Below are 134,825 nucleotides of genomic sequence, written 5' to 3' on the forward strand. Positions count from 1 at the left end.
GAGGTGGAGTAGGATGAGAAAGGCAGAGGGATGGAATACATGAGAGGAGAGGAGAGGAAAACAGGTGTGTAGGGGAGGGGAATAAAAAAGTTTAGCTTGAATCTGAACATTTTTCAAGCGAAGTCACTAATAGCTATTAATATGTGCTGTTGCGCAGATTATTTAAATTTGACCTATTTTTTTATTGTCATGAACATTGGCAAAGTAGTATATTTTGAGTCACTGCCATGATGCTATAAATACTCACCAGCCCACCAAATGTGTATTCACTCACCTTGAAAATAGTCCCTAATAAATGCACTGCAGTGCCCGGCTGTTATAGGAATTTATTACGTATTTTTTTTAAATGTAAGTATATTTGCATGAACTCTTTTTCAAAGGTAAATGAGCCTTTCCACTGCACTATTTAAATATCAAACTTCCTCCTACTTGTAGATTTGTTAATAAGTCATTTTATCAGTTGGGGTATCGTGTTGTCAAAGTTCTTGTTTGATCAGTTTGTTCCAGGTTTAAATCAAACTTTTGTTACGTTTATTATTTAGTGAAAACTTCAAAACATGTTTGAAGAAAATGAACGTATAAAAAGGTTGTTTTGTCATAACCGGTATAAATTGTTTTTGATCGTAACATAACGCATATCATTTTAAGTTATGTTCAATTTTAGACAAACTGGACAACTAACTTCCACTCACTGGATTCAATTGTTGAGAAATATCCTGAATCTTGGTCAGGCTCCATCGTGCACACACATTGAGCAAGCAGCCCGGCAGACCGGGGCAACGTTCAGACTGCATTCTTACCCTCAATCTGTGCCGTTTGCTTGGTGTTACAGCGCTCTGTGAAAAGTATGTTTATCCTCAGCTGTTGGGAAAGCATGGCTTCCCAACACGTGCTGGGAAGCCATGCTTTCCCAACACGCTCAGATATAGAGACAACAATAGCAGGCCTGTTTCTGCCACAGCTTTAGCCGTGCTCACACAGTTTGAATTAAGTGGTCAGGCCACTTCTCTAATAGTCCCGTTTTCACACTCCTGACCATGATTTTACACAGAGTGAACATAGCTGTTCGTTCAGTTAAGTAAAAACCCCAAATAGTAGTCAAGCTGAATATTTCAGGTTACAGATAGTCACACATTGTTTCAGATATAGTGTTTTATGATAGAATTCAGACGAAGAGTTTGGAAAGTCATGCATATTCTTGAGTTTACTGCAGTATTTGCCTTGAGTTGTTTCAGTCAGCCAATGTATGTGGAATGGATAATTATATGAATGCAGGATACCCACACACTGGGAAATAAGACAACTCTGTCATTTCTTTTGTGGGCTGCCTGCATCAGAAAATGTGTGATTCCCTTCCTATGTCACTTGCAGGTTCATTAGAATCAGGGCTGAGGCGATTCATCGGCATAATCGACGTCATCGCTCGAAAAAATTCGGCGGTTTGCATCGCTATGTCGGCGTGTCTTAAGAAGGGCCGTGCCCGGTGAAAGCATGCATTCCCCCGGAGAACAGACTGCAGCTAAACAAACCTTGCCCACTGCTGTTATGGTGACGTAAAGTTAAGTCATGCGTCCAGAGGTGAGTGTATACGGGTCAGTTGTAGGGATAACAGCTGGAGTTTCATTTTGGAAAGGAAAAGTACATTTACAATAGGAGGTAGCTTCAACAACATGTCAAGACATGTCATGGAGCGTAAAGCCTGCTGTCTATTGAGCAAAATGGAAATAACTCATGGAGTATAGGATGGGGATTGATTGTTGTAAGCGTCCGAAACAATAATTCAGTTACAGCCAAGTGTAAAAGCAACTTTTTCTAAATTCTAGTCAGCCCTCTGACTTGTGAGAGTGTTTTCTTAATTCAGTGCTACATCACTGTGTCTTCCATGCTTTTCCTCACAACCTATCCCAGTGGGAATGTAGGAGGGGATTGTGCACAATTGGAGACAATGACAGCAGTTAGAACACGAGGAGTTACGGCGGAAAACTCTCAAAAAGAAAAACACATTTCCTCAGAAACTGAAGAATCGGCTCAGTGTTTGGCTGCGACTGGTGGAATGAGTAGGAGTTTGGACTGTGAGTTCCAGTACTTTCTGGTGTTGTATCTTCCTCCTGGGGTTTGGATGGTTTCAGGATTTGGATGAAATAAAGTACACTGCCCACAATAGTGCCTTCTTCAATGTGATAAACAAGGTGAAATTCAAGTGCAATGGAGATGGGGGGATGTTCCCAGCAGGAGAGCACAATCGAGGCCAAAAATATGATCTAGTGTTTCCTGGCAACCACAAGTTTCAGTGCCATTAAAGCACAATGCCGAGGCAAAATGCATGACAGGCTTAAGGCATAATTCACGGGAAACATTTTGACGAAAGAGGCATTTCCCCTGCAGCTAGAATGGGAGCTGGTTAGTGGGACATATCTGATATGGAAAACACAGTCCTCTTTAAAAAAAAAAGGAAATCACTCAAACTGTCTGTGGTTCCCAGGATTTGGGTCGCCCTGAATAAGTGTAATTTTGGACGTTCCTGCAGCCCAACTCTTCTGTGAAGTTGCTCTTTACTGGTTGGGTATTTATAGACAGCATGAGCGAAAGGGCATGGGGCAGCATGGCTCGCAGCACAAACGGGACAACGGGCATCCGTGGCACAGTCAATGCGGGTAAATGCGGGTGTGCTTAAAAAGGGCAAAATATCATGTCACATCAGTCACAACACAATGAGATTAGCGGAGAGGTCCAGTAACTGTGACTTGACCCTCACATCTGAAATATGATTATATTTAGGGGTCTGATTGGAAGTTAGAATAGCAGAGGAGACAGTGTACAATTAGATTAAACAGAATGAGACTGTGATTTTCAGACGATGTGACGTTGCTGTAACCTGTGACAGCAGAGAGCAGTCTGACCTTTACGTCGTGAGGAACATGTACAGTACGCTCTCTCCACCGCAAGTAGTTATTTATCCATCTCTGTGTCCATATCTTCTGAAACCAGCATACGAAATGTATTTATTTCTACGAAATCATCATTCATGTGCGCAGAAACACGCACCTAGATATACACACATACAACCATGTAAAAACAGGAAAATACAGCAAACCATATTGACAATATGTATTTATACATCTCAGTCGATTTGTGTTTATTTTTCATCCTGAAGAAGGCGGTATGTGCTGAGATGTAAAAAAAACAATGCTTGCATGCAGTCACGACTGCACGGCTCTCACCTCCGTCTTATTCTCAGTTTTATTCTATCTCAGGGAGCAGCCCACATAGATGGAAATATTCATTGTTCAAGTGAAAATCAACATTATTCTCTGTTTGGTTAGGGTGTGTTGGTGATACATACTGCTTTGATATACATCATTCCCTGGAAGTCAGAAGTCATATTACGCAATAAGTGAACCAAAGGCTTTTCCTTTGAAGAAGTACCGACCGTATCTGATGTGGCGTAAACCTCCGTAAAAACTTCTCAAGATATATGCAGCACCAGCACGCTAAAATACCCATTTGTGTGCCGAAATACGGCTAAATGCGCTGACCAATCTGCTAGGCAGGATCTTAGCTAGTGCCCCAAGCCTCGCAGCCAACCCATAAAATAGTCCCTATTTAATAGGCTACGCTGATATGTGTCTGTGAGCTCTTTTGGCATCTTTAGAAATAATACTATTCAAAATTGTATTTGAAAAATAATTGTTATATCATGTCCACCCACATTGTGTCTGTGGACAGCATCTGGCACGTTAGTTCTGTTAGCAGGCTATTGTTAGCAGGTTCACACACGACTGTGAGTTGGTTTTCCTTCAGGCAACGTTACACAACACTGTGTTTGCTTTTCAGGCAGTATATGTAGTTTAATAGAGAAATCAATCAGAGACATTTTATTACAGGTCCTCTGGTTTCTACTGGAATGTATTCATTTCAATGGAGCGTTTTAATGTTGCTGGTCCATTGCATTCTGTTGTCATATATCAGAGGTTTATGTAAGAAGTTGAATGGCAAAAATATGTAGCAAAAGCATGTAAATGGTTGTTTGGTCCAGGGTCCTCCATGAGGCGCCGCCAGGTTGAAGTGAAAGTTTAGAAACAATCTACCTCTAACATCTTCCTCTTGACTTCTCTGCTGCATAGTCTTACAGACAGCAGGAAGCACGCAGGAAGAGAGAGAGAGCTTTCGAAATGTTGCAACACGCAGGACATACTGTAATATGATTCAGCTGCGTTGTTCTGTGGCAGATTGTGATAACACCTCGAGCCCAGAGTTTCATTCTGAGCCTCTAGCGGGCGCAGATGGGGGAGGGGGGGAGGGGGGGGGGGGGGATGTATCAGTTGTGTGTTGTGTAACTCAAGTCATGTTGGCTGTGTAGCAATTGGGCAATTGACTCATGGATATACACTGATAAACACACACACACACACACACACAGTCACACAGAGGAAATTCAATCACTTAAATGTGACCGTGTCACATTAACAAGGACACTCCGCTTCCTCTCGTCCCTCCCCCATTCATCTCCCGTCTTCCTCTCCTTCCCCCTCCTCCCCTTGTCCACTCCATCTCTGGTCAGCTGCCCTACATGTCGTTCTCTTGGGAAACGAACAGAAAAATATCATATGAGACGCAGGTCAACATGAGTTCAGTTTGGTTTGCCTTTTTCTTTATGTGTATGTTTTCCCTTTGAGAGTACAATGTATATAGATGTGTGTGTGTGTGTGTGTGTGTGTGTGTGTGTGTGTGTGTGTACCTGTCGTCACCATTCATATTTGCCCCTGTTCGTTGCCTTAAGTAACTACAGTTTCTGGCTCTGTCACAGTTTCTCGAACAAAAACATGACAGATCGATGACTTCAGCTTCTGTGTCAAGTCGGACGCACCTGTGCCACATGAGACGACGATGTAGAGAGTGCGGTGCGTAGTTCTGTCTGTGCATGTTATCAGCAGCAACCTATACCGTTTTAACATCCGGATGCACACATTCAATGTACATTTTGCTCACAGACTGCAGGAGAAAGGAACATAAGAGTGTTTGTGTACAGATGCGGAAAGGGTTACAATGGCACTCTGTTTCCTGTCTTTTATCCTCGTGTCTGTTCTGCTCAGAATGCCACATGTCAGTAAACACACACACACACACACACACACACACACACACACACACACACACACACACACACACAAGTTGTGCTTTAGTCCTTCCTGCTTTTGACCTGTGGATAATCCTCCTCACAGTCTTGATTCATAGACATTCCATCACAAACACACAGAGAGGAGCTGAGACACTTGTTTTCTTTTAAAGGAAACTTGGGTTTAAGAAGAGTTCACTAAGAATTAGTAGTTGCCACCAAATAGTAAAAAAGTACCAAAATACATCTTTCTCTCTTCGCCACATCCACGCACAGAGACACATTTACCCCAGACACCTTTTTACATGTATAGCACACGTGTGCTCATACACATATGTCAGAGCACTGAATTATATTGACACAAACAACTCATTGTGTCACTTCTTTCCTCCTTTATCGTATTTCTTTGTGTGTATTTGTTGTGTCTTGTCCAGTAATTTACAAATGTACTCATTTTTTAATTAACCTCTCGAATTAAATTAATAAGTTTATCATTTATCTGATACAAATAAATTGCAAAAGTGTATTGGTGCTGAATATAATAATTTTTTACCACTCAAGAATTGATAAAAAATGTCAAAAATACCTCCAGAAATACCTCACGAAGAGACCAAGACCACGAGGAAGCCCACAGAAAAACTCATGCTGTGATTTGGTATCAACATTTTTTGACATTTAGAGATTTTGAAGATTTGATTTGAAGAATTGAGTTTTTTTTGACGATTGGATGGCATTTAGGGACCCCAGTATGCAGAAACCATCTCTAAAATAACACATTTAGCTCAACTGTGACACATCTTGACAGTACTGACCTTTGGGGGAACAGAGAACTGGAGACTCCAAAATGAAGAAAGATGTTGCACCATCTACTTTCATTGAACCTTCTCTGTCTGAGCATGAACAGGAATGATTTGACATGCTGGGAGGCAGGAGTCGATGGCACAACACTGGTCACTATGTCACTAAGCTTCTCTAACTACACATTTTGTGAAAACGCACAGATGAATTTCGCTGTGTGTGTCTGTTGCGAACGGGCCATAGCAACTTGAACATGAGCCGTAAGTGATGCAAAACTCTTCTGGGATCTGTTTCATGTCATCGCATCTTCCTAATATGATGCCTTCTTGTAGCTTCAACTTTTTCTTTGGCATCGCCGCCGTCTGTAAACGCCTCAGCACCAGCCTGTGGATATTACCCAGATGGCCACATATAAAAAAACATGCGGCCTGGACTCGTGCCCAAGCTGTGAGACAGTATTTATGATAGGACGGTACTTTAAAAACCGTAGCTTCCTCCAGGCTATGATCATGAACTTCTTTCCTATTCTCATTTACTGAAACAACATTTGCATGGCGTCTTAGTTTGAAAACGCACTTTGAATTGTTGTAGGTGTAAAAGGAATGTTTGGCCGGACACACGTCCCTGGGTTCCAGATGTTTAAGTGGAATATGAATAGGTTTGAATATGAGCTCACCGTTTCATCCTGTGCTACTTTGACTATTCAAAAACACACACAGATATTTGAATGAGGATCAAGTGTTTTATTCTCTGTCTTTCTAGTCTCAGTCCTCACTCCTGATGGTTGTGCTACTATAATGCATAAAGTTGTCAGGTTTGGGTGGTCGATTGTTTTCCTTTCTTTCTTCTGTTTTCAAAGTTTGTAGTCAGAACAACCGGGCTATCATTGTAAATGTGCCCTGTATTGAATTTTCTTAGTTAAATAAAGGTTACATTTAAAAAAAAAAAAATGATTTCCTGCCAACTGAGGCTCCTTTTGGGTCAGGGGTTGTCAAACAGTGTTAGCACATAAGGCTGAGGAGGAAGTAAGCAACCTAATGACCAAATAAGAAACCCACGACTCCCATTCACAATAACCGGTGGGAGGAAAGAGGCAATAAGGCACGTGCGTGTGTGTGTGTGTGTGCCGACAGAGTGTCTGCAGCATTGGGTTCACTAGATTAGCATGTGAGGTCCAGACAAGAAGGGATTCAATGAAATGACCTTGCATGTGTGTGTGTGCGTGTGTGTGTGTGTGTGTGTGTGTGCGTGTGTGTGTGCTCAGTAAGTTGGTCCATTGAAATGGGGATAAGCAGCTGGTGACCTGTTTTGTTACTCATTAACCAACAGAGTCTCCACAAGCAGCTCTGGACAAACATGACATTAACTCAAAAAATATATCCCAAAAGCTTTGGCATCACATGTATTTATCCAATACATCAATCCGGGTTCATAGGAATACCTACATTTTATGTAAAGTCTGTTTAATGTTTAATATCCCTGGATTTTAAAATCGGAAACAAAATCTGGACGGATGCAACAAGTGGCCGGGGGGACGCAGGTAGACGTTACCGAGTCTGAAGGGTTCACGAGCCGAAAAGGTTGAAAGCGACGAATGATCATTTCACTTAAATATCAAAACAATGATGTTTTTACTTACCCCATCATGCCATGTAGACACATTTCTGTTGAAATTCTATCGCATTGTTCATGCTCTAAGCAGCACAAACTAAATTCTACTCACAGCCATTGTGCTGCAGAGGGTGGCATGTTATTGTGTCATTTGGGTGGACCAGCCTTTTGCATATTATTTCCATTGTTCTAAAGAGTGGAAAAACAGAAAATAAGAATCTGTCCTCTGATGCACTTGACCAACATGCAAAAAATAGCACTGACAAAACGTGTATCATCCTTATTAGTGGGTCATTCCGGTGGGAAGGTTAAACAGTTTGTCAGCACCGAGATTTTTACTCTGACATAAATTATGGATCCGCTCTTAACAGAGTAACAACCTCCACCACACCACTCACTCAACTCTCGCTGCCTCTGTCCTTTGCCCTCCTTCTCTCTCTACTTTTTTTTCGGTTTATCCCCCCCCCCCCGCCCTCTGTTTCCTAACAGCATCTCTCTCATCATTTGAATCATAGTTACTCTTATTTTCCCCCTTTCGCACTCATAACTCTGTCTCTCCTTCATCCTTCCCTCTCCGCCTCTGTCGACACACTCACACACACATGACCAACGACACTAACTCATTCATGTAAATGTTTGCGGCACTCAGTCAAGGCTTAACCGTTGGATTAGGGGATTAGAGAGTGGGGCAGATCTAGAACGTACACACAGGAAATACACAAACACACGCTCACGCACGTTTGAGTGTGTGTCGTTGTTCATGGTGTGTTGCTGTTTTAATTATCCTGCCTTGTAGACTTTATACTCAATGTATGCAGGCTTTCCATACTGAAACAACAGCACTATTATTGACTACTATGTATTACATATGAACATACAACTAGTTACATTACATACAATTCATCTAGAGCTCATTTAAAGGGTCACTTTGACATTTTGGGACATACACTTTCTTGCTCAATAGAAAGCGGCATGAAATATGCTTCTGTCTGTTTTTAATCAGCATAATGATGTCCTACTCTATATATTCCTGATAATCTTTTTTATTATTGCTGTTTTCTGTGCTCTGGATTTGAAGGGGTTTTCTTGTCCAGGCCTTTTAGCGAACTCCACTGCATTTACAAACGTTGTATCACTGTAATTATGCACCGTGGCTGTAAATGAGAAATAAATAAATGACAACATTATACAGAGAGAGGACGATGAGGTTGGAAGAAATAGAGACAGCGCGGGGGATGAGAGAGAAGTACGAGAGATATTTAACAACACTGACGTGTGCAAAGCTCAAATACAAAATACTCTCCCTCTCTCTCTCTCCCCCCCCCTCCACCCCTCCACCGTGTTGATGGATGACAGCATGCGGGCGCGGGATGTGAGGGGATGAATGGATGGACAGGGGGAGAGCCGAGGGAGGGAGGGAGGGATGACATCAGTGCAGAGCCTGTTTCCACCCAATCCCCTCGCAGCCCCCCCCCCCCCCCCCCCGGACTGTCTCCGCCCTCCTACACCTCTCCCTTGTTGCTACGGCAGCAGCACCATCCCGCCAGTGCGAGGCATTGTTTAGGGTTGGTAGTAATGCGGCGGGGTGTGTGTGTGTGTGTGTGTGTGTGTGTGTGTGTGTGTTTGTATGTGTTTATATGGGACACGAGAGGCTGCAATCCAGCACAAGTAATCACCTCTTTTTTCTTACTCAGTCATCCATCCCTCACCTCCTCACCTTCCCTCCTCCCTTTCCCTCGTCGTCCTTCATCTCCTCATCATCCCCGTTGTGCCTGTCGCTGTCTCCTCTTCCTCTCGGGTCTCAACATTCAAGGTCCTTTCATTCATGATTTATTTTTGCTGCAGTGCTCGCACTTCATGCTCACGGGCAGCAAACTTGACACACACGTTAATATCATGCAAGCCCGAATACATGCCATGCTACATTTTTCTGCATAGAGTCACTTTTGTTGGATGCACTGAACACAATGTGATCCAGAACCTGAACAAATTAGTTGACTAACAACTCATCAAAAGTGAACGGTTTGATGAGAATGACGTGAATCAATCTGTGACCGTCCCATGCACCAGATCTCATCCCATAAAACCTGTGAGAATATTGAGCGACGGGTTAGGCAGCGCTCTCCACCATCATGTTCAAAGCACCACATGGGGGGAATTTCTTGAGAGATTAGAGTGCTGCGGGGATGACGTAGTTTTGTAGGCCAACCCCAGATGCTATAGCATCGCACTGGTTCCCTTGTAACAAAAAAAAAAAAAAAGCCAAAGGGATTTTTCCATTGGATTATAGATTAATGCAGAAATCTGTGATAAACACAACTTTATGATACTTACACATTTTGCAAGATTATCTTTACAAATGAACACCACTTATATGATTTGTTTTTATGCTATCGCCGGAGGTAAAAAGTGACCGCGTGGGGCTGTAAACTAACTACACCGCGATCACATGAGCGTGAGTATGAACAACGAGGCTGTAAAGGGGGACCATTCGGCATGATGATGTTCTGTACTCTCATTTAGCCACTTATAAGCCCTTTATTAAGTTCATCATAGAACAAAACTTTGAAATGCGTTTGTTTGTAAGACCTTATTTCAGGCATCTAACCAAAAACCCATTAAAAAATTAACATTCAGGAGAGCTCCATAAATATGGAGAATCTGTGGCAACAAGCATTGAAGTAACTCACCTTATTATGTTGGTCTGTACCTTTTGTAACCCATCTTTGAATGCTCAAACTTTGAGATTTGTTGACGGTGTTCTACATCTGCAACATGGTTAAAGGGGCACTCCACCGATTTGACACATGGAGATCAGTTTACAAGTCATGGTCTAGTGTTAGCCTGTGTATATGAGAGCTTTCTTTTTAAATATGTGTCCTGCAACTTTATGAAAGTGCAATACTGAATTGCTTTACTCCTTTGAAACCGAGGACATACACTACATCTAAATGTGTCGAAGCAAAATATTCTCATGGCCAGTAACTCTGGGTAATACGTATCCTACAGAAATCTCAACATTTCATATCATATTGTACAAAAATATATATATATATATATATTTCCTTCATATAATACAGAAAGTGACTGCTCCCTTTTTTCACAGAAATTTGCATTGTGTCCTTATAAGCATGCAACATTTCCTCTTTTGAGGTTTTTTTTTTTGCCTAGTCTAGTCTCTCTTTCTTTTTTTTGCCATGTCAGACAGGAACCGTGCCGTTATTACCAAGGATTTCAGCAGTTTTGGTTACCGATAGTCTGCTTACAAGTGTCATTCCCGTCAGATCATACATGTATTACATCAGCTACGTCTTGTTGGAATATTCATCAAAAATACATCCCATTTACAACACTTTCTGAGTTGAGCGTAAAGGCCAGTGAACAAAATGAACACAGCTATTTACTGTATGTACATATGCTCATGTTTTCACCCATTCACAATACATCTGTCTGAGAATAGTGCAGGATTGAATCAGGATTTTCTTTTTTTATGAATGCTGTTTATTAATCGGCCTCTTTCAGCTGGAGTGTGGTGTGTCTGTTTGTGTCGGGGCGTCTGCCTCTCCCTCCTCTCATCTGCTGCCGCGCTGCTCTCTTTCCTCTCGTAACCATGGAAATGGGATCAACATGCAAATACCTGAGCACGCACACTAAGGCTGTTTGATACCAGATGCAAATTGCATTTCCGCTCGTAGGATTACACACCCACACACACACACACACACACAGAGATGCACACTCAGACATATACACGCACACAAAAACGTTCATGTGCGCACGTATTCACACCCACCTGCCGTCTAGCACCTTTCTCAGCACATTATATCAGACTTTATCAATATAGCAGGTGAAGTAGTCGCTCTAAACCTTAAATGCAAAAAAAAATATATATAGTTAAATGTACAGCTTAATTTAGATCAAAATGCTGACCTCAAAGCTGCATTAGTTGATGTTTAGCCACGCGGAGGAAAACTGACAGAAACACTGCTAATGCCATCTTATAAAGTTGCTAACATGTTAGCCAACAGCAGCCCACTTTCACATCCAGTGGAAACAAAGCTGCATTCCTTAGCAGTTGTATTTCTTGGCCAATGATTAATCTAAGTCTAATATTCACAGTTTTTTTCTAGCTTTGTTTTTGTCTCCGACAGTCCTAAGAAAGAATATCTGATACTTTTTTACAAAAGTTCTGTCTGCCTTTTGGTGCTAGGCAGGCAGCATGCAGCATGCAGTGGGGTTTATCACAGTTCATTTTGCTGGACATGGAGGACGGTTTAAATGATAGAGACTGAATACAAAGTATGTTTTGTGGCTTAAAACTAATTTAAAACAAGCAAAAAACTGATAAGGGGCTAAAAAGCTCCATATAGTCGAGTTGCAGAGTTGTGTTTTAATTCTCAGTGGTATCATGTATGTACAAACGCGCACACTTTTCACATTCATTTTTTTCAAATATTATTATTTGAAAATAATAATAAAATAATATTTTAATGCACGTTTAAAGACTTGAATAAGGGCATCTTCCTTTTGTGGATTTTAGGACCGTTCATTTAGAATCTATTTCACCTCTTATTTCATCATTAAAATACTATTAAAATGTGGTCATGAGGCGGTTAAGGTTTGGCTATTGGCAAGCTCCACTGTACGCCCCATGGAGTCCAATCTCCATCCCCATCGCCTCTCGTTTCATTGATGTCTATTTCGTTTATGAATGAACGGCAGAGGAGGGAAGGGGGCGGGACTCTGGACGCTTTGCGATTGGCTGCTATCCGGTTGACGTCACCTCCGCCGTGACGCGGGGCACCCATTCACAAAAAAAAAATAAAAATAAAGAGAAACAACCCTGAGGAGAAACACTCGGGAGAGGGAGCGGGGAGAAGGAAAGAGGTGACCGGGACTGAAGCGTGAAGAGTAGTGCGGCTTTTTTTTTTTTTTTTTTACAATGCGCGTGTAGAGAGAGCGCAAAAAAAAAGCAATCCACCGCAGGATCGGAAGTTCTTGCAGGGCGGTGGGGGCCCACAGCGAGAGAGACACCAGACGGAGGAGACAATTAACCGACAGTGCAGCCGACACACGCAGACCGAAAACAACGTGCGATGGAGGACCTGGGCGAGATGGACTGTCCGGTGGTGAAGCGGTTTCTAAAGGACGACAGCGCCAAGTGCCTGCTGCTGGACTGCCGCTCCTTCCTCGCCTTCAACGCGGGGCACATACGCGGCGCCGTCAACGCCCGCTGCAACACCATCGTCCGCCGCAGAGCCAAGGGCTCCGTGCTCAGCCTGGACCAGATACTGGCCGGGGACGAGGAGGTCCGCGGCCGCCTCCGCTCCGGGATGTACTCCGCCGTGGTGCTGTACGACGAGAGGACGCCGGACGCCGAGACGGTGAAGGAGGACAGCACGCTGACTCTGGTGCTCAACACGGTGTGCAGGGACTCCTCCGGCACACAAATATACCTGCTCAAAGGTAGCCTAAATATGTTTTTTTTTTATTATTATGACACTCAGCCTTTATGGGTCCGCTGTAGCATCCGATGAGAATAGAGTACATTCACCAGCAGCAGCATTTGGGTCAACACATTTCAGGATTCACATTTAGTTTAACGTGACTGCGCAGTGGTGTTTATTCTTTGATTCAACCGTAATATAGGGCACTATCAAAATTATGTTAAGAAAATGTATTATAATATTGTAATAACACAATACCTCATCATAAACACATAGGTGTCTTTTTTCATTATCTCCAACACTGTTATATCCAAATACAAATATGGAGCTTCTTCTTTGTGTTAGTACACATATTTTGAAATGACAATAACTTTGATAAAAGTGTACTTATTTGGAAGATTATAATGTTTCTCTTCAGGAGCCAATAATAATAATAATGGCTCCAAATTTAACGAATGGCCTCATTTCAATTGAAATGTCACCAGCCTATCTGGTAACATTTTTCAACATAATCAATATTATATTATTGCCTCCATAAAAATAAGTGGATATTGTTTTTGTACCTGCTCAATAGCGTACACACCAGATCATTTAAATGTCCTCTTAACTGTCCCTACTCTATTTGTATGCACTGGTGTAATTTTTTTACAACACACACACTCACTCACTCAGTCACTCACAGCTACACGCATTCACACACAGACCAATGGCCGTGAGCTGAGTGAATGAGGTAATGCCGATGCGTAGAAGCCACATCTAACCGTAGGGACTTACAGGACACACATGATCCTTTCAGAAACAGTCGGGAAGCTGTACAATCTCAAATCAACGCTCGATTTACCCACCAGACTATATTTAGACTGCGGGGAATTTGAAAAAGGCAAAGCTGCTGCAAGCTGTGGCGCATTCTTTTTTTTTTGTGTGCATCCTAATGACGTAGTACGCCTTGAAGCACACAGGAGTGAATGTGATTAGTTTATAAAGATGACATTTCCCAGTTAATCTGATGGGATCCCTGAGGTGCAGGGAGCAGCGGTCAAGCCTGCAGATGTGTCGAGAAATACAGCAAAGGGATGATGAAATTGTTTTCAAATCCACGGTAGTAGAACAGAGTAGGTCAGGGGTCGGTTTAATAGACTTCACGTCAAGCACACTCAATGCAGAGGTGAAAATCCTGGTGCAGATTGTGCTGTGATGTTTATGTGGGTTGCCATGTTCCTTTTGTCCGCTACCGTAGTGTTTTATGCACATAAATCCCCCACAAAAAAAAATCCTTCTTTCTGTCATGATCCTGGAGGATTTTAAAATCTGTCTGTGGCACCATAGCAGTAATTAAATGTCCCGTGTTTTACTATCCTATTGTTTCCAATGTGATCATTTGAGATTGTATTTGAATCGTGACGTCTCCTTTGCCAGGTGGATACGACAGGTTTTTCTCAGAGTACCCGGAGTTTTGTATAAAGACCAAATCCTTACCGACCCTCACCAGCCAGTCCAGCATCGACTCTGCCTGCTCGTCTTGTGGGACACCTCACCACGACCAGGTAAGACCCCCAGGAGACAGACAAACTCAAAACCTCACACGCCTTTTCAGCCAGAACACTTTAAATAGCAAAGTTAACATACACCAGTGTCCGCCTGATGTAGATCATGTGTAAACTGCTATTAAGTGTGGGCTTTAACTAAAGATTTCATGAATAAATGTAAGAAATGATCACAAATGCACCTTTTAAATCATTTGAATTTATTATTTCTTGTCACTCAACTCTGTAAAAATCAACTTTAGTTGCAAACATTGACACGCAGAGCTGCTGTGTGCAAACACTGGACGTTATTTGCTTTGCAACATTACTGTTGTGCACTTTCCCACGATCGTTCAACCGCATTTCCCCCATCCAGTCTGGGTTATTCAAAGCAGTGAAAGTATATTTACTTATTTTGTTTCATCAGTCTTAAGTCCATGTGAGAGAAAAAAAAAAAAAGCAACGTATGAACGTTTTCTGTAAAATCCACTATTCGTAATGACAGGAGGTCATAGGTCACTATTGATTCCCCTCTGCGTCACTTCCTCTGACCCGGGTGGTGTCGTTTGGTTGGTCGGTGATCTGCTGTTTGAGCCCACAGATTTTATGCAACGTTCACAGTCACATGTGGTTCGGCTTTAATTCCCCCTGGAACGCATGAGGAGAGAGACGCCAGACAATACAGCCTCTGTGCGTTTTCTAAGAAAAATGCTTGATAGTCTCGGCCGTACTGATAAGTGGGATTTTTTTTGTTTTTGTTATTGAACCAATACTGTAGCTTCCTGCCCTCCTCACATTACATCTCTTAGCAGTATTGATCATATCCTGACGCTGCGTCATTACCGAGGTCGTCAGCGGCAGTGACATAAACAGACAATTAGTCAATAAGTCTCACTACCGGTATAGACTGCCAGCTGGCTGACCCCTCAGATCCAATGAAAGATTCAAATCTACTTTGGGTAATGTTTTAAAATAATATAATGCGTTCAGTAGAAACATTTCCTCTTTGTGATAGACTGCAGAACACTAGATAAGACACAACTTGCACAAACAAGTTAATCATAAAACCTATCTTTATAATTATGGAAGCTTCGTGTTTGTCATTATGAAGGGTGACGGCGGTGTTGTAATGTAGGCTTAGGCATTAAATGTTATGGCCAATAATTCATATTTTCAACACAAATTCAAATTTTTTATGTTCCGTGAGATACTTCCTTTTTTTCGAGGATGTGCTGCTGTAGTGGAGTATATTTTTCTCAGAATAACTTTTTTTTTTTGTTTTCCACTGATAAAGTGTGATTGCAGAATATATACAAGGTGTCCTCAACGAAGCGTGAGAAAATGGTGAATGTAAATCCCCAAGATAGATCGGTCGTACTTAGGGATAAGTAAAAATAACCGCTCATTTTTCCACTCAGTTTTATGGTTTGAGCTGAGTCAGTTCATCAGATATTCACTTCTTACAGAGAGATGTGTTTCCTATAATAGAAAAATAACTCTGCTTGAAACTAACAAACGAAATAGCCCGTATCAAATGACCCTGCATTAATTACACAGATAATAAGCAACCCCCTGTCAGATGAAAGGCGCACCTAATGTGATTAGAAAAATATTCAAGCGAGGTCACACTTATACTGGAGTCATCTGCCATCTGGCCTCTGCTGCACAACGAGACAGTGAATTCTTTGTCTTATGACGTCAGGAGATGTTTCTTCATCTAAGGACTCCATAAGTGAAGACTTAGTGACTGAATGAATTATGAACAGACGGCCTTTAGAACAGAAAATCGGTCTCTTCACTGCTGATTTCTAATGAAATAATAAATGAATCATCCTCCTCCCATCTGTCTTTTTTTCCGTCGAGGGCGGCCCGGTTGAGATTCTCCCGTTCCTCTACCTCGGTAGTGCCCTTCACGCCTCAAAGAAAGAGGTTTTGGACGGCATAGGAATCTCCGCCTTGCTGAACGTGTCCGCCGACTGTCCCAACCACTTCGAGGGGGCGTACCAGTACAAATGTATTCCCGTGGAGGACAACCATAAAGAAGATATCAGCTGCTGGTTCCTGGAGGCCATTGAGTTCATAGGTTAGTTAATAAGTGTGTGACGTGTGTGTGTGTGTGTGTGTGTGTGTGTGGTGTCTTTGCAGAACAAATGCTTTCCCATGGTGGGTGACCATAAATGAAACGAGCTCCCCTCAGGCATGTTTTGTACTTTATGTGGTTTGATTTTACGTTTTTGCATCATTTTAAGTACATAAAAAAAAGCCCGTAAATCTTGTTCAGCATGTCTGTCAGAACATGTTTATATAATTCAAATCAAATATTCTGCTGATTATGAGCAGAAAAATAAGAAAATGCCCACCACAATTTCCTAGAGCCCAAAAGAATATCTCACGACTTGTTTTGTCCAACCAAAAGCCTAAAACCCAAAGATATTCAATTTACTGTCATTCAAGCCAAAGAACATTCTAACATCTGAGAATCCAAAATCATCAAATATTTAGCATTTGCTTAAAAGATGACTTAAATAACTTTTCTTTCGATGGACTAATTATTACAGTTCTTTACTTTATTTAAATCTAATGTAACATCTTTGTTTTGTGTGCTTCTTCCTCACTGCTGGGTTATTTCTTCTGTTGCATTTTCGGAGAGTCTGATCATTTTTCCCAGAAAAGAGATTTTAGAGAAAAGCTTTAACGTTCACCAGGCACACTGTGCATGTAGAGCAGGCACACAGGATGACAAATCAGACATGTATTCATTGGGATCTGTTTTGAATTATTAATAATTAGTAGCCCTTCATCACACATGTCAGCAGACGGTTTCCTTACTGGGAGTGTGTGGTCGTGAGCGTGTTCTCTGATGTGTGTGTGTGTGTGTGTGTGTAGGTGCTGGTATGCGTCATAGTTAGCTGCTGTGGGACCAGAGTCTGACTCATCCACTGTTACCGGGTGAACAGACGCCGTGTTGGAGTTACCTGAAATGTGTTTTGTGTGTGAAAGAGAGAGAAAAAAAGCACGAGACAACAAAGATTGAGAGATTGGGGGGGAGGTGTTAGTTTATAAATCAAGCATCTGTGCATGCAGAGAAATGGCAGTACATATTATTCTGCTTGTGTTCCAGAAAGGTCGTGGAGTGAACTGGAATCAAAGCAGTCGTTTTATATTCAAACAGCAGCATTGTCACTATGCAAAAAGAGTAAAAAAAAAAAAGTCCCTCCATTATCTCCTTCATATTCTGTGCTTCTAATTTCCTGCAGGGCGCCACACATGCTCCACAACATGACTGTCCAACTAATCACTCAAACTGAGGCTGTTGCGGAAATTGAGTTACTGTAAATGCTTTAATCAAACTATTACCTAAATCTGGTTATTCACAGTAACAAAGTAATAGCATGCGGCCAAACAGACTGAAAGAGATGGAGACATAAATAGGACAAGGGAGGAAGTGTGAGAGGGGCCGATGACTCAAATTGTTTTGCGCTCGCGTGTTTTAGTTCAAATGTGATTTGCTGCTTTCTCACTTTGACACTAGTTTGGCTGCACAGAGAGGGGAAGACATGAAAGTGTAGAGGAGAAGAAATGAAAACAGTTTGAGGCAAAGCTGTGCATCCGCTGAGTTATAAATACTCGGTGGATGTAAAAAAAAAGTGCATTTCGTGTGCCATTCTGTTTGTTACGGCTCAAGGTGTCCACACAAAATGTTAATGGTTGACATTAAATTCCATTCTTCATCTGTTCAGAAGGCACTGTTCTCAGAAATACAAAGAAAAGGCTCAACATGAGGTTCAGCCCAGAATTATTTAAATTATTTTGCACACAAGAGGCACTGATGGAAATGTAATGCATGCATTGAATGTGAACTGAGAGCTACATTTTGAGCTGTGTCAGTGTTATTTGCCTATTTTGGTGCCACCAAGTTCAAATGGGGCCTTTTTTTTTTGCTTGAAGATGAAATAAACCCGGAAAACATTGTCATTGTCCTTGACGGAAAATTGAGCTCGCAGCAAACCACAATGAAATTTAACCTCATACCAACCGAAACAAAAACAAGTTGAAGAGGCTGCAGCCATGCCAGCAGCTCTGCAAGGCTAAGCTTAAGCACAGCACCAAAACAAAAACAAGTCTTAGGAGTCTACAGCCATGCTAGCGGCTTAGCAAGGCTAAGCTTAGGCACAGCACTGATTTGAGTAAAATGCTAATGTCAACATGCCAATATACTCACAGCGTGAATTCATCATGTTTTCCATGTTCACCAGCATAGTTCAGCGTGATAAGCTGAGCCTGATGGGAATGTAATTTGTTTTGCAAGCAAAAGTATTGGAGAAATTCAAAGTTTAACCTGAAGATGGCATTAGAGGATAAGTCAGACTCGAGGATCACCATAGTCATTGGGGTACATCATCTGGGAACCATGCATGTTCAAAATATGGTGCCAATCCATTCAGTAATTGTGAGATATTTCACTGTGTAAGTGTAAACTTTGTTTTGTTGGTGGCGCTGGAGGAAATATATTATATTTATTATCCATGGAAAAGGTCTAACCTCTGACCCCCCCCCCCCCCCCCCCCCCCCCCCCTCTCTCTCATCAGATTCAGTGCGGGACTCCAGTGGGCGAGTACTGGTCCATTGTCAAGCAGGCATCTCCCGCTCCGCCACCATCTGCCTGGCCTACCTGATGAAGAGGAAGCGGGTGCGTCTGGAGGAAGCCTTCGAGTTTGTGCGGCGGCGTCGCAGCATCATCTCCCCCAACTTCAGCTTCATGGGCCAGCTGCTGCAGTTCGAGTCCCAGCTCCTCGCCACCTCTTGCGCCGCCGAGGCGGCCGCCACATCGAGCCCGCTGCTCGGACCCAAGTCGGCGACGACCGCCACGGCGACGGCGGCCACGCCCACCTCGCCGTTCATTTTCAACTTCCCAGTTTCCGTGGTGAACTCCGCCTACCTGCACCACAGCCCGATCACGACCTCCCCCGGCTGCTGATGGATAGCACAGTCGCAGAACTTTCCCCCCAAATAACTAACTCAGAACAGACCGGACTGCCATTGGCTGGAAGAGCGGTCAATCTTTCACTGCCCGCTGCAGTATGTACATGCTTCCAGGGCGGGGAGGCGAGAAGCGTCACGGTGCCTGATTCAAAACTCAAAATACTGACAAAAAAAACTTTTTTTCAATGTCCCGAGACCAGCCAACGCTCCTTCCATTCTAACACAAGAGTTCTTCAGATTGACCAAAAATGAACTGGCTTTCAAAACTTGTTCCAGCAAACGAGTTCGGACGGAGTGTTGGTCTCACTGGTTTTTCTCCCGAAAAACAACAACATGCACAGGTCAGACGCTGACACAGAAAGGCCTGAGCAGCAGCAAACACGCTCTCTCTGCCTCACTCACTCACTCGCACACACACATTCATGACTACTGAATAAGCTCAGTATGAAGACAGGGCCTGTTGCTATGGAGACAACAGGTCTTTAGGAGAGGAGATGGACACAGGAAGGAAGGAGGAATTTTAAGCACCCGCTCCTTCCCCTTTGGGTGTCCCTCCTGTTGCCGGACAAAGGAGATGGATGGAAAAAAAGAGGGGAGGAGACGGTGATAGAAAGCAGGAGCCTCTTCCGTGACAGGTGCTCTGACCGGAGCTTCCTGTCTTTCACACGTCCTCTTCCTCTCTCTGTCTCTCCCCCACACCTTCCTCTCCTCTCATCTCCTTTTCATCCTTTTATATTCCTTCCCTCCTCTTCCTCCTCTCATCTCTGCCTCTCATCTTCACCCCGTCTGGCCCCCTCTCCTCGGCTCCCCATCTCCTCACCGGAGAGGCTAAATACATAGAATAAGTTGCCAAATAAAAAGGCCAGGGCCCTTGTAAATGAACTGGGATACCCCACTACAGGCCCCTGATACACACTGTAGGAAACCCCTTCAGCTGCATCACACAAAAGAAGTTGTTGTTGTACGAAAGGGCTGAAAGAAAAAGCTGTCAGGGAATGACATTGTCACAACATTTAGTTTTTGGGTTGAGCATGATTTTCCTTTAAGATCAGAGGGGACATTTTGGAGAACAGTGGCTCTGGAAGGACCACCCTCGTGGCTTTGTATGTTTTAACGAATTTTAAATAATTTATCTTTACTTTTAACCATTTTCCAAAACATACATACCTTTTAAGACATTGGTTTCAATTCTTTTCTGTACGTTTTTTTTTTGATTTTTTTTATATATATTTTCATAGCAAATCAACTGAAGACATTGGCTCCTTTAGTTTTTAGTTAATGGTCTAAAATGTGCATCACCAGCGAGTGGTCCTTTTTAAGATGCTTGTGCCTTGTTCATGAAGGTATCCCATGGATTTAGACGGGCTGCTAGAAAGCCCATTGCTGAATGTTTAGAGAAATCTCAGCATTTCAGCAGCGTAGTACAGACTCTTATTCCACAATGTCGACAGAGCAAAAGCCTCTCTCTTCATCTCTGACACTCACAGATGGATACAAACACACTGAAACAACTAGTAATGTATTTGAGTAAATCCATATTAGGCATTACACTGACAGTGAATTTCACCTTTGAAATAACAATTGTTCAGGCAGACAAAACTATATATATATAAATATATTTAAAGCAGTATGTTAACGGATTTCCAAAGCTACAAAGACATATTTTCCAAACCAAGAACAGACACTTAAACTTAAAATCATAATAATGAGAATTAGACACAAAATGCATTTGTGAAGTATGATAAATATGAGCAAATTGGAGATATTTCACAGGCAATATTTTTCTCTATATGTATCATTGTGGCTGGATTTTAATGACAGAACATTCAAACATGGGTGTTTCACACTCTGCTTATAAAACATCAGGGACCCTCTGTGTTGTTCCTTGTGAGGGGAATCCAGGTTAAGATTAAAAAAAAACACACAAATCACTTATTGATTTCACTTTTTAAATCCAAACTGGAAAAAAAAGGAGTGATGGAGACAAAAAAAAAAGGAGAAGCTGGCTTTGGGCTTTGGGACCATAATCCAACGACAGGTATTTCCTCCTTATAATTTAGTTGATTCTTTGGTTTTGAAGTTTGTCCACAGCTCTCCGTGGCACTTTGAAGTCTTGCAATACTGTACTTACAATCCACTCAAGGACAACAGCGATATCAGTGACTTTTTAGGTCGTAACACACAAATACCGTGTCGCATTTTTATAACGTCACAATCTAAGACAGTGTTTGTATTGCTTATGCTTTTGACCAGGCTAAGATGTACACTCTGTGCTAGACATCCAAAGGCACAAATTTCAACCATGGTTGCTTTTATACCCGGGTCTTGATGTACGCACGACAGAAACACAAGCACACCTACACACACACACACACACACACACACACCTACACAGGAAACAAACCTTTTTTTCTGTTTTTGAAGATTGTCGGCACCTATCTCTGTAGCACTTTGAAGTGATGCAATACTGTATTTATAATTTATGATTGATTTGCACATCATGGTGATGGTTGACTGACTAGACTTTGCATAAAGACATTTTGTCCATCTAGAGAGACAGAGAGAGTGAAGAGAGGCAATCAGTGAAAAACGCAATACTTTGTACACATCTCTGTGGTAACTGTCTGTCTGTCTGTCAGCCTGTCTGCCTCTCTGTGTTAGTCCATCTGTCTAGACTCTCTCTCCGTCTGGTCAATGCTGTTTTACCCATCTTGGCAATATCAATCCTCGACTTGGAAATTTCTACAAAAAAAAACAACTTTCCCTCAAATTTTATTGTGGAATGAATCTGTGCATTTATTTATTACTGAAGATCCACTGTTGAATAAACAATGTTCTTAATTAATACGTTGTGTGTGCTTTCTTTTCTAAGAGTTTGTGTGGAACTGAGTAGAACTGAGTAGAACACACACACCGTTTAATAAAAGGCAATCTATATGTAAATTGAGACAGTGAATGATATTTTTGTGTTAGAGCCTATATTGTGGGTAATGTAGTAATTAATGCACACAGAAGTAGAGTTGATGCTTTATATGGATCAATGAATCCTCTCAACGTGATTTTTTTCAAAATGTGATAAAATGAGAAATTTATGGACAGCATGTATTATTTGTCATTTATAAAACCAGGAACCTCGTTGTGTGGTGTTTCTATTAGCTTGAAATGTTAGCTTGGAGCGCCACCCAGTGGTGAGAACGTATCATTGTCCTCAGCTACACGTCTACGTGCAAACTTGAAGCAAGCTCCCAGCTGTATGCACACTTTGTTGTAATCAGGCAAAAGGAAAGGAGACCAGTGATGAGATGGATGGATGGCAGCAGAGGAGATATAGTAAATAAAGAAGGGTCGACTGAAGTGCAACAGCACTACATTCACCTCATGTAAGAGCCATTTTGTGCTCGTTTTGTTTTGCTAAACCTCCCACCACGTGGGGGCGTAGCGCCGCTGTCAATTAGGCAAGAGGTTAATGCAATCAGGAGGGTTGAATGACACAGGTGTTGCTGGCTGGGCAGAAGCAGTCCGTTTTTTTGACTGTACGATAATGAATGAGGATGAACGTTATTATTCGTTTTGTCTATGATTTAGGAAATACGACTTTTGACAGAGAAAGTGGCTCAACTCTGTTTGTTTTTGGAAACGCTGCGACTGTAAGTAATCATTTGCCTTTATCTTGGAAAGTGGACATTTCGTCATTTCTTGCACGCGTCTAAACAAAGCAATCAGCTACCGTGGTGGCCTTTTATATCCCTAATGTAATCATGTAGAGCCAAATATGAACATATATGTGAAGAGCATGAAATAGTTTACCAAATGATCTTGACTGTTGTGTGGACAGAAAGGGAGACAGAGGGGTGACGAAAGCTGGAGAAAGGTAATGTATGATAATATGACATGATGACCGACCCACTAGATTCATTATCAAAACCTGTGTAGGATGAAACGGTTTTCCAAAGCTGAGGAGATGCCATGACAAATATTTTCTCAATGGACATAAAAATGTCTGTCACATAGTTAATTAAGTATGACATGAAAAATGCATTGGTTTAATAGCAAATCTTAAACAAATCATAATATATGTCATGACAAAGTGTTTGAAAAAACCATTACCATTCATGTCATAAAAAATGTCTTAAAAGAGTCAAAGCATAAAGTTCCATGACAAAAGTATAGTATGTCCTAAAATTGCAATACTATTATGCCATAAAAAAGTCATGGTATAGCATGTCGAAATAAGTAATAAAAGGTCATAGTATAGCATGTCGAAATAAGTCATAGTATAGCATGTCGAAATAAGTAATAAAAGGTCATAGTATAGCATGTTGAAATAAGTAATAAAAGGTCATAGTATAGCATGTCGAAATAAGTCATAGTATAGCATGTCGAAATAAGTAATAAAAGGTCATAGTATAGCATGTTGAAATAAGTAATAAAAGGTCATAGTATAGCATGTTGAAATAAGTAATAAAAGGTCATCGTATAGCATGTTGATAAAAAGTCATATTGTAATAGTATTGTCATAGTATAGCATGTTGAAATAAGTCATAGTATAGCATGTAGAAATAAGTAAAAAATAGTCATAGTATAGCATGTCGAAATAAGTCATAGTATAGCATGTTGAAATAAGTAATAAAAGGTCATCGTATAGCATGTTGAAATAAGTAAAAAAAAGTCATATAGCATGTTGATAAAAAGTCATATTGTAATATGTCATAAAAAGTCATAGTATAGCATGTTGAAATAGGTAAAAAAAAGTCATAGTATAGCATGTTGAAATAAGTAAAAAAAAGTCATAGTATAGCATGTTGATAAAAGGTCATATTGTAGTATGTCGAAAAAAGTCATAGCATGTTGATAAAAAGTCATCATATACCATGTCAAAATAAGTCATAGTATAGCATGTCGAAATAAGTAAAAAATAGTCATAGTATAGCATGTTGATAAAAAGTCATATTGTAGTATGTCGAAATAAGTCATAGTATAGCATGTCGAAATAAGTCATAAAAACTGAACTAAGAATAAGACTAACACAGAAATACACTTTGTTAAGTTCTTTTTATTATTATTTTCTTCTGTACACGTTTATCTGTTCCACATGTTTAACTGGTCAGCAGCTCTGTACAACAGGAAGTCCAACATTACTGATGAGGAAATGTGTTCATTAAACTGGTGGCATTTAGTAGAAGGCAGGTCAGGAGGTGAGGCATGGATTGATTGAACACACACATACACCCCTCCAAACAAGTTACAACAAGATGGCTGACTGGCCCCTGAGACAGATAAGTAGAGACCAGGTCAGCTGAAACACAGTTCAAATATTTTTCACATTAAAAAAAAAAAGAACGCAAGAAAAATAACCTCAAAATCATCCTTAAAAGGCCCATCTGGAGTTTATTTACAGTCTCATTTAAAAGGAAGCCCACAGCTCTCTGCTAATACTTCATACAGGGCTGCGGAACTCTACTTTCTCTGTGCCAAGAGAGCCAAGACGCTGCCACTCAATCTGAAATCTGAATCTTTGCGCTGACTCTGATCAGGGACAACACAGAAGTGGTTTAAAAAAATAAAAAACGGGAAATGTAATAGTGTCTGGACTCTGAAAAACAAGACTTTAAACTTTATTTATCATTTAAAATATATGAGCTTAATTAATAAATCAAGTCAGTTTGTGAAATGCTAAAACTTAATATACTTAAGGAAAAACAATAATTTGATGGGCGTTGTAATATTTCAGTCTTTTACATTATACTGAGTTAACTCTGTCCCAGTGCTGCAACTCCTTTATTTCCCCTTTGAAACATTTCACTAGGACAATTTAATTTCAAGCTGATTAGTTTTTCACAATATCAGTTGTTATTTTGTCTACTTATTCATTTAATGTAATTGAATATGTTATCAGTCATTGTTATTAGAATGAGCTATTCCTATCAAACATGTGGGCTGCAAAACTAAGGGAAAACATTTCACGGGTGGAAAATAGTTTCGTGGCTGCTATTTGGAGCTACCAGTTACCTTCTGGCACGCTTCACGCTTAACGTGGATGTCGTGTTTGTTTGCACTTGGCTCAGACCAACGTCATCTTCACCTTGCAAGGTGCAAATCAGCTGAAATCTGAGTCACTGAGTTCTAACAAAGTCAGAAAAAAAAAAAAAAAAGACAAATCAAATATCAGAGCAGCTTGGTCAGAATTAAATGGCCCGTTCCTCACTGATGTCGAAACATCTTTTTGATTTCGCAATGGATATGAAGCGGCTCTCTCGTGCCGCTGCCTGAGGTGGGTAAACCATTCATAGTACGTTTCCAAGGCAATCTTTTCATTCTCAAACAACAACAGTTAAGGCCATTTCCCTTTCCGGTCCACACAGCTTCAAGGGATTTCAAAGACCTCAGCACTGCTCGACTCGACCTGAAAGAAACTTAAGTCATGTGTGGTCCCATGTAGTGTACAGTCTCATTACTTAAAAATAATAATCATAAATAATAAACAGAAAACATGGCCATCACAGTAAAAACACAGTTAAAGTGTACAGTACGCAGTTAGAGGAGCTTGCTTATCTTCTTGCCGTCATGAGGTTTGTCAAACATGTTAGTGTGTCACTATAAATGGTTAATACAATTACAAATGCGATAGCATATTTAATAACCATTATCCTAATCTTCATCTTTTAATAATGAACCTGCAGATCTCTGGTTGTGTAAATATCTTTGAAGCCTGTGACCAGCCCGCTGAATGGCTTGCTAAGATACAGTGAGTAAGGGTCACTTGTCCCGTTTGCTTGTGGAGTGTAAACCCAACAGCATGAAGATGACCTAAAAATAAAGAAACACGCAAGGAAGAAAACAAAAAAATGGAATAGGCCCCAGGAAAACACAAATAGCACTGTGTAGGAATGAATCCCTACATAAATGCCTTCCTGACGTAGAGCGTATTTGTTTTCTTCAACGCAAAACTACAAGCCAGCAATTCCTCCGCTGCACCACTAGGGGGCATCAATGGTTACAGGTAGAGGAAAGGGGCCAGAAGGCAGTAGGTTCTTGTAAACAACAACAACAAAACAGGGAAATGTGGATCCAGATACAATATAAACGCAAAACAAAAAGATGCTCCCGCTGTAAGTATTAATTGCTGGAAGAATGTTATTATATGAATGCTTAACTGGAATTGTCAACCTTTTGTCCCGGAAATATGACTTTGTGTTGGTAACAGTCACTTCTCACACCAAAGGAGATGATGTAACAGAGCTTAACAGACAGCGAGTGCACCATCCAGAGAAAGCTCGGCTGGGTTTGTAAACAAAGAACTCACTGTGTGCAGTTTTAGTGAAATCAACTGACGAGATTTCTCATCTTGATTCAAACTTGAGTAGTTTGAGTTGCCATGTGCAGCTTTGAGTGGAGGGAAAAGTGTGACTCGCACAGGTTTGTACACATGACTGTGTCAGAGTCTGGTCTCTTGTGGTCCTCCTGGCTCTGGTGAAAGACTTAAGTTCGGACTGTTTTAAGCTGAGCGGAAACAAGCAGCAGCCACCTGTGGAAGTGCTTTAAGATGTAATGTACAAGATGTAATTGGGAATGTCTTACATGGGAATTTGGGAATAACTGATTCCCATTAATTAAAAAGGTGCTCAATTCGGAGTTCAGAGCACATCCAGTGCCTCCACACGTCTGTCAACATGAAGACGGCTGAGCCTGAGGCTAGCAGCTAGCGGGACTAACAGCACAAACGGTGCTTACCTGGAGCGGCGCCAAGAGGCAAATGGGTCGGGACAACGTTATCAGCGGTAAGCGGCGGCCTTTAGTAAGCCAGCGGGGCACAACAGAGAGACTGGCACTAAAACTTGCCCTGCTAGGTAGAGAAAGCACAGAGAAGCTCAGACTACAACACACACACACAGAGAGAGAGACACGTACTTCATTCTCTGTTCAGGTAGCCATTAACTATTTACAGTCAAAATATTTGCTGCTTTATTAATGCTCTGAATTTAGCACCTTTGAGGCTCAGAAGGCAGTGTGCTTACGGCATGTTTTTTTTATTGTCAGGTGTCTGTTTGCCGCTTGCTTGTAACAACTCAGCTCTGCCCAAATTTAGGATTTTCTGGTCAATTTCTTAACATTGTTCTGTGTGGATTTTAGGTCTTGCTGGCTGGCAGCTGTCCTCTTGACTGGGTTTGGTGGATGTCCAAGAGGGTCTCAGCATGGACTGTGTGTGGCCTGCACTGGCAGCAGCAGCAGCAGCAGTGGATTTGTGGTCTCCTGTTTGTTTTTCTTCTTATTGACTTCTGGGTATTTGTCCGCCGTAATCTCTTTTTGCTTCTCTCCGCTCACACTCGTTCCATAATTTCTTCTTTGTTTACAGCAGAAAAGATGCGATAGAGAGAGAGAGAGCACAGAGAGCCGCAACTTGTTTACACGAGCCTCATTGGTGAGAATGTGACATGCTGCAACATAAAAATGTACTGGATTTCTGTTCTCTCGGCACGACAATCGCTGTTTCTGGAAGTGGCCTCGGGGTGTTGTTTTGCTGCTGTGGATGATGCACAAAGCCGAAAGAGGACACGATATCAAAACGACACATTAAAAAACGGGGGTAGATTACATGAGCAGTGCGCAAAGGTGCAACATCGGGGACGTTTGTTTTTGCCGTGGACCGTGTCCTGTTCTAATTGCTTTTACTAATTGTATTTTAGGATCAAGCCAAGAGGCCTGCAAATTTCAAAAAATCCGCTTACTGGTACACTTCCAGAGATGTTGATCCCAAAAACTTGCATTTTCTCCAGCTAAATTAGACCCAATTAATGAACGAATCTGATCGATTTAGCCGTCTGCTGCTTTGGACCGAGCATGTAGCACGCCCCCGAAACATCTCCTCCTCTTCTTCTTCTCCCGTTAAGACACATCCAGGTGTGTTTCAGAGGGTCGTCTGACCACCGCGTGGCCGACGCTTCGCCTCGCCCACCTCGCGTTCATCTCTGGAGACTTTAATTCGGGGGTCCTGAGGTTTGAAACTCCCTCTAGTTCATTGCTAGTCTCCTCTCAGAGAGCGGTTCTAGTCCGTTTCAGTCTGGCCCTCTTCGGATCCCACTGCGATTGCGTTTTAGGACTTCTGCTCGGAGGTGGCAGCAGGCGTAGCCACAGTCTCTGGCTTCACAATCTGGTACGTGATCAAGTATTCTGGGTAGGCCTGTGGACAAAGAGCACATCAAATGTAAATAAAACTAAATACTAGGCTTAACTCTTGAGCATTTAGAACATTGCACAGTTTTTTTGAGATTCTTATTGACAAAATGATGAATCAATTAATAAAAGTGTGTGTGTGTGTGTGTGTGTGTGTGTGTGTGTGTGTGTGTGTGTGTGTGTGTGTGTGTGTGTGTGTGTGTGTGTGTGTGTGTGTGTGTGTGTGTGTGTGTGTGTGTGTGTGTGTGTGTGTGTGTACTGACTGACCTGCTCCCCTCGGTAGATAACATACTCCGCATACGCCAGACCGTTGACGCTGGGCCGTCCTATAACCGAGTGGTGTCCAGGGGGGGCGTGAGCCATTTTCATCGCACTGAACTGAAGAAACGACTTACCCAGCGTCACTCTGCAGAACAGCATCTGCCTGAAAAGTAAGCACACGGAATGAGGCTGTGAACGGTAAGCTCACATAAATGTGTTTAATTTGTGCTTCATAATGTAATGTGATGATATGTTACAGTAAGTTTTAACATCAATAATTAACACGCATATTGCATAATAATAGTGCAGTGTTTTGCACTAACAGGAAATGATATAAGTGTATCAAAACTGAGGCTTTGGAAAAATAACTGCCAAGTAAAGAAAGCTGAATGGTTTCCTTCATGCAATGCATTATGGGATACTAGAGTCCATCAAAAGCACATCTAGAAATCAAGTGGATTCAGTATAGAAAGCAGCATCTTTGAGTAAACTATAAGTCACTTTAGCAGTTTGAACAAACTACATAATTCTGATAATAATTAGAATTAGTACTTGGTGTGACACAGGTGCTTACTAGTAGTTCTGTCCTTCCACACAATAAGCCAGATGTTGTAAGAAACAGGAAATGATGGTAAAGACGTCTCACCTGTGGCACACGTAGCAGGACCGGTCTTTGTGGGTGGGACATCCTGTGCCTCCACCAATCCCATACACGTACTGGTTGCTTTTGGAGGAGTTCTCAGCAAAATAGATGCCAGCACCGAACATGCCGCCGATGTAAGCGTGCCGCTCGTCGAAGCCCTTATGGATGATGGCGTTGATGAAGGGAGAACCTGGCAGGAGAAAGGACACAAGTCGTATCAAGTCCATCGCACAACAAAAAGATGCAACATACTCCGTGTTAAATGTTACAGCTCTACAGACCGATACGGGTCAAGGAGCCACTATTTGACAATGGAGGAGAAAGAGAGGTATGACATTCAACAGAGGCCCCGAAGCCAGAATCGGCAGGATGCTGCGGCTGTACGGAATGGGTGTAAACACTCTGGTACCTCGACATCTGTGTCAATTTACCGTGAAAGAGCATTCGCTCGTTGTGGTGGTTGTGATTCTCGTCTGCTATTTCCTTTTGTCTGTGTGCGTATCTCTCCCGCAGCTTCTTATTCACCACCTTCTGAATCTGCAGTCAGAGGAAGGAAAGGAGGGGACGAAGAGTGAATTAAGAATTCAAATTGTATTTGCAAAAGACAACAAACAAACTTTGTAAGTTAATTATGTTCAAACTCCTCCTTTGTGATCATAAACAGAGAAAACTGGTCTCTGTGTGTGTGTGTGTGTGTGTTGCGAGTACACACCTTAATGATGTTGTACCGGCTGAAGACTCCCCCCGCGTTGCCTCCATCGCGGTGTTCTCTGATCGTGCTCTGTAGCTGAGGAGGAAATGACCAGACATCAAAACGACACACTCACGCAAAGCTTTTAAGATGAAAAATGGGGAATGTGTGGGATAACACATGCTAATGCAATGCAGATTTCATAACAAAAAGGTGTGATTCATACAGCGTTAGACCACCTAGATATGAGTCACGTCTTACCTCAGCAGCCCAGGACTGTTTTCGTATTCAGAAGTGATATCCAACGGTCACCTCGACTAACAATCATAGGTCACCTGTTGTCTGGTGTATCAGCTCTACACAGTACATCTGTACTACAGGTACACCTAGCTAAAACTAATGCAGTCTTATACAACAGTCCTGTTCAAGTTTGTAGAAAGTGTTTTAGAGAGCTGTTGATTGGTAAGGTCATTCTGGAGGATGTAGTTTGTGGAACTCAACAGCACCACAGAGATGTTTATCTGTTATGTAGCCGGCGCTCGGTGATATAAATGGGGCGGACAAAGTGAACATAAAACCCTTCGGGTCGGTAGGATTTATTGCAGGTCTCTTTAATTGATTTTAGTTAGGATAAGGTGGCAATTGAGTGTAGATTACAGAGCCATATAATCCGCCACGGAGTAGAGCAGCAACTCATTTCAATCACAGCAGATACCTAAATAATGCCTGTGGGAAATTTGGTGCGGCTGCAAAAAGTGCAGGCATCAGCAGTGAAAAAGACGACTCGACTCTCAAAAGAGAATATAAAAAGTAGAATAGTGCTGCAGCTGGATTTACAAACTGATGAGAGGAAAGTTTGCCACGATGTGGTTGAAGTGATTACTGCCTTTCACAAAATGAGTTATCGTCCCCATGACTGGAATTATTGATGACCTAGAAATAACTGCCGTGAATAGGCGGAGGAACCCAACCTAGCTAGTATTGGAAACTGTCTCGAGGGGACTCATGTAAGTCATTTTTCAAAAATTAGTTTAAATTACGCGTTAAATTACCTGTTAGGAACTGACGGTCCTCATTAATTTTGAATCCATTCAGACTGATTTTGGCTGTCTCTTTCAGTTACTCCTTTCATTTACGGGAGAAATGGAGCAACAGCACTGATAGGGAGTCTGTCGTGCACAGTGTGTGGCGTCTCCTTTGCCAGATGTCCTGAATTACTAATCACGGACATGCAGTTTAAAAAATGTAGAACCCACCCTGAAGAAATGCATTCAAATATTTGCCCAAGCTGCTATTAAGTCATGCAGGTAGTGAAGGAAAAACAAACAAACACGATCGACCTAAATCTATGTAGAGTGTGTGTGTGTGTGTGTGTGTGTGTGTAAAAGTGTGTTTGCATACTTCCTCCTCCACAGACTGGAACTCTTTGTCATCTGTTGCCAGGTCAATTAGCACGGTGCCCTGGCTGGAGCAGTGGAACGTCAGATATGGGTTCGCACCTATAAACACACATTTTGAAAGTGAATCAGGACAAGGTGAATCAAAGAAATGATAAATTATGATATTAAAGGTATATTCACGTATATAATCTAAAAGTTGTGATGAGCATTTTCTGAAGCAGGTTTAGTAAATAAAACAAAATGTATGTTATAAGGAGAACTTGCTTGATTGTGTTGACAATCTGTCACATTCCAGCGTTGTTTATTTTAAGGCTAAATATTAGTTTCAATACAGTAAATCTGATATAGAACAAGTTGTGTACCCTCGTATATATGGGTGTGTGTTTGTGTGTGTCTCCTGACCTTGCTGGCCTCCCAGCAGCCTCTCGATGCCCTTGATGAGTTTGTGTCTGTGACCGTAAGCGTTGATGCCGATCTCTTTCAGCTCCTCGTGACCCATGTCTGCCAGCACATCCAGCGAAATCTGCCCAGAAACAACAAACCAGTGGTGTCAGTCTTGCTTACCTGTCTATCTTCTGCCATAAGAATGTAAACTGCAAGGAAAGTAACAGTTTCTTATCATAATGTTCAATAACTGTTCCAGCCAAACCTCTAATGATACATCTGACAACTAAATACATTGTTCAGACATATTGCAGAGACAATGGGTCTGATAAATATTCATTAGAAAAAGAGACAGAAGCATAAAGAAAGGGTCAATGAATGAATGGCAGTTATCATGGGATTGATATGCAAATTGATGATGGTGAAGTTTGGGAGTATTTTCAGGGAGAACAGAGATAACTCTAACTGTTACCTCCTTGTTGCTGTAACCACTGTAATAGGTATAAATCATCGTGGCCTAGATAGTCTGCTGGGTGTTTACAGAGACATTCATTATTACTAATTAATACAAGAACCCCGGTCTCATTTCAGAAATCACAGCAAAGAGACGCAAAAGTTCTGCAGAAGCCTGTACGAGTTTGTGTCACCCAATTTGAAGTAATCACTTAAAACAAATGAAAGTGACACATCAGCCCGATTCTCACTGCAGGCGGATGCTTCAAGCTGCCAACTTACAATTTCATCACGGCGGTTGGAAAAAGCGGCGTCTGAGCAATCTGCCACCTGGAACAGTCAACTAAATAACTTCTTTTATTCCCCTCTACTAATGCTGCAGAATGATTGCATTCTTTCTGCACGCGCGGGCTAAAGCTACACAGTAATGAGCGCCGATCTCCATATTCTTTGTATAAACCGTTTGATCAAACTTTATGTTGACAACTTTGTGTTCTACTAATCTTCTATAACAATAAACAGCTCAACTGAAATAGGTTTGTGTTCTTGGTTTGACTTTGAACAACATATTGTAAATTCCACAGAATGAGTAAAAAAGTATGGTTTTATAATAATTAAGTGTATCGTAATGATGTAAAATCCATTAAGCCTAAATGCATATATCTGTGTCATGATTGAGTCCTTGTTCGTGTTTTCATAAAAATAAATGTTTCCATTAACACTGAGCTGACTCTCACCTCCATCTCACTCTTCATCTGAATATTAATGATGGCTCGTTTCCCTTAAGGGAAACTAATATTGAATGTAACACATACACAATCACACACTCTCTGTATTGCTACCACACTTCTTTCTGTGTTTAGCCTTTTGCCCGCTGTCACCTTTCAATTCCACTTTCTATTTCCGTCTCTCTCCCCGCCTGTTTTCTCCTCTGTCACCCCATCTGTCTCCTTGTCTCTCTCTCTCTCTGTCTATTTTCTCCATCTTTCTCTTCAAGCCAGCCTCTCTCCCTTCATTTTTCTTCCCCGTTCTCTCACTCCGTCCATCTGTGTCCCTCTTCAGTCTCCGCCGTTCTATCGACATCACCTCTTTCTGTCTCGCTCCGTCAAATGAATTCTTGCACATTAACGTTTACGAAGCGCGAGACAAACTAGTTTACAGCTCTGCAAGTCTGTATTTGAGCTAAATGCTAACGCTAACATCCTTACAACGACATGCTGATGTTAAGCAGGTGTGATATTCACCATGATCGTCTTAGTTTGGCATGTTAGCTAACATTTGCTAACATTATCGACAAACCCAAATTACAGTTGAGGCTGATGGGAATGTTGTTAGTTTTGCTAGCATTTAGCCAGAAAACCTGCTGTGAAAAGCCATAAAAGTGTTGGACAAATTAAAATGTTGATGGCCGTTGATAAAAAGTAAAGGGGATGACCAAAGTTATTACAGTTCATCCTGAGGGGAGCAAAGACGTCTGGACCAAGTTTTATGGCAATCCATCTGTTGTTGACATAATTCATTCTGGACCAAAGTGGGCCAGCGGAATGACGTTTCCATCCCTAAAGCCACGCCACTAGGAGACTGACATGAGATATGTAAAATTGAATAAAAACAAAGCAAAGAAAACTGAACAAATAAATCACTTTAAGCCATGACTGAATGAGTATGAAACCCTGAAAGCAATAAACTACAAGCCTGAAAAAAGAAGTCCTTTCAAAGAATTTGGCAGTATAGTGAAAAAAATGATATTAACGATCAAATACGTTTCTGAGATGACAACATGGCAAGAACACATGTCAAAATGTTAAATATTAATACTGGATAGGTTGTCTGCTTTTACCCAGAAGTTGTCAAAACTGATATTGCAAACTATGTGCCTCTCCAATTTTTTGCAGCGTTTGCTGTTCACTTTCACTTGTGTCTCCTTCAAGACACATAAAAAAACTGTGTGTGAGAGTGTGTGTGTGTGTGTACCTGTTCTCGCTGGAAGATTTCTCGGAGGTGTTCCAGCCCCAGACTTTTCAAGAACTGGTTGATGGTCATGTCCAGCAGAGCTGCAGAGACACAGTGACGTCAGCAGGCTAACAGCATGTTTTCATTCATAAAGGACCGGCCTCCGATCTAGCATTCAACTTACTGAACGTGCTCTCTCCTTCCTTCCTGTCGGACCCCGACGCGCCGTCTGCCGGTCCAGTGGCACCCCCCACAGTGATGTCACTGAGAGGCGTGGTCAGGTTGTCTATGCTGCTGGCTGCAGACAGACAGGACGGAGATGGAGAGGGAGAGATGACCACGCCCCCTACCGCACCTGTACTCGCCACACTTGCGCTCACCTGAGAGCGGAAGAGAGACGATTTAGTTTAAAGGGTCAATATGTCAACTTTTATTGCATGCATAACATGGCCACCACATGATAATATTTTAGGCTACAAAGCCTGTCTGTACTCCTTCATACGTGTGTGGACACTCACCACAGTGGCCTGGGGTTTTAAGCAGCTTGGCAGGGCATCTGGCGGCATGGCGTCAATCAGCAATGCTCTGATGTCATCAGCCTGCAACAGATAAAGAGACAGACATATGGCTAATGTACTCTATGTCTAATTCTCCACCTAATACAATCAATTCTGCTTCTATTTTTAACATAATATAATGTTTTTGTACATGTAAAGTTCAGCGCTGAAGCGACCAGTATTTTATCTTTAGCAGATAATTCTGTTAAAGTCACCTTCTACATTCTTACTTGCTTTTTAAAGGGAGACTATGTAACGTTTATTAAACTGACAAATTATCATTTCGCTAAAATGCTAAGCTATTGTGACAGTAGCACAAGTGGACGTGGGCCCTAAAGAGTAATGTGTGTTATATAGCAATATCTTAAGTATTGCTAACATTAGCCTCCATAAGCTACCGGTCACACTAGACCCGGTAAGGCTGTAGCAGCCTAAACCCTGAGTGTCATGAATTGGGAAACGGTGCGTTTTATTTCTTATGAATTCAACTTTTCATGTGTAAGCGGAAGAATTAGTTTATTTTCTCTCCAAAGTAGAATTGTCTCACTACCAGTTCGCGTGTGTGTCCATCTTTTTTTCCTTGATAATACCCGTTAAATTTATTTTGCGCTCTTTTGTTTAATGCACTTTGAAGAAGTAGTTGGATTGACAAGGTTTTTCTTGGGAGAGCCTCAACAGTGCCAGTGTTGAGGCTCAGCTTGATGGTCTATAAACGACTTCACTGCAAAGTATTCACTGCATCTACAGTGTTAAATAACATTGCTTATTCTTCATTGACAACAAGTACACAGCATATGTTTTCTGTGTCCTCTAATCTGTAGCAGAACTGTGGGCTAATGTTTGCACTTCACATCCTTTGAATGTCAGCTGTAGTGATGTGAACTTCTCTACGGAAGACACACAAACTATGGTACCTACAGGCAAACACGAAACCCTGTTAGGAGGCTTATTAGGGTGCAAGGGGTTTGGACGCTTCCTATTCCACCTTCCTAAATTGCTGCAAACCTTCTTCACGGTGCTCTTCTGTCCGAACAGTTACCCACGACCGGTCAAACATCAGTTGAAGCTAATGATATTGCCATTGGCTGACTCATAACAGGTATGAGGCTCCTAAAATGGAGAAATTAGGACGAATGCTGTGAAACATTTCCAAGAGCGCTCGCGTACCGTTGCCAAGTCCAGTGGCGTCTGTACCTCCTGGTTCTTCATGGTGGGGTCGGCTCCATGGGCCAATAGCAGAGCGCAGAGCTGAGTCCGCCCTTTCTGGGCCGCCTCGTGGAGGGGAGTAAACGCCCACTTGTCTGTGGCGTTGACGCACGTGTTGTACTTGATCAGCAGGGCGGCTATGTCCACGTGCTAGACGGATGAGGTGGGGACAGACACAGAGGGATCAAGACAGAAGATGAAAGGGGGAGGGAGGAGGAGAGATGAAAAGGGGAATCGGAGAGGAGAGATTAGAAGAAGAAAAAAAAAGGAGAGCAGGAAGAAGAGGTTGGTGGTGGGAGGAGGAAAAGAGACAACAGAAATAAAAGCATTTCACAAGAGCAAATGTGTGAACTATAGCTATAAACACCGTGGTAGGAAAAGAATGTAATATGTGGGATTCTCTGGAGCAGAACCTGTGTGAATTATTAACTCCATCATCATTCTTGTTTTCCCGCAGGTCTTTCCTTTCCTTTCCTTCCTGTTCTCTTCCCTCATCGTCTGGCTCCAACTGCTATCTTAGCGTCAAACACAATGTAGCTTGTTTCTGAGTACCAGTGGGGGATGCTAAAGTGTGTGTATGTGTGTGTGTGTGTGTGAATCTCTGAAAATGCAGAGCTCATCAAGTTTTCATTCAAACATGTGTTTCATGACTCTTTCCGCAGCAGAATGCTGTCAAGCTGTGAGCAAAATGCGGTTGAGAGAGACAACCAAGGACTCCAGATGAAGGAAAGACTACATACATGCATGCATGTCTTCAGAGAACCTCAGTGTAATAATAATAATGGTGGAGTAATGGTTCTTACTGTCCCACACATCTAACAGAATGTGACATATCTGCAGGCGTTAACTGAGCTGCACTTTTTCAGCCCCCATCAGCAATAAGTAGACGTAAGCTAGAAGATTCAGAAATTGCCGTACGCACCGCCCCCCCCCCCCCCCCCCCGTGATATGGTTTCAAAGCCGGAAATATGAATTCATAAATGTTGCAAACTTCATGACGTTCACTCGAGACAAAGAAGGCAGAATAAGCAGTGTCGGAGTGTACAACAAGACAAATGAAAGGACAGGATGTCAAATTGTAAATACAAATCTTTCTATCTTTTTTTTAAATTCATCATTTAGTCTAAAAGAAAATGTAAAAAGAAAAGAGCCCACGGTGATTGATGTTAATTAATTATGATTCCCATCAAATAAAAGCTAATTCGACTTTTTTGTCTCAGCACTTTTATTGGATATGAGTAGTGTGTGTGTGTGTGTGTGTGTGTGTGTGTGTGTGTGTGTCTTACCCCGTATGAGGCAGCATTGTGTAACGGTATCAGCCCTCCTTTGTCCTGTGCATTCACATCGGCTCCATGTTCCAACAGATACTCTGCTACCTCCAGGTTGTTGTAGCCGGCTGGAGAGTGGGTCGTATGGAAAGCACAGCAGGACGGGACAGACAGACGGGGGTCGGGATATAGAGGCAGAGAAAAAGAGAGAAAAAAAAGAAGAGAAACGAAAATGTAGTCAGGTAATGAGAGATGAGGAAAGCCAAAGAGACGTGTCGGCCGACAGTGTGACAGCGTATAATCATCTTTTCCTTTTACAAGCGAGCACTTCAAGGCAGAGGGTGCGTGGGTGTGTGTCTAAGTGGTCAGATCTATGAAGAAGAAAAAAACACCGGCAGACCTTCAAAGTGTTTTTTTCGGCACTTTTCGCAACTTTAAAAGTGCCAGTCATGCAGCAAAACATTTTCTAATTATTAATTCTTTATCATCTTACAAAAGTTAGCCTAGGTCATGAAACTCTATAAAGACCATAAAACGCATAGAAGAAGACAAAAGGTAAATCATGGAGAAAAGGCATTTACCCGTCAACCCTGACGACAACGGTTCAATTCCCAATTCACGATAACAAGTGTTCCACCGGGGAGTGACTTCATCTAACACTAAGGCGCCACACTTTGCCCCAACTTTAAACAAGCTGTCCGGATATTCCTTTGTGGTGCATGGAGGTAATCTTCACATCATGTCAAGAGTTTGTGCAGAAAATGTAAAAAGCAGGAAGATTACAAAAGAAAAATCTAAATATTTACCCTCCTTGCTATGACATTTTAAGATACGGCTTGAAGACATTTTTCTGTCCTGTGTTTATGCAGAGTGGTGTTCTTGTTATCTCTGAAGCTGATGTTATCATGATTACTGATCCTGAATAAATGAATGAGTATGTGCACCTTTGAAGAACTGCGGTAATCTCTGCCATCAGGATTTAGGAAACTTTATCAAGTTTGTGCGAGATCCAAGGTCGTTGTAGTACACTGTAGCTTCTAGTGTTGTGTCGCCATAAATTAGCCGGCCGTGTCAAGCTTATCCAAAAAAACGCTGCTGCCCAGCTCTCGACAAAAACAAAAGAGGCGACACGTCGCCTTCATCTTTGCCTCCCCTCGCTGGCTCCCTGTGCCGTGTAGAACTTATTTAAAGTCAGCTTCTTTTCTTTTTTCATGGTTTCCATTTCCATCATAGAGCCGCACAGCACTGTCAAATAAGTGTGGTTCCAGAAGAGCCACCTGAGTGAGAAAAGGGATCTGCATGCTAAACCGTATGCGTAAAAAAAGTTGCCCCCCCTGTCTACGAACAAGGTGTTTTTACCCCCTCGAGATTTTAGCTGTGTGCCTTGTTCTTGGCACCGTACTGAGCCAAAATCTCAGGAAGGTTCTGAGAAGTTAGAGCTAGACTGATTGGCACCACCAAATATACGATATACAAACAGTATCTAAGAATGTCTGACTTTACCCTTCATTTTAATGAGTCTGCAAAGTGAGGTTTACATAACCGGGGAGGTGCTTACTTATTAAAATGAGCAGTAAATGTATGTGCAGCTTTTTTTCGTTTTTGTGATTCTACATGCATATCACCTGCGAGGTGCAGAGGCGTTGAGTTGCGTCCCTGCGTATCCCGGCAGTTGATGTTGTCGGGGCTACATAGCTTCTGCACCCGGGCCAGGCAGCCCTTTTTAGCGGCGTCCAGCAGCGCGGCGTCTCCTCTCAGCAGGTCCTGGATGTCGGTGTCCCCGTCCTTCACCAGGTCCAGAGGCGTGTTCCCGTCCCGGTTCTTCTTGGTGGGGTCTGCGCCGTGCTGGAGGGAGGAGGCCACAATGGAGTTCAGTGTAAATGCGCACTAACATTTATATGGAAGACCGTCTTTGCAATCAAAATACAGAACTTTTTTTTTTCCCGTAACAAAGACTGAATGTTGGTACAAAACTATGTTTGCAAATTCTTTAAAATATCCCTCCCCAAAATCCCTTATCATTTGAACCCCTGGTGGAAGCGTTTCACTTCGACGAGGAAGAGACGATGACAAGTGACGAGCGAGGAGAGGATGAAGGCAATTCACCGGAGAGAAGAAGAGAGGGACAGACGAAAAAAAAAGGAGGTAGAGAGGTGAGGACAGGACATCCAGTGAAGTGGAACACACCACACACCCTGGAGATGGGCTGGAAAGCAGACATTTTCATCGTTCAACTGTCTCCCTAGGTTGCGGTTTAACTTGTCACTTCACTGTAGGTTTTAAAAATCTGCTCATTAAAATGTGATGTTGTGGGACAACTCCCCTGGGTGTCCCCCGCTGGCCTGAAACTGTCCGTTATAGATCTTTCGTGCCTGTATTCCCTATTTAAACGGGTTTTTTTCACGTATCCATAATCAGATTTTCCTGCCCTACTTCTCCATTTCTCTTTGCTGCTGTAATCATATTCTCACTCTAATTTATTCGCTATCCAGGAAAACTATAATAGAGACCCATTTAAGTAATAATTGGGAACTTTTACATATTAACACATGTCGGTTTTGTTACTCTTCCATTGGATTTCGCCTGTATGCAGTTCATGAAGATTTTCCATTTACAATAGTGAACAAGTTCTCTGAAAGATTATCTGGCTCTTTTTTTTACCATTTTTTATTATTTTTTTTACAAATAAGAATAAGAGTTTACAGCCATGCTGGCAGCTCTATGAAGAGGATGGACTTAGTCACCGTGCTCAAATATAAGTGCTAACATTAGCATGCTAACATGCTCAAAATGACAATGCCGACGTGCAGATTTTAAGCAGGTGTATTGTTCACCATCTTAGTTTAGCATGCTAACATTTGCTAATTAGCGCTAACCCCAAATTAGCACTGAGGCTGATGGGATTTTTTTATCATAAAAGCATCTTAAAAGTACAAACTGAAAGTTTGACCCGATGACGGCGCTAGATGAAAAGGTGATTGCTCATCTTGAGAGGAAAATGTTATGTTTTAACCACAGTTTAATGGCAAAGCCCCTGAGATGTTTCTCTAAAAGCCAAAATGTAGCTCGAGGAAAAATCAGGAATAACCAAAGTGATTAGGATTCATCATCTGGGGAACAAGAATGGCAATCCATCCAATACCAAATGGCAAAACGCTACCAAATGGCAATCCATCCAATAGTTTCAGTTCAGACCATCCCTCGAGCCAGACCGCTAGCATTGCTACACACAATGAAACACTACAGCCACAATGACTGAACAAACCAATCACAAAGCGTCACCAGATCATAAGTCATGTGAGTTCACATATTTCATCCCAAGCGCTCACACGGCAGATTGTCCTTTAATTGGATGAGAGATTCATTATGTTACACTTCTTTCCTAACAAAGGAAATGCTAATACTCGTTTTGTAAATCACACAAAAAAGGTCCAGAATATCACGGCGCCGGGAGCAAAGGGAACAGAGTTTTACTCTGAGCACAAATCCAACACAGAAAGGGGACGATACGAAGCGGACGACAAAACGGAGCAGACAAAAGAAGAAACCTACTGCTGAACTCTGGAATAGTTTATTCAAAAAGAGAGAACGGTTGCATCCCGAGGCCGCGGCAGATTAACACCCAAAGTGCGGGAACACTCGGCTTACTTATGTGTGTGCGTTAAAAAGGGGAAACGAGGGCGCTGCCATGTGAACACAAGAATAAACAATCACAGGCTTAGCAAAATGAGAGGATTTTCCAACCAGAGTGGAAAAATGCCAAAGCTTCCCACCACCTTGAAGAATTGATCATCCGTGTGTGTGCGTGTTTCTAACATCGACGCCCATACCTCTTATTGCAACCATCAGATCAGATCAGTGTGGCCTGAAGGACCTTCCGTATCGCCAGGGCTAATTTGAGAGCACTTACTGTGATCTATCTGCACGTGAGGCTACACCAGGCTGAGCTCTCACCAGACCAGACGAGGATAAACAATCACTTGTGTGAAACTCCCACTAAGAGAAGCGAGCCTTGTGCTGGATGAAGATAAACAAAGCTGCTCAGGCGTATGGTGTTCCTGGAGGATGTGCTAAAGGCTCGCGCCCAACGGCTACAGTAGCACCGACCGGTCAGAGTAGCCCCGCTCGCCACAAGTAAGCGACTACAGATGGGTGTCAAATTAAAAAGGGAAAAAAAAAAACATTAAGTGTCTTTAAAACATGTTGGACCATCACGAGTCTTCAGAACCGCTTCAACGCTCCTTCATTAACATTGTCACGATGTCTGGCGCTCTACTGGAGGGATGCTTTTCACTTTCCATGCCGACAATTGTCGCACGGATCCACAAATCAATACGATCTGAAGTATTCTGATGAAACAGCGCGAACATCTCTGTTCCCCAACCACGTCCTGAACAGTGAATGCAAATTGTTACCATGAAATTGTAGATACGAGGTTCCGTCATTTAATGTGGTTAGACTGAAGCACTAATCCTAAAATTGAATATGCAGCTTAATCCAAGAACAAATGTGTATTGAGAGGTCTTGAATATATTGTCTTGGCAAGATTTCAGGCTTGATCTGACTATAAGATATTATCATCATCATCATCATCATCATTAAAACTGTCAACTGTTAATAGTGTGAACAACTATTGCCCAAAGGCAATCACCCTCATAACCCCAATTTCAATCAATATCCGTTCAGTACAGCGTTTCACTTGCCTTTCGCACAAACTCTTTAACAGAATGTTAAATAATAGATTTCACCTCTGCATTCTTGTAAAAGAGAATGCTAATTATCGAGCGTTTCCATCCACTACTGTTGTGCAGTAAAACAGTTGGTGGCATTAATTCTCCGGGAACCATTAAACCGCTGCAGAGAGACGCCGCAACGATGTGACATCATGAAAACGGCGCCAATCAAACCTCAGACGGCGGAAAACGCGATGGAAATATGGCATTCATGTTCATTTCCTGAGTTCATTTGAGGAACGTTACAGAGCTTTCTTCTGCTGCAGGTTTCAGTCATGACTTATGTAATAAGTATGTTTCCATTTCACTCTGAAACTGCTTTTTTGCCCCCAGAGATGTCACCTTCCTTAACACTGCCGACTCCACTCAACCTTAACAGCCATACAAGTAACTCCACTGCACCACCCACCACACGCACACCCACACACACACACACACACACACACACACACACGTGCACTGTTCAAGTGCATTTAGGCTCAAAGTGATTTACGATTGCTGCAGTGAACTGTTGCGTGCAGTAGTTTCTTTTTTATTACTTTGTCAGTCTGACCTTGTCAATCTCATAATAGGTTCTTTAGTTGGCTGCACTACCTCGCTGCTGATCTCTCTTTGTTTCATAAACTGCTCCGTAAACACACGACACATACTGTTAATTACAATAGATGACTGACCATTTCCAATATATTCTTGACTCAACAATTCAAATTGTGGTATCTTTGCCTAATCTGTTATCACATTAAGTTCTTGTAAATATTTAATTTCATTATTGGGTAATTGGATTTTTTTTCTTGAAGTCTACACAGATTGCTCCAAACTTATTCTTGTGTAAAGAAAGTTAAGGGAATCAGTGCATCACATTCTCCCTGCAGCTGACGGGTTTGGTTTGCTGTGTGCGTCCTGCGCGTTGATCTAGTAATGATTTATGCAGCCCCATATGGCAACAACACTATCCCGGTGCAGACTTGTCTGGAAGTGTTCGTGATAGGAAAAACAAAAACACATTCAGCCGTAAAACTGCAACATTTCACAGGACTCATTTAGCCTCCGCCAGATGTGACTATCAGGAAAAACACAACAGAGACTTTCAGCCTCGCTGTCTGATTGGTCAGAAATGATCCCGGCGGGGCTGAAATTCTCGCCAATTCATGGGCCCCTGATGGGACAATTTAGGGACTGTTGTTATTGTTATGTCAAAGAAAAAGGCTTCCAATACTGTTGATTTTGCGGCTTTAAATATGCAGCACTAGTCTGATTAAGGTTGCCCGTGCATATGAATGTATTTGCATTTGTGGCGTGGGAAGTTAGTTTAGGCATTAGGAGGAGGGAAGCGCAGGTCTGACCTTAAGCAGCAGCTTGCAGATCTCATATTTGCCCTTGGCAGCGGCTTCATGGAGCGGCGTGAACTTCCACAAGTCGGCCACGTTGACGGAGGCTCCGTGTCTGACCAGCAGCTCGGCCACCTCGTAGTGACCGTACGAACAGGCGTTGTGGAGGGGAACCAGGCCACTGTGAAGGGAAAACAACAAGAGAATTTGTTTATTGTATTATTAGAAATGATTACCTTCCATAACTTTACTATCACTTTCTAATTCATGATGTAAACCAAGATCTGTCTGTAAATGTTTACTTTAATGGGTTTTCAAATTGAACCATAACTCAAGAGTCCCACCCTTTGTCCTTGGCATGCACGTCGGCCCCGTGGTGCAGCAGGTACTCCACCACCGTCACTCTGTTGTAGCCGGCGGCAAAGTGAAGGGGAGTGGAGTGTCTTCCCTCCAGATCTCTGCAATTCACATTCTGAGCCGTACACAACGACTGGAGAGAGAGAGAGAGAGACAAAAGAGTGAAGATTAAAATGAATACTTGGTATCCAATTAAAGAGCTGATCAGACCGAAGAGCCATGAAATAAATGAAGCTGTGATATCTGGCTGCATAACCAACCACGTAGTAAATTATTGTATCTATAATGAGGCTTTAAAAAGGACACAGGCGGATTTAATTTAAAGATGAGATGATTTCAAGGTTTTTCATCAACTCAAATGTGAACATGGAGACAGTTTTTTTTTTTTTTTGTTAAATGCTCAAGTGCAATAACACCACATTCTCACTGAAAATGGATGATGAGTCGCAATGAATAATTGCGATCTGAAAGATTGAGAGAAGTAAAACTGGCAGGAAATGGACACCCCTTTTCTGTGATAACGAGAGAAAATGTCATTTACATACAAATTTGAACGGGAACATCTCTCAGCTCTGCCTTGAATTTTTGCAGATTCTCAGCAGGATACTGTTCTTTGCTTATGACGATATTTTCCATATTTTATCATGTTGACTACTTGAGATTTACCTCGAGGGTAAAGGACCGATTCTAAAGTCCCTCGAGGCAAATTAGTGTTTGTATTGGTCTATATACATCATCCTTTTTATTCCCTCAAAAACATCCAACAGCCAATCAACCAAAACCAACATCAAACACGAACAAACTGCCCTTCCGCATGAAAGAGACAAAAGAGAAAAGAGTAACACTGTTCCTCTGCGCACCCCCCACCATGATTTATAATGAAAAACATGTCTGTGAAATGAAATGTGTGAAAAAGGGCGAGGTTTTAGCGAACAACAGCAACAATATTGAAGTTATTAACTGAAGTTGATTCACGTCTGCTGAACTGAGGCAGACGCCGGCTACCCTGCTGTTCACAGAAAATCACTGTGCAACTGTTTTTCTGTTATAGACCCAATTACACCTTGGTTAGAGAGGAGACACGGTGGGAAATTAATTTCAAAAGTTTCCTTCTACCTCGCTCTGAGAAGCTATTCGACAGGAAATGATATGAAACACGCTGCTGGCAGACGTATTCCTCAATCTTAAGCTATTATCCTTCACATTAGCTGCCATCGAGGAAGTGTCGGCTTCCGTTTTGGGGGAAAAAAAAGTGTTAAAAACTGTGCGGGTGGAATTTGAACTCTGCATACAATGAAAATGATGTGATTAGTTTTGAAAGAAGCCGACGGGTACGATTAAACTTGTGGAAACTGGGTTTCATATGAATCGAAACGGCAGGAACAATGGAGTGTGGAGACTTGGTCTAAAGGATCAATTCTATGTGTGTGCTGGAGTTTCTGAATAGTTGCCACTAAGAGATAGTAAGATACTTATCAGTTTAGAGAGTCGAGAATTTCTGGGTACACTGTATCCGAATGGGTGTTTTGCCGTTCACAATCTAAATGTATAAATGAACAGAGTGAAGAGGACTCCATGAGGACTCCATATCCAACAACAATATCGGGGATAAGCTGCAATGTTCGGTCGATTAATCCAGAAATTGATCGTCAGAAAATGAATCGACAACGTAGGCAAACTCCATTTGCTCTAAACCTCGAACAGTTAAGTTAAAGGAATGGATCTCCTTTAAAAAGGCGCATTAGATAATACCCAAGTATGCAATTAAAATGTAAACCTGCAACAAGTTCATTTAATGGTCACTTGGGGGGGGGAACGAGTTGTGAACAACAACTTAATAGCAAACACACCTCCAGCAGTTACGCAGCAACATTGGCATTTATTCGAAGTCGTGATGAGCACTGATGCTCGTTTAGCTCCGTGTTTGAGGCTCTTTATCTGCTAAATGTTCCCCTATGTTCATCCTTTTAATAATATTTTAAAATACAGTAAATGCAGCTGCTTTGAATTAAGTACGGTCCTGTTCTTTGACCCGTCTTCCAGGGTGACCATCTTTCTAACAGTCACAGTCTGAACCGCCTCAACGTTGAAAACAGGCAGGAATCAGCCCAGGAACGTCAATCAGTAGCTCTGCCAGACAGAGAGCTCAAGTCTGTGTACTTGTGTGTGTGTGTGTGTGGGTGTGTGTATGAGGTATAAAAAAAGAAAAGAAAGAGTGACAGAAAGCCAGACCGGAGCTCATTGTCTGTTTTGCTAAGATTCGCGGCCTACCTGCCAAAGTACCTCACTTCAGACGCTGACAGACCCTCTTGGTCTGGATAACCCCATCACTGTCTGTCTCCACGGGAAAAGACACAACAGATTTTAACTCCACGCCAAATACTGCCAGATCTCACCAGGTCCCGACATTTGGTGGGTGGTTTTTATCCGAGGCATATTACAGAGCATCCCGAGCGCCTACATTTTCAACACGAGTGGGCCCCGATGCAACTCAAGCTGCTGTGATTACACAGAGAGTCGTGGGTCGGCAATCTCATGAGAGGGGAACATTTGGCCTTTTAGAGAGAAGAAAGGTTCGCTGTTTAACTCGGATCAATGTGGACAAAAATACAAAGACGCGAACAAAAAGCATTTCATTCACGCCGAACAATATCCACCTGACATTTAAGAAAAGTCAATGTGACCACAACTCCATAAGAGCAACAAGAGCAGTCACAAAGGTCAATTTGTTTCATTTAAAAATAAATAAAGGCACGATAATCAGTGCCACAATTGCATTGATTCACTGTCAAATTTACATTTTCCATGTTTTTAGCCCGTCTGTAGCTTCTTATTTTCTGTTGTGTATCAGTGCTTCACATGAATGAAAGTCCTTTATCACAGATTACATTATTGGGGGTTTTTTTAAGGACAATTAACTCATAGATGTATTATGTTTTTCTCAGCCACTGAGCTCATCACGTGTTTCTATAACCTGTGGAATGTCAGCTCACACATGTTTAGGGTTTATAAAATGTGTATAAAAAGGTTCTCAGAACAGGATTCCACATGATTTCCAAACCTTAATGAGGCAATTAAAAGAAGATGTCTGCTCCCTCAGAGCAAATTATTTCCTACGATCGGTGTCATTAATACTGAGGTTAAATGAATGCAATATGGATTGTTTTGTAGGGGAATTAATTCTCACTCATTCAACCCTTTCACACCTTTGAGTGTGTTCTGTCTAAATTAAGTCAAGTTGATTCTTTGTAATTGTTGCACTCTGTCCACATTTATGTAACTCAAACTCTCAAGCAGGGGACAATGTCAACGGCCAGTTACAAAATGTGACAAATGTCGACCGAGCTACCTTGACGGTGTCCAGGTCTCCGGCTTTAGCGGCTTCCAGAAGTCTGTAGTCGACGTCCGAGTTTCTCACCGGGACGTTCTCTGCAGAGCAGAACGTACAGGAGAACATTGGAGAACAACATGGAATAAAAAGTGCTCTGTGCAAACATTGGCAAAAGATACAAACGACCGTTTGAACGTAAATGTATGCGAATATTAAAGAGAGAAGATGATGTTAGATATAAGTCCTCATTAGTTTTGTTCCTATTGGTGAATAAGGGAAAATAGGGAGAAGGTTTTGCCAATATATCAGGCCAGGTCGATGTGCTCGAGGCTACTCCACAGCAGCTCTACTTAAAAGGAGTGGTTTGACATTTTGGGAATTATGCTTGTCCAATTCATACCGAAAGTTGGATGAGAAGATTGATACCACTCATGTCTGTGCGGTGAATATAAAGCTACAGCCAGCCGATGGTTGAATGTGGAGAGTTTCAGGTGAGTTGTCTCTCTCTGCCTTTAACTTTACTCACTCTGCACCGTCAGTCTGAAAGTATCAACACTGACCTTTCAAAAACAATTCCAGTTAATCCTGCTGTTGCCAGCTGCTGGTGCACAGCAACCGAAATGCGACACCTACACATCTGCACACCCAGCCTCCCACACACACACACACACACACACACACACACACACAAACAAAGGGGCGGCATACCGTTGAGTATTTGCTGAACGGCTTCATTTCCCATTTGAGCGGCGGTGAAGCCCTGCAGGGAGACCAGCGAGGCGTCCGCCCCGTATCCTAGCAACAGCCTGCAGGTCTGTAGGTGGCCCGCCATCGCGGCGCGGTGCAGCGCCGTCTGGCCCAGCGTGTCCACGGCGTTCACCTGCAAAAACACAAACACCTTTGACTGACGACTCTTTAAAAAAAGGACCTTCGGGAGCATTTTGTTTTATATTCTAAAACTGTTTCCCGTCTTTAAAGACAAATCCACCTTCAGAAACTCTTTAAACTGCTCATCTCTATTATCTGAGATACGTTCTTTGCGGTGAAAGGTATGCAATTTACTTTTCTGGTGAGTCCACTCCCCCTCAAATAGTTTCATCTACAGCATGTCTGGTTCAGGTGAGATGTAACTACATTTTGTCAACCTGTAATCATACGTCTGGAGGGAAGTTCTGATCCGAGAGTTCAGCCGGCAAAACAGATGAATACTTTCTTATAGCTTTTTAAACATTAAGCCCCAATATTATACAAAAAATACCAATAATAAAAATATATTTTAAGATATTTAAACTTGTAAATAAGTGAGTCAACTTTGTTTATAACCAATAGAAAAGCCCCAAAACTAAATGTGCCAAATCAGTCAAATAGCATCCTGGTAGATGTTTCATTTTTTATTTTTTTAATACTGTAAAATTACATTTAGTTATTATATTAAATATAGTTAGGTTCAACAATTGTGAAAAAAAAAGATGCAATGGGTAAAATGTTTGAGTAGAAGTTCAGTCATGTCTCTGTTTTCTTACCCAGATTTACCTGCATATGTGCATAATACGTATTTACATTTATACGCATTCAATAGCGATCGTATAACAGCATGGGAGGAATTTCACCCTGTATGACTCTTGTCTATCAGATCAAGATGGCCGCTCTAGATGTAAACCCACACTGTTTAATTCTGAGGTTTCACCTGACGTTATAACCGCTCAGGATTCAGGTCGTGGAAACATTAACGCAAACAACTACTTTGTAGTTTCGTTCACTTCGTAGAGGTCTCATCACTCTGACAGTAAAAGAGTATTATTTTTTTAAAGCACACTGTGAATACTTTTCACTGTACACGGGGAGGAGGAAGAGCAAAATAAAAACATTGCATAATGATGTATGACAATGAAAATGTTTACCTTGGCACCATGTTTCTGCAGCACCTCCATGATGTCATTATGAGCCCGTTCTGCTGCCACATGGAGAGGAGTCATGAAACTACAGCGAGAGGAGAGAAAAGGAGCAGAAAGTCATCTAGAGTCAGACATTTTCATTTTCGTTTTTTTAAGTACAAAATGCAGCTGCAGTCAAGTACTGAGATCATCCTGTGATCACTTCTATATATTCACTATTTTTGTTGACAGCGTGTATGATAATGATCTGCCTTTGTGTTTACGAGCGGATGAAAACAGCACTCACTCTTTATTCTTCTCATGGACGCTGGCGCCTTTCCTCAACAGCAGCTCCGTCACCTGTTTCCTCTTGGGGTGCGGCGATGCTACAGCACAATGCTAACACGCAGACAGAAACATCGTCTTAGCATCTCGGCACCAGTGTAATATTATCTGTGTGTGCAGTGAAAGGCGTACACGTGTGTACGTGTGTGTGTGTGTGTGTGTGTGTGTGTGTGTGTGTGTGTGTGTGTGTGTGTGTCCATCTCACCAGCGCGGTCTCGTGTGTGTGAGGGTGTTTGAAGTTGATGATCTCCATCGCCAGGGTCTTCTTCGCCTTGGCCATGTCAGCTTCTCGAGCAGCTTGAAGCAGCGAGTGGCCCTTAAACTCATCTGTACACACACACACACACACACACACACACACACACACACACACAAGAGATGTCGACATGTCAGGAAAAGGAGCAAACAGCCTCGGTTTCAGTGAAATTTTGAGTGTATCTTGACAGATTTCCTACAAACCCAAAAGCATCTAAAGCCACAAAGGAGCATCTGGCTATTCAACTGAATGAAAAACTGTTGACGCTTCACGATGGATTATTTCACTTGCGGTGACCCTGCAGCATCCAATACTTCAGGGACATTACTTCAAAGCTTTTACCAGCGAACTAATGATTTAACTAATAATGCTTATATGTGCCGGAGCCGGAGCGGAAACAAGTGATTACCCTTAAAATGAAGAAATGTCTACTTTTGTGTCTGCCAGTGTGTAAGCAAATGTCAAACTGTTCCTGTAAAATACTACACCTGTCCTACTTACGTATTCAAAGCCGGTTACCCAAAACTATTTTTTGTCAAAGTGATCCGAGCAAACAAGACTCTTTTTATATATATTGATTTTCTATTGTCGTCAAAAGAAATGTCTATCCCACATTTCAGGACCACAGCAGGCTTAATATCCGGGTATCAAGGGTTCAATAAAACACGCGTCTGTACTGGTCAGATAACAATTTGCTTCAGGAAAGGAAAATAAAAAAGACTGGCTCTGAATTTCTACTGACCTCCTGCAATCTATACCTATAAAAAGGTTGTTTAAAAAGCATGTCAACACTAAAAACACAACAATAGGCTATTGTCCAGTTATTATAGGTATGAACCACCTCTCACCAGCTAGAGGATTCATCTCCAAACTGGATGAATACAGTACGTACCGAAATATGGTACATTTGGGAGAAATACTATATAGAATAGACTGCTTTGAAAAAAACTAATCGTGTGTGTTGTTGTTGCAGCAGCCTGATCAAAACACCAACAACTAACTGCAGCATCTGTCCTTTAGTTGTACATAAACTCAGAATGGCTTATGATTCATGTAGCATTTGATTTTTTTTTTGTTTGCTTTCATCCGTCTCATTACAAAGATAAAGCAACAAGTGCAGCAGCGAGAGAGCTAATTCGCTAATTAACTTTCAAAGAGTCGCAGACAAAGACTTTGTCTTGTCTACGTTGACTCTGCAGATGCAAAGAATATGAATTCAATTATAGCATTCTCCATCCTCTTTTATTAAGCTATCAGACATCTGCTCAATTAAGAAAACACGCGCATGGGCATGTACCAAACACAAAAAAACAAACCAGTATTGGAGAAGATAATAAATATGTTGGGAAAGGTTATCTAGATGCACATGAAAACCGAATCAACCTGAAATCAAACAGGAACACAGTGCATAGATGTTAAAGGATATTTGTCGTCTTATACACTAGAGAGCATCTTTTACAGTAAGTCATCCCTGTAAGTGTGACTTCAGAAAAGGTTTAACCGAAAAGAGTTTCTCACGAAGTACATCAATCTGATTGTGTTCTTCCCGCTGCAGTAACATTACTTATCACTGTGTTCAAGTTTTGCTACCACAGAGGAAGTTAAGTGAGCGGGAACGAGTGGGAAGCGTCTCCTGACATCGTTTCTGCAGAAGACAACTGGGCAGCAAATCATCTGTGAAGCAGCTGAGAATTACCGGTGTCACAGAATGTCTCAATTATCAATTATTGTCTCCATTAATTTGTTTGTAAATCATTTGGTCTGTAAGATAAATAGTGAAACGGTTCTCCAAAGTTTACACATTCAAATGTGTCTTCTTCAGGCCAGGACAATATTTTAGAAATGTGTGTACGGAGCCCAAATTCAAGCTAAGCAGGACTTCTTTTCTTAGATTTTGGAAGCTAAAGACCAAACCATGTGTTGCTTTCTAAACAGTTTTGAAAAATGATGGACTTGTCTGCACCCGGTTTCTGTGGTGTTTCATCTAGTAACAGTAGAACATGTGTATACGAGCACCAGTCGGGACTTCATCTTGTTCTGCTCGGATCTTCAAGCATGTGGAACTGTTGTCGACCGTCTCTTTTCAAACCCTTAATCGCCTGTATCCAGCTGCAGAAAACAACAGTCCACTCATCTAAAGATTGAGCTTCCCATTCTCTACTGTCTGAGCGCTGAAATAAGTTCAAATCAACTGCTCCAAACGTGACGGTTGTAAACACACCCTTCTTAAGACAACCTAGTCATTAGTTCAGCCCCGTGACACATTTAGCGGCGCTAGCAGTTTATGTAAATGAAGCACCGCGCTCACATGTGAGTCGCTCCTTCAGCTCGGTAGTGGGCGCCATGTCCACGGAGCTCTTGCTGTGGCAGTTGAGCAGCGTCGGGTCGGCCCCGTGGCTCAGCAGCAGAGAGCAGACCTCCACTCGGTTTTTAGACGCCGCCTCATGGAGCGGGGTGAACTGCCACAGATCCATGGCGTTCACGCACGCCCCATGCTGGGAAAGGAAAAAAAAGGGGAACGAGCATTAGGAAAAAAGAGCAACGTTTTCTATTGTCGGGAACCATTTATTTTTGAATATATTTGAAATAATCCTAAAAGGGATTAAGCAGACAGTCCTTAAACACCCTGTTGAAGACGTGTGTATGGTTGGTACAAAGACAGCAGAACTTTACTCAATTTCATATATAAATATTATAATTAAGAGTAATTGCCACTGCCTAAGTAGATGCCGAGCTGGCATGTGTGTGTGTGTGTGTGGGTGTGTGTGTGTGGGTCTGTGTGTGAGTGTGTGTACCTTTAGCAGCAGCTCAGTAACTTCATAATGTCCATAAGAGCAGGCATTATGTAGAGGCACCAGACCACTGGAAGAACAAAACACAAAGCAGAACTCTTATTAACAATAAATATACATTTTTACATGGCAAATAATAACTAAATAAATATATTTTTTTAATAATCAAAGACAGAACTAAAGACCCACATTCTTTACCTCTCCAGTAAATCTCTCTGCAGTTCAATAAATAATTTAGCAAGACAGCACTAAGACAAGGGGTCGTTTGAGCTAAAGACCACCACCAGAATGCTAACATGCTAACACCTAAAATCAAAATGAATCAAGTCTCATTGCATGGCCCAGTTTCACCTCAGATTTATTCAGAAAAAAATTCTGATGCATAACGCAGGATACACTCTGCTACATTATCAGAATTGCCGCCATGTTTTTCCAGTTTTAAACTAGAGGAGAGCCAATGAAAGCCCTGCGAGTGTTGTGCGCTCGTCCAATCGTGTAGCGAGGACTTTAGATGACGTCTCAGTGACGGAAAGCACTGTTGAACAAATACTAACCAGCCTACTTGCTACCAACTACCACTGAAATATTACACATTTAGCTTTTCCAATGGCCAAATCGTCTGTCTTCTTTCAAACCCCACCTTTTTAAACTTTCATTTAATCGTACGTACCCCTTGTCCTTGGCGTGAACATCTGCTCCATGCTGTAGTAGCAGCTGAACTATCCTCACCCTGTTGTATCCTGCAGCCAGGTGAAGCGGAGTGGACTGGAGAGGCAGGAAGTAACACAAAGAGAGACAAAGAGGGACCAAAAGAGCAAGGGGAGAGGAAAAAAAGAGGAGGAAGGGGGATAGACAGTGGGAGGGAAAAAAAAGAAGAGAGAAAATATAAAAGGCAAATGTTAGCACACACGTTTGTTCTACAGCACTACAACATCATTGAGACACAGGCTGCTAAGAGGAACACATTGTGTTTCTGACTGAGCAGTACGTTTCTTAAGGTAAGAGAGCAAAAATGGGCTGTTTCACCGCTGAATCAGTCCACAGTTATAAAGCCAGACTCCATTATTTTCACCAAAGCGGCGGCTCTGAATGCTTTGCGATGGGACTGAGGCGAGATGGCTTCAGCTGTCCACGCAGTGCTTCCTCCGTATGCTCTCAGCAAAGGCCACTCTTCTTCAAAGCTGGAGTGACACCCACTCCATCTGTGGCTCTAAGTCATGATATAAAAGCCATTTCACATCACTGGATGTACTGGGGATCTAACTGTGAATAGGACCGGGATTAAAGCTGCTATATGGAGCGGGCGGATCTGAGAGTTCTTAGATAGCACACGCATGAGCTAACTAGAAATGTGCCGCTCACACAGGTGGCCTGCAGTCTTCAGGAGACATTCTGTCTGGGTCAGTTCGCCCAAATTACAAAAAAAAGAAAAGTATTTAGTGATGTCTACCTATTTACAATTCTGCACCTAATAGTTTTTTTGCATTATATTATTGCAGCATTGATTAACGCCTGGCTCAAGTGGAAAAGTGGGTGTGTCGATAAAAACTGAATGAAAGAAATGTGCAGTAGAGTCAGAATGAATCATGACGAACATGAAGCACGTGACCAACACGTCCACTGAAGCTTCCCTTTTACTAAAGATGCTGTCACGTTCTTCCAGTCCCTCCCAATTAATACATGAAACGAACATAAAGGCCGTCATGTTATCCGCGTTTATTTTCACACTGCTTTGAAGTTTGACTGGCTGGCTTTTTAATTCAACGTCATGTTGTTGTGCCGTCTTCTTCTGGACTAATTTAATGGCGCCTGACTGGAGGATTAGCGGCACCAACTGTTTATCTTGATGAAACAAGTCCTATTATTTGCATAATGGTAGTGGATGGAAATGCACACTAGTTTGCATTTTCTTGAGCTGATTTTCTGGAAACTTGGTTAATATTTCTGCTACATGACGACTGTTTTTAGAAAGAAATGCCACCTTTAATTTTGGAGATTTTACAAATAGTAAGCGGAGGAAGGATTTGTGTGAACTCCGCATGCGAAAAGGGCTTCAATCCTTCCTCTTAAAAACAAGAACCTGCTCATGTACAGATTCTATACATTTATATTCCACCTAATTGTAATAATGTAATGAAATGGAAAAGTCGTAGATGTTACATCATAAATTAATTTCTACCATTTTCTTCCCCCCAATGGAGGTATGTGAGGAGGGGTGCCTCCGTGGCCTTTTAGACCTAAACTCTACTCCACTTCCTTGGGTGACAAGATCAGTCTCAGCAGCTCCGGCGTCAACATCTGCGGTCAATGAGGTGACAGCTCTCGACTCGCTTCAGCGCCATTGACCCCCCCCCCCCCCCCCCCACCCTCCCTCCCCCGTGGGATCTGGTTTGAACATCTCTAGAAGTGCAAAAATCCCTCAACGTCACGCATACGGTCCATGTCATCGCAACGCAAGTGATTCTGATGACAACAACATTACGCTCTGAAAGATGAAACACAAGTCGTGACTGCAGGAGGGGGCCAGCAGGAGGTGCAGAGAGAGGAGACCAGCAGTTGTGGCTCCTGAGCTGAGCAAATCAGCCAGTAAGGAGACAACTTTCCAGCCTTTTTTCTGGGATGTTAAACATTAATGTCGCCAAAAACACAAGCTGAATGATCAACACACTTGTGTTGGCGTTTCTTTCTTTTAAGAAGCCAATAACAAGGTGATTCACAGGTCACTTATTAATAAAAAAAAGATTTCTCCTTCATAAATCAGACTACTTCATTATTTCATAAGCCATGATGCAAAACCATGGCAACACAAAAAAAATGTTTTTACAAAGTGCCTTTTTTTTTACAAACAACATGAAGAAAACTGATCGTGTTCTCACTGCTGGCTGCCTATTTTGTAAATTATGCAGAATGGGTTTAAAACTTTACACAGACACAATACTGGACCTCTTATCACAGAAGGAAAAGGTTCAACTTCGGTCTGAAAACGGGGTTTTCAATCAGACTAAAAGTGGAAACGTAGCTCCAGGTGCCATTTCTCTTTGAGCCCATCTCCTGCTTAGTGTTGTAGTGGCCAGATGTCAGAGGCGATCCTTAAAAAATAGTTCATCTTCAGTGATCTCCGAGTTCAGATGTGAAGCAGCAGCAGTGAGGCAGAGCTGGGTGGACAGATGGTGCACTCACATTTACAGGATGTGACAGCAGCGTTTGGAAGGACCAGGACATGCTACACAGTTAGTCATCTTCATTTGAAACGCAGTGTCGTTCTGCAGACTTGTTCTTGCAAATTGTGGAGAGAAATAAAAACACAGCGTATAGCGTGTAAACCAGTGATCAGGTCCTCAGTACATTTACATACTAATAACCTTGCTGCCAGTGAGTCACCAATTAGGCGCCACACACACACACACACACACACACACACACACACACACACACACACACACACACACACACACACACACACACACACACACACACACACACACACACACTGTTTGCATGTACTGTTGCATCACTATGATGTTGTTGCCAGGGTCAGACTGGGTTTAAGCTCCGCCTCCTCAATCTGTCAACCCTGTGAGAGCAGTGGGTACATTTGTGTGTGTGTGTGTGTGTGTGTGTGTGTGTGTGTGTGTGTGTGTGTGTGTGTGTGTGTGTGTGTGTGTGTGTGTGTGTGTGTGTGTGTGTGTGTGAGAGAGAGAGTGAGTGAGTCAGCCTTGTCTTGCCTTCTCCAGCTCATTTAAATTCAAGTCATATAAAAGCAGCTCCAGCTGAAAGTTGTATTGTGATCCTCGGCTCTGACCTCAGCCGACAATAATCAAAAGCGTCCCCTGTGTATCATCTATCTGGTCAGAATACATTCAAACATCCTCCAACGTCCGTCCGCTGCAGCATTCTTTTTTTATTTCTGGTGCACTGAATTTATGACGCAAAGATTGTTTTGGTTTGTTTGTTTTTTGCAGTATTTTTACTGTTTGAAAGGTTACACAGCGACCCTGCAGATGCGCGGAGAAGGAAAAGAATGAAAAATTGATTTTAACGGACGCTCTTTGAAGAAAGTGCAGCGGCACTACAGCGGAGCCGAAAGGAGGATCTTCAAAAGTCCCCGTGTTTACACGAGCGTAATATTTCTGTTGCTGCCAGCGCTGCGAGTTTAGAGAGTGTGGATTAGGCTGTTTACGACAGTTCACAGTTTATGACTGTGAAATGACAAAAGTGAAATATGTATTCAAGATACAGAGAGATGCGAGAACGAGAGCCCTCTGGGCTTACGGCACATATTTCAGCTTTTTGTTCTCTGGGTGCAAGTGTCCGATGCGTGGTGTTTCTATCCATAAAGTGCTTTGATACACGATGACATATGATGCCCGACGGTGCAAAAACCTAGTAGAAGATATTTCAAAAGAGAAGGAGTCGGCACTCACAGCGACACGCTGAAAGTGAATAGCAATAAAAAATAAATAAAAATGAAAACATTCTGTTACGTTTTAATCACCTAAAAGCCTTTCTGTGGAGGTGGGGGTGGAGTCAGACACGGGAGGAAAATGAAAGAGGGAGGGAGAGATGCAGAAGGCACGTTAAAGCCAAGATGGAGAATACTAATCTTTCTGTCCGACTTCCCTCGGTAGCATTCGTCTTCTTTTTGTATGTTTCCCCCCCCCCCCCCATAGAAACACCATCCATCAGACTGGTAACTGCAAAGCCTCCTCCTGTACGAGATACTTTGGTCATCTAACAGCAAAACACAATCGTCTAAAAAAAAAAAAGAAAACGTCATGAAGAATGAGTCGGACCACGAACATCGCTCACACACGTAGACTCGACAATGTAGAAACACACGGGGGTGTAATCCGCTGCTGTGCCGGTTCCTTCTTTGAGATGTTTCCATTTTTCTTTAACCTCTCTTGCATCCTTCGCTCCCTCCCTATCCTCTTTACCAGCCTGTCAAGCTGTTCCCATGACAACGGTGACTGCTAGCTGTCAGCAGTTGCCATAGCAATGAGACACGATCTATCCACGAGGGTGAACGGACACATTTGGACCATTTTGTTCAGTGTCGTTTGCATGAGTGTGTGTGTGTGATGTTATTTCTTAACTTTACGCCTGCAGGACCAAACTATTTCCTATTGAGACCATGAATTCTGTTTAAAGCGACACACACACACACACACACACACACACACACACACACACACACACACACACACACACACACACACACACACACACACACACACACACACACACACACACACACACACACACACACACACACACACACACACACACACACACACAGCTTATTGTCCGTTTCTTTTCTTAACAATTTAAAACGAGCAAATATTCTGCCCGTAGTCTCCCTTTGCACTGGTTTGAGCATCAATTGGGAAATGAATTTGTCTGTTTTAATCAAGACATACTTTTCAGTAAATGCACTTTGGGGTGATGAACATATTGTGCTGTGAAGAAGAAGAAAAATTGTCATTCCTGTGCCCAAACTGCTCGGATAAGTACGAGACAAACAAATTAGAAACTAGACGTTTCTCCGACATCTCTCACTAGGCCTCTCTTGAAAAGACGCTGGACCGCCAGCCCCCCAAGCAGTGCAATGATAGGTTTAATTAAAAAAAGATCTTCTGGTTACGCAATGACTTGGGAGATAAAAATAAAAAAAAAGAGGATAAGTTACAGTTAAATGTAAAATAATTAGGAGCGGTGGTGGCTTAACGACAAAACCTTTCATGTTGAAACAAACAGTGGATCGTCCCTTTAATTTGTCCTTGACTCTTCGAGCCGCCTTAGTACTCAGGTCAGAGCTGCACTTTGGCAGGTGGACACATTACCAAGATGAGTAGTGTCAGATGACTGGATCAATAAACATATTAGCAAACCTATGTGCTCTTCCTTAGACACACACACACACACACACACACACACACACACACACACACACACACACACACACACACACACACACACACACACACACACACACACACACACACACACACACACACACACTCTCTCTCTCTCTCTATATATATATAAGGCGCTGACAGCTCAGCCCAGCCAACAGCTTGGAAGATAAATAACCTACAGCTAGTCTTCTCATCCTATATGTTCTCCATGCTCTCACACACACACACACACACCTCAGCTATCACCTGTCTATCTGCTCAGCCTCTCAGCTATGAACACTGACTTTTCCGCGGAGCTGCGGGCTCCGCGGAAAAGTTTAAAGCCGAGTAGCTCAGAAGAAAAAAAAACACAACACTCGAAAGCAACAGAAAGCATCTTTCTTATTTTCGATCTCAGACGGACATGACATGTTTTTTGCTTTTTTATGTATCTGCTGACAGGTGCCATTCAGTTAAAAACCTCACAGCTGAAACGCATCACTTATGCATTGCAGGCGGAATGAAAGGTTCCATGTTGTTATGTTCAGGGACCACGCTTGTAGTTGGCATCTATTTTAGCCACTGACCTCCTGTTTATGACAGATACATGTTGATTTGGGATGGAAAAACTACCCTAATCATATTTTTATCATTTTAAATCAGGCAAAAGGGGAATTTTTCATGAAGAAAACATACGTATTAATGTAAAGCCAAACCTTCTGGCACAGGAAGCATTAACAAATGAACCGACCCTGCAGGACAATTTATCTTCGGTGAGAAGAAAAGATAATCCAATTATGAATCACAACTAAACTTTCTTGTGACAGACGATTATTCCAGATAAACTACCTTTGCACCAAAGAGCTGCAGCTGCATACATCTCCCTCAAACAACAACAACATGCCACGGGCCTGCGAGAAAGCAAGAGGTTAAATGTGTCACCGACACAAGTTTATTAAAACTGCTGACCTGAAATGCTTCTGGATATTTGTTTCAAAAGAGCAGAAGTCACAATATCTCTCTCAGAAAGGGCGTCAGGTTTACACACACACACACACACACACACACCGCTCCGCATTCCTACGAGCCTGTGTTGTGATCGTCCGGATGTGTAAACATTAGCGAACTTCGGGGAGACGAGAGCCCCGACGGCCTCGCCTCTGATCCGCGGGAGAGGTTCCAGGCGTGCTGGCACATTTTTTTTCCGGTGCAGAGACGTCAGCAACGAAATGAAAAGACATTTACACTCGATTGCGGTGTAAAAAGCGCAGCTTTTCCTCGTAGCATTGATTTCTGAAAGTCAAATATCCAGTGGGCTATATTCCTGAAAAGTTTACTTTTTGGGATACATATCTTCACCATATGAGGGATGGTAAACACAGTCAGTCTCAGCAGGATAAGCTCCCATAATCAACATTTAAACAAGGCTTCAATGAAAGTCTTTTCTCTTCTCTTTCCTCTCCCTCTCTCTGAATCTTGGTCATGCTCTTCCTGCCTGTGTCTTTGAAGTCTGTGCCAGCGAGGACGCTGGTGGGTGTGATGATTCTCACTGGTGAGATACAGATCCAAAATTCACAATATTCACGAAAAGCACACAAACACAAAGGCAAACACACACATTCACAACAGGAGGAGATCAACAGAGTCCAGAACATGAAATATATTCCCTGAAAAACTGACAGTCAGTCGGAGCTGCTGGAAGCATAAAGACAGTGAGGCAGGAAGGGAAAAAACAAATGAGACTGTGTGTGTGTGTGTGTGTGTGTGTGTGTGTGTGTGTGTGTGTGTGTGTACGTATTTGTGCAATGGGTAGTCAGAAAGCACAGACTTTTTTCCTGAGGCAGCAATGTCTGCAGGAGCAAGTGTGTGTGTGTGCGTGTGTGTGTGTGTGTGTGTGGGAGTAAGCGGTAGGTTTCAATAGAGGCAGCTTGATAACACTCTCCACTCAGCTGTGTTAATAATATCCCACTCTGATGGGCCCTCAATCATCAGAGTGCTCGCTCGCACACGCACACGCACACACACACACACACACACACACACACACACACACACACACACACACACACACACACACACAGGCTGTTATACTGCTGTTGCCTGTAGTGTATTCTGTAATAATATATAGTGCAGTGCAATAAGAACAAAAAGCTCTTACTAGTGTGGAGGGAAAGACTGTTTTCCAGATAACGGCTAGATACAGTGCACCCATATGTGTCCGACACCTTGTTCCACAAACATGGGGACAGATATTCTACCATAACAGCCTCCGCTCTGTGCACAAAGGCATAATTATCACGCTGGAACAGGAACTTCCCCAAACTGTTGCCACACTATTGACTAAAACAGTATTTTCTGCTCCAACATTAATGGGCTCCCTTAACTGGAACCCAGGGGCCAAACCAAAACCCTTCCAGAACAAAACTACAGTACAGAGGTGCCCACATTGGTCACACAGCATCTCTCTCCATCTTCTTGGCTCTCCTCTATCTTCTCATGTCTGTGTGTGTGTGTGTGTGTGTGTGTACAAGCTGAGCTTTTTTGCAATCAACATTTATGCTTCAGATCTGTGTGTTTGTGAGCGACTGCATGGTTGAAGAGGGGAGACGGAGAGCCTGTAATTAAAATGAAGCAGAGAAGAAATGATGCTTCTCTTCAATTTAAAGAGAAGCATCGTCATTACCAATCATTAGGATTCTGCCACGCTCTGTTATTTGTCCATGATTATCATGAGTGTCGTCTTAACAATTTGTCTGTGTGTGTGTGTGTGTGTGTCTGTGGTCTGAGTGATGCTTGATGTGCCGGCCCACAGTGTCACATTTAGCATGTTTGCATGAATTTATGCTGGAAAAATGTTATAGCGTCAAGCTATTCTGTCCCACTCTAAATCACTTCCTATTAAGTTTCATAATCGCTAGATATTATGTTTGAATACAATGGTCTGTTACTTATAATGTCTTTGTCAGAAGACATGGTCTAGATTGCTTCTTTGTCAGCGCTAAATCACATTCTACTGCCATTTACACTCGTCACACTATGAAAGATATCATCATACTTAAACCTAACCAGATACCAAAACATTCTTTTTATTTGAACTCTGCCTTAAAATAAAAAGATGAAAAGGGTCAAACTAAGTCTGAGCTGAATGTAAATAAAAGCTGTTGATGGTTGCTCACTCAGATTTGCCAGCAGACTGATTTCCATTAATGGATTTAGTGAAAGGACGAGAATGACAAGTGGGAAAGTGTTGGTTGCCACTCACTTTCACCTAATACATAAAGCTGCAGCGCTAAACTCACTGAATAATTTCTGTGAGCAGTGGGAATATAAATCCCCCCCCCCCATCACCCCCCATCACCCCCGTAAGTGAAATGAATTCAAAAAAATAAAACAAAACCACACTGCCGTGGAAATATATTCCATCTACTGAGCGTGACCGCTTTCACTCGGCGCAATTAAAGAGTAGTACACATACAGATTGTTCAGGAGCACAGCTTTTACTGGTGGCCTGGTCGGCTGCATTCATCCACTAATGAACCATTACGTTTCAACGTGTGTGTGTGTGTGTGTGTGTGTGTGTATCCCCTGCATCTCCAAAGAATTCCAGACAACACTTTGGGGTATCACATCCCCAGCAGGCCACCTGCACAGATAATAGCCGGAGGATGTTCCCTCACAATTATGTGCGTGCCGGTGATGCGATGGCTACAAGCAGCAGCTGAGCATCATCAACAACACTCAAGTACCCATAATTATAGGAAAGAGCCTCTTCAAGGCTGTTAGAGCATTTATATGACAGTTACCAAAAGTACGGAGTAAAAAGCTCCCTTTGGCTCCCTGCTGTTACCAGCAGTTGTCATAGCAACCTATAAAATATAGGGGCTCTGCTTTACCGACCAGCAGATAACAGCAAAGTCCATCTCCCCGCCATACGCAAACGCCGTGGCTTTACCTGCCGTTACGCACCGTGGAGTCGTCCCTAGAATACGCCAGCAGCTCGGACTGTTGATTGAGAGTTTGAGTTTTCGCGGGTTTGTTTCAGAATAATAGTTTTAGAGTAAAGCCCCGGGATCTCAGGAAGGATCTGAAGGATCCGTAAACCTGTTTTGGCCAATTATCGCTGCATTAGCGGAGCTTCAATCTCGCTGTGCTCGCACGGGGGGGAACAAACACACGTCAGCAGTATAGGGCTGCAACTAACGGTTATCGACCAGTCTGCTGAATATTTTCTAGATTAATCGTTTTAAAATACCAGAAATTTGTGAAAAATGTCCACCCCGTCCCAGGTGATGTCTTTAAATGGCTTTGTTTTGTCCCCATAACATGATACGAAACAGAGAAAACATTATTCTCTGCCATTTTTTGCATGAAAAGTGAAAATTCGTTTGTGTTTATTTTTCTGTCAAATGACCAATCGATTAGGTCTCCTAATGGTTGCAGGTCTAGTCGGCAGCAGTCTTTGCTTATGTCAGGTTTGGAGAGCGCGGTGTGGAGGACTGCAGGGACTGTGGGATATGCACTTACTCATCCCGGGGCCTAATTAGTCACAATGAGCCAGACGTGCTGCTGTGACCCAGCGGAGCTCAACCTGAGACTCGGGACTCCCCCTGGGGGGACGCATGAGCTGATGCCACGGTTACAAAATACTTTTTTTTCAGCAAGCGGACAAGGTGTAATACGGCACTAAGTCTCACTCTACACTCTGCAATCTAATAACACCACAATAACTCCCAGGTGCACCATTAGCTGGCTGTTAAACTCACATTTGTGGTTCTTGTCAACATATAGCTAATTAGAAATAGATTAAATACGCGTAACACAGAGGCGATGTGCACAAGAGACTGACTCTAAAAAAACGTTGCTTTAGTTTGTTTTTACTTTCATTATACGCAACATCAGAGCGTTTGTGGTGCTGAGAAAAATACATTCATCGTTTTGTCGCTTCTTTTGTGATTACTGCGCATGAATAGCAGTCTGTTTGGGTCACGTGACCTGCGATTCTGTCTGCGGCCACTACGCCCACGTTGCCTCACGGCCCCGCGGCTGCTCTCGGCGGCGTCGCGGGCTCAACGCAAGGCCGGGTGAGCAGCTGCTTATCTTGATTGTGTACGTTTAAGAGGTTCAGGTTCACGCAAATGTCAAAAGGCTCTGAACCCAAAAGAATTCACTGACGCGGACACAATAAGAACTATAATATGCGAGACACATATCTCTGTGTAAACTCTGTGTAGTGCTTTCCTGTACTGCTGCAGCTCACCCTTCAAAACCAATTCATCTGAAAGAAACTATTGTTTGCCAACAAGCAAAGACAAATTTAGTAAATAAAGAACATCTGCACCTTTGGTATGTTCCTCATTCAACTGAAAAAGCAGGACAGAAACAACAATTTAAATCTACTATACGCTGTCATAATTGTTTTGGTGTCAGCGACAGTATAGTTTTTTTTTCCTCTTACCTTGCGGCCGTCGCTGGCGTGGCAGTTGACGTTGAGGGGAGTGAGTAAGGCCATTAGCTTCTCCTCGTTTCCACTCCTGCAAATGTACACACACACACACACACACACACAAACACACACATTAGATAGAAAACATCCAACGCCATTGGAGGATTAGCACTGTTCCTCGCCAAGGAGAGTGTGGGGGAGAAAACGAGGAGGAATGAGATAAGAAGAAGATCTGCAGAAACAGACCGACATAAAGGAATGCTTCAAGGATGGATCGAAGTGTGTGTGTGTGTGTGTGTGTGTGTGTGTGTGTGTGTGTGTGTGTGTGTATGTGTGTGTGTTTTCTTCTAACCGCAACACGCTAAACAAATCTGTTAGAGAACAGCCATTTAGCCTAGCCGCGGTGGAGTTAAGACTTTGTTTATGTTGTTGAGCTGTGCTTCCTGGTTCCTAGGCTCACTGCCCTGGCATTGAGTGACCACCAGGAGAGTGTGTTGCCAAGGCAGCGGCCAGTCCGACCATCATCCCCGTGACAGCCGTAAAGGAAGACGCTGTCAGATGGAGAGAAAGGGATTATTCTTCTATTCTTCCTATGTTCCCTTCCTCTCCCTCTCTCCTTCTACTTTTGTTATTTTCGGTTAGTAGGTTGGTTGGTTGGGCCTCCCCATCTCTCCTCTCATTCTTCCTCCAACTACCATTACCTGCTGCTCTGCTCCCCTTTTACCCTCTCGCTCATCTAAGCTGTCCACCTTTACCCTCCTCTCTCCTCTCTCTTCTTCGCCACCTTAACCTACACTGCACTGCCTCTTAATTCCTTCCTCCCTTGTTTTTTCACCCCCCCCTCCCTTTTTGCTCAACTAGCTGCATCCTCCCGCTAGTAGCCTGACACAAGGGAGCCTTCATTTCGATGCAAGCATCCTGAGGATTTAACAGGGACGAAGGACACACAGTGGTGTGTGTGTGCTTGTCTGTTTCATAGATGTTTGGACAGCACAGCTCGGAATCTTTGAGTCAATTAACTATATGAATCAAAAGCAAGAACCCAAACATATAGGTACGCATTTTGGGCACTCTCTTGTTTGTCAAATAAAGGGGAAGCACTGAGCAGCGGATTGCCACCTTTGGACAGTCGCTGTGCAGCAGCTCGACTCTTCTTCTGCACCACTGTGTAAGGATGCTATCTGTGCCACAAATAAAATGGGAAAAAACGTTGTAGAAAAACAACTATATCCTATAATGTGTGGGAGTTATTTGACCGAACAACACACAAAAAAGAAGTTCCTCTGAAAAATGACATGGGGGATGAGCCAGTCAGCAGCTCAGCTGTGATAGAGGCACACTGGGTTCACAGTTCACACTTAAACAGCCTGCTGACCCCACAACACACTGGGGCACTGCTATGCTAAGCCAGCTGCTTCCTTGTGTGTGTGTGTGTGTGTGTGTGTGTGTGTGTGTGTGTGTGTGTGTGTGTGTGTGTGTGTGTGCGTGCCTGGGAGAGAGAGAGAGGCATTGAGCGCTCAGCCACCCACACACACACACGCACACATGACTAGTGTAGGAGCTGACTGTAAGTGTGTGTGTGTGTGTGTGTGTGTGTGTGTGTGTGTGTGTGTGTGTGTGTGTGTGTGTGTGTGTGTGTGTGTGTGTGTGTATGTGTGTGTGTGTGTGAGATGGAGGGAAAGAAGGAGCGAGTAATAAACCATTTGACACACAGAAATGCAAGTTGAAGGGAAATCGAAGGCGGCAGCAGATGATGGAATACAAACAAAAGAGAAGAAAGCTCGAGAGATGAAGAAACGGAGGGAGAAGAGAAGAAAGGAAAGAAAAAGGAAACAAGATAAGAAACGGAGGCGGGGGGGAGGGGGGGAGAAGGATGAGGAAAGGAAATGAAAGACAGTGAAAACAAGAAAGGGGAAAAAGGCAGAAAAAAGAAGGAATCCAGAGGAGGAAACAAGGGAAAAGGATGACAGAGTAAAAGACAGGAAATGAAGAGATGAAGAATGCAGAGAGGAGAGGAAGCAAGGAAAAACAAGGACCGGAAACATAAAACATAAGTGGATCAAAGAAGAGATGAAGAGGAGGTAACAAAGAAGTGAGAAGAGGGAAGAAGGACGAACATAAAAACAAGAACAAAAGAGAAAACGAGAGGAAAATTATGAAAATATGAAGAGGAAATGAGACAAAACAGTGGAAGCAGAGGAGAGTAAAGGGGACAAGGACAAACGTGAGGATGGGATGAAAAGGGAAAGAAAACAGAAACTGGAGAGGAGCAGAGAAGAAAGCAAGCATGGAAATAAGAGACGAGAACGAGGAAGCAGGGGAGGAAAGACATGAAAGGATGGAGCATGAAAGCAGGAAAAAGCATATTAAGGCGTAAAAACAAAGAGCGTGCAGAGTCTGGTACTCACCTCGCCGCCTCCAACAGCTCATCCTTCTTGTATTCACCTAGATGGTTGCAGAAGATCATAGTGTCAGACAAGTGGGCGCCAACACACACCGACCACACACACACACACATGATCAGCCCCACACACACACACATGTACAGACACACACACAGAGGAAGGATCTGTCCATTGGGGGAAGAAGACACCCTCTCTCTCTCTCTTTCCATCTCACCCCCCCCCCCCCTCTCTCTCTCTCTCTCTCTCTCATCCTCTCTTTCTCTGCCATTCTCGCTCAGTGCGCACCCCTCTGGCTCCGGTTGCCGTGGCGATGCGTTGCCGGCAGCGACCACAGCCCGTTCATTGTTTGGGCGACGAGCGGCGGACTGACAGGCGCTCTGCCTCTACCCGTCCATGTGTCCGTCCATCCCTCCCTCCTTTGCCGCGTTTGTCTCCCGTCTCCCGGCCGCCGCTCATACCGCCAACCATCTTCCCTTGTTCAGCAGCATTCTCTCTCTCTCTCTCTCTCTCTCTCTCTCTCTCTCTCTCTCTCTCTCTCTCTCTCTCTCTCTCTCTCTCTCTCTCTCTCTCTCTCTCTCTCTCTCTCTCTCTCTCTCTCTCTCTCTCTCTCTCTCTCTCTCTCTCTCTCTCTCTCTCTCTCTCTCTGCTTTATCTTTTTTTTTCTCCTCCTGTGGGCTCAGGAGGCGCAGTTACCATCACAAAACACAACAGAAATAAACAAACCCCTCCCCCTACCTCCGTCGCCCTCTCTCCAGCTCTCTCTCCCTCTCTAAGCCCCGCCCCCCCCTGTATCTACACACACACACACACATCTTCACATGTGTCTTTTCTGCCTGGGAAACAGAGAGGGGTGTGTGAGTGTGTGTGTGTGTGGGGATGGGAGTTCTTCTCAGATATGGAACCATTTTCTGTGTGTCATTACTGTAGCAGCAGAGGCAGAAATGACTCCGTTTTGTCCCGGACAAGGGTCAAGCTCCAAAAACACTGGATCCTACGCTTCCCCAGAATGCAACACACTAACGTCATCATGCCTCCGTCAACTGTACGCCACAGTGTACGGAGTGTGTGTCCGCCGGAGTTTTACGAGCTGCCATTTAAAAAAAGAATAATAATCTGGGTTGAGTCAATTAAAAGCGGCGAGACGAGATCCAACCGAGTAAGACTATCTTTGCAACTTCTACTCAAGAGTGCCTTCAGGGCTTATTCATGAAAACCAATATCTAACGTTGCCAGCACATTTACTCAATGCAGTTCATCTGTGAAAAGGGGCCAGAGGGAAAGAGGAAGGTATCAAATTGAAATAAGAAAAAAAAAAGAAAAAAATCAAAGGAAGATGGATAAGTAAAGGTGATACAGATAAATGGAAAGAGGATCGAGGAGGATGGGCCGTGTGTGTCTGACGGAGGGGTGTGGGGTAGGGTGAGGAGCGCAGAAGAAAGGTTAGAGAGAGGGGGAAGGGGGGGGGGGGAGGGGAGGGAGGAACAAAGGATTTGCAGATGAAAGAGAGAAGGGATGATTAGGGATCTAGAAACTGACATGCATGGATTTGACACAGTATAATTGGTGTTAGGGAGGCTAAGGCGGAACAGTCGGGGGAAGAAGAAAGGGGGAGACGGAGACAGGGGGGGGGGGGGGGGAGAGGTAGAAAAATATGAATACAAAGAGAGGAGAGAGAGAAACGTACAGACGCTAAATTAGATGATGTACTTTTCAACCAATTTGTGTACTGAGACAATCGCTTCACGCTACACACCCGACAGTCACGGTCCTTAAAGCTGCCGTATCATCATAATCATTAAAGTGCATCACAAACAAATATGTATTCATGTTTAGTATTATTTTCATTGGACTACGTTTCTTCCTCATGGAGATAAATAGGGAAGAGTTGGGAGGAAAGCTCAAAATCCGCACAGTGAACTTCATTCAGACTTTAAACATGTCATGACACTCTGAACTTCATCGCGTTTTGCCGTTTTGTCACAGTTGGAGTGGGCGGGGTCACCAGGGATACGCACCTCTCAGTGCAGAAGTGGCTTTCTAAACAACAACAAGAGAATATTTTAAGCGATTTCAATCCCACAGTTTTCACCCGTCAAACGTGCATTTCCACCTCCACGCGAAGTCTCTAAAGGAATCTAAAAAGGGAAAGATTTACTTCATGATTTATGACTGACGACAGGGAGGGGAGCGACTCGGTCCCCCGATTCAATCAGAGTGCAAACGTACACCTGAACAAAAACATATTCTATATCGCATATGTTCAGCTGAGTCTGCCGTCCTGCAAATGAACTGTAGCCAATACCAGACTTACTATTTGCTCGGCCGCAGTTTTGCTTCCAATATTATTCATGCTTTGAGAGCTGAAGTGATTGTGACTCAGCAGTTTGAATTAATTTCTCTCTCTCTCTCTCTCTCTCTCTCACACAAACAGCACGCGAAAACAAGGACGGGTTAGTACGGCTATTAATCTGCTGCCACTTTGCTCGACTACACTTCCCACACCACATCAAAACATAATCACACGTTTGACAAAGAAACAGGCGAATAACCGACTAACAAGAGAGACTTAGCAGTATTTTCTGACATACAAGACAATGTTCGGAGCTGTGACACTAAAATATGATCACCTTCATCATCACCACCAGGAGTCGCCAAATACATAAATTCTACCACATGCTATCCAAGAGTATGGTCCTTTAATGGATGGAAAACAATAAACAAGGTGACATAGACACTTATAATTTCCTCGCGACTGTACTTTAAGTCCATATCACGTGACTGGACCTGGTGCTGCCAGAATAAAATAATGTGTTCACACATCCCCTCCCTGGCGTGCGCGTTGAATAGGCCTAATGTTGGCGGTGACAACAGACGAGAGATGAAAAGAAACCACACGGAGGATGTGTGAAGGCGAGGAACTGACTCAACTTATCCCATAAGCTTAATGCAGCTATGTGGCATAAGACAGAGGAGGATGTGTGTATTTAAGTATGTATGAACACATCTGAGTCTGACTGCGTGCGTGTGCGTGCGTGTGCGTGTGCGTGTCGACAATCCTGCTGACTCCAAACAGAACAGACAAGGACAGGTTAAAGATCGGAACAGGCTCGCTGCCTCCTGAATGATGATACTGCGTGTGTGCGTGTGTGTGTGTGTGTGTGTGTGTGTGTGTGTGTGTGTCACTCCCTTGGCAGAGTGCAGTAGACACCGGCGCTCACCGTTTGAATTCAAATTGTTGTATGCTTGAAAGCATGTATTCCTTTGCATGCACATTAGTGTGCGTGTGTGTGTACATGCATGTGTATGTGAACGCAAGGGTGTGATTCCAGGGTCGTGGAAGTCAATGTCAAACCGTCACACTCCTATATATATCTTGACCATGCAGCAAGGACCTAGGGTTCTGTGTGTGCGTGTGTGCGTGCGTGCGTGTGTGCTTGTGTGTGTGTGTGTGTGCTTGTGTGTGTGTACTAAGTGGCTGTACAAGCACAGATGATGCTGACTGATGCTGACTGGACCATGAGTCGCCTCAGTGCCCAGCTGTCTGCTTGTGTACGTGTGTGTGTGTTTAAATCAAATATCATTTATTGTAGTAGCAGTTTATCTGCTGTTATACAACGTCTGGGCTTCGAGTCAGGAGTTGAGCGATCCACTTATAACCTCAGCAAGGTCGCAACTGCTGAGGCCGACCTGAGCGCGCTGAGACTAATCAAGGGTGTGTGGTGGGGGGGGGGGGGGGGGTGGGAAGGTGTGCGGAAATTATAAAAGAAGGTGTTTGTTTGGGGCCCCTTATGCCGACTGCCTCTGCGTACTTCACACACTCTCACCACTTCCACTGTGTGATTAATTGCTTCACGCAGAGCAGCAAAGAGAGATTAACTGTGTGTTTTTTTTTGTCCACCCACTCCATCCTCTTTGGGTTTGGTGAACCTAAGAAACTGGACGTTTTGGTCCGTCGAAACGTATTATACAATATCAGTGGACACGCCCAAATGGCTTTATTTGAACTGGGCAATTGAAAATTAAACTGGTCTGTGAAGCGGTAAACACAGGTTTATCGTTTTTCAGTGACTCCATTTGGACTCCAAGGGATTTGTTATAGTATACGTATACGCCCCATGTTGCGATAGTTCTGCAGAGCATTTTTGTGAGTCACTATGCCAGAGAGGATTCTGGATCCTGCTCTGATGAAAAACGTTTTTTTTTTCCTCCAACTCAAACTTCCTCCGTAGTCAATGTCCAAAATAGTGCGCCGCCCCGGAGGGCCCGTCGGTGTTCGGGATTAAACATCCAATGAGTTTAAACTTCTCCTTCCCTCTAAGCTTCTGTCTCTAACAGCTAGAGCAACACTGCCCCTGAGGGCTGCGAGAGGCCTTCCTGGATAACGATTACAAAAAAAACAAATGCTAATTCATGATGGTATCAGGAAAGGAGTTTGCATGCCTGCAAAAAAATAAAAAGCCACAACCCATCAGAATAGATTCCCTTCACTGTTCGTTAAACAGATACAAAAGGACAGGAAGGAGGTCGGAGCACCCACTCCTCCTCCTCCTCCTCCTCCTCTTCCTCCTCCTCCTCCTCCTCCTCCTCCTCCCAGGAGAAAACAGCAAAAAACAGCAGTTAGCCGAGGACAAATTAATATGGATAAGATTAGATCATATTGCAGCTGTCCTGAGTGAGGCACACAAACGGGAGTCACGCAACAACACAGGAGAAACAAACCAGTTCCTCAGTAGTCCGCCACACACACACACAGGTCGGTCCAGCCTGCTCTGCACAATGACTCACGGCAGACAATGAAAAACAAATCATTGCAATTGATATGTCAATATTGTCACGATTTGTCTCCCTTTTAAATGGAAAGGTGATCCAATGGAGAACACTCATCATTTCGTACGTAATTCAGTCCAATACTTTTGTATTCCTCAACAATCTATAGGAGAACGTGTAAAAGTGTAAAGCGTTTGATGCGAGGCAACCATGGCTACAAAGAAGACAACAAACAATTCAGCAAACTCTCAAACAGGACGGCCAACGCCGTTTTCGATAAGTGCATTTCAAGCAAAGCGTTAGCCCCGGCTTCAGGCGTCCAATCAGATCCTTTCACTTTTGCCGGAAGGTTTCCGCATTCCAGGAGATACAGGTCAGTACTTGGTTTCTTTACTTTTCTTTTTTTTTTACTTCATTAACCAAATTCTGTCAGTCTCCTCTTGCACAGTGGCCGACTGGCCTCGCTAACTCTCTCCGTGCTGTGGAGCTGTGCAGCCGTGTGGAAAACTAGGCAATTTCAGCTGCAGGAAAATGTCCTGAATGGGGTGAGGGAACACACACACACACGCGCACACGCACACGCTTTGTTTTGCGCCTCTTGCTGGGTCATTTTGGAAATAGGGCTCGGGCTCATTCATCACTGGGGACCAATCGAACAGCAGTCATCATGGTAATCAATGAGCATGTCACCGATAAGGGGAGGAAAGCTACACACTTGGCCTCGCAGGCACAGGAATTCACATTTCCTCCCTCCCTCCCTCTCCCTCACACACACACACACACACACACACCTACATGCACTCTAAAGTGCACACAGGTGCGAGATTGCCTTTGCTCCCGCTGCATTAGAAGGACGAAGCCTTCGGAGCAGCTACAGCGGTTCTTTGTCTTCATGATTAGGCTGTTAACGTACACACCGATCAGAGCTCCCCTCTCTTCCACTTGCTTGGCATTGACGTGACGTCGCATCAATTCATCTCTCTGTTCTGTCTGTCACCCGGGCCAATAAGCATCTTCATCTTTTCCCCTTCAAAATCGCTTTCACTCTGTGTATTTGTTCCCTTCCATCGACATCTAATCTCCCCCCCTCCTCCCCTCATTCTTCGACTTTCTCTCCCGTCTCCAGTCCCCTCTCCCTTGTTCTGTTAAATCTCTCATCACTTTCTTCGCTGGCCCTTGTGTGAGAGAGAGAGACGGCTCATTTTCTGCTATGTTAAAGCTGCCTGCCCACCGCGGACCTCTCTTCAAAGCGACAATTTTTCTCTTTTTCTCTTTAGTCACAACAGAGTGGAAGCGCTTGATGACAGCATGCCTTCAACACACAGCATGGCGGGAATACAGTTTTAATGGAAACACACACACACAAACGCAATTACTGTCAAAGTACACCACGCTTCAAACTCTTTTTTCACTAGTCACGTAGCAACAGCAGGAGGACAAACGCTTCCCAAAGCTTCTGTTGGGCAGAGCTTCAAAAGCAGTGCAGGGTGGACACAAGCCCTGATTGATTCCAAGAGATGATACGAAATTGGATTTGTACCAGTTCTGACAAGACGACAGGACACTGTACAGAACGGCGAGAGTATTTGTATAGCACATTTCATCCAAGTGCTTAACACAACGGTAAAAAAAAAAAGCTCTTCCATTTCGTCAGATAATCGCAAAAAGGGGGTGAGGCAGGGGAGTGACGAGGGGAGGATTTGGAAGGGCGATGAGTTGGTTGTCGGCACGTTGACGTAGAAGCTGCGCCGCTTTTGTCTTCCTGGAGCCCTGACCGCTGTGTGTGAGGGTGCGTCATATTAGGCCTGGCCGACGGGTGTCGCAGGCTGACCCAATCATGGACGGTCAGTTCTATGACTTCAGACGTGTTGGGGTAGAGGAATCTGAGGACGTGGTTGGTATTGGAAGAGTTCGGAATACGGTTCGTAGTCTGAGTAGTATTGACCAATCACATTCCCGAGCACATTCTCTCTGAAGATTTTGTTGTTGTTGGTCCAAAACTAAACAAAGATGGAGGCAACAGGTGTTCACTTCTCAAGGCCAAAGTTAAAAGTGGCTCCAGGTGTCAAGTCTCTCAATCTGAAAGATGTTCGGCACCAAAAATCACCTGATGGACGCTGCTATCCAGAAGCCTGAGCCACCGCGTTAACTGATAAGCCACGCCCACTACCTGCCAGACAAAAAGAAAGAGGGAACAGCTAATATGACCTAACTCTGGGTCATGTATTTAGCGATGAAAGTCTGCTGAACCTGATATCCCTCCGTCGACCACAACCAAAAGTTACATAATTGATCTTTCTCCTTAGATGCTTCATTCCCAATCATGGCTTTTCTTGCCTCGTCCTGTTGGCATATAGTCTTCATAACTCTCTTTTGTCTGTTCTCATCAGCATCCATCACTATTTGTGTTTCATGGAGATTTATTAACAGTTCAAACCTGTTTTTTTTATTGTTTTACTGTCAGGGGTGACCGTGGTCTGTGTTTGAGTCTGGCCGTCCGCCAGATGTCCGGGGGTTGAAGGCTCAGCAGAAGCCGTAAACGTCGCCCCGCGTGGGAGCACAGCCTTGCACTTTGTCTTCGAGTTTTGCACCGAGATTATCCATGACTTCACCGTTTCAGTTCCAATAAGTCATGGTGTCATTTAGCTGTCCATTTAAATGGGGTCGAGCGGAGTTGGGAGACATTGGGAGTTGCAAAGATTCTTGTTTCGAGTACTGCAATCCTCTTTATTAATTCATGGCAGCCTGTGCACTTCATAAATGCAGATGAGCACTGAGACGTGGTGTAGTCCGGGACACTGCTGTCAGTAGTCCAGTCAGTTGCTGTTTGGGAGGCAGTTGCAAGTCAATGATTGCGACCCAGAATTTCGGTCATAAATTATTCTGCAAATGAACGTTTGAACTCAGAAAAATAATATATAATGATTTAGATGTGACCGGGAAACACCCACAAAGTAAAAGTGCAAGGAAAGTAGCAAAAATATTATCAAAATGACAAAGAGTAGAGGATAAATGAGCATCTGCAGTGTGGCAAAGCAGTACGATTGAAAGCAATTTTATTCTCTAGAGACTATTTTTTCTCTCCATCTCGTATCAGCACATCCTTGTAGGCAAAGTTTCTTTGTCGGGGACAGCCTATTATTGCCATCTGTAACTCATTCCTGAGGATGAAAAGCTAACCATGACAAGACAACAGGGGGATTCTTGACAAAAAAAAAACTCCAGAGTGTTCAATCTTGTTTAATTCTGCAATTGTTCACTCAGCCTCTTCAAGTTCTCCACGCTCTGCCTTCGTGACAGAATGGAGACGAAGAAAGATCCAAGTTGCAGCCGGACACGGAGCTGAAAAACTTCCACCACCTGGGGAAGACGTACTGTAACTGTCAAATCTGGAAGCTAACCAGAGCGACAATGTTTTTCGACTCAAATAGCAAATATTGTCCCGTCTCCGACGTCGAGTTCTCTTCGAGACAGTTCTCAAGTTCCCAAGTTTGACGTCCAAGTGTGAGGCCAACTTTGACATGTTGTTGAAGTGAGACCGATGCTTTGTTTTTTTTCAGTCCAGGAAATTGGGTTGCCTCTAAAACTGAAAATGTGCAAACATGCTTTACAGAATGAATACGCTGACAATGAGTTAATTGATTGTCATGGGGCAACTAGGTCATTGCTTCAGAAAAAAGTAATAGGATGTATCAAGGAAAGGTAATTGGAGCATATAGCTCACATTTAGAAGATAAATGTGAGCTATATGCTTTAATGGATTTAACCACACTTTAATTATGATGATAGTTAATGATGAAAGGGCGTACATTTTATAGTTATTTAATACATTTGGCCAACGCATCAGTAAATTAATGGTTCTGAATATTGTTTCTTTTTTTTTTTTTTAATGAACGCATGAATGAATTTAATGAATATAAAGCACGTTTGATAATGCTGGGCACATAGCAGACAAGGCCGGCAATTAAAAAAGGAGATAATCTTCCATATCTCTCGTATGAAAGGGGGGCAACACAACCTCACAAAGACACCGACAACTCACGGAATGTGAAACCTCACACTGGATGCCAGACTGGCTATCCTGCCATCTGGTTGGCACTTAACCCGAAATAAAAAAAAAAAGCAACGTGACACATAGTGCAACTGAAATAAAGCCGATTTGTTCGTATCAGAAAGGGAATGTGTTAAAGACACATTAATACAAGAGAGGCCAAAGGAATGAGAAAGTGTGTGCGTGTGTGTTGACTGAGGTCCAGAGGGGAGAATTGATCTCTCTGAGGCTCAGAAGCAGCTAGTCTGTGAATACCAATCAGAGGTAATTAATAGCAGCTAATGGACTCTGTTTCTCACTCTCTATGTGCTCGTCTCTCTTCCGTCTCCATTTATCTTTTCCAGTGTTTCTCTCTCGCTCTCCTTTTTATGACACCGCAGCAATGAATTATTCTCTTCTTTATTTACCGTCCCAAGCTACGGGCTCACAGAAAGACATTGCAAACGTCCATAAAGCAAAGAAATTAATAACCTTCTCCTATTGGCTGATGGGTGGTGCCAGACGATGCTGTACCATGTGGACGGGGTTTTCTTCTCCGTTTGAAGTCGGCAAACAGAATGGCTGTCTTGAACCGACACCGGTATGTGCGGCAAGAGAACAAAACGCCACGTGTACCAACAGTGGGTGAGGTTTACTTACTTCTGGAAGACTAAAGTGCATCTAGGCCACGTCCAAATCCACTTTTGTTAGTTAAATGGCGCATAATGTTGGCGCAAAGGCCAAACAGGTCTTATTTAGTCTCTAAATTAAACGCAGGTGTGTTTTGAAATGTCACTTCCCATTCCCTTTAAAAGCTTGATGCTGCTGCACCTGGGGCCTTGCTTTTTTTTTCTTTGAATAAAACCTGTGTTGCTTTACATAACGTGGTTTGTTTCCTATTTGGGACAAAAAACAAACAAAGATATGAGAGTTTAATACCAAAGATGCAGACAAAACCCCCAATGAGAGCTTAATACCTGTGACACAAGTCCATGAGAGATTATCACATAAGTTACCTCTACCAGTTCATTTGCATATAGCTTATGTTTCACCAGTTTGTGTGGTTCGTAGGATCTCAAAGTAGTTGTCTGAAATTTTAGTGGAGAAACCACCTTAGTTTAGAAGATAAGTCGATTATAGATTTGCAGTGATGTTGATCACCAACCTCCACCTTACAACACCGAATGCAGGTACCACGCTGAAACGGCTAATCTACATGTACAGCATAGGCTGAAATAACACCGGGATCATGTTACCCTCAAGAGATCTAAAGCGGATGAGGCGGATTGAGACATTTCGAGTGAGGAGCAGAAAGAGAATAAACGACAAATGTCAGAGGGAAAAGATGGAGAGGCCGATTGGTATGGAGCTCGAGACGGTTGAGAGACAGCAGGGGGCAAAGGGACAAAGAGTATAGACGACGTGTCAAAGGGAAAGATCGACGCCAAGGCTGGTGGCAGGACGAAGGGGCGGATGGGGTACATGCTGTACTTGCAAGCTCATTACACAACGTCGTAATTGATGAGTGACGAAAAGGAAGCGACGGAGCTACGACGGGGAGAAAAGGAGAGAATTGTCAAGGGCAGAAACAACTTGATGAAAGTGTCCTAATCACTGCTTGCATGGCCAGAGGAAGATCAATCACTGACGACAGGAAAGACGGCTTAAAGTAAAAATCCCTCCCGGTGATCCCTTTGTTTCCCGAAGTTAGCTCTTCTGTGGCTTTTCACATCATTACCGTGCGTTTCTCTCGATTACTTATATGCAGTCTGATATTCGGGATTTCTGGGAATCTTCCCGGCTTTTGGAGAAGAAAAAAAAAAAAAACTGACGTTGGTTGAGGAACCTTGACGGTTATCTTCTCTTAGCGTGAAGGCTGGAAGCTGGAGGAAACCGCTATCCTGGGTCCGTCCAAAGGGTAGCAAAACCCACCTACCAGCAGCTCTAAAGCTCACCAGCGGCCAGCTTTTCGCTCGGTTTTCGAACAACTTAAAACACTTCGATTTCGTTTTTAGCGCTCATCATTATCCTGTTATTTGACACTTGTTAGTCACGAAGTCTCTATTTGAGACCACTGTGTATCCTGTGAAATATTTTGTACGTCGAAACACTAAATAAGCAAAATACAAAATTTGTGTTGCATTCCTCAACACTGACGCAGCACCATGAATCGGATCGAAACACAGCAGCTTCACTCCAACATGTGATAAATGTGAGCTCCGGTGTTTAGCTCCAGGAGCCAGTAACCATCTAGCGATAGGCTAATCGCACAGCAAATCTGTGCATGCCGTCCTTTGTAGCCCGATAAGGAACAACATCATTAACTTGAAACTCTCTAGGCTTTTGCACCGCAAAAGGCACAACACAATAAATGATTATTAACCTTTTTAAGCAGAATTAAATGCGCATCTATTGCGCCACTTCTATTGAAACCGCAGATTGTGACGGGTAGTATCGCGCATACAGATTTCAATGAGCTTGAAATCCATTGAAACCGTACCCGGGCCTCTGGCGTCGAATGTCACAGTTGTGCTTGTGAGTCCGACCCCTTGTCGTGGTTGTGAACGGCGGTTTCTCATACTTGCAATGAACTGAACCGCAAGAGTGTTTCTGCTGAGAGAGGCACATCTGAGAGGCGTCTGAGGATTTAAAGAAAAAGCCTGACAATCAACACCTCCCTGCGATATACGAATATACGAAAACCTTGCAGACTAATGACGCCTTTCTGACTGATATGCAGTGTGAGAGCTATCCAAACCCAATTCATATCAAATAAATTGAAAAAAACAAACAATTATTGTGTCCTGTTTCGAAGCCCCAATAAAACAAATCTAATTCTCTCCCGTCTTTCGGTTCCCCATCTCCAAGTACAGGATCATTTCTGAGAGCACTTTGTTGGATGTGGCAGAGCAGTAGAGCTTATTTATGGGTCAATATAAACTTCCATCACCGCCGACTGAAGTTGAAAGCTGTGCCGGGGCTGCAGCAGAGATGAGGAATAGAGCAGAACCTCTAAATCGTAGAGCGTATAGGACCAAAGAGAAAAGGCTAATGCAGGGTGTCTCTGTGGAGGGTTGTACACTTTCTACAAATACAAACACTCGTATGTTCATATTTACACTGTTGAAGGGTTGGGGGGGGGGTTTCTGGAAAGATCGTTTAAAGACGCGGCTTGAATTTTCGGCCACTTTTACCAAAAACCTGACCACGTCGGCGATAATGAAACAGTCTTTAAGAGACGATGCGTTAAATGCATCACCGCCAACAGTAATTAGAACAGTGGAATCACTCCTGGGTGAAGAGACAATGTAACAGGACGACGGTTTAGGTAATTAGTGCCGGCCATTAAGAGGATAATTCGCGTTACTTAACGAGGTGCGGTAAATTTGTCAAATCTGATGCACGGGCGGAATGCTGAACGACCGCCGCAGGAAGGGGGGGGGGGGGGGGGGGGGGGGGGGGGGGGGGGTCACCGCGCTGGTGTTGTGGATCAACCGGTTTCCCTGTTAACTGCTCGTTTTCACCCGAATGCACCGGCGGATGCCTGTGGAAACGGCAGATGTTGAAGACGCCAGATGATATTTAGCGGCCCCTCGTTAATGTCTTACTGTTGTCTTTTGCATTAACATTTCAAAAACACACCCATCTGCTGCTTTTGGAGGCTTGGACTTTAGCTAAACGATGAACATTCAGTCCCATGTTTTTACGTTCTAACCACTGCGCTCTATCTACACTCATCGTGTGGCGACACTCTGACCTGCCAGTTTCACAGAGAAGACCCTTTGACATGCCACAGCGGAGAAAAGCACAGCTAATTAATAACCTCAGGTAAGGCTGCATTCCAAGTTAGGTCATCCAGTGCTGGTGTTACGCATGCCTGCTCATTGGCATGGGCTTAATGAATCACCTGAATGGAACACAGCCATTATTAGTGTTATTAATTACACCCGTGCTTTGAACTATGACAAGTTAAAATGTCTTGAAAAATGTCAATTTCAGCCGCTAATTTATGGAAATTAAAACGTGTTTTAATCCCAAAGCCCTTGTTTCCATTATAGAGCTTTAAGATGCAATGGGGGCATCATAAATCTGCTTAAAAAGTATTTCCATTCAAAAAATAAATCAAGGTTCCGTAGGTCACTGGTGAGGTAAGACAAAAACCTGCTCGCAGAGGACTGTAATGTGTGAAGGCAGCTGCAGCCCACTGAAGCTAATTCTAGTAGATTCTCACAGGTAAATTGGCTTAAAAAGGTCCAGTGTGTGAGATGTTGGGGAATCTGTTGTTAGAACATAATACATACATAACTATGTTTTTATTAGTGTTCAATCACCTGAAATAAAAATGATGTTTCGTTCCCTTAAAATGAGCCGTTTATATCTACATTTGGAGCGGATCCTCTTCACAAAGTCCTCCGTGTAGCACTGCAAAGTTTCTACAGTAGCCCAGAATAGACAAATTGGACAGTTTCTGGCTCTAGATGGGAATGTTTGCTATTTCGCATCACCACAGTTCTCCTACTCACATGTTTTGAGAAGCATCATATTTTTCTATATCGAGGCAGATTTATGGACGTATAACAGTGGATGAACATTTGGACAGATGAGGATAATGTCTAAAAGTGTGTGCGTCATGTTTGAGCATTCAGCTTTAAGTTAAGACTTTCTCCCTCACTTCAAATCCCCCGCGTCACCATCCCCCCAGAGGAGATACCCCTCACAGTTTGAGCCATCTTGATGTCAATTAACAAACACAGCATAGCTGGAGCTCTAATTTGTAAGCAGGACTGTGTTTGAGTCCGTCTCGGGCAATTTGTTGTTTACACTATTAGCCGCCTTGAGTCACTACACACACACACACACACACACAAGAATAAGTCTGCAATGTTTGGTTAACATTTTCTATCACAAACAGACTAAGATCAATTACTCCTCTGCTAAATCACCAAGCTTTACTGCCCATGAATCGCATTTCCATGACAGCTTTATTGTAAAACTTGTATCACGGCCGGTACCGAGATGGGGTGAAGGGGGATAACTGCAAAATATGCAGCGATGTTCAATAACCTGGCGCCCGAACAACCTCATTTCAATTCCAGCGGGCAAGGACAATGATTTTTCACAGACTGGCTGCGGCGAATATATCGTCCACATGTTTTGCCGCCGTGGTATCTCGCCGTTTATCTCATTTAGCGCAGGCGGGATTGATGGGAATTGGTGATGTAACGCGGTGTAAATGGAGGAAGCTTTGCAAGGCAAAACTAAAATAAGAGGATTCATTTAGTTCAATAAGAACCGTGTCTTTCAAACGTTCCCCCCCATCTGAAGAGAAAGTGAGATAAGGACTCATAACTCATACGCCAACTCATGCACAGACAATACAGCACGAAGAAGAACGTCAAAAGAGAAGACGCAAAGTGCTGATTTGCAGAAACATGAAACAAAAATCAGGCTGGAAAACACACACAAATTTAATCTGTGTCTGTACTTTCAGCTGTCTAACCAAGGAGAAAATGAAAAGAAATATACAAACAATTAAAAGCCATTTTTATTAGTGACTCATATAAAGGCCGTAACTGTGTCCAAGTGGTTCCTCTACCACTGAATAGGTGTACTGGGCCCTGCCGCCTTTAAGGGCTTTTTTACAATGAAAGAACCAGCAGTCTGAGTTTCACCGCAGAATTTTAGTGTTCCATGTTGGCCACTAAAGCACTCTTTTTTTTTTTTTTGCCTGTAAGGCCTCTTTCTGCAGCCTAAACCAAAGTGGAATGATGAGGAGGAGGAGGAGGAGGAGGAGGAGGAGGAGGAGGGTGGGTGTGGGGTTCTTACAGTTTTTAAACGGCATTTAAATGTATTTTCAATTTGTTGTGGTTTGCAGCATTGTGCTGCGTTAAAGAAAACACTGCTCAGTCAAGGTCTGCTGTGTCATTGTGCTGGTTATTCCTCGACTTTTCAACAGCACATGATGGGAAAGGAAGGAAGGAAAGGAAGAAAAGAAAAAAGAAAGAAAGACGGAAACAAACAAAGAGCAAAATCCAACACAGAGAGTGAGTTTATTGAGTAGCTGATCAATGAGTGCAGCCTCAGCCAGAAGAATGAGAAGAAATAGGAAAGCGGAGACACAAACACCTCTGACCCCTGATTATTGGATAAAGGCGAGGCCAAACAAAAGAAAAATGCAAAGGAATGACCGATGTGCGTACAAGCCTTTGGACACAAAGACTGAATAACATGCGTGGTGAGCACATGAGCGGAGCACAGCCTTGCAAAAAAATAGTGAAGGTGATAGATTGACGGAAACAAGAGGCAACACTGCTTGCAGCCTTGGACAGAATGAAATGAATGTTTGGGGGAACGGTGTATGTGCAACCTGTTAACATTAAGATAGAAGTGGGAAAAGTGCAGCCCGTAAGGAAAAGGCAGAAAGAGAGAGGAACAGCAAAGAGGAAACTGAGAATAGGAAAGACAAACAAACCCTATCTGCAACAAAAAATACAGACGTGTACAGACCTCTGTGTGTCTCTGTGTGTGTGTCTGTGTGTGTGTGTGTGTGTGTGTGTGTGTGTGGCATTTGACAGACAGGCGGGGACACTGACCTGTGAGGACGGCCTTGGCAGAGGGTTCGGCCAGGTCCAGGGTGGACTTGCCGTCGGTGTTGCGGATGTTGGGGTCGGCTCCGTGCTGCAGCAACACTGTACAACAGGGCAGACACAGACAGTAGCTGAGCTCCTGGACTGACAAGCAAACTCCCCGACACACACCTTCCCTTAGTCCTAGTCCTCCTCCTCCTCCTCCTCCTCCTCCTCCTCCTCCTCCTCCTCCTCCTCCTCCTCCTCCTCCTCCTCCTCCTCCTCCTCCTCCTCCTCCTCCTCCTCCTCCTCCTCCTCCTCCTCCTCTCGCTGCTCCTGCTCCCGCCGCTGAACCACATCCGGCTCCGTAAACTGCTCTCCCCGGACCTGCTCCTTTCTCTCCCACTTGCTCCTCTGCTATCCCTCCTCTTCCTCCACCTCTGCCTCCTGCTGCACGTCCTGCTTCACATTTCTCTCCTCCTCCTCCTCCTCCTCCAGCCGCTCCACCTCCTCCTCCTCCTCCTCCTCCTCCAGCCGCTCCACCACCTCCTCCTCCTCCAGCCGCTCCACCTCCTCCAGCCGCTCCACCTCTGTTGCTAGCGCTGCTCTCTCGGCTGCCCCTGGCTGCCTCTGCCCTGCGAGCCATGCCGCTGATGTAAACAGACATGCCACAACAACAGCAGCGAAAGCTACGCTACGCCACGCCGCCAGACAAACGGCAGACCTCGCAAAAAGCGGCGACGTGACCGGCTGCAAAACACAACAACACCTCCATGGAGGAGCGCGGGAAGCCTGTGAAAAGGAATTAGAATGAGTGAGGAAAGGAGAGACGGGTTGCCACGGCTGGTCGAGGCAGCGAGCAGCGACGAGGCAGTGCGAGTGGAGAGACTCTCGCCTCTCCGACTGACTGAGCGATGCAGCGGAGAGCGAGATGAGAGGAGGGGGGAGGAGGGGGTGGGAGGGGAGGGATGAGAGGATGGGAGAGGTAGAGGACGAAAAGAGGGGAGGGAGAGCAAAACAAACCGAGAGTGTTTGTGTGCTTGAGAGGGAGAGAGAGGGAGAGAGAGAGAGAGAGAGAGAGAGGGGGGAGTAGTAAAAACGGTGGAGAAGAGGAGAGGAGAAATGAGGGGGAGGAAAAAGAAATGAAAAGGAGACAAGAGGGAAAGGGAGAAGAGAATAGAGGAGATGAGAAGCAGGGGAGGAGAAGAGAGGAGAAATGAGAGGAAAAGGGAGAAGAAATTAGAGGAGAGGAGAAGGGGAGGAGGAAAGGAAAGGAAAGGAAAAGAGAGAGGGCAGAGTCATGCGACTACTGAACAGGTATGAGCTGAATAACAAACTGCCTGCGCTCAGTGTTTTTTTTGGTTGTTTTTTGTGGTAAATACGCTCTTTTGAGGGCTCTAATGTCAACACTCTCACCGCCGTCCTCTCCATCGCACTTCCAACTGTTGTGATTGCGGAGCAGTTCCCGGTGCTCGTGCCCTTTGAACTTGTGTGGATCTCATAACTACTCCGCTTGAAACCCGACAGAGAGGACGGTAGAGGAGGAGGATAACCGGGCTTGCGTGTATTGATTGTGTGTGTGTGTGTGTGTGTGTGTGCACATGTATGCGTGCGCGCATACATGCACCTCTGCCCTAGCACTGACGTAGACCTTAGTCACCCCGCCACAACAATATGATTTAGCTCTGCACCAATGCTACACACACACACACACACACACACACACACACACACACACACACACACACACACACACAACAGGGAGAGGATAAAGATATGTCAATAGCGAGGCAGAAAGAGAAATGACGGCACTCACACATGTATACGGGTTAGAGTGGTTCACAAATCCAGACTGTACCGCTGTTTCCGAATAATTTAGCTTGTCAACTTCTAATTTGGCGTTGTCAGTTTTGTCTCTAATGGGCACCACTTTTCAGTAATACCTTCTAGAGCCCTCTCTGGACAACCTAAATCCCACTTTTTTTTGGATAGGATTAGTTTTCCGGATAATGTCAGATTTGCAGCAGTTATTTGACGACTGTCCAATTAGTAAGTAACTTCGGGACATGTTTTTGTTTTCTTAGCGTGTCTATACTGTGTGGTGTTCAAAAGGGGAAACTGTAAAGTGCTGCTGAAGAATAAAAGTCAAATAGCAGGCAGGCAGGTTCAATATATTAAGTATTTTTATGTCAAGATTGATTTTTTTTAACACTTTTAGATCACATCGCCGGTCATGTTGTGCTCCTATTTAACCATGTATGCAAAAAAGGCACAAAAGATCTCCTTCATATTTTTATAACATCCAACCATCTTTTTTTTTCTCTAAAACTAAAAAAATATGACATGCGCTTACGTATCAATATCATGACATCCATGCATGAATCTTTATGGGGGTTTTTTTTAGGGCTCCTTGCCTTTAATGTATAGGTCCAGTAGCTGTGTATCGCGCTACACTCTAAGCCCGCCCACCTTTTAGCGGTCCAATCAAATCCCTCTTTTGTTTCACTGGGGAATAGAAGCTAAAGAGGCTCTAACTTCTGTTTCACTGGGGCTTCAACACTTCCTGCAGCTCCTTCACAGTAAAAGCCTTTCTGTGAATATATAATATTAGTTGGCCTAAATATACATTTCGACATTTTTAGTGGCACAGTTTGCACAAGCGAACACTTGGACAAAGAGCTAAAGGCACTGATTTGGGCAAACGTAAAAAAAACGTAAAAGAGATAAGGAACACTTTTTTTCCTGTGCTGCTGCTTTTAGTGCAAACTGAGCCTACAAATAAATGCATTAAACATGACAGCATCATATCGTAATTTAACCAATGCACCTTTGTTATCCTGCCACCTAACAGAGGCCTTAGCAAGTTAAACTAAAACCCCTGGACGAGGCATATCGCAAGTCATTTCAACCAAATAATAAATAGTGGACCCTTAATAACACACGTACATTCAAAAAGCAGGGGTTTGAGGTTATGAGTGATTATGCTTAAAGTACAAAAACCAAACAACGTTGACATCTGCATTGACATCTCATTAACCTTACTGACATCTGGGTGGAGTCTCAGTTGGCCTCTGATCGTATGGATAACCAGTGAAACGAGAACATTGGAGAGCTGAGGGACACCGTGTACTGAACAGACATTTATGGAGGCGGCGGATTATTAAACTCAGAGCCAATCGTATGGCTGCTTTAGGATTTCCAAGATCTCCTTATCCCAAGTTTGTTGATGAGATTTTCTCCAGACCTCGAGCTCGCGTCGGTCCGGCAATAGAAGATTAACTCCTTACTCCAGTTGCGTGAACACCAACGAAGAGGATAGAGCGTCCTTCGTGCCGAGCCGCAGTTACGGATGAATCAGACTTTGATTAGACTCTCACTCTGCTGCCAAATCGCTAACCTGGCAGGACGACAGGCCACCAAAACTCTGTCCAATCAGCAAGCGACAAGAGGTCAGGTGGTTTTTGTTTACGTGCCTTGGTTTGCTTGTAACTGTGTCGTTAGGACAGGAAATCAAAACTAAAAAAAAAGCTATGAAGTCAGTTTTCCTTTTCTGATTAACACCAGAGAAAAGAGGCTAAATGCTGTGATGGCGAAGACCTGGTTCAAAATGGACATTTTAAAAAAAGGAAACGTGTTGTTGCCATGTCCTCAACAATATCACCGATTCAAACAGGAATATTTCCCTACAAGTCCTGTTTACTCAACATTATTGCGGACCATTTGCCACAGGACTTTTCTTCTGCATCCGTTGGTTTCAGATCGTCGTCGTAAACTATGAAAATCAACTGTCAGGGACACACAACACTGACATGCACAACATATCAAGTGGGGATATATATGCCAGTTTCTCAAATTAAAAAAAAATCTGTGGTAGCCAATAAGTGACGGCAGCAACCCCAGCATCCTTTGCAAGAGCATCCAAGTCTTTTTTATTTCTAAATCCCTCTTACCGGATCCAGCTTCTTAACTGCACAAACTTGTCGTAAAATCGCTGTTTACAGCCTGATGAATGCCACCTTCACATGAGGAGGTGCGTGTTTGTGTGATTTAATCGTAAGGATAATCAATATCCGTAAATCGCTATATACGGCTTCCTGTTCTGCTTCAGGAAGGAAGGAGAAGAGCTAAAAAAAAAAAACCCGTCTTGCTTTAGCAAAGCGGTTCGTGGTCAAGATGGTGAGACAGTCACAGAGATGGACACTATAGAGTCGGTCAGTGTTTTCTGGGGACACACTGTTGTTAAATTGACACACCACGGCGACTCAATTCACAATAGGCCTCACCAATAAATCAAGACAAAATGAGAGTTTGTGCATAAATGAACATTCCTAAACATTTTACTGCCATTTCCAAATTGCCTTATATTACCTTGAAAAGCTTAACCAGCCATTTTAAAGAGATAAACCCCAATGCATGCATTATTCAAAACATACACGCATGTTAAATGCTTCATGAATCATCAGAGATCCACAAAGCCCTGAGCTTCTACGCAGCCATCGAGGGCCCTGACATTGTGCCGCAGCTTGTTGTAGACATAAAAAAAAAAAAAAGGACGACAGCAGCAGCTTTTTCCTCCTTGGTGCTCTCAGCACTCCACACTGACGCCGGCTATCATCGCAGTCATTCCTTATTGCTGCTCACACTGAGCAACGCTTTTCCATTAAGATCATAAAAGATTGTCCTACAACTTTACCGCTCAGACGGTCGTCGTGCTGTGCCGATCTTTTCCTCAGGCTGCCTCTACTTTAGGCTCTGATCTGATCCCGTGGTGTCGTTTCTGTTCTAAATATGAAGAACCCACGTCGGCGGGAGCTCATATACTGTAATTTCTTTGTATATTGTGCAAAGAAATCAATGCTCTTTTGTCCCCCCCTGTGTGGGCTTAAGAATAGGCAGTAACACAGTAATTGCAATTTGCAGCTTATTTGCTGCTTGATGCTTACTGGAAAAGAACAGTCGGCAGTTGGTTTATTACCGTTTCTAAAAATGGATTGTATTGATTGTTATATTATTGATTGATTATACAGAGCTCCAGGTTGTGAATCAGTGGGGCGGTGGAGCAGAAGACAATTAAAACAAAAAGGGGCCCGAACAAACACGAGAGAGAATTTAATATCGTATAAATTCACCACGGCGACACCGCTGCAATTAATGACACATATTTAGAAATGCCAGAGAACAACCGCTGACTTTTATCGCGCCCGAGGGAAACGATGCAACTCCGGGAAGCAATGGGCCAACGAGCAACACGCTTCTGTTCTGCTCACACGGCCAATTCAGTTTTACCGGGTCAACAGATGGCGAGAGGAAAAAAAAAAAAAAAAAAAAAAAAAAAAAGACTCCAAATGCCCCTAGACAATTTAATGTCAACACACCGACGCTTCCAAATCAAGTTAACATGCACTTGTGTTTGTATCTGCGGTGTGCGTTTTGTCGGTGCTTACCTATACAGACGTCTATCTTGCCCTTGATGGCGGCTTCATGGAGTGGCGTGTAGTTCCAGTTGTCTCGAGCGTTCGGGTCGGCCCCCTGACACAGCAGCAAGGACACCACCTGAAAACAGCATACAGAACATCTGCATTTTCTCTTTGTTTGGCAAAAAAATAAACAAATTCCAATTCCCCCCCCCCCATGGTTGTTTTTCCCCTACTCAAGTTGGTGGGCCTTAAGATTGATAACCTAGTTACGCTAGTTTTTCCATTCTGGAGCAAACACAATACCCGAGATTTGGAAGTTTTTCTAAAATGGTACTAATTTTACTACCTTAAATTAGGGAATAAACTTTTTTTGTATTACAAAACCTTTTCTTTTAATGTTACATAGTCTTTTCAGTGCATCAGTGTTGCTTTGTCAGAAAGCACCCATTCATGAATTTCACCTCCATACATTACAACCATAGACTGTATATAAGAAGTGGACGTAATCACCATGTCTCTAATGGGACCATCATTTACTAAATGAACATCATGCTGTATTCAAGAAATCTTCCTCTACTGAGGTAATAAATCAAGTGAGAAATAAGGTCATTTACTCATAGACTTCTACACGACGGGACTTCTTTCCGCAACCATTCTGAGACAGAATGCAAACTTAAGGCTCTTCCGTGTTCGCGTCACTTTTCAGAACCGGAGGTTAAAAAGTATTGCAGTGTAACACATTCCCTCAAACGTCAAATGTCCAACACAATGTCTGCGCAATGCACCCGTCAATCTCAGACTCCATCTTGACCTCACTCGTGTTGTAAGACGGCCAGATACTTTACTTCACGCAGCAACTTGTTCCCAACTTGAAGGGTTCAATCCTCCACTTTCCGGCATACTTATAACCCCGATACACTTGACCTTCCACTACATAAATCACACTTCAACCCAAAAAAATAAAAGATGTAAACCAAAGGCAAACCGCTTTCAGAGGAGCCTCTGAGCAGCGGCTGAGTGATTGGTTTCGGTTTGGACAGTGTTTACTCTCATCACAACGCTGATCATCCCTGTGATCACACGGCTGCATTAGCTCTACGCTTCTCCTGACATGGTTGCAAAGTGCTCTCAGAGAAAATCTAAAATGGAATTATTCCATTGACGACCGTGGTTAAAGGCCAGGAGGACAAAAAGCATTAGCACATCTGTCACAGATGTTCCAAAACATCATCACGCGTGACCAGAATATCAAAAGTAGCAACGAAGGTCTCTAGTTTGTTTTTTGTCGATGTGATCAAACAGCAGATTTGCATGTTTGGACCGAACACCGATTACAGTTTACTTCTTCATCCGTTTGGGAAGTCTCACCTCGGAGTGACCGAAGGAGCAGGCGTTGTGAAGCGGGATCAGACCCCCGTCGTCCCGCGCGTGCACGTTGGCGCCTGTCTGGAGCAGGTGGTCCACCACATCTTTCCGCCCAAAACCTGGGATAGACATCAGAGAGCGAGAGAGCGAGAGAGCGAGAGAGCGAGAGCGAGAGAGAGAGAGAGAGAGAGGGCAAAGAGAAGAAGGAGATCGGCGTTACAGCATTGGAACTGTGACGTCCAGATGAAACTACTTCTTACATCACATCCGCAACTTTGGCAGAAGTTTCCGGGTACTCTGAATCGGTCCTCTGTGTCGATAGAAGCGGCAGATGAATTAAGGAGCAGCTGAAACAACAGGCTGCTGTATCGGTGTCATGTTCATAATTAATAGTTTCCTCTGAAAACGTATTTATTGATACATTTTGTTCACTTGTTTTGTGAGGCACACGTGACAGCTGCTTGGGAAACGCACCATGCAAGGGAAGCTCGTGCATGTCTTCACTACAAACGTGCCGCGGGACTCGAGAGAATCGGTTCATTCATCAAGCTGCTGGGGATTAAGAAGGCCTGAGATGTAAAACAGCTGTGCAAAGTCTTTCTTCCATCAGCTTTTTTTTTTTTTTTTTTTTTAATCTGCACCGATGAAAGAATTAAAAGCAGTCAAGTCTGGAGCTGAAGAGCTGAACTGAAGATGAGCCCTTTTTTTGTTTAATGGCTGTGGACCATAAACAAGTACAGAGAGGAATAAAATAAAAAAAGGAATTATGATGTATTGTCGATTGATTCTTCTTTATGTCTCGCTTGTAGCAAAAATGAAGTTTAAATATGACATCTATCATGAACTCATAAACTGAGATCTCAGCCCTTCCCTGATCATTTTAAAGTATGTTTCTACTCAAATGTTGCACAAATCTTAAGATAACTTCCACATTTTCAACAAATGAATATTGTCCTCCCATCTATTAGTGAATATTCTAAGAAAAGGAGCTAAATTACTGCTGAAATGATGGAATTGTTGCGCCCACACCTGTCCTTTACACCTGTATCATTTGGGATTCTGGTGTGACCGACCGAGAGGCCTTATTTGCACAACACTGGATGGCAGCCAGAGAAAAGATGCTTCCTCCACACTGTTGGGAATCATTTCACTACAACAAGCATAAGTAGCTGTTCCACACGCATTACAGTGCAATATCCTCAAAGCCACTCTCTGTTGTTAGCAGTAACATTAACACATAATAAACACTGGTACCCAATTTCAAATACCACTTGAAAGTTTCCCAACTGAGAAAGAGAGATGGGGCATTTGTTTTAGACAAGAAGAGTCAGCATTAGGCTAGATTTAAAAAATCAGTGCTATATAACCAATGGTATGTAGGGTGCAGCATAACTGTTACATTAATGTTATTAAAAATAAACTGAACCGTTGATTGGCATTAACTGAAAACTGTCGTTGTACAGCTAATGGCTAACGTCTGCCAGTGTGTATTAGCTACTCTCTGGTCACTCCCACGCCCTGAAAGCGTGTCTGCAGCTGCATTCTTTAAACGGGGATCTCCGTTATGTTTACCTGCAGCGAAATGCAGGGGTGTCGATTTACGTCCTGCCATGTCTTTAGCGTTCACGTTCAGCGCATCCACTTGTTTCTTCACCCTCGAAACATCCCCGTTTCGACAGGCTTCAAACAGCTCCCTGAAAGCCCCGTTTGCACCACCACCGCCGCCGCAGCCGCTGCTACCGCTGCTACTGCTGCCCGCGTCCCCGCTGCCGGAGTCGGGCGTAGAGCCGGGGCTGGTCCCGCTACCTTCGGTGGTTGTCGGGGAGCTAGCGCTGCTGCTAGTGCTGCTGCTGCTGCTGCTGCTGGCGGTGAGGGCCAGAGCTGGGGAGGTGGTGGTGGTGGTGGTGGTGGGAGAGGCAGGGGTTCCCTCACCGTCAACCCTGTTCTCCATCGCGCCTCCTCGGGTAAGCGGGGTGGCATCGTCGGTGGGTGCCGGCGGAGAGCCAAGCGGGGTGGCAGGGCGAGAGGAGCCGCGGGGCGGGGACGACAGCAGGGAGTTTGGCTGCTGCTGCTGCTGAGAGGAGCGACGAGGCGTCGCCATTTTCACAACACAACAGTCCCCACTAGCAACAAAAACACTGCCGACAATTTCCTGCCCAGGAGAGTCCAACTTCCGCTTCGGGGTTTACTGGGATTACATGAATGGACTCTCTCCAAAACGGTTTAATCAAGCTTTAGTAAAATGTCAGAACGACTTCATGAGCAACATACTATTTGTGCAGGACTACAGACTAAATACCTTCCTAAAATGTGGTTTCTTGACCGTTTACACAAATGTATTCGTCTCATTTTAAGTGTTATATTTGTCTCTGTAAAATGTTTGTATTACAAAATGTGTGGGTTTTTTTTCCTTTTACTTTTTGGATGAAATGAAAACTTTTTGTAAAGTTAGGGATTTGCATGTTTATTCCAATTCAAAGGGAGAACCCAATGAAAATATTCGGAAGGTTGGGCCTAACTTTGTATCTATCTATTATCTATTTATTTATTCATTGTATGCAATGCATCTTAAATTTGTTCTATTTATGTTTCATTTTGAGTTGTGTTTATGCAGCCTACACCAGCTGGTACTCAGTTTACATTTCCTCAAGTGTGCTAGTTATGTAAGAACATGAATAACTATTAATTTAGCTTTGGACACATAATTGGCAGATACAATAAATTGAGTTATTTGACTTTGTTGAGTCAATATCCCTTTTATATTAATATGTGAGGTGTTATTTTAGCAGTGGACGAGTTGAATGATGTCTGGCCTGGCTGCACGCAATACTACCATCTAGTGGAGACTGTTGGTAATAGCTTTAGGATACAGGAGCTGTTATTACACCGCAAATACAACAAACACCTAAAACACATAATATAGGATTATACCATCACATTACGTAATTGCAGTATGTATAAACTTGCACATAGAACTGTATGTGTGACTATGGATTTTTTAATAAACGTTTTACACAACATGTATACAACATTACACAGCAGGTATGACAAACTATACAACAGTGTACAGACAAGATGTGGCATTAAACTAGTACATTATGTTATCATATGAAAATCAAATACACACCATACCTTTCTTTATCCTTTTACAGAAATAACATTTGACAAAGATCTAATTTCGCTGCTTTTAATAGTTGTCTAATGTATGTAGTATTATCAAAAAAATGATTCTATTATTGTATTAATTAACAAAAGAAGCTTAAAGAAATGTGTGTTTGATTGATTGACAGGTGGCTCAGCCTACAACACTCTGCCATGTTAGTTTCCACACTGGTCTTTATAGTCCACCTCAGCACTACTCAAGCTACACATTTTCATTAAAGAAATCGAAGGGGTGTATCCCAGACTACTGTATACGTCAACATACAATCTGTGTATTTTGACAATTAAATGTGCTGTTTTCCTGAGCTGAGTTGCATGTTTTGTACTGCAGAAAGACACCATTTACCCAGATGAAAACCTACCCCCAACATGATGAAATAGACACTTAATACAGATAACAAAATATTGCAATAGTTGTATTAATTGGCCACCAGATGACAGCAGATAGGTTGCAAGAAAATGTTACAGCTTTGCAAGGTTTGGGCTACAACACGCTCCTAAAATTATTTCTTGATTTAACATATTTTTTCACATGAGAAATTATAATTTGAACACCAGATATAGACTGATTTGGGTCATATAATCAAGATCCTCATGTTTGAGTCAAAGGCAAGTTTGGCATCCTAAAACATGAGCATTGTGAAGTAAAGTTTAGAAATGTAACATTTATTTTGTTTATTTTGTTCTGTCCTTCTTTTTGATTCCCAATAAACAATTTTGCCCTTTTGTTGTGTATCAGTCTTTTCTCCTCTTGGTTCATTAACACTTCATCAACAACAATTTCTCAAGTATATATATAGTATACTTTTCTTCAAATGGATCACATGCATAGCGTACACAATTCATGCTCATACATGATAAGAAATGCTCAGGACCAAACTACCCAATGAATAATAGCACTTTGTGAATACATTATTAACTGTGAAGAGATCTGCAATACAAATGTGCTACGAATGAAAGTGTAGATGTAGATGGCACTAAAAAAAAAAAAACATGCCGCATCATGGTGACATGCAGAAATAAAAAACATTAAAAAAGCTGTAACTCAGCCATGATTTTGTAATTTATAAATCCTCTTCTAATCTCCTGGTGGTGTTATTTTGTATACACACACATGACACGTTTAAAAAAATATATATTTTCTTTTTTTATCTAAAAAACGAGATTTAAGAAGAAGACAAAAGTTTTCCAACGAGCTTCTTAGCAAAACTTGGAAAAACTGTCCATAAGAGACAGATCATCTCAGCTTGAAGCCAAAACGGTCTAACTGGTTCATCAACTGTCATTTTCTGCACCTTAAAATGCATCTAAACCATAGCACTAGTAGTAGTAGTGAGGGATGATAGTATCAGCACCAAACAGCCAGTTAGATATGGAAATATACAATGTTTCACAATAGATCCTCTGTAGTTTTTTTGTATGTGGTCTGCCGCAAGTAAATGAGGAATTTGAAAGCTGATCATGTGCGGTGACAACTGCTACAAGTATGATTCAGCTTGTAGAAGTCATAAAACAGGGCCTGTTTGTACCACGAGATGAATATGCGAGCTTCCGTCAGGTCCTGTTGGTTGACATACCTCTCATACTTCCTTCAGCGGCTCTTTGTGTCAAAGCTCAACCCGGACCTGAAAAACAATTCCTATCCAAAACAAAGCAACCCGGCCCCCCCAACGCCCTCACGAACGCGTGACTTGACAGTTTGAATTTGTGCAGCCAGTGTACGCTCGTGTAGCTACATTTAGTTATCAGTGTACTCAACTTCCTACTGAAATAAGAAGTGTTTCCTATTGTCAGTCTTTCAAAATAAAAGTTATAAGAGGGCCTATTTTGTTGACTCCAGGCATAGCAGGTGTAATCACAAAACTTAAGCAGTAAAAATCGAATGGGATATTGATGACCACTTCAAATGGAGAAGTGGCCAATTTAAACAATAGTCTCTGGGCGTATCATCAGCTGATCTCAGGTTGTTCACTTCATTAGCAACTTAATCACTTTCATGTGGGGTCGGTAACAAGGATGGAAGAAACAAAGAGGTGAATAGAAACAGACAGATGTGCAGATATAAATATAGAAGGAGAGAGGACGAGAAGACAAACGCAACAAGGCAGAACGGTATTTGAGCTGACGTTTCCTGCAGAACTACATTCCATTTTTATCATGAAGTCTGACTCGTTCTTCCAAAGCTGATCACCTCACTGGGAAAGCTAATGCATTTTGTAATGAAGTCGTCCACCAAAAATAAATAAGTTACATATGCGAAAATAGCAGTCTGAAGTGCATGTCTTTGATTTACCAATTAAAAGTTTCATCCTTGTTTCATTCTATTAATTGCATCCCAGTCATCACCATAGTGTTAAATAGGCTGTTACGGCTCCTGTAGAACAAAACTTAGACAAAAAAAAAACCTACGTTCATCTTTAAATCGACGAAAAGCTGGAAAGTCCAAATATGTTGTGGTTTATCAATATAAATATGTGGCAAACCTAATCATTGTGTGGTTGTTTATGTGGTGGCCTGTATACATCTATAGACAGACACATGTATTTCATCTGAGTAATTTAGATTCCTTTTTAATAAGTCATTTAATCGGGATTTGAGGACTACAATCGTACCAATCAAAGGAAGCTGATGATACAGGCACGACAAAAAAATCTACTTGTGTCTACTTCTTTATCACCTATCGCATATTTGCATGATAAAAGCTTGGCCGAAACTCCCGTCTTCTCTGCTGCAGGTGAAGATGAAATAGCTCGCGGCACTGCGCGCCACACCTGTCCTATTTGGGGACTGGGGCAGACGGGCAAGGCTAAAGCCCCGCCTACTAGCAGGTTTCAGTCGGACTTGTTTGTTAAGAGCAGCTGCTGGGACTGTCAGAACTCAGTCGCTCAGCTGTCTAGATTAGCCTACCACACGGAGTTTGGGAGTAGGCAACGCACACACACACACACACACCAGCAACAGCAACAAAAGCAACCATGCAGAGACGATCAACGCAAGACTGGATCCGGTTGTCTTTGCGCACCCCGGGCATCCTGATCTTCGGGATGGTTTTGGCTCCCTGCGGATGGATCCTGAACCTGACAGCCACCGTGGCCCCAAACTGGAGGACCCTCAACAACCTCAACGACAGACCGCCTAATGAGTTTATCCAGCAAGGCATCTGGGAGATCTGCAGGGGCACCACGACAGACTCGAGGATTGATTGCAACCTGCAGGACACCGCGTATTTCGATAACCAGGTCATCGTGGTCGCCCAGGGTTTGATGGTGGCCTCCCTCATCGTGACTCTGATCGGGCTGGCCGTGGCCATCCCGGGGGTCCGCTGCTGGAGAGACAGGCCTAACTGGACCGTGGCCGGCCTGGCCGGAATATTGATCTTCCTCTCAGGAGTCATGACCATCATACCCATCGCCTGGTACACCCACATCCTCAAAGAAATCTCAACGTCGCCCCCTGGCGCAGACGTGCGTGTCGGCTACTGCATCATCCTGGGCTACATCGGCGGGATATTCGAAATCCTGGCCGGCGCCGTCATGTTCATCGGGATCTGCCGTTGCTGTGGAGGAAAGAACCGAGGGGAGACACGCATCGAGGAGGTCACGGGCCCCCGGTTCAGAAATCAGAAGCAGCCCGCGAGACGAGTTGAAGTGCCAAGCCTGAACCGGCCCAGGAGCAGCGCCAGCAGCGTTCCATACTCGAAGGACTCCCTGGATGAGGATGTGTCCTTCCCCCGGGCCAAGAGCCCAGCAGCCCCGTCAGTCAACACCTCCTACGGCGGCAGACCTTATGAGGCCGACCTATGAGAAGCACGTGTCACACATCTGGGTCTCCACGACACAAAACAACCTATACACGAGGACAACTACCTAGAGATGGACACAGCAATTTGCAGAAGGGACTGGGAGTGGGAAATATTCTAGGAAGAAGCAATGGTAGTTACTCGATGCATTTATAACATTACAAATCTAACCCACTTTAGTAAAACTGTCTAATATTCTGAAGTATTGTAGTAATAACATAGAACATGCTCATAACAAAGTTCAATTCATTTGTGACCATATGAAATATTCTAGGAATAGGCTATTTCAGTGGTAAGATATCAAACACCGTAAATATTGTGAAATCACTGTAAACTCACTATTAAGTGAAGCCGAATCACTTTAAAGGTCTCTTTGAGTGTTACACTGTGTCAACATTAGGACAGTTATAGGCTACTTGAAGGCATAAGTGTTACATTATGTGAGTGACAGAGGCAGGGCTGCAGTTTAATGTGGCTACAGATGAGATTCATTATGGGCTAAAAGGTAGCCTAATTCTAACATTATTATGATACAGGATAGGTGTGTGATTCAAGCAGTGCAGTAATGGTAAATATGGGATCATCTCATCTTTACCATTACTGCACTTGGGTAAAAAGTGGAAGAGAAGAATTATGTATTATTGTGAGAGTGAAACATGGAGAGAAAACCTTAATTGTCTTTTACATTCTGCAAATGATGTTGAATTCCATTTGTAAATAGTTCTCATCTGTAAGGAACCTTTTGCATTTTTTCTGTGTACATTGGCACATTTTAGGGCTATTTCTTTCTCCATTTTTATGTAAATTCCGTATTCATGTGCACTTTACAATTACGACAAACCTTGTAGGACAGCAGGCCACCTGTTGAAAACATTTTTTTTTATCCTAAGTTTTGTTTAATAAATGCACACTGTTTCCTAATTACAAATGACTCTGTCCTATTCCTTAACTCAATATAAAAAAAACCAGATTGTACTGCAGAGGTGCATGAATAGATTTTTTAGGATATTTGATAAGTGGAAATAGCTGCGGTCATGAATACAATGGGGGTAAAGTTAAATGTTTTGTCAGCAGAAAGGTTATAAAAGTGCCCATAGAGCAAGAATCTAAAATGTTAGAGAAGTATTGTATTCTATCATCCGTGACCAGAAGTCATAGGGACACTATTCAAACACACATATGCCTCCCCGTCTGCTCAGTCTTCACCTCATACATACACGGACAATGCTGCTCGACCGGTCTGAGAGGTTAGTTTCTTTCATCATCTTGTCGAACAACATTACCTCTTCTGTTTAAACTGGCCTAACATCTCAAACAAGGCAACACTGTAGTGAACAATTGTCCCTCTATAGCTCCCTGAGAGTCTTTCGTTGTTAATTTGGCCCACCGAAGGAATCAGGATGCAGTTCTCCCTGCAGGACCTGTTTAATGCCACAGTTAGACGTGGAGTAAGGCAAAGTAAAGAAAATAAGCTGTTTTTAAACTGGCACTGACAGCCATAATGAGTGCATCATGCTCATACTGATGTAAAAACAAGAATTAGAAAGAGAAATATGGTTAATTGTGTTGAAACAACTTAATAAATAGTACATTTAACAACCACTCTGATCGTGGTAACTCAGAGTAGTTAGTTGGAATAAAAAAAAAAACATAAATGCAGGAGAAATAATATCAGTAAGCCAGGTAGGCCTATAGTAATGTTAGTCTCAATTAATTCTTGACTTTCTTGGTAAAAAAGATGCTTCTGCATCTGAGCAGATTTCTAGAAAAAGGATTGAAGATGGGTTTGGTTTCAAGCTACCGTCTATTAAATTGCCACCTAGAATGCAGTGACTCACAAAATGACGGTTCAAGATAAGTGGGGTGAGGGCGAATGTTGACAAAAGATGTCAGTTATTATTTATAGCCTCCTGCTCTTTAAAAAAGTTGCATTCCACTTCCTCTCAGGAGATGGATTAAAGAATTGCGCAAAACAATACATCAGATCCGGATTTAAGTTTCTAGCATGGGTCAAGCTAAAAAAAAAGAAGCTGGATCCTGCATTTTCCCATAATGCAACCAATTCTACCTTTATGTCACACACATTTTTTTTCAAACGCCCACATTTTGTAGTTTGTAAAGCAGATTTTCTGCTAAAAAGCTGCAGTCTCAAAGACAAAATACCCACAAAGACATCACCAGGGTTATTTTCGAAAGCTCCTCCACACAGAAGACACGATTCAACTCTTTTCACAGCAGGTAGTACTCACCATGGCAATTAAACCTACCATTATGTGTGTAATCAGTGGAGTTTCCCTTTAAGAATCAAGCAAACACCATACCATCAACTTAAAAAGTGCTGCAGTGTATTTTGCTCCTACCATTGTAAGACAAACATATAGGGTGTGCTCATTACTAGGAAAGCAGGAGTTCTTTACTAATGAGCACACTTCCCGGGTGGTACTAACAGTTAGTATCACCCTTTAGGCAGATCCTTTTTGTTCCTTGTTGTAACAGATGCATATTAATAGCCAGTCCGTCTGCATAATTGCATATCAGTCATTCCAAGTCTGTGTTCCGGTAGAGTTTAGTAAACACAGATTCTGATACTATCGTGTAACAGGATCCCAGAAAGTTGCTAAAGAGGCAGCGGTGCATGTTTTGGTGCATCCCAAACACACACAGACTGACAGCTGTTGGTTGTCAGAGTTAATACACATTGACAACCTGTAGCAGAAGATGTGAACAACTTAATAATGATTTAAAAGTGACGCACACATATCTTTGTATTAATATATAACTTAATTGGATAATCTAAAAAACAAATACTATATACTAATATATAGTATTATCAGACTATTAATGTAACATTGACAGAGTATGTTAGTGTATTATCAAAGCAATTGTTTTTTTCCCCAAAGCGAGTGTTTGCTTGTGTTTCGGGCAAGGTGCTCTAGAGAGACAGACAAGCAGAGTGTCTTTAAAACGCCCTTTGGTAGACTGTTCTTTCGCTTACGGCCATACCACCCTGAACACGCCCGATCTCGTCTGATCTCGGAAGCTAAGCAGGGTCGGGCCTGGTCAGTACTTGGATGGGAGACCGCCTGGGAATACCAGGTGCTGTAAGCTTTTTTTTCTTTTTCTTTTTCTTTTTAGGAGAAGCAAAGGGCGCTGCTGCTTCTTCTTCAGCGGACACCGACAGGCACACATGACAAGCATTACGGCGATGTACACACAATGGAAGCGGTCCTGGTCAATGAATTACAAGTACTCTGTAAAGAAGAGAACATCCTGACTTACTACTTTTTCATATTGATTATTTTAAAAATGACCATAACATTATGATATACTATACGATGATTTCTTTTTTGACATTTTCATGACTTATTTCACTGGGACTTCTTGGACATTTTATACTTGAAATTATTTTCCTATCTTTTCTTTTTACATACTATGATGTTTTGTTGACATTTTAATTTCATGCCATTTACTGTGACATTTTGGACATGTACCATGACGTTTTTGATGACTTACTGTACTATGCTATTTATGACATAACATTCTATACTATATGCTGCTTTGGTAGTGGTGAATACATGATAATAATCCAATAATAGTTGCATAACATAGCCTGTATTAAATAGCCTTTACTAAAGCTAGCGGCTGGCATAGCTGCAAACTGTTGGTAAAACTAAGTTAACGGACTCTGCTGTGAAACTGATAAAAAAGTTTTGAAATAAAGAGCTACAGTCGTTCTTGCCTCATCTTTCATGTAAAGTCCTGCACATCTGCAAACGATTCATGTTAATAAGAAAGGATGCATCTTTAATTTTCTATAAAAAAAGTGTATGTGCAGAAATGGTATTTTAATCAGAAAGTGAATACAGTTGCTTGTGTTAGAGAGTGCACTAACTGACTGATTGTGATGGTGAGTGGCTTTATAATTAAAAGTATACAGGCCAATGAAATAGTCCATAAGAATAGACGGCCTTTGACAATTGTAGGGGCACGGACACACCAATCAGTTTATCCACACATCAGCTTGTTCAACATTTGCAAGGCTATGTCTGCACAGAGCTAACATGACAACATCTAAACTAATTAAAAGGCAATAGTTGCTAGCACTTACCAGCAGCAGTCGTAATGGCCCAAGACAGACATGGGTGAAAACTTTTTATCAATGACCCATGTGTTATGCAAGGACTACAAAAGGCCTAAGTAAGTAGATTACCAGCAAGTCATAGTTTAGCGGCTAAAAATAAACCCTACAAGCTATTCTAAAAAAACAAGCCAGAAGCCAATAAAATAAAATCTGGCTTTTAATACAGTGCCAAACTATTATAACAAGACAGGAATTTTAAAATGAAGCATAACAGGACCTGGGAAGGTGTGCACACACATTTTAGTTTGGAGTTATCGACCTACATTCTCCTGCAAAAGTAAGCTACTTGTTTTTCTCTCGGTGAGCACACTTTTTCTGTCAGGACCGGGCACATGGTCACCTGTAACTTTCACGTGACAGATAAGACTCAAGATGGAATGTTGTGTGGCAGCGTTGAAAATCAACAGTAAAGTCATAGTTTTGGTAGTTTTGGTAGACTTTTGTCATTCTCTCAAATGAAAGGAGGCGTATATTAAAAAAACTAAAGCCGTTAAAAGTGTGTATTTTTTGTTCTTTTGTCAAACTGACCCATCACATCCCACGGAGAAGAATGACAAACAAACTGTTCAGTCACTTAGAATCCATTTATATACAAATATGAACATGCAAAGTATGCCCATTTGCATCATGCTTTCACATGATCAAATTAAATCTACATGCAGTTTTTAAAATATCTCCTACAGTCATCAGTGAAAAACAAGGTCACAAAAAAAGCTGGGTGTCTTGCTGATGCTGGTGGATACCAATAGAGTTACAAAAAGAAATATAAAACATAGTAATTCAGTCAGAAGTGTACAATAAAATCAGATAATACAGCAAAAGAAAACAAAAAACACTTAACACTGGCTGTGCTCCTGAGAGTATCTTGATTACTCAGACATTAAAGACTTAAGTCCTCATCAGAAGGTAATGACAAATCAAATCTGGTTAAAATCCTCGGCTTACCCCTGTGAAATAAATTGCTGCGGAAACATCTGAAGTTCTTCCATTTTTGGTTTGCAACACCCGCATGAACGTGAAGTACAAAAACATGGCAATAAGAACCGCTCACTGTCACCGTAGCAGCCACCTGTGCTTTCTCTGTATCTAAAGGACACCACTCCTTTAAAAGAGAGCAACTGACAGGTGAATATTTGCATTATTTTACTTAAAGTATAGCAAGTGTTAGAGGACACAATCAGCGTATCTATGGAAAAAAGCTTCCGCACACATCAAGGAAGAAGATTTTGATTAGGTGCAGACAGATCCCGACATTTTTCATTGTGCATTCAAACTGTGACAACATGAACATTTAGTCCATAAAAGTCTCTTAATTTCTTGCAGAGTGATACATGTTTAGTTGTTGTTTGTTAGCACTAGATAGCCTCAATAACTCTTAATAATAATTAACACTAAGAAAATCAAATATTAAAGTGAACAGTGTTAAAGCTCAGTTCAGTTTTTGAGTGTGATGCTACAGCATCAGTTGAAGAGGAGAAGCCACAAGTCAGTAATCAAGAATGATATTTTCTTTTTTTTTTACAAAATGTAACAAACTTCGAGATAAGCGTGCTGCAGAAGGATGCTGGTGGAAGTTTAGTTGTGTCACTATGTCATGGTTGACCTGGATTAGAACGAGAGGATCATTATTTAATTGTTTTCTCTTTCGATGATGACTCACATCCACATTTAGACACAGACTAAAGGTGTCAGCAGTCAATGAGTTAGAGGTACCCTGTGGAGTTTTTGACCAGTACTGCTATGGAGCGAGTGATGGCCCCTGTTTTTTTTAATTTGGGGGGGGTCCTTGTTTAAAAAATGTTTTTTTAAGTTTTATTACATTTTTTTTGGTGGCGACATTAACATGACAGCTATTTAACGCCTCATTCAGAAACCTCAATAGAAGCTTTGAAAGTAAAAAAATAAAAGACGACATTCTGTACAGCCCTAGTTTTAGTGAGTAACACTTGGTTTCAGTTTCATTTCGTTGGTTCAAAAAGACTCTACAGGGCACCTTTCAATGTGGAAGTTCCACAAGTTAGTTTGTTTTATCATGTTGTAAATGATTTTGGTGAAATAATTTTTCCTTCAAATGATTAAATAATGAAAATATAAAAATCTTATGATACTTTTACACACTTTACATTCTATACTTCAGTCAGATATCTACACCCAAATTGAATTCCCAGGTTGTAACACACAAAACGTGAAGCATTGCAGCCGTATGTCTACCTCAGGTATGATGGAGATTTAGCAACATTACGCAACAATTTTGTAGCTTTGTTTTGCTGCCAGATGTTTCCTGTTGACAACAGACAAAAACACACAATTAGTTCATTTGTGAACATTTCATCATCTCCTGTTAATGTGTTCGGTGTTGCGCCAACATGTGAACGAATGTTCAGCAAATAGCAACTTCCAGCATGCAATAAAAAAAAGAGACGCTTCAAAAGACGTTTCAAACATTCACTTCAGGCAGTTTTGAACAGCGGCGTTTGTTGCTGGTCTATCGTTTTTAGTTACACCATGAATCCCTCATAATTCAAAGAAAACTAAATCCTGCTGTTGGTTGTGTCTATACAGCGGGGGCAAACACTGGGCGAGCCAGATTCTTTGGATTCTATATTGATGAAGTTTCTTTTGCTCTTTTAATCTATTCAGCCAAAGGGACCATCAGTGCTTACGCTTATTATCACATTACATAACATGAAAGAGAAGTGTTAGGAATTGTTCATCTTTTTCTCTTCTTTTCAAGAGTGAAATTGGAGGATCAGTATTCACTTCATAAATACGGTGCTTGAGTCAGTATCGACTCAGCTTGGCTTAGTGCCAAGACTAGATGTTTGTGGATATGTTTCACTGCTACGCCGATGACGTCCAGCTCTACATTTACACGTAATCCATCACCACTGCGACACACTCCACCCTGACCAACTATCTCACTGAAAGTAAATCATGGACAAGATTGATGTCATTCTTCTCATCTCGGGAAGAAAGCAAATAAGCGCTTCCCCCCCTAAAATGTTAAAACTATTCCCTCAAAAACCTTTAACGGACAAGCGTTCAGCAGAATACCGCTGAGATTTCAGTACCTGTTCCTCTTCTTTTGCTTCTGCCTCATCTTGGCCAAGAGGAAAGCCACGATCAGCACCCCGAAGATGACGGCTAGCACACTCAGGGTCAGCGGTAGACTCAAGGACCCGTTGACCGTGTCGTCGCAGAATTCACCCTGGTAGCCCAGCTCACAGTCGCACACCAAACTGGCGCCGCCACCCAGAGGAGGCACGCAGGTACCGTGGTCGTTGCACTGAGTTTCTCCACAGGTGGGCAGGGTGAGGTCGATGCCTCCCAGTTGGGGAGGCGGGAAAGGGGTGGCCATCGTGGAGGAAAGGGAGGAAACACTGAACTGTTAGGGGAGGGAGTGATAAGTGGAAGGAGAATTGGAGAAGAGAGAGATGAATGGAGGAAGCCACACCCTAAAACACAATGGGGTCACACAACAAAGAGGAGAGACTGTATAGCTCAAATGGATGTCCTGAGATCAGGCTAACTCAAACATGTCTGCAAGTATGTTTAACTGTACTGTACTAGAAATGCACGCTTTGTATGCAATAAAGAGTGTGATCCCCTGTTGAGAGGATGTTCTAATCAGTGAGCATGAAGGTGAGCATGATTTTATATTTGAATGGTCCCATTCTTATGCTTAAAGTCCAGACTTTATCTTAATAATCCCCAAATATATACATATTCAATATAACAAAGTTTTGATAAATTTTTTCTTTGTATGTAATAGAAAAAAGTATTACTAACGACTACTAAAGTCTGTAAATGGGACAGCTTTTTAAAAGTGTCCACTGTCCACACGCACAACAACCTCCTTGTTGTGTGGCATCTCACCCTCAGATGTATTTTACTATTAAATCAACACATTCAAATGACCAAATTCTTCCAACAGCCTAACTGCAGGTAGTGTAGGACATTTCAAGGATTGTACATCTTGCCATATGACAAAAGATTTTTTTTGTTGCATTTATTCTTTCCACGTGAGAAACAAGTTGTTTTATCATCAACAGTTCATAGCTCCTATTAAAGAATATGTCCTAATGATCAAATAAATGCATGTTAAATGGTACTGTATGTTTCTGATCATCCTAAAATCCTAAACCAAACAACGCATCTATTGAACGGTGCCGTACACAATCATTAACATACCGAATGCATAAAGATTGTCGGTTACAGTATCAGGCTTTTTAGATTCTCAACACAAGAACAAACCAAGAGCACAATGTAGTTCCATTCTGAGCCGCACAAGTTGACTGCGAAACAAAGTTTTGCAAATACTCACGTATGTTAAAAGTCAACTTTATGGGACAAGACCGACGATCATCCAAAGCCATACAGCGTGCCGGTTAACTGTTATATACAGTAAGTCCTGAGGTGACTTTTACTTCTCAAGCATCTCGTCATTCAGGTTTCCCAGCAGCACAGGACGATTGTATTCAACACTAGCTTTGGACGCTGACTTTCACTCGTGTGAAAAAGCAAAGCAACATTTCAAAATACGACCAAATGGAAAACATACTCACAGAAGCAAAGAATGCAGACTTGGCGTTTTAAAATGAAAGCTGGGGAGTTTTATTTTTTGTTGTCCAGGTGTCTGTGTGTGCTAAAGGTCCTGGGTCTTTGAAAAAGAATATCAAGTTCCTCTTTCAGTGGGGAACCTGCCACAAAGGGAAGGAGGGAAGAGGAAGAAAGCAGAGACCTGTAAATACCTGCCTCTTCTCCCCCCCTAAACACACAATTACCTCCTCCTTCCTTTGCCTTTTCTTTAAATGGGTTGAGTCATGTACACACACTGGCTACCAACAAATATCGCCGACATGTATGTAGCAACTTTACATTTCATAAGGCGAATGCAAACTAATCTTATGCTTCAGTTAATCGCTGACTCACGCTGACGCACAACAGTCAATGCTCTGGCATCCCTGGGAAAAATAAACTTTATTTGTGTAGCACCTTTCAGACATGCGCAGGACACCAAAATAGCAAAGGCAAATACAAGTTGAGGGAGAGATAAATAGGTTTTCACTAAAAACGCATAAATATGGCAATGATTTGACAATATTAAACACATCACAATTGGATGCTGAACAACACTATAAGCACGCACGTTCACACACACACACACACACACACACACACACACACACACACACACACACACACACACACACACACACACACACACACACACACACACCCTAACCTAAGGACTATTAGACCAGGATCCAGTACTTGTGTTTGCAAGACAAGCAGGGGATGGAAGGAGGAGGCGGCTAATTAGAACAAGACAAGCTGGCAAGACCTGACCTGCCTTTAACATTCAGCGCTTCACTAGAAAACTGCTGAATTTCTTTAGGCCTTCAAGGGAAGAGTTTATTTTTGAGTAAGATTTGAACGTTACATATTTAGTAGCATGCAAGAGATGCCAATGTTAATCGGTTGTTTGATCCAACAACTAATGGATGGATTGCCATGACATTTTGGACATTCCTGGTCCCAGGAGGACACATATTCCAGGTCCATTACCAGATTGGTAACACCCTCGATTTTCCCTCTTGCTCCACCAGCAGGTTAATCTTTTAGTGAAATCTCTTAACTAGTAAAATGACTGCCATGACATTTGGTACAGACGTGCATGGTTCCCAGATGATGAACCCTAATAACTCCCGTGTCCGACTTTGCCTTGAGTGCAATCATCAGGTCAAAGTTTCAGTTTGTCCAATACTTTTACGATTCAAATACCTGCAAAACGAAGGACATTCCAACACGGTCTCACAGCAGTTTGTGAGAAATACTTTTAATTGTTTCGTTTACTTGGACGGGAATTTTCGATATACCAATACATCCCAATTGGAAGCATCTTCTGTGCCTGCTCCAAGACAAGATACTGTATGAGACTATCTGGGCATCAACAAGCAATAGCCACACCTCGATTTATATTACTGTAGACCTTTCACCAGAGTACCTGAGTCATCAGGGGAGTTCACTCCAGGCAGCGATTGCGTAATATTTAGAGATTTAGTAATACACTATAGATGAGTGACTTTGCGTTCCCTATGCTCTGGTGTGAGGCAGAGTCAAGAGGACCTTTCATGGCTTCTGTTAAACTACCCGCCACCAACACAATTGTTGATACAGTATAAGAGGAAAGTAGATATTTATGCAACACTAAGGTAAAGGCTACGTGAATTGTACTGGTACTTTTGTTCAGTTAAAAAACCATGCCTGCAGGTGCCCCATCTAGATACACACACACACGAGGAAGTATGAGAACAAAGGGACGTTTCTTGCCAAATACTTTTCTGTGGAACTAAGACTGGATGACGAAAAGGGAACCAAAATGTCACGAGGACACATTGGATCGAAACTGGTATCAGATTACAAAATGTCAACAGACTAACAAGGAAATCAGAAACAACATTTTGGCAGCACACATTCACTGAAAGGACAGCTCCTATGATGACCTGTGATGGCACATAGACACACACACACACACACACACTAGACAGTAAGTAGACAACAATAAAGCCGCATGTTGAAACACACCCTCCTATGCTCTCCATGCCACTGCTTGCTCTAATCTAAATTGCAACTCAAATTTTCCAGAAGCTTTTTTTGTCACTTTTCTGAAAGTTTGTGCTTTTGCCAAGAGCAGTACAGAAGCATTATTAGTTTGACACAAGTTTAGTACAAAATGTAAACCGTTATGGTCATGTATAAAAACTACCCCACCAGTGTCACTTTCTATAAATGTGTTATTATGTGGACAAACTACAAAATGACAAACTATTTGGGAAACAAATGAACTTTGTCTGAACTTGCAGAAGAGAACCTTCAGAGGTTTTTCTTGTTGGAAAGAATAAAACAAGCAGTCGGATTTTTGGTTAATTTCTTTTCTCAATTTTTAATGCACCAGAGAAATTCATCCTCACAATACTTGTGAATACATAATGCAGAACTTCTATTTGAGCTGCAGTGACTTCAACACTAGCGGGGGGTTCTTCACATCTACTGGGGACTCCAGCTCCTGGGGAGAAGAAAAGATCAGATTTATAAACTTATATAAATTTGGTTAATGTCATAAACTGAGACGCTTTTGTAAGAATTAAAAAACAAAAGCCCATCTGCAATTGTACTTGATATACTAAAAAGTAGACAAAACTGAAAATTGAATTAAGAAATAAATGGAGATGTAATATTTTTAAATCAAAATAGTATTCTGTAAATTGAACTTACTTTAGTCTGATTAGAAGGCGATCAAGAATTTAAGTGAAGATTATTTTGAATCAAGAGTTGCATGTCAGTCAAAAACATTAAAATGTAAATGTGTGATTTGTCACCATATTTATAACCGGATATATTGGGGATTTTTCAGGAGTAAACCGAGGCAATCCTCAAATGAACCAGCTAATTTAGTATGAAAATAAGCCACATTAATGTTTCATATACTTCAATAAAAGAAACTTCTCTGCTCATGTATCCAAATGAATTTACGCTCTGTGGCCTCAGGTTTTACCTCACATTCTGAATCTGAGTGTTCACATGGCGCGTCCATGTTTGCCATCAGAGTTTCTTTATCCACGGATCTTCTTCTGATGGACGGCCAGCCTCTCCTGTCGAAATGAGATTTTAAAATTGTTGGTTTTCTACATAGGTCACGAGTTGCATAAAACAATATCTCTTAAGGGTTTAAAAAGGTCCAAGAGCCTCTTAAAAAAAATCTAATAAAAAAACACTACAGCAACTGGCTTTAATGTTGAATTTGTAGTGTGTGAAGTGTCATAAAAGTGAATCCCTCTGGCCAAGGTGCAAAAGAAAACTCTTCCTTGTGGTCAGTACCTTTTAACGAAAATAAAAGCAGCAGCCGTCAATGCAGCAATGAGAAAGAGGACACCCATGATCAGAGCCACGTGGCTCCGTCCTCTTTCTGCCTCTTGACAGGACTCTCCCTTGTAACCAGCCACACACTGGCAGCGAGTGACTTTGCCCTCTGTGACGCAATTGCCATGACCGCTGCAGCGTTGGAGATCACAGGATGTCGAGTCTTTCTTAAATGAGAGCACAGAGTTCTTTTGGACGTCGTTGGGGTGAGGAGAGAAGTTAGACTGGGGACGGCGGCCATCACTGGATTTGGTCCAGAAAGATGCAGAGTTTGTGTTTGCGCCTGAAGAGAAAGTCAATGTTAGTGATTATGGGAAATGCAATCAACGTTCTTGTAACTTTCAGGTATCTCTAAAGCTAAAAACAAAAACAACAGACTTATCAACAATTAATTGTCATCCTCAATTCATGCACTGTGTTGGGGCGGGATTGGAACTGCTGTAGTTAGAATTAAACAATGAGAAACATGTGGATAAAAGGATGTTAAGCAGGCATACGTTTATAACATGTTACATTTTTCAATTAAACAAAACGTTGGTAATTTACTGAGGAGGTGATTGAAAATCAACATGACCGACTTAAATGGATTATATGACCTCATCTGCCCTGGCTGCAGTTCCTTTTACTTAGCTGGGCAAGTAAAGATTTGGACGAGAACTCACAGTCCCATTCATCCAACCCGTCCGTGCAGTCCACCCGTCCGTCGCAGAACTTGCTGCTGCCGATACATTTGGTACCGTCGGAGCAAGATCCTTCCCCTGCGGGGCAGTCGGGGAGCGGCGCGCAGGAGGCGGCATCGACGGCGTAGAAACCCTGGCCGCACTTACATGTGTGACCTCCGGGATAGGGCAGGCACAGATGGACACAGCCGCCGTTGTTGTTGGAGCAGCCATTAGTTCCTGGAGGAAATGTGTAAGAGAGGATTAGCAAATTAAGAAACAAAACCCCTTACAGTCTTTGGAAGGAAATCAAAGAGACAGCTTTCCACGCTTAAAATAACGCATGAGCAAATAAACATTTGAGGCATGATTAAAAGAGGATGGATAGAATAGCTGTCCACTGAATTAGAAATTCTGCTTCTTAGTAATTTATCCCACGTTTAGATATCACCTCTTATAGCCTGAAACTGCAATGGTTATTATTTTATTTAGAGCCGTCTTTAAGTACCTCACAGGCCTCAAAGTGTCAACATTTATCGTTTATTTTTTGTCTTCCTGGAGTTTATTGTTGTGTACACACATTTCTGTTCATCTTAAATGTCCTATTGTGTTAGGCATTCTTGCGTCATACAGTTGCTTGCGTCATGCAGTAAGGAGGAAATAACTATGGCAGACACCAGATCATTCATTAGCCCTCATCCGCATGTCAATCAACAGTCTGTTTTGGCGCTGTACATAAATCAGGACGTCATGCTGTGCGTCCTTATACAGTCTGCTTTGGCACTGTAAGGATGCTTCAGTGCCAGATGGGAAACATGAAACTAGTGTGTTGACATTTATGATTGGATAATTGTGAAAGAGGACATTGGGCCTCTGGATGTGTGCCAACACTACTTTGAAATATTGTGCATATTCACATTTTATCATGTGCAAAGACTTTATTTTGCTCTATACAAATGTAAACGCTTGTCACTGTATTTGTATGTGCACTGTTGCACATTACCACAGTATCAATACCATTCTTGTGTTCGCACAAACCGTGTTTCGCAGAATTTGATAACTGACTTTATTCTAGCACCACAGCATTCAAGTCTTGTAATGTTACAATATAATGTACCTCTTCAGTTGGCTGTGCATGCTTTACTGTTTATGAAGTACATTCATGTTAGTTATTTTTGAGTGTTAACATCAACAAACTTTGCCTAAAAACCTAATGTTTGCATATGTATGCCACTGCAACACACAGTAACAGACTGGGATCTCATGCAGCTTGCCAAGTCCCTCAGCAGATATCACATCGCTCTGCCATCTATTCAACTCAAACTGAGGCTGAGAGAGTCTTTTCATTCTGCCCCGAGTGTCCAGTAACACACGTTTTCTTCTTCCTGCCTTTAGAACCAGAAAGCAGAAGAGGTGAGGCGAAAACATTAGCATGCAGATGCCCGTCTCAAAAACTAGTTTGGCAGGCTTTTGTTTTCCAAATTAAGCCGACAGTGTGCTGCAAGCATTTTGTTTTGCATCACAAACATGGGCAGGAATTATTGCATTAGGCAAAGAGGATTTCAGTTTGTTTTTTAAGCCGTAAGAATCTCCACATGACATGTTGTGAAATTGGCGCTAACCACCTGCTGGTAAATCAGCATTTTCGACTGCCTCTGTATGGCTCTCAACATGGCGAAGGCGAGTCAGCGGTTCACAGCCAACGCTGCCAACAGTGCTGACAGAGATAACAGTGTTTACTTGAGGGGGGTGCTACACTTCCATGACGATGCAGTCGGTCGGGTCGGCATTATCAGCTGTAACCGCCGTATGAGAGAAGTGCAGATTGGCGGCAATGAGCTGGACGGTGGGGCACACACTCATGCACTAAAAGCATGTGCGGCTGGCCCCGGCTCTGTCAACAAAACTCCGGTCTCAACACAGAGAGGGAGAGCGACTTCATTCTCTGCTCAGGAAGACATCACTCCACTACATATTATAGCAATTTATTTGCTGCTATGTTAATGTTTCGAAGTTTAAATACGGCTCCTGTAAAATACAGAGGCAGCATCTCTGGAAAAGGCCAGGAGCATGTTTTTAAAGCCAGACAGGAATTGTATTGTCCCGACCCGTCTGTTCTCTGTGATATCTTCTGAAACGATCCAACTTTCTACACTTTTTTTAACCCGTGTAGAAAATGTATCAACGGTCACTTGGTACAAGTAAGAAACTGCACTCCAAATAACCAGTTTTTAAAGCCAGCCATGTGTATTCACCGAAATATCATTTTAGTGTTTTAATTTGCTTTATGTTATTATATACCATTGTATATTGCACTAGTGGGTCTCACTGCTTTATTTCTGTCATAGTAATACCTGCTCTGTCTCTCTCTTTAGACTCTTTGCATTCTGCTCTGGAATATTTGAAAGTCCTGTCATGCCTCACCTGCCATCTAGTGGCCATCGGAGAGTCCTTCTCATTGGTGTTAATTCTGCTAAGCTCCCTGCTCTCATCTCAACAATGAACCCCAGTATACAGAGGGCAGCTTTCACAACAAGTCAACCAGATCGATTAGTCGTTTACCTCCCTGCTGCAGATTGGCGCTGCTGACCAAGTCAACGGCTTGTCGACCTGCGGTGTTGAAGCTTGATATAGACACCTACCAGACTGACTGTCGTTGCTGTAGGCTTGGACTTCCACCACGCTGGTCTTTGTCTCAAACCACAGTTGGTTAGGCTGGAGACCGTCGCTGAACCACAGTTTGGTTAAATCTACACAGTTTGGAAACAAAAGACAAGAAGCAGCGGAAATTCTGTAAAACGGACACAAAACAGTGCTGAAATCAAAGTGCGAGTGTTCATTAGTCAGGTCTGACGGAGAGGAGAAAAGGCGCTGGTGGTAAGTAGATGTTTTAAGATGTACAACAGTATAAATTGCTGAGAAGAGGTTGCCTAAATAATTCATTGTTACATTAGTCTGCTGCCTGGAGGGGATAAAGATGGATGACAAATGTAATTCCACAGCAGGACTGAACAGGTTATTAGAGCGGAAATGAAAGAATACACCAAACCTTGAGACTTCCTCCCAAAGACACTAAGTGTTCGAGTCTTCAAAAAGTATTAGGTACTCAGTATTATTGAAAGCGCTGTTGCTCTTCCAGCCTTACCTTTGTCCACAGTGACCCAGAGGAGGATGTCCTCAATATGTGTGAAGGTGGTGAGAAGGCCTGATCCTGTTTTGTACTGTTTGTATCCTGTTCCGTCCACTCCAATAGAGCAGATTACATCCTCACCTGGAGAAAAAGAGTAACCAGGCAGGTAAAAACAGGCCAGCAAAAAAAAATAAAAAGTCATCAAGTGTGTGACATTTTACTCCTCACCTGTGTCAGCCCAGTAGATCATGGTTCCGTGATTGGAAAAGACCAGCGAGGTCGGGATGCTGGATTTCCTCCACAGCACCGCTTTGTTACGGCCATCCATCCAGGCGCAGCCCACCTGGGTCAAGCTCTTTCCCTCTGCCCCGACTATAGTGGTGTAACAAAGGTGTCCCGTGGGGGGGTGCACTGCGATGGATGTTGTGCGCTGAGAGGATGAACGAGACCTGGGATAAGTTTACCAGGAAATGCGATATAACTGCAAAAATAATTGTCTTGGCGCAAGCAAAGAAAGTCAACAATTCAAATGTCTTGTCTTTGCCTATTCACATTTTGTAAAAGTCACAGTAATCCTCCAAAACTAATATTCTGAATACAGGAGTCCTTTTGTCAGGACAATAGACAATCAGCAAGAGAAGTACCGCAGCAAAGTCAAAAGAAGTTGTAGCCATGAGAAACGCATGTCGGAGGAAAGAGAGATGATGGATGAGCAGAGGGGAGCAAGTGTGAGCAGTGAAGCCGAGCCAACTTCACCTTCAGCGATCCCTGCAGCAGTAAGGTGGTGTAGCCTTCTTGGCGAGAGGTCACGTGGAGATCAGGCCTCGCGGTGCTGCTCCAGTACAGGTTGGAGGTCACCCAGTCAACTGCCAGAGCTGTGACTTCATCATCCTTGTGGGACGGAGAATTTTAGTTTCCAGAATTAAAGTTAGCTATTAGAAATGCTGACCAGCCTTTCTTCCTCACCTGCTATCAACTATTAAGATCTTCTTTTTCTTTAAATAAAGCATTTAAACCTAAAATCTGCATGGTTGTAGATGTTTTTGATGAACAGATCAAAGCAAAACTAAGAGGGTAAATATTAGTGAAAGGCTTATTATGCTTACCTTCAGCTGGAGGATCTGCCCAGCCGGTATCAGTCCCTGTCTGGACCTGGAGTCGCTCAGTTTCAGCACATCTACAGATCGTTGTCCTGCATCAGCCACATACAGAGAAAGGTCCTGCATGGACAAGTCCAGCCCAGAGGCCTCAGTTACTCCGGGCAGGGCTAAAGCTCGGCCGTTTGGCATTTTTTTCAGAGCAACACCATCGCGACGCATGGAGTTCAAGTGAATCTGCAAGTAGTGGGACGATGAGGTACAGGAGGAAATGAGAAAGAGCAGGAGAAGAAAAGTGTATTAATCAAAAAGGCTTCCGACCAGAAAGGAGAACAGAGTTTCTCAGAAGTGTTTGGCAATCAAAGGCCTGCAGGTTCTCTGGTCTTCATGACACAATGAGAACATTCACCTGATACACTGTGGTAGGAGACAAAAGCAGGATGAACGTCAACTCCGGCGGAAGAGAGCAGGTAATCTTGTCCTTGGAAAGCAGCAGCCCCTTTGGGCACCGGCAAACTGCCGAAGGGCCCCTCACTGCTGGGGCTCCCGGCGACCCCAGTGCGCCAGACTTGCTTCTCATCGCCGGGGCCAGGAGGCAGAGGTGGGAGCAGTGCAGCTGGTCACAGGGGTTGGATATGGTTGGCTGGGAAAGGGTTTGCATCACCTGGGGAGAGAGGAAACATGCATATCAAGGCTCATGGCTATGACTTAATACTGTAGTCGTTCTGCTTAAGAAGTACGTATTCAGCTGTGAGGATAAAATACTGAAACGAAAAGCTGTATTCCTGAATTGCAAGATGGACAAAATATTTGTTATAATAAGTTTGGTGGTTTGCCTCAATCAAAACATTATGACTCACTTTCAATCCAAACGGCTGTCCCGGTCTCTTCAGAAGAACCTTTTGATCTTTGCCGGTGTTCTTGTCGGCCGAGCGGATGGTTCTTCTTTTCGTGTCAGACCAGAAGACTCTGTCATTGAAGACTGCCACGGAGAAAGGGCTCGGTGTTTCGGCTAACTGGAGGATCTAGTGAGAGAAGGGAAACCGCCATCAGCGTTCACCATGCTGAAACCACAAATGCTCAAACATCATTCAAATGTTTTGTTCATTTGGATGGTGGCGTTTACCTTGACGTTGTCTCCGTCCAGAGAGGCCGAGCCGATGCAGCGCAGCTTCTCATCGGCCCAGTACACCCTGTTGTCCAGGGGGTCAAAGGCCAGACTGACCGGCCAGATCAAGCCTTGGCTCACCACCACCTTCCTCTTAGAGCCGTCCATCCCAGACCGCCCGATCTGAGGGCTGCTGCCGATCTCAGACCAAAGCATCATCCTGAAAATGTACATCATGCATTGCATGCAAAGGTGAACGATGTGGGTTTAAAGTTGGGAACAACACTTTGTTTCTTCTTTCGTTAAAATGAGCACTTTACCCTTTGTATGGCAGCAGGACCAACGAGCTTGGCTGCTCCAGATCTTCACCCAGGACCACAGTGTAGTCCTGAGATCTCACTGTGGTATCACTGAGCTTCACAGCCAGAATCTGACCCACCAGTCCATCCACCCAGTACAGGTTCTTACCAACCCAGTCCACTGCGATGAAATCAGACTTCACTCCTATAACGAGATTTCAAGTTTCAATCTAAACTCTGCAAATTATTTAGCTGGGGGTCTTAAATCAAGCACATTCATTCCATTTCAATGAGTTAATCATTTTCTTCAAATATTGTCTATTAAGGGAACCATCCAGACCAACACGTCATTACAACACAACTGTATAGAGTTCCTGAGTCAGCCATACCTTTGATAAGTGTCCCTTTGCTGTTTGAGTTGGTCATGTCGGCCCAGCGGATGCTCTGGTAGTCGGGGCTCAGCCAGTAAACTCTCTGTTGAGCCCAGAGATAATCCAGTGAGAAGACTGGCCGATTGGCAGAGGACAGACGACGCAAGAAGCCGCTATGGACCCCCAGGATCAGGAGCTCCGACTGCACCGACGCCAGAAGCAAAGGCTCGTCTAGAGATGGAAACATGACCGGTGAGTTTTTGTGTCTTGCTCCTTTCCAGAGTGCGTAATAGAGGCCAATACAACAGCAGAAAAATTCAAGAGCAAAGATCATGTAAACAAACGTAAAGCATATTCTATTTTTTGTCTAGTTTAGTAGACTTTCATCTGCATTTGGTTTCTCCATGGTATTCAGTTAGACTCATTTGCTACGGGTTTGTGAAGGTGCCATTGGGTTTAGTTCATTTTAATATGTACGATTGTAAACTTTCACCCTGAACTTGCTTGATATAGGTCGCACACGATAGTTTTGATGGCTTCATTATTTGGTAAAAGACAAGAACCACTTTCAACACTTTTTGAACATTCAAGAGTGCTCCTGCATCCAAAATTTGACAGTCAGCTGCTAGAAAAGCATTGCATTCACATAACATTAGAATGCAACTGGACTTTTCCTTGAACAAGCAGAGACGGCGTCGAGACACACTGCACCTTTGGACTTGCAGGTTTTGTTGTCAGGCTCCAGATAGAACCCAGGGAGACAATGACAGACGTAGGACCCACGGGTGTTCAGGCAGGTGTGTTTGCATAAGACATGTGGCACTGCATTGCACTCGTCGATGTCCACACAGGAGACCGCACTGGACTGTAGTCTGAAACCTGCAGGACAGTAACATGTCTGCAAAGATGAAAAAAAAAAGGCGTTTTCATGAGCTTGGCATGCATTTCATATGAAAATAGAGTCAAAATGTTATGTGTCTAGATACAGTTCTCTAGCTCATAGCTGTGAATAAAAGAGTGACAACGCCAACTTGAATTTGTGCCAAGAGCAGCTTGCTTGCCATTCCATCTAAGCATATTGAGGTTAAGTTTGGGAAAAGGCCGTGCAAACACCCTCGAACAGAAGAACAAGCACATGCCACATCCGTTCTGCACTGACCGGTCCGTTCGGGGTGCTGACACAGCGGTGGTCACACCGCGGGGCTGACTGACTGGAGCAGTTGCGTCGAGCACATCCCGCGCCCTCGTCTGAGCTGTCGGCACAGTTGGTGAAGCCGTTGCACACCAGGCGGGGGTCCACACACTCACCGCTGCCACACTGGTAAAGGTGAGAGGCGCAGTTTCTCCCGCTGCCTGTGAGAGCAGATGCACAGATTTGTTGTTTTTCAGAGTTTAACTTTCCTCTACAGTGAATAAGGTTCATTAGTATTAGATAGCCGATTTCCCCTTATTTTCCAACACTCAAACACAAAAAAAACAAAACATTATGCTCAGTGAAGCCCCATTGAGAAGGTAACAATACAGATTAAGGGCTCTTCAGTACCATAAAACACCATTTTAGTTTTAAACTGAGGAAACCATCTAGGTTATGTATGGGGCATATCAGCTCGCGAATATTATTATCAAATAGGCCTGAATGCTGGGTGGCAAAACAAGTGTCTGAAGCAGAGAATAAACCAGACTTATTTAAGAGCCGTACACTGGTGCGTATTTGAGAGTAAACGTTGCTCACATTTGTCCTCGTCGACGCCGTTGTGGCAATCCTCCTTCCCGTCACACTTCCATGACAGAGGGATGCATTGACCGCTGTCGCCACACGGCCACTGGTATTCCCTGCACTTTGTTGGTGACGACAAGCAGTTCTGTAAACAAATGATGAGACCAAGTTTCAACTACGGCTTCAAAACCTCACTCAAAACAAAAGCACTGCCTTCGTCCTCTCGAGTATGCGTTGCCACAATAAAACAAATTAAAAAAGCAGGGAAAATCTCCCTTAATTATTGCTTCTACTCATTAAGATGGTTTAATAACTGTAGTGCCTTACCTTCTCATCTGAGCCGTCTACGCAGTCATCTTCGCCGTCACAGAGCCACTCTCTCTGCAGGCACTCGTGGCTGTTCGGGCATCGGAGCGGTTTCGGGCAGCGTGGGGGTCTTGTGCAATGCGCCTCGTCGGAGCGGTCTCTGCAGTCAGCGTATCCATCACACCTCATGGCCTCTGACACGCACTGACCGCTACGACAGCGATACTGGTTAAGCGCACAGGACTCCAAAACTGGGGAGAAGAAAAAGAGAAATGTGGTAATCAGATGTTTGTAGACACGTTCTACAGCCATCTTGTAAATATTTTACACAAGACTGTAGGTTTCATCCAAGTTTCTGTATAAGGGCTTCACCTACCGCACTTTTCTTCATCGGACCCATCGGCGCAGTCTCTCTCGCCGTCACACAGGAAGGTCTCCGGTATACAGCGAGTGTTGTTGTCACAGCGCCGATGGCAGCCCTCGGTCAGAGTTGAACAGTTCATTTCATCGGATCCGTCTTGACAGTCGTTCTGGCCGTCACACACCTGCGCCGGAGCAATGCATCTATTCCCATGAGCACAACGGAACTCATCTAGGGAAGAAGAAAGGAATTAAATTTAACGCATTCCATTTGAAAACTGAACACTTTAACTATCCAATTTGCATTTAGTGTTGTAAAGAACTTGGTGGTTTCCTGGTCCAATCTAGCAGTGGACTAAAATTAAACTAAAAATGTCATGAGAGACTCATAACTTCATCAACAGTAAATCCAAAGAAAAGGCCATTAGTTGTGCCAATGATGAGCACACAATCCTTTAACATAATGAGCTGATTGCAACATTGCTTCCAGCTGCTTTTTTCCCCCACCAGCTCAATGCATGTAACAAACCTTTGCACTGAGCGGCACACTTCTCTTCGTCTGATCCATCCTGGCAGTCCATCTCCCCGTCACACACATGGCTGTACATCACACACTCAAGGCCATCTTTACATGGCGTAAAACCATTGCGGCACCTCAGTCGGGCTGATCTGGCACCGGGTGCATTGTTGGAGACTTGACAGAGAGAGACGAATAGCATTAAAAGGGTTATGAAGACACCCAGCTTGGCTTTTGAGAGCTGGGCAGTGAAGTCAGGGATTTTTGTCTTGATTAACAAATGATGTACGAGTAGCTATGTGGGAGCAATATAATTTTCTTGCAACGCATCTACACGTTATTGTCGCACTATATTTTGCCTGTTGGCTTACTGGGAGCTGTAGGATCTGCCGGTTGACACTGCTTCTCATCCGAGTCGTCGTGACAGTGGGCACGACCGTCGCACACGTCCGTCTTGGGGATGCACATCCTCCGGTCGCTGCATAAGAAGTCATCTGGTGTGTAGGAAGGAAATGTGTCAATTTGAGGAGCAAAAAGAGTCAATATACCAGTGGAGGTTTTGCAAAAAAAGCACTAATCTAAAATCCTTTGGATCAAAGCCACCCCATGAGGGGTATATTCATAGTTAAACTAAAGTACTTCCACTCTTTCTCTGAAACTCTCCCACTGTGGAGTCCATATCCATAATTTGGCAGATGCAAAAAACATTTCTACCTTTGCCTCTTGGTCATCGCCGGACTCAGACTCACCTGGATTTCTGCATTGGGCCATACAGTTATTTTCATCAAATCCATCAGGGCAGTCTCTTTGCCCATCACACAGCTGAGTTGGAGAGATACACAGTGGTGGTGAACCTGGGCAGAGAACTGAAGGAGTGATGCAAGTTGATGTGGGAGTGAGAACAGGAGACTCTGTTGAATCAGCAGTAACAGCGTCTGGAAGGAGAGAAAACCCAAGTGTTCAACTGGAAAGTTGGCTAGCTAAATTTCAAGCATTTATTGATGAGAGTTCTGCAGCCTCATCGCCAATCGAGGACAATTTAAAAACTGGATCTGAACACTTACCGCAGCCCACCTCATCCGTGCCATCCAGGCAGTCTTTCTCTCCATCGCACAGGAATTTCTTCGGGATGCAGCGCTCGCCGTCGGCGCAGCGATGCTCGCAGCTCTTCGTTCCCTTCCAGCAGTCCAGTTCGTCGGACTGGTCTCTGCACTGCCACTTGCCATCACACACCTCAGTCTCGGGGATGCACATCTTCCCGTGGGAGCACTGAAACTCCCCTGGGGTGGAGTACAAACAAAAAAAATGTGTGACTAATTGAATGACAAAGCATTACAGCTAATAAGTGCTTGTTTTCATTATATTGTGCTCCACTTTAATTTATTTTCGTAGCCTTATGTTGTTTCCTCAGTGTAGAGGGTACAGCAAAAATATGTACAAGTGTCAAAATAACACTGCTTTTATGCCAGTTTGAAAATATATAAATAGTTCAACGGCATATATGAGATTGAATTAAAACTTAAAGTGAAACAACCTCGCTTGCAGGTTTTTGGGCATCCCTGTTCATCAGATCCATCCATACAGTCAGCTTCTCCGTCACATACGTGGCTGTACAAAACGCACTCTCTTCCGTCATCACATGGCTTTGAGCCCAAACGGCACTTCAGGACGTTTGCTCGAGCTGCAGGAGGAGCTGCCCTCGGACAGTCGACCTCGTCTGAGCCATCGTGACAGTGAGGGAGTCCGTCACAGACGTGACTCTCAAAGACGCAGCTCCGCTGGTCCTTGCACAGAAAATCGGCTGAGGAGGAAGACTTAATAAATCAAGGATTACCCAAAAGTAATAAAATGCAACCTTCCACTTTTTCATTGTTTGTTGAGATTACAGAACAACTGTCTCAGTGAGCCCATAATCTGACTACTTACTCATGAACGGGCATCTTTTCATACAGTTCTCATCAGATCCATCAGGACAGTCTCTCTTTCCATCACAAAGCTGTTTTGGGTTGATGCATAAAGAAGAACCTGGACACAGAACTGACGGGCTGATGCAGGCTGGCTTGGCGGGTGCAGGAGATTCATTCAAGGGGAGATTTTCTGCGGCATCTAAAAATATTAGAAATATGAAGAATTAGTAAGACAAGTGGAAAGTTTCATGCGAAAACATCGAGATTATGAAATGGTTATATTATCAGAAACCACGAAGTGGGTTTGTCTACAAAGTACTTTTACATTGATTATAAAGAGCAACCTTTGAATGAATGCTCACCACATCCTCGTTCATCTGATCCGTCCCGGCAGTCTCTCTTTCCATCACAAACGAGACTGAAGAGAACACATTCTGTCCCATCTCCACACAGTCTGGAGCCCATGAGACACTTCAGGACGTCTGCCTGAGCTGCAGGAGAAGCTGCCCTCGGACAGTCGACCTCGTCTGAGCCATCGTGACAGTGAGGGAGTCCGTCACAGACGTGACTCTCAAAGACGCAGCTCCGCTGGTCCTTGCACAGAAAATCGGCTGAGGAGGAAGACATTTAACAAATCGATTACCTAAAAGCAACATTATAACCTTCCACTTTTTCATTGTTTGTTGAGATTACAGAACAACTGTCTCAGTGAGGCAATGATCTGACTACTTACTCATGAACGGGCATCTTTTCATACAGCTCTCATCAGATCCATCAGGGCAGTGAGCTACTCCGTCACATACGTGGCTGTACAAAACGCACGCTCTTCCGTCATCACATGGCTTTGAGCCCAAATTGCACTTCAGGACGTTTGCTCGAGCTGCAGGAGAAGCTGCGCTCGGACAGGCGACCTCGTCTGAGCCATCGTGGCAGTGAGGGAGTCCGTCACAGACGTGACTCTCAAAGACGCAGCTCCGCTGGTCCTTGCACAGAAAATCGGCTGAGGAGGAAGACATTTAATAAATCGAGGATTACCCAAAAGTAACAATGTAACCTTCCACTTTTCCATTGTTGGTTGAGATTACAGAACAACTGTCTCAGTGAGCCCATAATCTGACTACTTACTCATGAACGGGCATCTTTTCATACAGTTCTCATCAGATCCATCAGGGCAGTCTCTCTTTCCATCACAAAGCTGTTTTGGGTTGATGCATAAAGAAGAACCGAGACACAGAACTGACGGGCTGATGCAGGCTGGCTTGGCGGGTGCAGGAGATTCATTCAAGGGGAGATTTTCTGCGGCATCTAGAAATATTAAGAATTAGTTAGACAAGTGGAAAATTTAATATGAAATCATCAAGATATTATGAAATGGTTATATCATCAGAAACATCAAAGGGTGTTTCTCTACAAAGTACTTTTACATTGATTATAAAGAGCAACCTTTGAATTAATTCTCACCACATCCTCGTTCATCTGATCCGTCCCGGCAGTCTCTCTTTCCATCACAAACGAGACTGAAGAGAACACATTCTGTCCCATCTCCACACAGTCTGGAGCCCATGAGACACTTCAGGACATCTGCCTGAGCTGCAGGAGAAGCTGCCCTCGGACAGTCGACCTCGTCTGAGCCATCGTGACAGTGAGGGAGTCCGTCACAAACGTGACTCTCAAAGACGCAGCTCCGCTGGTCCTTGCACAGAAAATCGGCTGAGGAGGAAGACATTTAACAAATCAAGGATTACCCAAAAGCAACATTATAATCTTCCACTTTTCCCCATTGTTGGTTGAGATTACAGAACAACTGTCTCAGTGAGGCAATGATCTGACTACTTACTCATGAACGGGCATCTTTTCATACAGCTCTCATCAGATCCATCAGGGCAGTGAGCTACTCCGTCACATACTTGGCTGTACAAAACGCACGCTCTTCCGTCATCACATGGCTTTGAGCCCAAACCGCACTTCAGGACGTTTGCTCGAGCTGCAGGAGGAGCTGCGCTCGGACAGTCGACCTCGTCTGAGCCATCGTGGCAGTGAGGGAGTCCGTCACAGACGTGACTCTCAAAGACGCAGCTCCGCTGGTCCTTGCACAGAAAATCGGCTGAGGAGGAAGACATTTAATAAATCAAGGATTACCCAAAAGTAACAAAATGTAACCTTCCACTTTTCCATTGTTGGTTGAGATTATCTGACTACTTACTCATGAACGGGCATCTTTTCATACAGTTCTCATCAGATCCATCAGGGCAGTCTCTCTTTCCATCACAAAGCTGTTTTGGGTTGATGCATAAAGAAGAACCGAGACACAGAACTGACGGGCTGATGCAGGCTGGCTTGGTGGGTGCAGGAGATTCATTCAAGGGGAGATTTTCTGCAAGAGTGGCAGTGTCTGCAGCATATACAATTATTAGAAATATTAAAATATATTCACAGAATTAAATAAAGGTTTCTTATCAAACAGATTGCATCAATATTTCTATAACTGCCATTTTTCCAATAAAAGGTTACATTTTGGGGAAACTCACCACATCCCTGTTCATCAGATCCATCCATACAGTCAGCTTCTCCGTCACATACGTGGCTGTACAAAACACATTCTCTTCCGTCATCACATGGCTTTGAGCCCAAACGGCACTTCAGGACGTTTGCTCGAGCTGCAGGAGGAGCTGCGCTCGGACAGTCGTCCTCGTCTGAGCCATCGTGGCAGTGAGGGAGTCCGTCGCAAACCAGACTCCTTGAGACACAGCTCCAACGGTCTTTGCAGCGGAAGTCAGCTGTGGAGGGTAAAAGAAGATTCAAAGAAATGAATGGAACCGTTTGGAGTTTGCTCTGTATACTGCAAATTTACAGAATCCGTGTCATTAACACCGCCACTTCCATCATAAAACATTTGTTGGAAACTCAATTAAATAGATAACTGATTTAGTAACTTACTCTTTGAAGGGCATCTCTTTACACAGTTCTCATCAGATCCATCAGGACAGTCTTTCTTTCCATCACAAAGCTGTTTTGGGTTGATGCATAAAGAAGAACCTGGACACAGAACTGACGGGCTGATGCAGGCTGGCTTGGCGGGTGCAGGAGATTTATTCAAGGGGAGATTTTCTGCGGCATCTAAAAATATTAAGAATTAGTTCGAGAAGTGGAAAGTTTCATATGAAAACATCAAGATATTATGAAATGGTTATATCATCATAAACAGCAAAGAGTGTTTCTCTACAAAGTACTTTTACATCAGTGGTGGGCCGTCAGGGCCTGCAAAGCCTTCTCTGCTGGCCTGAACAGAATCAATGTTATAGCCATTTTACAATTTAATAATTTCCCCATTGGCTTATTTTCTCATTGCACAGCTACTGTCTTCCTCAGTTGCTCTGCTTCCAGTGCAGCTTGTTTTAAGTAGAGCTTTTATCCAATCAGATTTCACCTCTGTGTCTCTATAAGAAAAGAGGCCCCAGGCCTGCAGACTCACAAGTGAATCCATGTGCAGTTTAAGTAAATGGGGACGATATTGTTGATTGTCCGTGTTCAACCAATCAGATCTTTAGTTTGACATGTTGGGCGTATTCTTTGACGTGCCAGAGCTGCTAGCTGGCCTACAACTATGTCAGCATTACGTGCAGCTCAGTTTGCAGGACCAGCTCTGCAGTGAGGTGCAGCGTGTGCTGCGATTGGTCAGTGGGCGAGCACGTGACTGTTGGAAAACGAAACTTAAAATAGCCATCAGAGGCTTAGTCGGAGTAGTAAGAGTTCAAATTGAAAGATAGGGAAGAAATTATGACATTTTGCTTGGTGTCGATTTTTATTTTTTTTAACCTAGCTTTGTATTTTTAGCACTCAATGACTGGAGGAGAAACGGATGTGTGAGTTGAGATTTAACCGTTGGCTTAAACTCTTTAACAAAGAAAGGAGCACGAGTTTGTCGTTAAGTGATCAGCATTTGGTAAGTCAACTGCGTTTGTTCTTTTACATTAATATCTGAATGGCCCGTGCCCTCGAGTGTGTAGCAGAATGCGTGTTGCTGGATTGATTTGTCATGCTCCGTTGTCATGTGTGACTGGTTCCTGGGAGTTTGTTGTCATTCTGTTAATTATATAGATTTGGACTATATGCATTGTCCGTTAATTACGAAGCATACCGTCATGCACTGAGTTATTGTTTGTTAAGCTAGTTTAGCTTAGCCTCTCAGAAGTGCGGGGCATCGGCAGTCTTTTGTTTACTTTTTTTTAGTTCCAGGTTCAGAGGTCACATAGCCCGGTGTCTCCTCCGTGAGCGCAGTCCACCAAAAACATATTTCCCACAATTTAAGCTTCTGTATTTTCCAAATGTACTAGAATTATTCAAACGTATTGTTCGGTTTGTAAGCCTCGTACCGAACGGTTAAATACGAATACATGTATTATTAAACTCCTAGAAACAAATAACCGTAGATGTGGCACCATCGTGAGGTTATTAGGTGGTGTTTCAGCTGCAAGATGACACTGAAGGCCCAGGTATAAAATCCACGGCCTGCCACTGTTTTATATTGATTATAAAGAGCAACCTTTGAATGAATGCTCACCACATCCTCGTTCATCTGATCCATCCCGGCAGTCTCTCTTTCCATCACAAACGAGACTGAAGAGGACACATTCTGTCCCATCTCCACACAGTCTGGAGCCCATGAGACACTTCAGGACGTCTGCCTGAGCTGCACGAGGAGCTGCCCTCGGACAGTCGACCTCGTCTGAGCCATCGTGACAGTGAGGGAGTCCGTCACAGACGTGACTCTCAAAGACGCAGCTCCGCTGGTCCTTGCACAGAAAATCGGCTGAGGAGGAAGACATTTAATAAATCAAGGATTACCCAAAAGCAACATTATAATCTTCCACTTTTCCCCATTGTTGGTTGAGATTACAGAACAACTGTCTCAGTCAGCCCACAATCTGACTACTTACTCATGAACGGGCATCTTTTCATACAGTTCTCATCAGATCCATCAGGACAGTCTCTCTTTCCATCACAAAGCTGTTTTGGGTTGATGCATAAAGAAGAACCGAGACACAGAACTGACGGGCTGATGCAGGCTGGCTTGGTGGGTGCAGGAGATTCATTCAAGGGGAGATTTTCTGCAAGAGTGGCAGTGGCAGTGTCTGCAGCATATACAATTATTAGAAATATTAAAATATATTCACAGAATTAAATAAAGGTTTCTTATCAAACAGATTTCATCAATATTTCTATAACTGCCATTTTTCCAATAAAAGGTTACATTTTGGGGAAACTCACCACATCCCTGTTCATCAGATCCATCCATACAGTCAGCTTCTCCGTCACATACGTGGCTGTACAAAACACACTCTCTTCCGTCATCACATGGCTTTGAGCCCAAACGGCACTTCAGGACGTTTGCTCGAGCTGCAGGAGGAGCTGCGCTCGGACAGTCGTCCTCGTCTGAGCCATCGTGGCAGTGAGGGAGTCCGTCACAAACCAGACTCCTTGAGACACAGCTCCAACGGTCTTTGCAGCGGAAGTCAGCTGTGGAGGGTAAAAGAAGATTCAAAGACATGAATGGAACAGTTTGGAGTTTGCACTGTATACTGCAAGTTTACAGAATACGTTTCATTAACACCGCCACTTCCATCATAAAACATTTGTTGGAAACTCAGTTAAATAGATAACTGATTTAGTAACTTACTCTTGGAAGGGCATCTCTTTACACAGTTCTCATCAGATCCATCAGGACAGTCTCTCTTTCCATCACAAAGCTGTTTTGGGTTGATGCATAAAGAAGAACCGAGACACAGAACTGACGGGCTGATGCAGGCTGGCTTGGCGGGTGCAGGAGATTCATTCAAGGGGAGATTTTCTGCGGCATCTAGAAATATTAAGAATTAGTTAGACAAGTGGAAAATTTAATATGAAATCATCAAGATATTATGAAATGGTTATATCATCAGAAACATCAAAGGGTGTTTCTCTACAAAGTACTTTTACATTGATTATAAAGAGCAACCTTTGAATTAATTCTCACCACATCCTCGTTCATCTGATCCGTCCCGGCAGTCTCTCTTTCCATCACAAACGAGACTGAAGAGAACACATTCTGTCCCATCTCCACACAGTCTGGAGCCCATGAGACACTTCAGGACATCTGCCTGAGCTGCAGGAGGAGCTGCCCTCGGACAGTCGACCTCGTCTGAGCCATCGTGACAGTGAGGGAGTCCGTCACAAACGTGACTCTCAAAGACGCAGCTCCGCTGGTCCTTGCACAGAAAATCGGCTGAGGAGGAAGACATTTAACAAATCAAGGATTACCCAAAAGCAACATTATAATCTTCCACTTTTCCCCATTGTTGGTTGAGATTACAGAACAACTGTCTCAGTGAGGCAATGATCTGACTACTTACTCATGAACGGGCATCTTTTCATACAGCTCTCATCAGATCCATCAGGGCAGTGAGCTACTCCGTCACATACTTGGCTGTACAAAACGCACGCTCTTCCGTCATCACATAGCTTTGAGCCCAAACCGCACTTCAGGACGTTTGCTCGAGCTGCAGGAGAAGCTGCGCTCGGACAGTCGACCTCGTCTGAGCCATCGTGGCAGTGAGGGAGTCCGTCACAGACGTGACTCTCAAAGACGCAGCTCCGCTGGTCCTTGCACAGAAAATCGGCTGAGGAGGAAGACATTTAATAAATCAAGGATTACCCAAAAGTAACAAAATGTAACCTTCCACTTTTCCATTGTTGGTTGAGATTACAGAACAACTGTCTCAGTCAGCCCATAATCTGACTACTTACTCATGAACGGGCATCTTTTCATACAGTTCTCATCAGATCCATCAGGACAGTCTCTCTTTCCATCACAAAGCTGTTTTGGGTTGATGCATAAAGAAGAACCGAGACACAGAACTGACGGGCTGATGCAGGCTGGCTTGGTGGTTGCAGGAGATTCATTCAAGGGGAGATTTTCTGAAAGAGTGGCAGTGTCTGCAGCATATACAATTATTAGAAATATTAAAATATATTTACAGAATTAAATACAGGTTTATCAAACAGATTGCATCAATATTTCTATAACTGCCATTTTTCCAATAAGAGATTACATTTTGGGGAAACTCACCACATCCCTGTTCATCAGATCCATCCATACAGTCAGCTTCTCCGTCACATACGTGGCTGTACAAAACACATTCTCTTCCGTCATCACATGGCTTTGAGCCCAAACGGCACTTCAGGACGTTTGCTCGAGCTGCAGGAGGAGCTGCGCTCGGACAGTCGACCTCGTCTGAGCCATCGTGGCAGTGAGGGAGTCCGTCACAAACCAGACTCCTTGAGACACAGCTCCAACGGTCTTTGCAGCGGAAGTCAGCTGTGGAGGGTAAAAGAAGATTCAAAGACATGAATGGAACCACTTGGAGTTTGCTTTGTTTACTGCAAATTTACAGAATATGTTTCATTAACACCGCCACTTCCATCATAAAACATTTGTTGGAAACTCAATTAAATAGATAACTGATTTAGTAACTTACTCTTGGAAGGGCATCTCTTTACACAGTTCTCATCAGATCCATCAGGACAGTCTTTCTTTCCATCACAAAGCTGTTTTGGGTTGATGCATAAAGAAGAACCTGGACACAGAACTGACGGGCTGATGCAGGCTGGCTTGGCGGGTGCAGGAGATTCATTCAAGGGGAGATTTTCTGCAAGAGTGGCAGTGTCTGCAGCATACAAATATTAAGATATAATTAAAGAATTAAATAAAAGTTTCTTTCATCAGAAGGACAAACAGATTGCATCAACATTTCTATGACTTGGGGGAGGGGGGGGCTTACATTTTAGGGAAACTCACCACATCCCTGTTCATCAGATCCATCCATACAGTCAGCTTCTCCGTCACATACGTGGCTGTACAAAACACACTCTCTTCCGTCATCACATGGCTTTGAGCCCAAACGGCACTTCAGGACGTTTGCTCGAGCTGCAGGAGGAGCTGCGCTCGGACAGTCGACCTCGTCTGAGCCATCGTGGCAGTGAGGGTGGCCGTCACAAACGTGACTCTCAAAGACGCAGCTCAGCTGGTCCTTGCACAGAAAATCGTCTAAGATTGGAAATTGTGGCAGAGAAGAAAACATTTTGAGTTTTAAAAGCTTGGAGACTTAAGTCGAGATCAGTGGTGAATATGTTTACTTCTCGCATGGTTTTAGAGGCGCCCACAAAAATGCACAAGCGATACCGAGACTTTACCTTTAGAAGGACATGAGTTTCCACAAAAATCCTCATCGTCGCCGTCGGGGCAGTCCTGATTTCCGTCACACAGCTGGGCCTGCGAGAGGCAGACTGATGTGTGTCGGCACAGCACAGAGGGTTCATTGCAGACTCGAGTACCGGGCACTATGGCGAGTAAAGGAATCAAGCAAATTAAGAAGTATGTCAGATAAAAAAAAAATCTGTGTTTTTCATATAAATGTTCTTTACCACACATTTCTATGTCCATGTGCTTTGAAAAACTGTTGCCGTCCTTTAGTGCGAATTCTGTTTTTGTTTTGTTCATGCAATTAAATGCCTCATGTCACTTAGGGATTATTATCAGAATAGAAAAGTCTGTTATCTTCAATGCATTCCTGCTATGTATAATGTTGTTAAATGACTGATGCCTGGAAAATGAATTAAAGACTGTTTGGAAAAAAAAACTGGCTCTTGTATGCTACTGTGTGAATGACACAAAGACTAAGCACCAAAAAGGAACAACTTCTACTCAAACCTGATTCAGGTAAAAGCAACATAACGTAGAATAAATAAAAAGCATGCATCTGTATCCATACGTTTATTCCCTCTGTGACAGATTAACTTGGTCTGACCTATGCCGACGTCCGCGAGTGCAGGGATTACACCTCTCACGCGACCTCTCACTGTCACGTCTTGGACGGGGCTCCCATCGCGCCGGTCCCACAGAGTCATGACATTATCCGAGAGGGACAGCAGGAAGGGCTCTGAAGCAGCCACGATTGAGCCCGAAATGTTCCATCTCCTGCCGGCTCGGTGGCTTCTTCCCTCCAGCAAACTCATGGCTGTCAAACCTGGAAAAAAGTGAGACACAAAACTCATTCAACAGGCCTGTACTGTGGAAATATACCCTCCGACATCACCAGATTTAAAGTTCTTGACCGTTGGAGCCAAAGTAACAGTTATGATAAACTGCCTAACCCTAGTAGTGACTCCAAAGCATTGTTTATTACTGCACCTTAACTCATCACGACATAACTCAGCCAGCTCTCATTGCTGCAAATTAAATCACTTGATCATTTTTATGCGACGGCAGTTTGATTCATAAAGTACACGAATTAAGCGTGCAACTGCACTTTTATGTTTTTTTTAAACTTATATTGCGTCAAGCTCCGTTTGGTGAGTCACAGCTGGAGAGGCCTTTCGGCAACAACATGTTAGCGCTCTGATACGGAAGTCAGACTGACCTGCCCTTTTTGAGTTCCAGAGCAGACTATTAGCCCTGAGGTCGAAGGAGACGTTCCCCCCGACTCCTCCCGCTGCTAAGCGCAGCAGCTCTTTGGCTTTGCCTCCCATCATGCTCATGGTGAGGAGTCGGTCTTCCTCCAGCCAGAGGATGCCACCCCTCAGCCAGTCCAGATGCAGGTCTTGGATCTTGTTCGCCGTGTGGTACAGCTGACGTGGGTATCGACCGTCTGCTGCGACGGTGCCGATGGCGTTTTGGTCACATGACACCCAATAAAGGTTGCCTTTCCTCTGGTCTATTTTTATCAGACAAACTAAAGAGGGGGAAACAAAGAAGTGGAGTAAGAAAGTGTGCAGAAAGACGTAATAAGACCGAGCAGCCAGTTGGTTCACGGCATATACTGACCATCACGTACAGCTGAAACTAACAATTGAGTCTATCAACCATTAATCCATCCATTCATTCACATTAATTCATTAATCATGTAATATATTGATTTGTGTTGGAACAAGGACATGCGAGGCATTTTGCTTAGTAAATTACTTAAATGCTTAATCTATTTGCCATTCCATTTTCTGTCAAGTCATAATACGGTGAATATTGCTCTCAGTTACCCATCTCCGTACAAGCCAAGGAAAACTCAAAGCATTAACCTGGCAGAGATGTTGGGACCACTTCAGTCTTGACGTGGGTTAGACTGGTGCGTTGGATGTGGCCAGTTTCGTTAGCCCAGTACAGCCAGTCTCGGTACCAGTCCAGATCAAACGACAGGATGCCGTCGGCAGTGGTAAACAGCTGGATTTTAGTGAACTCTCCGCCTCCAAACTTCAGCATGTTGATGGTGCTGATGGTAGCATATATAAACTTTGGATCTGTGGGAAAAAAAAGGATTCACACATTTTTATGACGCTGTCACGCTCGAGTTATAAAAGGACAAAAATAAAATAAAGTTAATCCCATGATGGCGACAAATCTGCCATGATATGATGCAATTCATGGCAAAGTAAAGTTATGGTGAACCTACATTCACACATCCCATCCAGCATCAGCACTTTGGAGTTTGGACAAGCGCAGGTGAATCCATCAGGGCTGCCTTTAGTTAGCTGGCAGAGCTGACATCGAGTCTTTACACATGCAGAAGAACCTTTTTGAGAAACACCACAAGACATTTTGAAATGAGTATTATTAGGCGAGAAAGAAACAACTATTACGACTAAGAAAGATGTACTGATACTATTTAGTATTGAAATACATTGTCTGCAGTTTATATTGAACACTTTATTATTCGTAGTACCTTGAGGCTGCTGTAGCTCATGGTAAACAGACAATATTGGCAGAGTGCCATTCCAAATGAATTGCTTCTGGTTTGGTTTGTTCTGGGGAACCTGCCACAGTCCTTTCTCATCCACCCAGTAGAAAGAGTTCTCAAACACAGCCAGGCCGAAAGCAGGTTTCCTGTTGAACAGTCCTGTGAAGGAGTAACCGCCTGTCCCATCCATCTTTACCGTCTCTATGGACTGAATAAAGAAAATTCATGTTTACGGTATAATTTTCTTGTATGAAGGACAACAAACATGTTAACAAAATTCATCCATACTGACAACCACATTTAACAGCTTAGGGTAATAAATTAACAAATTTAACTAAGGGACGCAATTCCTCCCTACATTCTAATCATTCATGAGCTTAGAATTAAATGACGTAGACTGGATTTTTACTGGGCCATGACACCCCAAACTTTGAACCTGTGTTTTTCCCACTATGACAAACTACTGCTGTGAAAAAAGGTCTACTATGCATCATAATTCTGTACATCTAAGACATTACATAATGCATTTAACGCATGTACACCAGTGTGTGTGTCTCTAGGTTTCCATCCTTGACTCACCTTCTTGAAGTCGCTGATCCAGTAGAGCCTCCTGGCGACCACGTCAGCAGTGAGGCTGTGTGCCCACTGAGCAGTGAGCACAGTCAGAGTGCTTCTTTCTGACGCGTCCATCCATGACTTCTCTATCGTCACTCTGTCACCGTGGCCGGCACTGATCCAGAACATCGAGCTGGGAGGCAGAGGGGAGAGAAGTCGAATAAGCGCATCATCACCTCTTTGGGTTCATCCATGATGGATGGACGGACTTTCATGTATGCTGTGTGTGCAATTTTACTAAATTTTCCAGGTTCCATACGCCGTGTAAATGAACGCAGATTTACCATTCACTGAGGCCAGGATGACCATTTAATAATATTAAAATATTTCAAATGAGATCACTGGAAATCCTATGTAGCGACAGACAGAATAAGAGTAGCATACCTCTCCACGGGTATCAGCACCAACTCAGACGGGCTGGTGTTTTTGCTCAGCAGAGTAGTGTAACTTTTCCCATCAGCTGCCTGCATGTAGATCGACTCAGTCTTCCGATTGGTCCAGAAAAGGTTTCCATTCAACCAATCACAAGCTAGACTCTTAATTCCAGACTCCCCTGTTAAATAAAATAACAAATAATCAGAAACCAATCATCAAATTTTGGTTTAGAAATGTTTTCTTCTGCACTTGTGGTCCAACTTTGAATTTGGATCAAATGGATTTTTTAACGTGTCACAGAGTTTGGGGATTTTGTGCAAAAGGTATGTCAAACATGTTAAGTTGGACAGATGAAACGTTAAAGTTCTAAGAAGATAAATAACTAGACATTATGTTGCATCTTCAATCTGAATTATTTGTGTTTCACGCTTAATTTTTGATTAGTCAACTTTCCGTGGGCATAGAAGTGATCATAAATAGTGTCTCTTATAGCTGCACTTTTAGACAAACTAACATTCAAATATTGCAGTGAAGTCAAAAATGAAATATGGTCTGAAAATTTGTGAGAGAAGCACAAGTTATGTTTCTGGGCTGAGAAATGTTATGAAGCAGCCAACTGATTAATTGGACCTGTGGTTTGAGACGCCCTCAAAGGGTTAAAAGTTAAATCTGGAGGGTTGTGAGATAATTAAGGGGAAATACAAGACAGAAAAAAATACTTCTATTACACAAAATAAGGTTTATTTTTAAGACATTTTAGTCTGCTGTGTTTTAGGCGATTCAGGAATTTCAAATGGTATTCAAACAAAAAAACATTGTCGAACTGGTGACACGTGATCACAAGTAGACCTAGCTACACTTAACTTAAGGGGGTCGCAAGCCAAAGATGTTGGGAACCACTCCAGTAGACTATCAAAAAGAAAACGGTGCCACAACATGTCTATATCGCTCGTTATCAGTGTGGTGACAGTCTTTCTATTTAACCTATTTCATGGTCTCTTGCTTCAGTCACTAACTACAATATACACACACACAGTATACAATACTTTAAAATAGATTGCATTACTTCAAATTGTAATACACGACAAGCTGCAATCAATAATAGCTTTAAAAACAGCACAAAAACTCATCTTGGGTCAACTAACCGGTATAGATTGTCCAGGTGTCCTCTCCATTATTTTTGTAAATGCTGCCATGGTTGTCAGCCCAGAAGTACCATCCTCGGGCAACGTCAAAAGTCAAGGCCACTGGGTCAGGCACTGGAGCGTTGATAGCTTTAAACTGTCGAGTCTCCACATTCAACAGCCCGATAGAGCCCCTCTGCACAACTAGCAATCTGGTAGCATTACCTGGCCGCATGGATAGAAAACAGTTAGTGTGAATACTTGAATTGGAGTAAGTTTCACTTCCTGGAAGTTCAACATAAGGGATTAGTTCTCACATCACTACCAAGATAAATGTAGATAGACACTTGTAGAGTGTTACAAAGTTAAAACATTCATGAGAAAAATCGACGACTATATTTGGAAAGAAAAACACCTGATGCCGTTTTTGTTTTTCAATTTAATCTTCCTTTTATTACCAAAGAAGCGTCGAAATTTTAAATTTTTTTAAATTTTTTACATCAGTTTTGATGTAACCTGCTCGATCGCTTGTATCAGACGTTCCCGTCTTTGATCTTGTTGAACTCTTCTTTCTAGCTTTTGTCATCAACTGAGCCACATCGAAGTGGCCCATTAGTACATCAATCATCTTTTGTCCAAGTGCACTTCATGATGTTTGCCATTGGTTTTGATCTTTTCAGAGGATGAAACTAAATCCGAAGTAGGTTCCCATCATACAGTTCATCTGATCACAGCACTAGATTGGTACTTGCACGCTGGTTGATGCGTTAAAATGGTCTCGCAGTACTCTGTGTGATCCCAGGCTCAAGACGACGACAACGACGACGTACCAAACAAGGCCGAGGGCCTCGACATGTGCATGCTAATTATGTGCACCTCAGATTTGGACTAACAAAGAAAACCCCACCTCATTACCTGTAGCTAGACATGTGGAGCCTCCATTCAGTTCGAAGCCCTCTCTGCAGTGGCAATAGTAGGATCCGACAGTGTTGGAGCAGTGATGCATACAGGGGGCAAAGGGTTGGGCACACTCATCCAAATCTGAGGGGAGAGAGAGAGTTTTTTGCTTCATACGCATGAGCTGTGCATCAAAAACTGATTTAGAAAGAGACGGTGGTTCAGCTGCAGAAGAAAGCTTAGTCTTAAAACTGTAATCTTTGCAGTTTGATAAATCGGAGAGGGGGTTTAATGTGAGCTTTACATATCGAATGTGAATAGTGTTGCCCCACGCACCTTCGCAGACTGCTCCATTGGGTGAGAGCTTATATCCAACAGGACAGGCACACAGAGCTCCCCAGGGTGCATCGACACACACGTGGCTACAGTCGCCGTTGTTTGTAGAGCAAACACGATCTGCAGGAGGAGGCTCAGTGTCACAGAAATCCATGCACCAGAAGCACGGCAGAAACATTATGCTGTCCTTGATAACCAGCAGTTGTGGGAAAAGAGTCCGATTGTTTGTTGCTGCAAATGGCGTTATTGTGAGTCAGGTAAATCTGTCCCACACCTACCGCAGGTTATGGGCTCATCACTGCCATCCGAGCATTGAGTTGTCCCATCGCACCTCTCTTTAGCACTCAGACACGTCCCCTCAGGACACCGGATGCCGTCATCGCCACACAGACCTGTAAAGGGAACAGTCTCACTGTACGTTTTCTCATACCTGCCCTGAGTGAGGCGCCAGCTGGTTGTGTCAGACATCTTTTGACAAAAACTCTGATTCTGTTAATGCTCTTCGCACACATTCATCCTGACAGCATGTTCAAATAACTGAACGAAAGCTGTACTGGTTTAGCTCTACATTTAAAATGGCTATCAATTGATTTGTGGGGATGTGCAAATGGTTTTAGTTTTATTAAAAAGAAATATCTAAATAACAAATAGCTTTTAGTTTGGTTCAGTTTTCTTCCTAAAAGCAAATTAGTGCATAAAACATATTTTGTTGAAGACCAGGTTCGACTTATGACATCTCAAAGACTGTTTGTAGCATTACCTGGGGAAATTAAAATAAAACTATTTAAATTGCGACAGTAGATAAAACATTTTTTATTTTGGTGAACTGGCCCTTTAAATATACTTCTATCTATAGTGCCCTGCAGTCCCACAGACCGATGTTCCGGTGTGGCACAGCATTCAACCCTCCATCTTTCTCACCACAGTCCTCTTCATCAGAGTTGTCCATGCAGTCATTCAGTCCATTGCAGTGCAGGTCTTTGGGGATACAGATGGTGTTTCGACAGGTCCAGTCAGAGTCCAAACAGCCCTCTGTAGCGGCACAGTTCTCCTCATCAGAGCCGGTGGGACACTGGTTTTGTCCGTCACAGCGGGCCGACGCATCAACGCAGCCGACAGAGTCGACACAAGGAAACTGACCCGGCGGACATTCAGGAGAGCCTGGAAGTGCTGGAGGGAAGAAAATCATGTTAAGCTTTCTCTTATACGGACCTTTGAATCAACACAACCAAACACACCGCTGGTAACATGACAATCTGTAACTTTTCCTAACACGGAAAACTGGAAATATGACTCATATCACCAGTTAACTGCGGGAAACTGTTTTTGCTCCTGCCGTCTTGTACAACTTGCATTTCGGTTGCGATCGATTTGAAGCAATTTGTTCACTAATGTGTGAAATACAAATAAACCTGCAGTCATTTCTAATGATGCAAGCCCTATTAAATAGTGTAAACTTTTTCAGACTCACAAGAAAACAAACTATGGTGAATGAATATAAAGAGCAATTTGGCTAATTTATTGTTGCCAAGTGTGAAGAACAATTATTTTGCACAAGGACAGGAAGTATATCTACCAGTGCAATCCATTTCATCAGATCCATCCAGACAGTCTCCACCTCCGTCACATCGCCAAGCATCAGGAATACAGCTTCCATCATCACACTGCCACTGGCTGTGATGGCATCCCAAATTTTGACCTACACACACAAAAAAAAGAGTCAGAGACCAACAGTAGGACAAAGAGGAAGGCTTAGAAAATACAACTCACTGGGGGTAGCTCAAGTCACACACAGGACGAATTGTAGAGTCTAAAATTAGACACCCCTTTTAAGATCAGGATTTCCTA

The 134,825-nt window shown here is 43.1% G+C and overlaps 4 protein-coding genes across 4 annotated transcripts; 2 read left to right on the plus strand and 2 right to left on the minus strand.

Moving 5' to 3' along the window:
- Positions 1 to 12,621: 12,621 nt before the first annotated feature.
- Positions 12,622 to 19,473, plus strand: dusp4 (dual specificity phosphatase 4; the record flags this gene model as incomplete). Its single annotated transcript, XM_079179147.1, has 4 exons — positions 12,622 to 12,991; positions 14,389 to 14,516; positions 16,359 to 16,578; positions 19,085 to 19,473. 4 exons carry the CDS (start codon positions 12,622 to 12,624, stop codon positions 19,471 to 19,473), a joined length of 1,107 nt encoding a protein of 368 aa, XP_079035273.1.
- A 5,085-nt stretch (positions 19,474 to 24,558) lies between these two features.
- tnksa (tankyrase, TRF1-interacting ankyrin-related ADP-ribose polymerase a) lies at positions 24,559 to 90,472 on the minus strand (the record flags this gene model as incomplete). Its single annotated transcript, XM_079178739.1, has 29 exons — positions 24,559 to 28,656; positions 28,917 to 29,073; positions 29,557 to 29,743; positions 29,985 to 30,090; positions 30,266 to 30,340; positions 31,646 to 31,743; positions 32,047 to 32,167; positions 34,456 to 34,535; positions 34,619 to 34,814; positions 34,953 to 35,033; positions 36,159 to 36,347; positions 37,484 to 37,593; positions 39,091 to 39,310; positions 43,542 to 43,707; positions 43,871 to 44,016; positions 47,233 to 47,312; positions 47,923 to 48,094; positions 49,116 to 49,194; positions 49,396 to 49,487; positions 49,639 to 49,760; positions 51,998 to 52,184; positions 52,485 to 52,551; positions 53,152 to 53,246; positions 63,834 to 63,909; positions 66,230 to 66,266; positions 81,617 to 81,712; positions 87,034 to 87,142; positions 88,375 to 88,490; positions 89,944 to 90,472. 29 exons carry the CDS (start codon positions 90,470 to 90,472, stop codon positions 28,570 to 28,572), a joined length of 3,876 nt encoding a protein of 1,291 aa, XP_079034865.1. The 3' UTR covers positions 24,559 to 28,569.
- Positions 90,473 to 94,394: 3,922 nt separating this feature from the next.
- Positions 94,395 to 96,254, plus strand: LOC306710178 (claudin-23-like). The gene has a single exon (XM_079178583.1). The coding sequence runs from the start codon at positions 94,509 to 94,511 to the stop codon at positions 95,334 to 95,336; it is 828 nt and encodes a 275-aa protein (XP_079034709.1). The 5' UTR covers positions 94,395 to 94,508; the 3' UTR covers positions 95,337 to 96,254.
- A 3,789-nt stretch (positions 96,255 to 100,043) lies between these two features.
- On the minus strand, positions 100,044 to 104,178 carry LOC306710085 (uncharacterized protein). The gene is made up of 3 exons (XM_079178468.1): positions 104,039 to 104,178; positions 102,545 to 102,858; positions 100,044 to 101,754 (listed from the first exon to the last, which is right to left on the minus strand). Exons 2-3 carry the CDS (start codon positions 102,829 to 102,831, stop codon positions 101,712 to 101,714), a joined length of 330 nt encoding a protein of 109 aa, XP_079034594.1. The 5' UTR covers positions 102,832 to 102,858; positions 104,039 to 104,178; the 3' UTR covers positions 100,044 to 101,711.
- Between the last annotated feature and the right edge of the window lie 30,647 nt (positions 104,179 to 134,825).

The sequence above is a fragment of the Pholis gunnellus genome, assembly GCF_910591455.1.
Source record: "Pholis gunnellus genome assembly, chromosome: 18".
Taxonomy (NCBI): Eukaryota; Metazoa; Chordata; class Actinopteri; order Perciformes; family Pholidae; genus Pholis; species Pholis gunnellus.

Coding starts and splice junctions, on each gene's coding strand:
- LOC306710085 (XM_079178468.1), bottom strand. CDS start 102,831: ATGGCCACCCCTTTCCCGCCTCCCCAACTGGGAGGCATCGACCTCACC. Junction 101,755..102,544: donor AAGCAAAAGAAGAGGAACAG/GTACTGAAATCT, acceptor TGTTGTCAACAG/GAAACATCTGGCAGCAAAAC.
- LOC306710178 (XM_079178583.1), top strand. CDS start 94,509: ATGCAGAGACGATCAACGCAAGACTGGATCCGGTTGTCTTTGCGCACC.